A 105,014-nucleotide genomic window follows, 5' to 3' on the forward strand; every position below is an offset into this window, starting at 1 on the left:
AGGCCATGAAGGATTGATATTAAAGGTTTTTTAAATTATGTCAATAGAACCACTATTAATTATGTGGCTTTATTTCATATGTTAAGGTTTTGCATCTCAAGGATTTTATATTGTATCAATAGAGAATTAATTGTGTTGTTTTTATTTTATATGTAGTTTTGAAGCCAGGAATAATTTAGTTGATCCCTGGAATATTTTGGATAATGGATACTCAGTTGTTTGATGTGTTCTTTATACCACCCGCCACTTCCGCCACTTCCGAACCTACCCCAGACCCTCCCAGACCCTCCCTTTAGGCTCCCAGACCCTCCCCACTGTCCCACCCCCATTGCTCCACCCTTCCCTCTCCCTGCCTTCCTCCACCCTCCCCATTATCCCACCCTCATTGCTGGCCCCCACTCCCTTCCTCCCCCAACCCTCCCTACCACCCCACCCTCACTGCTACAACCCCACCTTCCTCCCCCCACCCTGTTCCTTTGATGTTGGTGGAGGACGCTGAAATGATAAGGACACAATTTGCACTTAACCACTAAATCTTTATTAATTGAATTTTTATTATGACATCAATACAATATTAGTAAATAGAGAGAAATACAGCAATATAATGGGGAAGGGTAGGGAGGTGGTAGGGTAGGGAGAAAAGGCAGGGAGAGGTAGGAGGACCACTGACAGGGTTCTTCTTCATCACTTTTCTGTAACTTCCATGAATATTTACCATCCTTCATTATCAATTTCATTCCAGCAAGTCAAAGAGCATCTATCTCCTCATCCTGTAACTCTCCAAAGGCTCTGCTCACAATCTGGAGCCCTGGACTTAATACCCAGAGCAAAGTTAAATTATTTATTCAATCACCTTTGAACTTTTTCCCACTAGAGTTTTATTCATGTCCAATTTGCCCTAAATAGTTTGATCTCCCTGCAGTTCCCTCTGAGTTTATTTGAAATCTTTAAGGGTAGCAATCATAGGGTAAAGGATCACAAGTAAGTACACATGTCCACTTATAGAGTTATCTAATACATATCATGCTAACTTTTAAACTAACCCCACCCACTTAATTACTTAATAGTCCCTCCCACCCTAAAATACTTACGATTATATATACCCCCTATTACTTAAACTGATTAAAGAAATAAAAACAATGCAATTTCCACAGACCAATTCCATCAATCACATTCTACAATCTGAAACAAAAAAGAACTTTCAGTCCCACTAGATGTTCACTCTTTCGATGAAAATGCAGTGTGGTTCCCACCCAGCTCTTCGCCTTGGCAGGTGGTCCTTCATTTCTGCTTAGGTCTTTCCAGCAGAGTGTTCTCTGTTGCCAACCTTGGAACTGTAGCTGATGTTCGACGTCTGTGGTGGATGACAGGCAGATCAATTCAGGAGAGCAAGAGGTACCTGCAAACTTAAACACAAATCCACACTGCACCATATAGATGTGCCCCTCTTTATTTTGTGCACCTGCAAGTTCCTTATGTCACCTCACATGATTGAATCAAACTAATTCTTCATTTTAGAGCATCAAGTCCAAATACCTCATTGCTCAAACTAAATTGACCCTTCAGAGATGTATGTAAACTTCCTCCATTTCAAGATCTTAGCACAACGCCTTCACTAGTTCTCTCCAGGTTTGCCTAACAATGGGAGCTCATACCTTCTTCCTTGATTTAATTAACACTAATAATTTGGGTCAAAAGTCAATCAAAGTTGCCAATTTGTTTCAAAAATGTTGAATACTGGCTTTAATAATTCTGATGTTTTGATATATGTCCTTTATGCTTTATTTTGCTCCCTTTCTAACTCCCTTAGAGATTTAATTTCTTTGCTCCTTCCTTTCTTATAAATGAAGGCATTTTGTGGAAAAAATGCCAAAAGAAAGTTAAAGTATCCAATTAACATAATCAACAAGAACAAAATAAATTCAGTGAAAGGAAACTTATTAAATTCTGATACTATAGAATAAATTTGAAATTACTTATCCTTAACACCTACATTTATAGATAGTATATATAGCAATAAAGCATAGAGCACACTGCCAACAGTTTTTCACAAGCTTTACTAAACAGCCAAATGTGCGTCAGGGTCTTCATCCATGCGCTGCTGACCCACACCACCATGCTTTCCCTGACCGCTGCTGTCGTTGGTGGACATCTCCAGACTCTGCTTGCAGTGATGGCAAATGTCCGTGTGCTCATGCCGGGGCCGCAGACAAAGACCCATTTCTAGGCCCTCTGCAGCTTGAAGATCAAGTGACAACTGTAAATTTGACACAAAACAACTTGAATTCAAATGTATGGATGATGGGTTGATTTGAGGTAAACTGAAGTGACACTTCAAAATAGTCCAGAAGCACAAACGCACCATTTTAAAGGTAATTACTCTAAAACACATGAGTGACTGACAAGCTTTCGGGTTCCATTGAAGGAAAAAAAAAAAAAAGTGGGGGCGGGGCGCGGGGAGCGGGGAAGTCATTTAGAATTAAATAGCCAATTAGGTATCTTTTTTTGAATTTGTAGATCTTTTTGTGTGATTTTTTTTTAAAGGCCCAATTGATAAAATTGATGTCACATATGACATTAACCTAGCAGATTGAAGAAGAATGGGATGAACTATTACACCAATACTCCAGCTCTGAGGAGCCTCTCATTCACAGTGTTGTAAGAGAAGTTCACAGTAAAGAAAAACTTTATACTATGTTATGTATCAATTTTAATTAGTTTAACAATAAGAATGGGATTGTACTTTGTAATTCAATGGAAATAATTTCTGAAAGCAGTCATCACTTTAAAACACTGTTAAAAGACACTAGTAACCTACAGCTTAAACTTTTAAGTATTTTAAACATGCAAGAATAAGGGTGGGGGATAATGAATGGGTGAAAGGTGATGTGGATGAAAAATGAAACTTCACCATTGGACTCCTCTTCATGATACGCAATTTGAAATCTATACCATGTTGTCTACTGCTCAAACTGTGTTTTGGCAATCGGAGGTTGTGTAATGAAACACAAGCCCCTTGAAGCCTGCCTCTTTCTTCTCCGTGCGTGACAGCAAAATGGAGTCTCAGCAACCAGGCAGGAACGATGACACAAACCCTGCAGCAGGGATAATGGCAGCAGTAAAGAATTAAACAGAAAGAGAGAGGTTAGACAGTTCAAGGTAGTAGCAAAAGACCAGGCTAAAGAAGTCAGGCAGTCCCAGATTAGCACAAAGCATCCAGGAGACTAGAGGTTGTCTCTGGACTGAAGACAATGCTTGTATTGTCTGTTGCTTTGAGTCATTTGAGTTGCTTTGAGGCCTTTCATTCATTGGCAGCTTCTTTTCATCTCCATCCTCTAGAGGGGACCCCTTTGCACTGTGTGAACTCTGATCCTTTTAAAGTGAGGTTACCCATCAGGTTACCCTCTGGATTTAAAGTTCACTGAAGAAGTCCGTATCTTCAAGACAGTGTCCAGTGCCCCAAGTCCTCTTCTTCAAAGATAACCCTCGCAGGCATAGGAGTGTGGGTCTGGGTGCTAAATTCATGTCCCCTCTCTAAGCATCCTAATGCTACAGTCTAGTGAGGGGACTGATGATGAAATGCCCAGATGTATATGGAGGCAGACGCATGGAGAGATGCTTCCAACACTTCAGGTGATCCTCTTCCAGCCAATTAACAACACTCCTGAACTTTCTTCCGAAGAACCAGGACAAGTTGGTAACATTAACTCAGAGTCTCTTAAGAGTTGGGTACGGGACTGCAAGGTAGTCACGCCTCATAAACATCTAACATACCTGAAGCCACCAACAGTCTCTGGTTACCAGGTTTAACTTTTTTTGTGGAAGCCATTACTGGCATGATGATGGTAAGGTGTTGTGAGAAAGCCAGAGTTCTTGGGTACATGAGATTTGCACCAGGGTGAGAAGGCACACTCTAAACATGCAAGAGTCCCTTCTGAGAGAGCACTTCCTTCTGAGGCCTGAGGTGTTTCTGTTGCAGGGGTTTTGCCTGCTTCTGGGAGAACCGGTCGAGTTGCTGCTCCTTGAGAATTAACGGAACCATGAATGCAGAGTTTGAAGATGGTGAAGTTTCTAAGGGTGCAGCAAAAAGATCACGGAAGCCGTTTTACACTGCACCAACAATTCTGGCTTCCTTAATAAGGCGTCGGTCCTCCAGTGATGTAAAGAGAGTACCGAGACTGCAAGAAAAGTCATGTCCTCCTCCTCCTCATCTCCCCCTCCATAAAGAAATCAGCATCTCCTGTGTTTGCATCAGCTTCTCTGTAAATGTTAAACGTGGAATCTGGCAGCCTGTTAATTTAGATGGTGACAGAGGTTTCAGCAGGTAAAACCCAGGCTTCCAGGATTCGCTGGGAAGTAAACTTGTCAGGACTTTTAGTTAAATTGGCAGTTAAGGTGGAAAACTGAGAGAGAAAATGTGTTGGTAAATATTCTGTTGCTCTCAGAAAATGGTGGAGGTCTTTTGGTGCTTTTTTAGGATGTGTGCCAGTCCAGGGTGGCCCTGACCTTTCCGTAGCCATTTCAGAGAGGGCTTGTGCCTCAGGTTGGCCTGAAGATGCAGTAGCCGAGTTTAGCACACAGTCACTGATTGAGAAGCTGAGCAGGAGTAAATCTGAGGGTAGAGATCCTGAAGGACATGACAAGTGTCTACATGGTGCTGTAAGACGGCGGCGGCGGCGGCGGCGGAGGTGGCGGCGGCGGCTGCGGCGGCGGATACTGGGGTACCGGAGGCTGGCGGTACCAGTGTGGGTTCCAGGTGATCATCACGGGGACATAGAGCGATCGTCCATGTCCATCTCGCCCCACTGGGTACCAGGCAAATCCTACTGGGTAGGTCGGGTACGTGGTGTATGTGGGGTAGGTCTGGTATCCAGGTAGTTGAGGTACGTATTCAGTGTACGTTGCCAGGTGAGCCTGGTCATCCAAGTTTGGAATAGAGAGTCGAGGATACTGATTCTGAATGGTGAAGCTGTTGGGAGCTCGGCAGTCGTAGGAGACTTGCAGTTTCCATCCCCTCTTCACCTGGAGAACCTGGGCTCCATTCGGGGCGATTGTCGGAGTAATCAGCCCGTCTTTCACATTTCTGGCCACAAAATCTCGCAGGGCTGCCATTTCGGGTTCGGACAGTGAGTACACGTGTCCGCTGGGAATACTGTGCGCTCCAGGTATCATTTCGATGGTGGGGTCAACCAGGCGGTGATCCGGGTAGACGTTTTCGTCCACTGGAGTGTACACATTCTGGACATAGTAATACCTCACTGGCTGGTAAACTCTGTATCCATCCACCGGGTAGTAAAACGACGGCTGTGCCGGTGGTGGGAGCGACGGAGGTATTGGGGAATACATCCGGCAGTGGTATCGGCAATATTCAGAATCAAAGACGATCGATCGGGTGCTCCATGTGATGTTGGGATCGTGTGTGCTCAGCCAGCGCACCCCAAGGACGACGGGGAAGAACGGAGACTGAGTCACATCGAATGACAGCACCTCGCGGTGATCTCCCAGGTCGACTATCAGGTCATGCGTTTCGTGGACAACTGGGCCCGATGCTATGGGGCGTCCATCAATCGCTTCCACCAGTATCGGCCAGTCCTTGACCCTCAGAGGAATTCCGTTCTGGGCAACATATTCGTGATCGATGAAGTTGCCAGAAGCACCAGAATCGATCATGGCTCGGACGAACAGGGTGTGTCTGCCCGGGAGATGAATCTGGAGCATCACTTGCAAGTGTGGAGATGAAGCATCATCTTGTGGGGACCTTATTAATTCTGGCCCGGTCGCTGAAGGTCCCTCTACAGCGGGGCCGGGGAGTTTCCCGCCGGCGAAGCCTTTGAGGCCTTGGCAGGACAGTTGTCGGCGTAGTGACCTCCATTTCCACAGTAGAGGCAGAGGTTCAGCTTTCTGCGTCTTTCTTTTTCCTCCTGGGTCAGGCGCATGCGGGCGCCGCCCACAGGCTCGGTGGGATCTACCTGGTGGTGGCTCGTGATGTGCGGCAACACCAGCGCGCGCGGTGGGGAGCGCGGCTTGCGAGCAGCGGCCGCTCTGGCCAGCCTTCTCTCGATGTGGATGCACTGGCCGATCAGCGCCGACAGCGACTTGGCCACTTCGAGGCGGGACAGCTCTGCCTGAATGTGGTCGCTGAGGCCCTCGTGGTACTGGTCGATCAGGGCGGGCTCGTTCCAATCCAGGTCCTGTGCAATCATCTGGAAGGCGTTGGAGTAGTCGATGACCGACCCCATGCCCTGGCGCAGACGTCTGATCTTGCGTTTGGCGGCCTCTCGCCTCTGGGGGTCTTCGAAGACGTGCTTCATTTCGGTCATGAAGGCTGGGTAGTTGTGCATCAGGTAGTGGGATCTCTCCAGCTTCGCGGAGGCCCAGCGGGCGGCGCGACCGGTCATCATGCTGGTCACGAAGCAGACGCGGACGCGGTCGACTGAGAAATCTCTGGTGCTTTTCTCCATGAAGAGCTGGCACTGGGCCATGAAAGGAACCAGCATGTCTGGGTTGCCGTCGAACTTCTCAGGAAGGTCATCTGGGCACTCTTCCTCTAGGGGAGTGGGTGGGGCAGCCGCCGCCGCAGCACCGCGGAGCTCGAGGTCATCCTCCTCATCCTGAGGGGGGGGCTCCACTTGCTCACGGAGGGTGGTGTTCTCCTCAGTGAGCTTCTGCACCTGGTTCTGCAGGTTGTTGTTCTCCTCGGACTGCTTCATGACCTTCTCTCGGAGGTTGTTGATCTCTTCAGAGAGATCGTCCCGCCTTCGTTCGGCCAGGTTGGGGATGTACTGGCCCCTTTGGGCGCTGCGTGAGGAGGAAGAAGAGGAAGAGGAGGAGGAGCAAGAGGAAGAGGAGGAGGAGGGGCCGTTGGGGGGAGGAGGAGGAGGAGGAGGTGGGCAGTCGGGCCCCAGGGTGAGAGCTGGAGTGGGAGGAGACCTCCCAGATGTAGCTTCGCTCCTGTGGGGATGGAGGCCCGGATCCTGGCCTCCTCTTCCACCCTTTCTTCTTTTTGTTTTCAAAAGCTTTTTGTTTCTGTAAACAAAGATAAAAGTATAAATTTAACATACATATTCAAAGCAGCACATTTCAAAAAACACTTTAGCATTTTAAAGTAGCCACTAAAATACTTTAAATACATGAGTATTTAAAGTATCCCCTAAAATACTTTAAATACATGAGTATTTAAAGTATCCCCTAAAATACTTTAAATACATGAGTATTTAAAGTATCCCCTAAAATACTTTAAATACATGAGTATTTAAAGTATCTCTTTGTTCTACTTGCTTACATTAATAATTAATAAACAAACACAAAGCTTGCAAAAGGGAGAAAGAAGTTAATCAATTAAGACAATAGATAACAAAAGCATCCTACTTTTTCATGTTCAAATGACCTTTTCCTCCTCAAAGGTCACCTGTTTATTATGTATTCAACAATACATAACTATATCAACAGCAAGTTTACCTTCCCTAACTATAAAAGAATGCTGAGACATTCTAAGCAACAGTTTTGTACCAAGAGAGTATGGCAAGAAACTTTCAAGTCAAAGATAGAGACCTAATAAAAACACGCAGGTAAAGCCAGAAGGATAACTGTTACTAGACAAGTTACCTGAGAAATAGCTAATATTCCAGCCAAGAAGGAGCCAAAAAAAAGGGCAGGGGGATTAGAATCACAATGCCTATATTCATCAATATAGACACTACCTCCAAGGAGGCTGCCAAGTCATTATCAACATTAACAACTGTCACAGAGCCCAAAGGATTGTCTAAATCCAACCATAATCTAACCATAATCTGATTTCCCAAAGAGAATGCCCTATGGGACAGAAGTGGCACTGAGCAGTTTCCCTCCTTATTATGCAGTCAATCCGCAATTATCAATTGATGCCCCCCAGGAAGAGCTGGGCTATAAAATGGGATGTTCCAAGAGGCCCAATAACAGTACACCTCAAACTTATAATACAGATTTAATTAAATAATGTAAGTAAAGTACTGAATATTCAACAACTGTTAGCTAATATTAATAAAGTTATTAATAACGAAAGTAACTTTCTGTGTAAAGAGGCTAAAATTAAAACAGGGAGGGGCTGCAATTATGGCAATCTAGCCATGCATTTCCCACCTAAAGACATTAATTTATTTTGGATACACTGTTGGCCAAATCCAGGGCCTCATTTGATTTGCAGGTCATCAGTTTGCAACTTCTGGTTTTTAAACAAGTTTTTGTTAGCACAGTCCCACCCAAAAGTTTATAATTTAGAGCAGGACAGGGCTGTACCCCTTGCTAGGTGGTGAGTAGCTATAAGGAGGAGTTGGGGGGAGTTTGGGGGGTTGGGGATTAAAGGTCTTAATTATGGGTATGGAGACAATAAAATCACACATACAATACAATAAATCATACAACAGTGCCTATGTACTTCTTAAAAAGAGGGTTAAATGCATTTATAATAATTTATTTATAGTAATTTATTTATAGTAATTAGTATAGTAATTAACTTTTTAATAATTTTGAAATGAGCATTAAATTCTCATATTTGGAAAACTTTAAGAAAGTGCTCCAAAGTTTAAAAACATAACTTAGAAAGCAGGCAGACTGCTTGTTCACCAAATGTTAACTTGGCAGTCCTGGCCGCCTATTCCTCTCTGACCCATCAAGGCAAAAATGGGACACTAAATTAATTATATTAATTAAAAATCACAAAGATAAACGTGTTATTCAAAGAAGTTAGGTGAAAAATACCTAATATTTCAATCAGTAGGGTACAAGGGGAAAAAAAAGGTAATGGTAATCAAACATGATGCCTGTACACTTCACCCTTGTCTCCAGCTATAGGGAAATACCCCTTTCTCCTCCTTCTTTGAAACCCCTCATAATCTTTTAGGCCCTTTCCCTGCACCCCCACTCCCCTGCACCCCCAGCCACTTTATGCTCTGCTCTGTCCTTGGAGTGGCTATACAGCAAGCAGAGTCTTTAAGGGACAGAATTACTGTGCCATTTTAATAGTTTTAATTGGCATTTGAGATAAAATATTCTAAATAGTCTAAAAGTTTAGAAAATAAATCATAACCTGTGACACTGTTTCATTTCTAACTCCTTAAATATAATTGTATTAGTGACACTCAAACGATCACAAAATAGTACAATTTTTATTTATCAAAGTTTTATTTTTATTTAAAAAATATGTAATAAAATAAAATAAATTAATAAAAATTTTTATTTAAGAAACATCCCATTTACTAAAAGTTTTAATGTCCCATTAAAAACAACTAGTAAGCTTAAGTCAGGTGACTCAGGTGCCACTTTTGTCATCTAGACATTAATAGTTTGAAAACTTAGAGAGAAGACTTCTGGAAAGGCATACAGAGCATGGCCTGGGGCTGCCTGACCCAGGTCATGAAAGTTAACAACCTACATGTCAATCACAGTCACTGGGGTGTGCTTTATTGAGGCCCAAGTCTGAAGGTTTTAACATCTGCAAAACACAATAATAGGACAGGTATAACAACATGTTCAGAAATCAGCAAACAATCATTGTATTGTTTAGGGAATCAGAAGATCAATAAATGTTTAAAATTCAAATGCTTTTGGTAGACAGGAAGATAACATAAAAGTGAGAAGAAACTGGAGTTAAGACAGTAAGAAGGGGGCTGTGACTATGTAATGTGGGGATGCATGTCCCCTCCCCAAAACACTGAAATCTTTAACAAATTTTTAATTCAGTGCTGGTCAAATTAAGGACCTTATCTGACCTGCAAGTTCACCAGTTTGAGACCCCTGACCCTTATCGAGATCAGGCATCAGGTACCCACCCATGGGATTTTTAATTTTGGGATGGGACTCCAAGTCCTAAAGGAGATAACTGCCCAGAGAAGAATATTTTAATCTTTAAAAATGGTAGGATAGTGGGCAGGCAGATTAACATTCAGTGTAAATAAAGTTTTAAAATATGTAAATAGTAACTAAAGCACAAGTTAACTTGGAAACAGGAGCAGTGTGACTTTATTTGAATTACAGAACTCTGGCTCCTTCAATCCCCCCTTACTAGGGGCTGGACTGCAGAGGTGAGGTCAAGAGGCCCCATTCCTAAAACCTGAAAGGACGCACAGCACAGAGCCAAGCCCATGGGACAGATGTCACCTTTAGACATGGAAAAAAAAATTCAGTGTTAATCTATATAGGAATTAAATACATTTGATTAATCTTTGACTCTTCATGATTACTTCTAAAAACTTCTATTCCCCAAACACACCAAACAGTAACAGTAGCCAAAAACCATTGCACATTAAATATCTCATTAGAAAATGACACTTCATTAATCAACTCTTAATTGCCTTACATTTTCAAACCCAATTTCTTTTTTAGTACCTTGCGTGTTATTTGTGAAATGCAAATTATATTAATATGCACATTTTTACCATTGTTTTGAACTTTAAAAGAATGCAAAAGAAGATACCAAATTTCCAAAGGGAGTGGGGGTTAGGGTAGCAAGGTGGGCCTGGGGAGTAATTGAAAGCTGTAATTACTCTAAATATAAATATGTAAAATATATAAATTATATACTTGTTGGGGGGAGATGACAGATATTTGGGAGTTAAAGTCCTGGCTCATGGCTTATAATATAGGAAACCAGGTTTTAAAATTTCTTCCTTTAGTTAGAAACATAAACGTAGTATATCTAACTGGAGGCAAGGCATCAATTTGTTTTATATGCATGTTTTATAATGCCAGCTAAAACCCTCCAATCTATATTTTGTAATGTTGATGTTACATTATACAAATTTCAAATATGACAATTATGTACCACCATTAAGTATTCCACCATTAAGTATCACCCCAAATTTAAATAATTAGCTTTTGCTTTTCATTTTTAAAAAGCTAATTATTTTGAATATCTTAAATATAGTTTTGTCTTATAAATACAGCTTACATTACTGGAGTTTAAAAATGCACTTTTTTTTTTTTCATCCTGTTAAGTGTGAGAGATAATGCAAGCAAGCAATGCCTGGGACATTCCAGGACAGCAAACACCACAGAAAACAAACCAGAAAACCCCTGCAGACTCCAAAGAAGGCAATGAATAAGCCAATTCACTCTGGTCATTTAATACATATTTAATGAATGCCTACCATGTGCCAGGCACAATTAATAAATATGTAGGCAAGTTAGCCAGGGCTAATCCCCTAGAGTTCCAAAGGAAAAAAAAAAAACAAAAACCCAGCTTCACAGGCACACAGATAAACACCTCATCCTTGCCTCAAGACCAAGCCAATAGTACCAATAAACCACTCCTATGAAGCACAGTTCAAAAGTTGTTCCTTATTTTCTGTCCACCAAAGAATCTGATTTCAGTAAGCCACCACAAATGTCCATTAGTGTCTCTAAAAACCCTTAAATGTGAAAGTATTTAAAACAATTTAATTTCATTTGTAGTAAAAACATTTAGCTGGATTGCCCTTAGGGGCACCAGTCATGTCTGCTCAGTAGCACTTTTCATAACCCACTATCAGGAGTTTAAATTGTGGAATTATATTACTTAATATACAAAACATTTGTAAAAAATACTTATAAATCCCAGGTATAATTAGCATTGTTGCTAATTGTTTTTATTTATTATTCTTATATTTATTAGACACTAATGGATAAAAAGCAAAATCCGCGCTGCCAAGAAACCGCAGGAGGGAGGGGCTGTGCAGCCAGGCTCAGGCAGTGAAAGCAGTGAAAGCGCGCAGGCGCAGAGGATGTGGGCCTGTAGGGAGGGGCTGGGGGCTCACACTGCGCACGCGCAAGAAGGCTCTGGGAGGCGGGGCCATAGGCCACCTCAGAAGAGGCGGGCTCAGGGAGGGGCCAAGCTTTGGAGAGGCGGTGTCTGGGCAAGCCATCTCAGAGGAGGTGGGGCTAGGGAGGGGCGCTTTCTGGGGTCTCGCCTCAGAGGAGGAGGGTTTAGGAGGAGGTGGGGGTTCTGAGGGGACCCACCTCAGAGGAGGAGGGCTCAGGGAGAGGCGGAGTCTGGAAGAGCAGCCTCCCAGGAGGCAGGCTCAGGGAGAGGCGGGGTCTGAGGGAGCGGCCTCAGAGGAGGCGGGCCCAGGGAGAGGCGGGGCTTGGGGGAGCGGCCTCAGAGGAGGCGGGCTCAGAGAGAGACGGGGTTTAGGGGAGCCGCCTCAGAGGAGGCGGGCTCAACGAGAGGCGGGGTTTGGGGGGAGCAGCCTCAAAGGGGGCGGGCTTGGGGAGAGGCGGGGCCTGAGGGGGCGGCCTCAGAGGAGGCGGGCTCAGGGAGAGGTGAGGTCTGTGCGAGCCACCACAGAGGAGGGGCTCAGGGAGAGGCGGGGCTGGGGAGAAAGTGTCTAGAAGGCGCGCTCTAGGAAGGCGCGCTGCAGAGGAGGCGCGCTCTGAGTAGGCGCTGGGAGGCGCTAAGCACGCTCCGAGCGGATACTGCAGAGAAGGCGCGCTAGAATGGGCGGGGCAGGTCTGAGACTGGCTGTTTGCCTCTCCTAGGAACCCCCTCCCCAAACCCCTCCCACCGGCCTCCCCAGCCAGATTCATTTCATGCAACAGCGCAATCACCCCCAGATCCAACACCCCCCCCAAACTAAGCAAACCAACAGTTTCCACAAACTGTTGCTGGACGCCAATTCGCGCCACCTTTACAACTACACCGCCACTTCGATCCAGCGCAACTAGGCAAGGCAGCCCGCTCTGCCACCACCAAAAAGATTCCCTTTTGCACTCAAGTCAGCGCCCCTCCACTCCACAGCTATAGCTGGAATGGTGTGGGCAGAATGTTAAATACTAATTTTTGCCCGGGGCTCCATTTTGTCTAACAGCACCATCATGCAGACAACCGTCCTGCAGAAAAACATAGTGGGAGCCATTCCAAAAGGTGTGTTAGAGACAAAGGGTGGGGTCCCCCACTAAGACGACAGAGTAATCTTACTCTACAGCTCTTGCCCCTTTACAGCTGGTTTCTTTGTAGCGCAAAACAGTGCAGCTTGTGTACCCCTGCAGCTGTTATTACTTTGTAGCGCGTTTTAGGTGTAAATTCTCTGCAGCTCATGTACCTCTGCAGTTCCTGTGCCTTGGAGCACAATGAAGCGCTGTTGTAGTGCTAGTGGTATCATTCTTGTAGCGCTCATCTGCTGCAGCTCAGGTTTTGTAGTGCATTTAAAGCGCAAATCAGTCATCAGTCTGCAGCTCATATACTGCTGCAGTTCATAATGGTTTGTAGCGCATTGAAGCGCCCATCAGTTTGTAGCGCAACTGAAGCGCCCGTGCATCTATAGCGCATTTGACGCGCTTATCAGTTTGTACGGCATTAAAGCGCCCATCAGTTTGTAGCGCTGTTGAAGCGCCCATCCATCTATAGCACATTTGAAGCGCTTATCCGTTTATAGCGCATTGAAGCGCCAATTAGTTTGTAGCGCCTATCACTATGTAGCGCTTTTGAAGAGCAAATTGCAGATTGGTCTGTAGCTCATGTCCGTCTGCAGCTCATGTCTGTCCGCAGCTCATGTCTGTCTACAGCCCTTATCTGGACTTGAGTCCTGGAAATCAGAGCCCTGAAGGCTTGGTTTCTCCACTCTGTTTTGGGGTACTGCCAGTGAAGGCGTGACAAGATTTGCGTGGAGACATTCAGGGACACTACTCCATCTCCCGCAGCTCCCGAAAAGGACAGGGAAGGAATGTGATCTTAATAAAAGAAACATCCTCACCGCATACTCACCACGCGAGGACTCCTCTGCGAAGACAGGAGGACGGGGTCCCACACCTGCGCCAGGCGTGGGTTCCGCTGGGTGCTCTGCAGCCCGGAGTGGCTCCGGACGCGAGCCCGCTCAGCGGACCTTTCTTGAGGCTCGGTGGACCCTCTTCGCTGTTCTCCCCAGGTCGCAGTCAGGTTTCTTCGACACACACCAACCGAAGTTGAAGCGCGTGTACCAGGAGCGCCGACTGGGAGCCTTATATAGGCTGAACAGAGGAGGGGGGCGCCAAATCCCAGCGTGCTCCGCGGGCTAGGGGGGCGGAGGGGAGCGGGGGCGGAGGGGGGATGGGGGATGGGGGTGGGGGCGATGGCCACGCTACACTGGCCCGCCGCTAGGGGGAGTACGGGATTAAGGAGGGGGTGCAGGATGCTGATGCTGAACTGGCCAAGCTGGGAGGAAAGAAGAAAGGGAGGGGAGGGGAGAATCGAGGACGGCCGGCCTAGCCAGGCCAAGAATGCAATTGCCCCGGTGGTGGGAGCTGGGAGACCCTTGTGCTTGGACGGGACAGGGTCGGGGGACACGCAGGATGAGCCCCGCGACCACTGGCACCTTCTTGCTGACAGGTTAGTGGCCCGCGCGCGACGGGAGGTCCTGGGGCCAACAGGCCGCCGCCTCCCCATCCCCCGCCCGGGTTTTGGGTATCTGGGTGCATTCTCTGGGTGTCAGCCCCCCTTGCTGCCCCTGTCCCCAGTACACCCCTCTTCCAGGACACCCCGTACCCCAATTCTCGGACCCTGTGAGTCCCTTTCCAGGCTTGACCCCTGGCCTTTTCTTTTTCTCTGCGCCCCCGCGGGCCCCTCCCTGCCCAGAGCGCTCAGAGATTCCATCTCCAATTTCCATTCCTACCCGCACCCCCCAATTCCCAGCCCTGGTGATGGACCTCTCCCCATCCCTGCAGCAAAGACTTGGGGGTTGTCGCCCATTTTTCTGGGGGTCGTTACCACACGAAGGGGGCACTGCGGCCCGGAGACAAGCCATAGGAAATGGGTGTCAAGCTGCGTCCCTTTCCACGCAAACACATCCTTTTCTTTCCTTTCCTTGAATCCGATCGGGAGAGAAAACAAAAGTGTGCGTTTGAAACACTTAATTCCCCCTCTTCCTAAGAGCATTTCTCGGCGGCGGAGATCTCGTTTTTCTTAGGGTTTATGGAGCGGGGAAGCAGAATCGTGAAATGCTGGGAGCTAAACAGGGCGTTCAGGTCAGGGTTAACCCCGGCTTGGGGCCAGAGTCGCTGCAAACAACACCGTTTGCCCCACCAACGGCACTATTTTGAAAAGCTAAAACAATTAAAAACAGCTGTGGGTGCCTCCAGTGTGCTTGGAGGCTCCGGAGCTCCCAGCTATGGCCTTTTGGTGGTGATTACAAGGTTTACACAGAGACCTAGGTCTCCCTGCAACGTTACATTTTTCTAAATCTTGTAGAGAGAATGAATGCGTTTAGTCACGGTAACCGCATGTTTAATCCTTTCAAGCGTGTTGCCGAATTCGGCCACAAATGTTTGTGTGTATTTATGCATATAAACATACATATTTTACCTTAGATAAAATTGCAGTGAGTTACAAGCCTTTAAAATACTGATGAAGAAAGATGCTTTAAAAAAAAACAAAAGCCATAACGAGGATTTTCACTTAAGTGCCTTAAAGTGTTAGGTTCTGAGAAAAAGGACAATTTGTTGATGATCTTAGAAAAAGAAGTTTAGTGAAAAGGGAAAACCAATTGTTTACAGCTGAGTGAGGTTCCTGAAATACGGATGAGACACATTTGTATTCCAAGGCTGAAACTGAGCATATTTTAGTAACATTGCTACAGATTGTTTATACGTATGGGAGAATTAAGAATTTGGCCCATTGTAGATGATGCTGGTAGGGTGTCAGGAATTGCACGTGAAGCTGGCTTTTCTAGGAATAAACAAAACTGGAGCACATTTACTGAGATTTTACTTTTTATCAGAAATGAGATGTTGACCATCGGATATATGAAAGAATGAATGAAGTGAAGATTTCCAACAATGAAAGATATTTTTCTAGGAAGTTGGGGTGAGCACAATTATACTTTCTAGAAGTGCCTTTTGCTCTTTGATGTTCATCCTTTCCTGCAAGTTAAAATAATTTGGGGATTCTTATGTTTGCCAGAGTGCCTTTCTCCTGACCACCAAACTGTCAACCCCTTAGACTTTTTTTTTGGAGTCCAGAAAAGTTACTTTACCTAATTGTTAACTGATAAGATATACTTTTTCTAAAAAGTGAGAGTAAAAACCAGTATAGATGGTAGGGAAAAGGAAGGTTTAAAAATCTATCCCAAGACACTTAAAGTTTAAACCACTTTGAACCAATTTAAATTTTTTATTTCAAACTGTTAACCAGAATTTTTTTATATAAAAACGGCTTTAGTATTATTTTTATCATACTGAATTCCTACTCACTATGCAAAATTCAGGAGAAAAGAACTTCAGAAAACTGGGGAAAAAGCAAAAAAATCAAGATCACCTGTAACCCCTTCATCCTGAGTTAACCTCTGTAAACATTGTAGTTTACTTTTTCAGACTTTCTTTATGAATGCTTATGTATCAAAATAATATATATTCTTCATAGAGCTGCATGTATATGATTTTTAAAAATTAAAAATGAGATTAAATTAATTTTTCAAATTAATTTTTTTCCAAAGAGAGCTGTCAAATAACATTATATTTGCTCAGGTTTTTTTAAAAAAAGGAAATAATATTAATTACTTTTTCTAATTAAAATTTTAAATGAACAACATTGGTACATAAATATTTAAAACTAGAGAACTGAGAATTTCCCCTGACTTCACTATTCTAACATACACAGTTATCATTTTGGTGTATTTCCTTGTGTTTTTATTTCTCAACATATAAAATAATTTTTACTTTGTTTAAAAACAGAATTTTCTAAGAAAAAAACAATATCGATAGGTAAGTGATTATGATGAAACTTTTAAAATCTGAAACAACAAGACAATACTAAAAACAAACACAAAAAATCAACTATGATAGGCAAATACTTTAGATAATATTTGTGTTAGCTAACAAAACAACATTAACTATCCCCCCATTAATAGACAAGAATTTTAAACACTTTTTTTGACATTTAGTATCCTAAGTGAATTTTGGATTTTCTCAGATATTTCCAAGTGTTGACTGTTTCTTATCCATTTTGCACAAGATTGCATGTAAAGCAAAGAAGGGTGTTAATAAGCACATTTATTTTATCAGATAATAACTGGGCATTGTATTTGGACAGTTGAAAACATTTTTATGAGCATTTGCTGTGGATCTATGAAGCTGTTGATTTACCACCTGTATTTAACTTCTTATGTAGTGGGAAAAGTGTATTTCAAAAGAAAGTAGAATTTTCCCTTGTCAAGTAGTAACTAGACTTTCTACTTGGACTTTTACCTATTTTATGACAATTTGCCATGTTAAATGTGATACTCCTGACTTACCTCAGGTATTCAGCCTAATTTCTAGGGTGGTAGGAAAATTGTATTTCAAAACAAAGTGGAATTTTCACTTGTCAAATAATAACTAGACTTTCTAGTTGGACATTTAATCTCTTTTAAATGAAAATTTGCTATGGACCTATGAACCTGCTGATTTTCTACATGCATTTGACTTAACTTTTAGCATGGTAGGGAAATTTATTTCTAAGCAAAGTAACATTTTCAGTTGTCAGTATTAGCTAGACTTAGTATTTGGTTATTTTATCAAGAGTTGCCATCAATCTAAAAGCTGTTGGTTTACCTGGTGTATTTAGCTTAGCTTCTAGGACAATGGACAAAATGTATTTCTAAGCAAATTGGAATTTTCACTAGTCTTTCTCTCAAACATTAAAAAGAGCGAGAGACAGGACCAGAGAGAACTAGCGAGAGACCTCAAAGAGATAAAGATAACTGTAGTTCAGATTCTAACACGGGTTTCCTACTGATGAAAACCATGCTCTAAACAAAATGCTGAATCAGTGAAGAAACCCTGACATGTTAAAAAAACTCTCCATCAAATTTCAGATTGTTTGAGGATTCCAGTAAGGGCAGGATTTATAGATCCTATTTTCTCCTAAATAACCAGCCACTTTGTTTCTTTTTCTCTTTTACTAACTGTAGCACACACTCACTCTTTCTGACTCCTTTTCTTGAACCTTACCCTTGCCTCAGCTCTAAACATCAGAGTGCAAATCCTATTGCTGATCTTATTTCCTGCTCTTCTGCAAAATAAGGATTCCAGGTGAATAGATGATATGAGTTTATGTGTCCGCTAGAAATTCTTGAGATGGAGCTGTGGTTTAGTCCAAAGCTTCATAGAACTGTTAACATGATGGCTTTTTTCCCCTTTTCATCCTATTGAACTTCTCCAGCAGAGATAGAGAGACAGACATAACAGACATATAGTCATGAACAGACTCTCTTTCACACACACACACACACACACACACACACACTCTCTCTCTCAAGCTTTTTCTAAACTTCAGAATACTATTCTCTAGTCTGCTGTCTTCCTGATTTCCAGAAATGTTAGCCAAAAACAGGAATGCAAAATTCAAAAAAAGAAGCTGGTGTTCCTAAGGATCAACAAGTCTTTTTAAATGAACATTTTTTGATCGGGTTTTTAGTTGGTAGGATCAGATGGAGTCTCAATGCTCTTAAAGCTGTTTAATATGATCTGCCTCCAAACAACATTCTCTCTAAGCAGAATTCCTAGTGTCTTCAATTTTTAAACAATGTAACTGTAGTAAAGACAGTATTGAATAAAAAACAATCTCCACAGTCTGACGCTAGAACAGACATTTCCACTGATGCTCCTTTCTTTCCAGTCTTTGTTCTGTGTGCATATGTATTTTTCAAAGACTATAATTTTAATATGTGTAGCTTTGTACACTTTGTTTTGAAACATAAGTGCATCTTGCTTTCAGCAAAGCATTTGTTAAGGCTTTAGATGCTCTTATGCGAGATGGTGTGTAGACTAGCCGGATTGCTTTGTGAGTATGAGACAGGCTAAGCTAAGCACCCACCAGGTGTGTGGGTTACTGGGTTGGGGTCCAAGAGTGGTCCCCGGGGAAAGATCCGAGCCTTTGCCCTGGGTCTTCTCTTTTTCAGTGAATTTTATGAATGATTTTGAGGAAGATTTAAGAGGCTTGCATTAAAATCCAGGGATGACTTGCAAAGGGTTAACTGTGATAAGTAGATAACAGAATTTAGAGTTAATATTACTTAAACAGGCTGCTGTGCCATGCAAAAGATGTTTTATAGCAGTAAATACATCATAATTCATTGGTATATAAGGAAGGAGGTGACTTAATGTGGTGACAATTTTTCAGGGAAAAGAAGGTTAATATGAACCAGCGGCTTGATGTGTCTGTGAAAAAGAAAAAAAAATCAAATTCAGATTCTGAGAATAGTATAGTGTCCATATGTCACAAAAATTAATAGTACCCCCCTCTAATTAACCACATCTGTAGTATTGTGTCCATTTCTGGCTGTCACATTTAAAGAGAGACGTTGACAAATTAGACAACTTCCAGAACAGTCCGTGGGGATGGTGAGGGGTCTGGCAATCCTGTCACAGGAGGTATCCTCAAAGGGTCTGGAAATGTTTAGCTTGAAGACTAAAGTAGACATAAACTCTCTTCTGTTTGTTTCGGAAAGCAGAACTAGCTCCAGTGGGTGAAAGGTAGAGACGGATTTCAATTCCAGACCTTTCTAACAGTTAGTGCAGCTCAGCAAGGGAATCAACCTAATACTTTTACATGCTCTGTTCTTTCAAAATATCAAAAATATTAACCTTTATTGCAATTAATGTTTAATCTGAAGGCTGTGATAACATTTTCATGTAGGGCAGCAAAGAAGCTTGTGATGGAAACATTTCATTTGTTTCTGATAAACTGTCTAAAAAGAAGAGCCATATGTATTACAAGTTGATCTCTTGCAACTTGAAAGTAGCTGTAATGGGGCAATTTAACACATTCCTTCCTACCCTCTTATTCTGTTTCAAACATGAATATCTATCAGAGAAGAGAATTAAAGGGCTTTTGGCTCTGTTTTGGCTCCCCCCATCCCCCTTCCTGCAGAGTGTCCCGGGCCTTAACTTGTTTCCCATAGTTCTTCCTTTCCTGATGTTTCTCGCTGGCTGGGAACAGGCTTCCTGGGCAGTGGCTGCCCGATGCTGGGGCACCCAGGGTTAAGGGGGAGCAGCCGCTGCTGGCTGCTGGTGCAGGACAGCTAAGCCCTTGGCCGCTGGATCCTCTTACCCTGGGGGAAACAAGGGGCGGTTTTCACCCCTCTTCTATGTCCTTGACATACTTGGTTATAATTTTTAGCTTTTCAGTTGAAGATAAAACCTTTCAATCAAAAGTAGTTTCCGACCCTGTGCTCTTTTAACTTCTCTCCATTTCAGGTTAGCCTGGATTCTGACGGTCCCAGGGGCACATTCTTTGTGTCTCAAACATTTTTTGTGGCAGATTTTCTTTCTCCTCCATCCACCTATTGATTGTTTATTTTGATTACTATATCTAACTTTGGAAACTTGATTGCTCAAAATTAATCTGTAGAGTGTGCAGCAGAGGACCCCATTTCTGAGGAGTGATAACCTGTAACACCATCTGACTCCACAGAAACTCATTTTATGTCCTGGAGCCTTGGAGTGGGGTACGGAGGGGAACTCAGATGAGAGTTGTGAAGAAAGAAGAAAATATTCTTCAGGCATCTTTTTTCCCCCAACTTTTTCCCTACTTCTTTTACTCCTGCCTCCCCCCGCCACAATGTTCTCACTCAGATTGTTAGGTCAGGGATATGGTCACTCTAGCTCCGACTGTGTAAAGTATATTTTTCATGTTGAACAAGTTTCTCCTTATTATCTCTCTCTTTTATAAAAGTGCCATGCACTTTTGTGGGATTGTAATAATGCACAGGGCAACTTGTAATGGCTCGCTTCCCAGTTGTTGAAGATGCCACAGGCGTTCCTGCGCTGAGCTCATATTTCCAAGAGAGAAATGCTCAAAGATGAGCTTCTGGCTTGTCACCGCTCGTTCACCTGATCCACAGGCAGCTAGTTGTGATTCCTTGAATGCAATGCTTGCTCCTGCTCCTGGGAAGTAAATAACCCTCAGTGGTAAATTTTAAAACTTAAAAAAAGTTTTAAATAGGTTGTCTCAAAACATAAGTTGCTGTCGTGATTACTAATGTTATATTCTTGAAAAAAATAAATAAATAATGTGGGTAAAGCTAAAGTGCTATTGTCTTCCAGAGTCACGTTGGTAGAAATTTTATTTTTTGGATCTTCCTTCATCTAAGAATTTTTATGCAATATTTATGCAATATGGTTTCAATGTGTTTTATTACGTACAAAGCACTTATCTTTAGCACGTCTCACTTTCTACTTAATTGCCTTGGACTAATCAGATTTTTTAGAATAGATCTTCGGCATTTTGTACCCCGGGAATTGCCACGGCATCTGTTGTGACATAGGAAGGCAGACTTTTTCTTTTCTGACAAATGAAGCTGCTCATTTCAAAAAAGCTTGGGAGTTAGGCAGCTCTGGTGTAAATTCTTTCCCATTCTTTAATGTTTCACTCATTCATCTGGTCACCATTTTGATTATTATGGAGATTTGGGGTTTATTGCAAATTTGAAAGAAGAGATCACAGTTAATTTTCCTATAGTAGTGAGAGTGAAATATTTTAGTTTCCGGTTTCTTCAGCGATAGGCATAGATGTTAAGTTATTCTTTTACCTTGGAATGCAGATGAAAAGAAAAAATTAGCCGCAAAGGTCTTTTTGTTGTTGTTTTTGTTTCTCCTCTTTAGCAAATTGGTGATTCTTGTTATGCGGTAAAATGACACTGGTTTTTCTCTCCTATGAAATAGCTCCTCAGTGTAACACCTTTAACATTTTCCATTTTCTATAGCTATAGAGTTGATTCTCATCAAAGGCCAGTATTGCAGAAGTGGAAACAGAACAGATTGCTACGTGTGCTTATCAAAATTTGAAATGTATGCCCTTTTTTGTCTAGCCGGTTCCCTTCTAGGAGTTTAGCTTACAAATAGACTTGTGAAAGTGCTCAGAAGTAGAAGTATAAGGATGTTTCATGGAGCATTGATAGCCGTATGAAAACTTAGAAAACGTAGTAGTCATCTTTACTGAATATTCTTTTATTTATTTATTTCCTGGATGTCAACCTGTTTTGAGACTCCGTGTTGGATGCTGGGGATTGTATGGTCCCAGCCGTTATGAAACTTTTACACTACAGGGGTTGACAAAGATTAATTAAATAATTACACACATAAATGTGCCCTTAGAGCTATAGTAAGTGCTACTGACACTACTAGGATTTCTAAGGAGAGGATCTGGCCGGGCAGGGGGATTAAGGAAGGTATCTCTGAGGATGTAATGAGATCTGAAGCATGAGTAAATGTTAGTGAGGTGAAGAGGAAAGGTGTATTTGAGATTTGAGGTAAAAGGAAGCGCTCTGTAGAGGCCCTGGGGCAGGTTCACTGGGCAAATAGAAGGTGCTGGAAGAAGTCCAGTGAAGTTGGAGCAGAGAGAGAAGAGGGAAGCCATGTGAGAGGAGGTGAGATAGGAGGTCAGGTATCGAATTTTGCTGGACCTGTTAGACCACCTTAAAGAGTGTAATCTGTATCCTAAAACCTATGTTCTTCTTCGGAGGGGTTTTAAGCGGTACAAGATCAGATTTGCATTTCAAAAAGAGCATTTTGGCCGCTTTGTGAAGAAGAGGTTGGAGGGGTCAGAACTGCTTGCGCACACTATATCCAAGGCTACTTTTGTAATCCCCCCATGGACATGAAGCCCTCCTGAGCAGGGACAGTGCCGGGGAGATGAAGCGCGGAGGGACTTTCTGAGGAGTGAATAGCAACAGGAGTGGGTTGTGGACGGAATTCGCCTTTGCCGTGGAGATTGGCAGGAGGAGATGTCAAGGATGATTTCTAGATTTCTGTCATGTTCAGGAGGATGAATGGGGGTACCATTCAGGGCAGGAGGAATGCCGGAAGAGGCCCAGACTTTAAGGGAAAGAAAGATCAGGATCCTCCTGGGGACAGGCTGAGTTTGAAGTGCCGAGAAGGAAATTATGCTTGAGCAACGCAACCTTCAAATGTGATATCATGTAAACAAGCCCAACATAGATGCTAAGGGGAAAAAGTGTGATCATGTTACGTAAAAAAAAAAAAAAAAGCACAGTGTGTGTGTATGGGTATGTGCACAGACATTTGTCTGCCTATGCACACACATGGAAAGACGCAAAGTGGCTCCCCTGGGCATTGGAGGGGGGGCCCCAGATAGATAAGAAAGGATCTTCATGTTTTATACCCTCCTGGTTATACTATTCGAATGCGCTGCAATGAGGATATAGGGCTTCTATAATAAAAATAATAAAAAAAAAAAGGAATGACAGCTCCAATGAACAACCGATGTGAGAGTATTTCTCTTTCAGAGTTTTCTTAATTGGAGAAACCTTGCAAGGATTTTTTTTTTTTTTTTTTTTTACTTTGAACAGAATTCTTCCGACAGTTTAACTTCCCTAACTCAGTAGTGGCTCTTACACTCTGCCTTTTAATCCTTTTCCACTAGATTGCACTATTACACTAGATTTCACATCGTCTATGTACTATTTTGTATTCTGCCTTTTGCTAATTTTATTAATTTCAAAATAGTCCAACATTTTGCAGATCAGGACATTAAATTATACTGGTGCGTATACCTACTGCATATATCAGGGATCTCTTTTGTTAAGGGTCCCACGGGTGCTCCTTATTCATCCAACATTGCTGAGATGGAACGTAGATAGTACCGTTTCCTGGCTGTGGAAACACAGTATACGTTTTGCTAGGGCTCTTTGAGCAAAGGAACAAAGCTACGGAGAGAAGAGGATCACCATTCCTTCTCCTTTAGCTATTCTATCAAATCAACACTTTTTTTTTCACTGGACATTGAACCGCGCCCCCCCCCCCCCATTTTGAAATGTATGATGCAAAGCTGAATCTTGTCTCCATGCAGTTTTTGCTTCTGTTGCACCATTTCCTCGGGAAAAATTCCTAAGAGTTTATGAGAGTCAGAGATAGCACATATCAATATGACTCGCTTCTTTCTGCATCTGGCTTTCCTCAAAAGGATTACGCTGCAGCTCTCACCCGGCATGCCTGGCCAGTGCCATCCTCTTAGTCCTCCATGATGCCGCGTGGACCGGGGGGTATTTGGAGCCCCTGGGCTGTTGCCTCTGCTCATTAGCAGCCTCTGGCATTTACTCCACTCAGCTATAGAAATATTATCATTTCTCATGTGTCTTAATGACTGTGAAAACAAAAAAGGGAGTACTAACGTCTTTCATGCCAACTGTAGTCACTACAGTTATTTTTTTTTTCATTTAACCTTTCTACTTCAAGAAATCACATTTAAAGGAATCTAAAGTTTCCTTCATATTAGTTACAGATTAAATGTAATAAGAGCTCACATTTTTTGAGAACATCATCATGTGCAAAGCACTCTTCTGAAGGTTTTAACTGTATTGTCTTGTTTAGTAACTCGTAAAATGTCTCTATGAAGCAAGGCACAAGACTGTCCCTGCCAGATAAGAAAACTGAGGTACAGAGACATTGCATAACAGTGGATAAAAACAGGGATTTCAACCCAGACACTCTGTCTTCAGACACTCTGATAGAAAATACTATCTTTCTGTATTCCAACTTCATTTCACTCTGAAGTCTAATATCTTACCAAGCTTGTGCTAAAATGATAGAATTCTAATAATTTTCAAGTGTGTTTAATAATTCCTGATGTTTTGCCCTGCTGGAACTCTAATGTTTCAACAAAGTTTGAAGGCTTCTTATTTTGGCATTCTTGGGTTTAAAATCCCGCTGTTAAATTTCTCTTAGCAGTATCTTTTCCTGAGGTTGGCGTAGGCAGTCCTTCTCATCAAAGCTTTCTCCCCCTATAGTTTCCAACTTTTTAGATTTCCTATTTTAATGAAGTGTGTGTGTGTGTGTGTGTGTATGTGTGTGTAAATGCATTCATGCATATAATGGATGGAATTAATTTTTATGGGCATTACCTCCTTCCAGCTATTTCTAATCTACAGTCAGGGGAAACTCACTTTTTTCTAGAAAGAAAACTAAGTTGAAAATGACCTACTAGGATTAACAATATTTCAAATTACGTTTAAAAATATGTAGTTTAGTACTGAAGAGTAGATGACATGGACTTTGCAGTAAGCCAAGAAATGTGTTCAAAATCCAACTGTGCCACTTAGTAAACACATGACCTGGGGTAAGTTCTATAATTTCCCAAGACTTCTTGTCCTCATGGCAAAATAGAACTAATAATACCTTCTTCACATAGGTGATAATGTAAGGATTGAATCAGTTCATATGTATAAAACTCTGAGTGTATGCTTCACACCTAGCATTCAAACAATGGTCGCTAACAATAATGTCAAAGACTACTTTTTTAAAGAGAAAGAAGATTTCTTAATGTAAGAGACAACTGAAAAAGTATTAAGGATGGTTTCAGAAAGGAAGAGGGCAAGGAGGCAACATAGCGACATGGGGAATGTTGAGCAAAGCGGAGAGATGTTGGGGACATGAGCTGTATATCCACTTTATGAAAACAAAGTCCGTGTCCCCTTCAAGTGAAATATGAAAAGAGACAGATGAGACAGTGGACAGAGAATGAGGTGACAGCTCGGTTCTAAGGTGAGTGCGTTAATCAGATTAGATTTCATTTGGCATTTCCTGCTGTTTACTTGGACAGTGATGTCGGAGTAAGTTATTATTTATTATTTCTTTCCTTTGACATTCTGATTAGCTCATCAGCAATCAGTCACCATTCAAAGCTCTTCAGTTGCTTTTATTAAATAACAATACCCTCCTCCCCAAGTCTGCAAATTATTCAGGTTTGGGAAAGAGTAATGTCTCTTCAGAGAGTGCTCACCCCAGGCCAGATGAAATGTCGTCAGTCATGTTGCTACAAGACTCAGAATAAATCATGGAATCTTATGACAAACTTTAAGTATTGTATGGTTTCTAGGGAATTTTAAGGGCATGCCAGCCACCTTTGGATTAATTCAGGCTTTGATGATTTTTGAGAGGGAGTGTTGAGCAATTGGTTAAATTGTATATGTCAGTTGATTATGTGAATGTCTTCTTAGCTTGGGCTGTATAAACGCAGTATGTATGTTATTCTTTGCTTTTTCTGTTGGTGAATTAGAGCAAAACTCACATCCAGGTATAACTGCAGCAGAGATTACCATGAACTCAGTGAGCACAGTGGAGTTTCTTTCAAGATTTCTGGGGATGGTCTATTATCTTTGGAAAGAGTCCAAGAACCAGTCTATACACGTTGAAATTTTTTTGCACATTAGATTTAATCTTGAAAAGTTATGTATAGGGCAAATATTTTTTAAATTGAGTTACATTTTCCCATGCTAACCAAGGAAATCTGTTCTCACAGAAAAAGACAGACTCTGGTCCTTTTCTAACAAAAATCAAACTTTGAAATCATAGCATTTTTCAGTGAGTATCTGCATTTGTCATTGCACAGATTATAGTAATTCTCTATACGAGAAGGTAGTGGAGTGGATCCATGATCTTGAACACACAATTAAAAACAAATAGTTATTTCCATGTTACTGAGATTCTTCCCCTGAGGTGCGGGACTTTGAATGTTTAAGCAGACGCGCCATCCGTGATGTTGTGTCTTGTCTTTAGTAACATTGTCTGGTGAATAGAGGCATAAAAAAATTTTCTTTTCTTTTTTTTAGATTTATTGGACTGCAGTCTTCTGTGGTCAGTGGAGAACTTTAGATGGATCACTATGGACTTTAAAAAAAAAAAAAAAGAATAATCTCAAAGCAAAGCTGGCCTTAAAGTAGAGCAGTATCAGTGGGATGTCTTATCCTGCTTCCATTTTTTAATGATTGAGAAACCAATCAGATTTGTCTTTTGAATCCTGTAAAAGCCAACTGGACTATCCTTATAGAGGACCTGGAAATTATGAGCGATGATATGCTGGCTCACCTGGCAAGGACGTCACAGAGGGTTAGACAAAAATATTTCACAGACTTCTTATCCTCGTAAATTCTTTAAATCGTCCATAAAGTACAATATGTATAGTTTTGTGTCTATAACTCTGAACACCGATTCTTATGCATATGCAGTCTGAGAACCACTGGGCTAGAATAAAGGAGGGAACCAAAGGGGTGCTGTCTGGATACTCAAATCATTCTTTCTTTATGATAACTCCCCAATCCATGGGAGAGTGGGGGGCAGAAGTGGAGAAGGTTTTCAGCTCTAAGGTCAGCCTACATTTGGCACATATGATGTGAGTCAGTTGAATATCCTATCTACCTTTGGGTTCTATAGTTATCCTCAGTCTCCTAGCATTCATATTTGTGTATGAGAATTGCCTGATGAAATTGTGTAACCCACGTACCTAAACTCTCCATGGTGGAGTCGTGAATATGTGTTTTTAAAATTTTTTTTGGTGATGAAGTTTTGGAGGGTATGAATATGTATTTTTAGAGAGCGGCCCATGTGATTCTTATGGGATCAGCATGTCACCTTTGGAACCCAGTGATCAAGAGAACCAGGGAGTGGGTATTTTGCCACGAGAGACTACTATGAACATTTCTGCTCCTACTTTAGCATAAATTATTTAGGAAGTGACAACTGTATTTTTCATCTAGATTTTAAAAGGACATAATTTCAGTTGTTAAGCAAATCGAACTTTTATTAGGTGAATCATCCAGAAGATTGATCTTTTAGTAGATATAAAATTAGTACCCTTAAGTTTACCTATTTTAAAAAATTACACACCCACCAAGTCATTTATTTGCTCCAGGGACTAGAACCTTTGATTTCCACTCACAGTATCACTGAAACGATCACTGAGGTTTTGTTTGCTTGTTTGTTGGTTTTTCATAACTTGGGTTTTGAATTGTATTCCTTCTTTTTAATTTTTGGGAGGGAACTTGGTATTTCTCCTCATTTTGTTAAAGCTCAGAATTTTCTACAAAATTCGGTTTAAAAAAGAATTTGCATTTCATCTCTGATTTGCTAAGGGGAGGAGTCCTTTCAACACGAACACTTCCTGTGCCTCTGCCAAATTTGTCTTCACTTGTCCTTACTTTCTGAATCAGGAAGTATTTTCTTTGCTTGTATATGCTGGTCTCACCCATTCTGGTTTCTCTTGCATCGCTTCTCATGGATTTTGCTCCTTTTCTTTATCCTCTGTCTGTTTCTCTCTCCCTTTGTCTTTTCCTCCGCTTCTGAACAAAATCTGTTTCCCCCCCTCACGTCACCAGCTCTCTCTGCACCGTGCCGTGTCTCAGTCTATCTAGCGTGTCATCTCTTTCTCCCCTATCCGAGCCAGTGTTCTTGAAACATTAACTGTATTTGCTACATTTCCATCTTGACCTTTTGCAGTCTGTCTTCTATTCTTATCCCTTTGTTGGAGCTCCACTTTGAAGGAGTCCCCTGTAACTTCTCACTTTATACATCTAGCAGTCTTTTCTAATCTCTCTCATTCTCTTTAACCTTTATGTAGTATGTGAGGGTGCATAGTCCACCCTTCTTGATAGTTCTTCTGGTGACATATGTGACACTTGAGGCTCAGTTGTCCAACCTCTCTGACTGCCTTGTCCCTGATTTCTTTGCTGAATTATCCTCTGTGCTTGCTATATAAATATATTTATTAACATGTTCTTCTGCCTCCCACTTTTTTTTTTTTAAAAACATTCCTTCTTACTATATTTCAGCTCCAGAAGCTAGGACCAAACTGTGGGGTGTATCCTGGGGGATTCTGGGACTGAGCTGAACCAAGAGAGAACATACCTGAGATGGCTAGAGGGAGGGAGAATGAGATGGAGACCCAAGGTTATAGTTGGGAAAATGGTACCCAAATCCCATGTCTAAAATGTAAGGATGAAAAATGGGGGAGTAAGCAGTGAGAGTGGTAGTTTGGTTAATGGGAAATAGGGTAGATGAATGGCTCAAGAATGTGAAGGTGTATGTTTCCAGATCACTTTGTATGAGAGTGTCTAATACACATTACCTGGGAATATGGTCTGTGTGAAGAACTGTACTGGGGTTTGTCTTCAAACCTCATTCCTCTGGGGATGAACATCCAAATCTGTATCTGAAGCCCCAGTAAGTTCTCTTACATAGCAGAGTTCTGTTTCCATCTTTCTCTTAGATGATTTCATTGGGATATCCAAGTGGTATCCCAAATTTAAAATGGCTCAATTTTATCTTTCTCCTGATATTGACTCCTTTGGGGAGGGATTCCTAATGTGTCACTGTTCTGTGTCCCCGTCCTGGATCAAAGAAGCAAAGTCATCTTTGCTTCTCCTTTTTAAACTAACCTCCATGCAGCAATTTGAAAACTTTTTTAGTACTCTCTCCATGATGTCATATAACCGGCCCCACCTTTATTTTCAATTTATAGGTTGACTGCTACCCTACACTCCAGAGATAGCTCCCTGTGTATTACCTCTTAACACCAATTATTATGTTCATTTCTGCCAGTGTAATGTTTCCAAACTTCAACTGTGAAATTTAAAAGATACTTTAAACCTATCACAATATCCCTAGCCAGAGATAATGGCTTCCCCCCTCAGGGTTTTGTAGTACCTATGTTTTCTATCCCTGTGTGTATGTGTAATTGTTACATTTGTGTGTGTGTATGTATGTGTGTGTGTGTGTGTGTATCCATCCTTGTAGATTGTAAACTTGTTAGGGTATAGTACCCGTGTCTTGTTCACCCTGTATCCCCACATATTTCTTGTACTGACATGCAACAAATATTTATCAAATGGAATTAAGCAGCTAGTTGGGCTGGAAGGAATCTAATCTCCATTAATAGTAGGTGACCTGGGATAGTCACTTTAATTTGACATTAATTTCATTTTTGTGCATTTGTTTTATTCTGAAAAGCTTTTTTATTAAGCTGTGCTGATGGCATAAATGGAACAGTTAACTGGAAGACCAAACAGGCCAACAGTTTTATTATCAGCAGAAAAATGACTGGTGGGAAGAAAGATGGTGAGTTTAGGTGGTAAATCTAAATCCCCTTTGGGGAGTCAGTTAAATGTCCGCTTCCAGTATTCTTTTTGCTTTTTTAGTCGTGTGGATTTTGCTTTTTTTGATAAGTTAGTCTGAAAAACTCCAGTTTTGTTTTCCTAATCTTCTAAAACTTCTGATCCTTTATGTTCTTAATCCATTATTTTCTAAGTTTTTTTCCTTTGCTGTAGTTTTGCTTTTTTTTTAAACTAAAAATAATTCTTGTTTTTAACCTGTTGTGACCCTTATCCAGTCACTAGCTTGACACTTATAAAAATTGTTACAGTGTGGTCATTATAACAATTTATTTATAACATTGAAAAACATTAAGAAGCACATTTAACATAAATTATTTTAAAAACAATATTTATACAACCTTAGAAAAATGGTCATAAAATATTTTGGCTAATTGTGGATGATTTTTTGACTGATTGTTTTGTTGCAAAACCAAATTGATATGTTTTGCTATTAAGTAATTATATGGCATTTATTTTCTATCGGAAAGAGGACCTGACCCTTGGATGATTGATTATTTTTTCTAAATTTTTTCTTCCCTATCATAAATGTGTCCATTAGCAATATGCCAGGACCTTTGAAATAACGCATTTCATCAGGGAGAAAAAGACTTAATAACGAAAAGATTAGGTGTTTTCAAAATGTCAATTATCATCATAAGTTTTCACTTAATATTTCTTGATTATTTGCCTTTAAGATCTCTCTGCCCACCACCCTCTGCCCCAAACACCCTCCCCCACCCCAACACACAATTTTGGCCATATGTGACCATACACATTGACATGTACCCTCATTTCTGTAACTTTGGAGCAACCAAGTATCTATAAAAATAACAACAATTTAAAAATATTTTTAAAAGAACAGTCATTTTGTGTGCTAAAATTGCTGCCATGTAACAAATCCTGGGTACCTTGTAGGAGTGATTCCTGGTTTACCTCATTGTTTTCAAACAGCCCTGAAGTTGAGGATCACTAGCTTTTTTCCAGCGCACACCAAATTATTCCTTATGTGGAATCATCCACTGCCATATTTGTTTCACAATAGGATCGAGGCTTCCAATTGTCCTCTACTCTGCTGTTTTTGAAACAAACTAGCAAACACTGTTGCATTTCTAAGAAATTTTTATTGCTCATACCTATATGAAAAAAAGGGTTTTATAACAATACCTTTCCATGAGAAGATCACAAAAATTTATTTTAACCCACTGAGCCACCCAGGCGCCCCAACAAAAATTTATTTTAAAAAGCACTAAATGCACTTACTCTAGCTCCTAAGCCCATCATCTCATGGTTTGGAGCCCCAAACCCTCCTTAGATATTCTCAAGGGGTTCTCAAGGTTTCTTCAAGGGAATTACCCGGGATGACCACCCGTGTCTGGCAGGTTCCTTAATCAAGTTGAGGGCCCTCAGCTTCTTAGACACATCCACTCTGCCTATGTTCTAATCTTCCTAGTTATGGCCCCAGATGGCCCTCAAGGTTACCATCTGCAGTGTACTAATGCTTTATCATCTCCTGAGGACTTGAGATCTGCCCTGATTTCCTGGTGCTTCACATGAGATCACCAAAAGCTCTCCCTTTGGACTTCACACCATTCTGCACTATATTGACAGTCATTCTTTCTTTTTCTTCAGTTCCTTCTCTTTAACTCTGATCTCTAGAACTCCTGTCGTCTTTGAATATGTCCCTCCGTTCCTATTTGATTTGCTAAAAAGGTGTTCCATAAGAAGCTGTTAAACCCTGTTGAGTCATTCACTCTGGTGTTTTCTTAGTGAAATGTACTATTCCAAGACCTGAATCTTCAAGAGATACTTGTCTCTTCCTCTTTTAAACTTCATGCTTCGTTGGACCCCAGATTGATTTTTCTCCTTTGAACCAGAGTGATAACCATAGTTCTCAAAATAGAAGTGATCAATACATCTTGAATCTACTGAGGTACCACATCCTCGGTTTCTTTGAACTCCTCTTTAGCTTCTTCTCCCTTCCTGGTCTCCTCATCCAATTTAAATCCTACCATTGTAGTTCTATGTACAGAGAATATTGAGAGAATAATACATTTCATTAACTGCATGAAGAGAATTGTTTCTAGTTGCTCATATAGCAAGGCCATTTTAAATGCTAACCACAGATATCAAATGTTCTTTGGGATGTTCTTGACTATGAGTCCCACTCATCTTTTTTTTGACAATTTCAAGAGAGCACAAAAGATTGTAAGAACATTCATATAGTAAGGTAAGTTTAGTGATTGTATTTTTTTGGTATAACTTCCTTTTAAAATAATGTTCAATTCCAAACTTAGCAGTGGGATGTGTCTTTTCTATAAATAGGATTTTGAGGTATTTGGAGTCTCAGACAATATATTTGGCATCACTCTACCTTGATATACATTAAATACTTAAAAAAATCATAAAGAGCTCTCTAAATATGGATTCCCTTTTCTTTTTCCTCACGTATAGACAAACTTAAAATTTACCCCAGAATAATTTAAGTAAAAGAGGATGAATAAGCCTTCATATTACCAGCTTATACACTTCACTTAGATAAATGTTTCTAAACTCTCCTTTCTTACTCAAGACAACTTATTTTCCAAAATGGGTTAGCCTTAGGTTTGCTAAGCTTTCATTGCTTTTTTTCTTAAAAAACAAGAAATGAACTATCTCCTAAGAGAAAGTAAAAAATAATCATGTACTGATTTCCTATTTATTTTCCACTTAAATATTAAACTTGAATTTAATGTTCTTGGGAGTGAAGTCTATGTGCTTTGAATAATTTGTAGAATTCTCTTCTGCCATCATAAAGGAGCTCCTCTTAGCTCACTGACAGTCAAGGAATGGGCATGGCTTGAAGATAGAAATATCTCTCTAGATGTCTTCTGTTTCTGTGTGGTTGGTGAGGAGCAGGAAGTACTTCTAGGACTGAAAATACATGTTCTCCTTTGCCTCTGAAGGTGGTAAAGTCAGGACGAAGAATCACAGAGTTCCAGGACTTCAAAGGACCATCTATCAGGGAGATGAGTTTCTCCTTCTAGGCTCTGGTTATGATGGCTGAAATGTCTTCTTTTAAGTTCAGGTTTGTTTCTTGCTTTAAACAAAAGAATCTCTAGGTTTGTTTCTTTCTTGAAATTGTGGTTGTCAATGCACTTCTTCCAGTCGTGCAGTGTTATTACAATAACTTCACAAAATAAAGAGTGAACTTGGATTATCTGGTCAAATTCTGATTTGTCATCAAACAGGAGAGATAATTAAGAAAGCAGAGGTGTTATGCAGCATAATTAGCTTGCTCTAGCAGGTCATAATAATATAATGTGCAGCCACCAAATGTATTACCTTGTGTTTTCAAATCAACAAAATAGGTGACTTCCTGGCTTCAAGTCCCCAGCTTTTCCTTTTACTCTTCCTGTAGGCTGTGAACCTGCCGTTTTGTCTCTCTGGATTCAATTTTGTTACCTATAAAATGAAGGACTGTGCTCTCCAGGAGAAAAAGTGCATGCCAACTCTGATCAGTAGCATCTGTCAGGAATTCTGGGTTAAGTAGAATGCTGAGGCCATATCCAAGTAGGAAGTAATGCTATGATCTGTCTTTGGTAGAGAAATATATTTGGCTCGCTCAGACAGAATGACATCTAAAGCCCTTTTCAACTGCAGCATTCATGAGACTAAGTTTATTGATCACCAATTAACAATGGTTTGCAACCACTTTCCAACTGACATTTAAGAAAAAAACAGGACAAAACAAAAATGTGACCATTATATGGAAAATCAAGATGTTTAACAAAATAGTTTCAGTAAGTGGCTTTGGTTGGGAGAAAGAGAGAAAGAAAAAATCACCTTTTTGCTTTTTGTAGAAAAAGACGTGAATCGTGGTTTGTCTTCCACCTCACATAAAGCACAGTGCCCTTGCCTCTTAGAGGAATGAAGTTTAAAAAGGCAATGTAATGCCTTCCTTGTGATGAATTCTACGGCCTAGGCAAGGTCTGCGAAATAGAAGCGGTCACTGGCCGCTGCCAAATGAATGGCCTACAGCACTTTGATGTTGAGTAAACTCAAAGGTGAAGGGGAGACTGCTGAGAAAAGCTTCCGATTCAACACCAAGATTTATAAAGCGGGATGGGTAAAACACCAGGTAAATCTCAGTGAGGAAAAACAACCCAACAGGTTGTGTGCTTGGCTGGAGACTGATGTCCCTCAGAATATTCTTCTCCAGCAATTATCAGGTTTAGTAATTAAATTTTAACTTGACTATAGAAATGACACATTAAAAAATAGGTTGGGAAGGAAACCATAAATATGTCAGACTCTGAAAACCCTGAAATGAATTCTCTCAATGCAGAGATAGCAGATGAGATTCATCTCTTATAACCCATTCTGATTAACTGGTAGCAGCTTCTCAGAGTGCTGTGGATACCAGGGCCCTGAGCCTCAGAAGGAGCTTGCAGCTGTTAAGGCTATAAAATATAAGAAAAGGATTATTTTTTCCTGGAAGAACTTACAATTTTTAATGACCAGGGGTGATCATATAGTAAAAGAAGTTTAGGAATTATATTTTTAATGTAACTTTCTTTGCAAATAATATTCCCATTCTTAACATTAAGATTAGCATAAGGATTCTTAATATAAAGAGGATTTTGAAGAATGGAAGTATCTTGGTGCTTGGCGAAAGTTTGGTCTTCGAAGCTATACCAGATAAATGACTGTTCAGTATTATCTTTCATCTTAAACATTTTTAAAAACCTTCTCCATCATTTTTACCCCCAACTCTTTTTTCTGGATAATACTTACTCTCAAGGCAATACTATGAAGAGTTGAGAAATAGGCATCCTCTTACTTAAGTAATTTACACTCAGTTAAAGCACCCTTGTTATGCTTCCCATTGAACAGCTTATCTCTTAAAACTCTCTGAACATGAGAGGCAAATTAACAAAATTGAAATGCTTTTAGAAATAGGCTTTAATTTCTTATTAATAAATTACTTATTAATTATAGTGCATTATAAAATTCTTAGGCCGATTTAGCTATTGCCAAGGGTAATAGATCACTTAATCAATACATCTCTTTGTTTAAATTATGCAGTATATTTCCCACACAGCAAATATGTAAGACATTATTTTACACAACACATTAAATCCATTCATTTTGATTTGACAGTTCATGTTTACATAATGTATGGGCTGAATTAAGACTTTCTATGGTACACTTATTTATTTCTAAACGCATTTAATACATGGAGTTTATGCTGCCATCTCAAGTAATGGCTATGTCCCAATTATAGCCAGATCATCTATTCAGAATGACTGCATCAGCTAAGGACCAGGAAATACGCCACAAAAGGGTCTTCGGGTGGCCGCAATCGATGCGGCAAACGCAGGCTCCTGTTTTTCACATCTAGCAGAGCCCCGTGTGCGTTAAGACAGAACAAATGTGTTCTTACTTTAACACGCAACGCCACCTCATTTGGTAGTCTGGTTTCTAAACCTGCAGCAGATTAATAGCAGCAAATTAGAAGGGATAGAGAAGCTGCTATAGGAAACATACTGATAGCAATGAGAAATGACAGCTGACAAGTTGTCTACAGATGAGAAAACAGAAAATCTATAAAACACACAACCTTAAAAAGCATTAGCAGACTGGGACCCGCTGGCCGAGGTGTGTGATCAGTAAACGACAATGCAACCCAACGGTCTGAAAGGGCGTCGTTATATAATAGAGCAGAGTGCAGTAATTGCTATGCCAAATGATGGTCCTCTACCATCATGGAAAAGGATTGATTCACTACTTGAGATGACTCAGCTCCCTGGAATGTTTCCTTCTTGGTTCGGGGGGCAGGGGGTTCATGGTAAAGTGAGGATTTACTGTCTTAAACCTTAAAAATTAGCAGGTGATCATATAAATGGATCTTTTGGAATGATTAATTTGTTGACAAAGCATCTATGAGAGAGACATGCACATAATAGGTACCTAACGGAGCCCACCCGGACGGGCCCCGGACGGGAATACCGATGCTACTTTATGACTTTCTTCTCAAAGAGTTCTGTGGAGAGACAGCTTTGAGATTTAAATCTAGCTGGAACTTGCAGGGTCTCACACTCAGCAGCTAGTTTCTTTGACAACCATGTACTCGTTTTTGGTGATGCAGGAAAAGGTCTGGTGAGTGTTCTCTGGACTTTTTTTGTACAGAAGGGACTTGGTACGTGCCTGTGCACACGTCAATGCCATTAAAAATAATCATTGTGATAACTGTGAAGTTATATGCTATAAATTCATTAGCAATGCACCACCATAATCCTTTCAAAATTTAATGTTTACTAAATACGTCCAAATTTGCTTTTGTTTTTAAGTAATTGTAAATAAGCACTCAAACGCACACGCTCATCACGATGTGGGTCCCTTAGGAGAAAATTTCAAATGGACTATTAATAAAGGAAGACAGGATGCTATTTAGCTAGCATGAGGTCCCACTTTATTGCTACTGCTATCTCTGTCTGTTACTAGATTCTTGGCTCTCTGCTGTCACATAATTGTTGAAATGGACTGGAGTTTTCTGCACCTCATGACTAAAACATACAAAGAATAGTTTTCATCAAGTTTTTGGTGGCATGATAATGAAGGACATTGAACTACGTTAGGGAGGATGACATAATCACTCTGGCCACTTGCCCATATACCCTTTTGCTCTTCTCAGATATGTAATTTTTCCCTAAAAAAAAAAAAATCTGTTATTTATGACTACCTGTCTTCAGTTTTTAATCTTTGCAAATCTAGCTACCCTCACTGTTTGAAGATGGTGTTTTTGACCCCCTGGGGGTTGGACTTTTGGTTTAATTGTTTTTCCCATTAATGGTGATGGATTTGCACAGGATTTAGCCACACACTGGTTTCCAGTTTCATTTGTATCCAGTGGCATGTGTTTGCAGAGGTAATGGATTTGCAGCTGTAGACAATTGCAAAACCATGCGATACACAGAGAGACCAGACCCTGTGACCTTAGCTTGATTAGCCTGACACTGTACACATGTATATTTCAGAGATGATTGGATTTTAGTACTGCGGCATTTTTAGAGTTTAAATTTGATTGTCAAGATTTGCTTTTAAGGAAGACAATGTGCTTCAAGCTTTCTGTTTGGGAGAACTACTTAGATACATGTGAGTGCAACACGTGTTAGCCAAGTAATCGCAATTGTTGCTGTTGGTGCAGACCATACCAGCATTGTTGATACAGTTCATGTTTAGAACAAGAGCCTGTAACTTCGAATCCTGTGTCATTTGTTGTTTGCAAAAGGAAGCGAGGTGTAAATACTGCCCAAATAGCCTCTGTTGAAGAGTGATTTGTTTTGCAAGTAACAAATGGGGAAGGTAAAGGCAAAGGGTACTTCTCTAAAATGTTGTGTGGGTGCCCATAATTTAAACTGATGCTACAGAAATGAAGTATTATTTTCACAAACAAAACATAGTGGCTTAGTCATTTTCCATTTCCCGATGATGAATGTGCCATACGTCCATATCATGTTTTTCTCAAAGGGAATGGCATACTATACTTAAAGAGAAGCAGGCTTTACTGTGGAGTTGCCAAGGTAACTGACCAGCAAGGATGCAGCTCGCAGATTGCAAAAAGGCAATTGAGTACATGTGAATAAAGAAATGTGCGTGTCATCTTAAAACCCAGGAGGGCCACAGAAAATTGTGGTTTGGCTCTGCAGATCACAGAAAGGTGTTTTATTTTTTATTTTTTTTTTTTACTTTTACTTTTTATGAAAGCAGAAATGGAGATGTTCTGTACTAGTCCTTGAAGTGAGGTGATAGGCAGGGGTAGGTACCCTTTTAGGCCTTGCCAAGGGCTATATAGAAAACAGAATCCTTTTAATACTGCTTCATATGAACAACCTTTCTTTGGCTTTATAAGCTAGCTTTTACTACCTTATGGCAGCAAAAACTAAGGCAGACTGTTAGGAGTTTATAATGTAAATGGAGGATGATAACCCCTAAACAGCTACACACATGTGAGAATTAATTCAAGTTATAAAACTGAAATTTAAGTGAAGTATTACACACACACACACACACACACACACACACACACACAGAGTCCACAAACATAACACCTATGTTTACCTCTGCAGTGCTTTTTAACTAGAAGGTATTCATCCATTCAAAAGGCATCAATAAAAGTATCCAGCTATGTCAGACACCTTCTAGGTGCCAAGAAAAAAAACAAAGGTAAAAAAAATTCAGTGCTGGACTTCAAGGTGTTTTAATCTCTAGAAAGAATAAGTTAGATAGGGGCGCCTGGGTGGCTCAGTGGGTTAAGCCTCTGCCTTTGGCTCAGGTCATGGCTCAGGTCATGATCTCAGGGTCCTGGGATCAAGCCTGGCACTGCATCGGGGCTCTCTGCTCAGCAGGGAGCCTGCTTCCCCCACCTCTCTGCCTGCTTCTCTGCCTTCTTGTGATCTCTGTCTGTCAAATAAATAAATAAAACGTCTTAAAAAAAAAAAAAAGAATAAGTTAGATAAACTCTGAAGAGATTCCTTTAGATTATTCAAAATGCTCCTGTGCTTTGAAATGTAGGATTGTGATGGGAATTTAAATGCCTTTACATTTAGAATGAAGTAACTTTTCAGTAGAGGTTCACAAAGCTCTGTAATTTGACTCTTCTTACCAGTTTTTCTCCTTTTACCTTAATTATACCCCAGGATCACTGACTTAATTTTTTTCCTTGAAAGGTACCCTGTTATCCCACAGTTGTATATTGTACAAGTTTTCACTGCTGAAATACCCGAATCCTCATCTATGAGTTTCACAGTCTTGCTAGTATTTTAGGTGCCATGTCAAATCTACTTCTTACGTAAATCTTTTCCAGATCTTCTCCAGCTTCCATTGCTCCTCGACATCTTTCCAGGTATTGCCAGAGGAGTTTAGACCTCAGGGATCCTACCTAGTTAGGTAGGCGTTGGTCTCCTAAGCCAGAAGGAAGGCAGGGACTGAGTGTCCTTCTCCAGAGAGAATGTGCCACATTCTCCACAGCACCTAGCACTCAGGGGACGTTGTGGAGCTCAACAGGAGAAAAAAAATCTCAAATTCTCATCGTCACTGTTTTTTTGTGATTTGTTCATTCTTGTTCTTTGGAATGGGACCATTTCCACAGGTGAGTAAAGGTGTTCTTGGGGAGACGAAGCTGGGTCCTCTAAATGCCTTGTACAGACTACTTAGGAAAACTAGCAAAGCAGGTCAAGAAAGGAGTCCTCTCTCTACATACCTAGTTGAAACATAACTTGCAGCTTCCTTCCGTCTGTTACACAGCCTTTGAAGCTGTGTTTTTAATAGCAAAGCTATGGATGCATGAAACTACAAGCCAAATATTTTAGTTCAGTTCCCCGTTTTTGGCAGCCATCCACAGAATGGCGGGGACAAGTTTTCACAGATAAAGAAACATTTTGTGGGAGTTCCTATTTTTATGCTGAAAAACTTACTGTCAGTGATCCTGCTATCTAGGGCTTTTAGTTAATTGTGAGCCTAGGGTGAGCAACCTTGAAGTTCTCAAAGTTAATTACTACATTTACAAATCCGTTAGTGACTTAAGAAAAAAGAACTGACCTGATAAGATTTATCTATTTAAAAATTGCAACCACTAGCCAACCAGGAAGATAGAAAAACTGAACAAGATTATAGAGGTGACAAGTATAATGGCAGTAATGTTTTGGTGGAGATGATGATACCACAGAAAAAACAATATGTGGGAACTGATCAAACCAATTTAGCCATTTAAGTGTACACACATCACATATGTTAAGCAATCAGCAAATCATGAAATCTGCCCCATTTCATTTAATAAAATTACTTACCCTGAACTTTATTATCCTGAATGTTTTTGTTTATTTAGAATATAGCGTATTAGAATAGATTATATCGTGTGAATTATGAAATGTCAAGATCAGGTAAAATGGAATAGAGGAGAGATACGAGGAGAGATACAAATAATAATACAGAAAACATATCCAATGCATTTTTATAAGTGTATACGAAAGTCACCTTACGTATACTGATGGTACTATATAATACCATAGTCTGATGTGCTATGTCTAGTGAATAGTTAATACAGTTTAGATTCTTGCCATTTAAAAATTACTCTTCAGACTTCACTTTGAAAAAAGGAAAAAGAGAAACTGTAGTAATTATGTAGTTTGTCAGTTCTCATGATATATTTTGTTGGTAATAATGTCCATAAAAAGAAATTACTGAAAAAATATTACGAATGTCTTCATTATTTAATAACAATTTAAATCATTAAATGTGCCTAATTTTGTTTACATAATATTTGAAAGTCTCTAAACACACCATGTTGAACGAGTTGTTCCATGTTTTGTCCTGAAATCACTTCCCTTTAAAACAAACTTTTAACAATATCTTGCATGTTGCTTTAGTTTTCCCAAAATTTCTAAAGAAGTGAAACCCTTCTTTAGTGTAAAAATTATTGAAAGTATATCTCATTATTTGTCTTTCTATCTTGTGTCTTCCCTCTTTGTTTTCAGTGTACACTATTTTCTCGAAGGTGCACTCTGATCGGAATGTATACCCGTCCGCAGGTGTCCTCTTTGTTCATGTTTTGGAAAGAGAGTATTTTAAGGGGGAATTTCCACCTTACCCCAAGCCTGGTATGTTCTCAGTGGGGAAAAAAAGTGGTTAATTTGCTAAATTTTTCTTTTTGTTTAGTGTCCATAATTTAGATGATTTTTGATCAAATATTATTAACATTATTTGAAATGGTCTGTATATGTGACAAATTGGTTGTTGTAGGTCATTTCTAATTTTAAGATTAGAAATTTAATTACAGAAGGAAATCATTTGTGAATTTTTAAAAAAATGCTTATTTCTAGTTTTCCAGTGTTGAGTTTTGTGCATCTGACAAATGACCTACCTACCTATGTTTGCATAGAAATAATTATAGCTGTACAATTATTATTTTCTGTATTAAGACTTAGATTCTTACACAGTACATTAATTTTTGCAAGACCAAACACATGTTTTAGAAGAGAATGAAATATGGTATTAAAGAATTTTCAAGAAGGTTTTACAATATGAGATAATTTTATATAACTTCATAATAATATAATGGAGATTAATTTTCCTTCAAAATAATTCCAATTACGATGCTTTATTTAATTCACCATTGTTTTAAATTATGTTATGTTGGTTTATCACAAATGCCATCAAATTAATGAAGATATAGAAAGAATAGCAAGAAAAAAATGTTGTTATTATAACTCGTAAGTAGCAAAAAGGAATTTTCTGAAAATTGTAGCATAGAATTAATATAAATATTATTTTTGTAGATTATATGATGAATAACATACCTGAAAACAGTCATAGAAAATAGTTAACCATGTTCTCACCATCAGTAAGAAAAAGTAATCTTTTCAGCAGTTATTTAAAAAATGTTTTTTTATGTGGCAGTCTGTGTTTGCAAAACTATGTAGCTGAACCTTTTGAACAGTAGCTCCAACGTTTGGGAAGAAAATATGTAGGTAAGAGCATAGTTTCTGGAATCAGCTGAGATTAAATTCTAATTTCACCATTTGAGAAGTTACTTAACATGAAAAATTACATATCCCATTACTAAAATTAGGGCTAATAATAGTACCACTTTATAGGTGTGTTTGAAAATCAGGTGAAATTGTGTCTGTGGAGGCCAGGAACATTCTAACAAATGATGCTATTGTTACTGTTTCTTAGTTACAGTTCTTTTGGATTTAGCAACTCGTTCTCCAAAGTTTTAAAATTACATTATTTTTGTTTTGATGACCCTTTTATAATTTTGAGCTATCCCTTGAGATTAGCTCAACAGTGTCCAGAGTTTTATGAAAGAAAGTCTTCTCAAGAGAATGAATACATCAGCATGATTAAGGGATTTTCCCGAAGGATAGTTGTCTCATTGGCAGAACTTTCACACTCCTGTGTGACCAAAAAAAAGAAAGAAAGAAAGAAAGAAAGAAATAGAAGAAGAAAAGAAGACAAAATTTCCAAAGACATTGTAAGACCGTTTTCTTTGTTGCATGAGATTTCTAGGCAAACTAAATAACTAAAAAGATTTTTTTCTTTACTTGAGGCTCTAATCTAAATTCCCAGATGGATTTTTTTTTTTTTTTTGGTGTGTATTTAGTTTGCTACAAATGTAAGAAAAGATTTTAGAAATATTTTGATTGAAATGATGAAGGCAGTATGTGTAAAAGTAAATTTTATGTCTTAACTCTGTGCTTCTTATCTAGGTGAGATTAGTAATGATCCTATAACATTTAACACAAACTTAATGGGTTACCCAGACCGACCTGGATGGCTTCGATATATCCAAAGGACGCCATATAGTGATGGAGTCCTATATGGGTCTCCAACAGCTGAAAATGTGGGGAAACCAACAATAATTGAGGTAATTTAATTAGAAACAGCAGAATTATATTTTGGGGTTTTTGTCATTTTAGTTTCAAATGTTGAAATTAAAATTATATCACAGAGGTTTTTAGTATTTTGTGCACAGAAACATATTAGGTAACATTTGGAAATGTACCATTCCTTTCTGTTCATCTACAAAGGTCTTTGTTTTAGTTTTTATATATAAAAAAGAGCAATCTAAATTAGGGGAAACCATTTAAAGACATTTTGAAAAGGTAGATTATTATAATAAGAATTCCATTTAAGAAAATAAATACAAACTTAAAACACTTATTTGCTTTATATATTAATTTCACATTTTCATGTTCACTGAAATAAAGACTTTATACAGAGATCTGATGAGACTCTACCATGTGCTAGGTATTATGATAACTGTTGGTGGTAGAAAGATGAGTAAGAGGTGAGCCCTGCCATGAGTCTGGTCCAGTCATTGAAGCACTGGAATGGAAATCCATTGTTAGCCAACATCGTTATAACCATTCTAATTAGAAGATACTGTTTGATGCAGAATCGTAAAAGGGTAAATAGGAATTCACTTCACACGTAGAAGGAAGGCTGTCTTAGTCAGCAAAACAACACGTCAAAATCTTGGAGGTATGAACAAAACCACATGATCTCTAAGAACTCTAATTGTGGCTGGTAGGCAGGACACACCCCAGAGAGCAAAATAGAGGTGTTGATGTTGGTAGGGGTAGATCTTTGAGGGGTTTCTAAGCCATGCTGAGAGGTTTGACCTTTATTCTGGAGGGATGGTTGGTATTAGAATTCATCAGATTCTAGCCTAGCACCTAACATCTTACCTGGATGGTATTAGAAATTAGAAAACAATACTAATATTGAGCCTTTAATGGGAATTAATACGTTTTAAAAAATAAGTGGATATAAAATCTAGATGTGTTTCCTTGTCTATTCTACCCATCAAAATCAGAATTATAATGGTAGTTAATGGCAGGAGAGTCCTTTATACCCTAATGCCTACAGGAACTTAGATTCTAATTTAACTGATCAATTTCATAAAGGTTTAGTGGTAGTGAGCAGGGCAGCACTATAGGAACTATAAATGGAATTTCCAGGAGCTTGTACAGGTCCTGAGTGGTATGTTTTCTCCCTCATATAAATCCTTAAGGAATTACATGCATTGAGTTTTTCTCCAGAGTTTTAATCAGCCATAGATTTCCACGTCTGCCAAGAGAAGGTGTTTCTTCCTTTGAGTTGAAGTTTGTATTAACACGACTTTTCGATGATTTCTATTAATAAATCTGATTCCTTAAGACAATATATAGATACAGAAATAGAATATATAGACCCCTGCATCTATATAGATATAGAAAATATAGATAGAAGAAAGAAAGTTATATTGAGTTATTGTCAAAATAATTTTTAAAAATATTCAGTGAAGTTATATGTTATTTACCTGAAATAATAGCAAATGTCATTTTTTAAATGGGAAAACACAATTCTGTTTAAATTGAGGAGCAAAACAAGAATGAACCCCTCCACCACATCTGTTACAGAATATATTAGAAATCCTAGCCAGTGCAGTAAAGAAAGAAAAAAATATTAAATCTCTAAGTATTTAAGAAAAGAAGTAGAATAGTCAATGATACAAAGAGTCTACAGACTAATGAAATTTTAAGAAAGTCTAGCAGTCAGCTATAGGCTCAATATAAAAAATTTGGTTTTATTTCTGTACATGAAAAACAAGTATTGAGAAAATAAATGTTTTTAAAAGATACCATTTTTAATAACAAAATTATAAGGTACTAAGAATAAATCTAACAGAACGTATGAAAAGTTTGTATGGAGAGAGTCATAAAACGTAAGTGACACTAAGATTATATAAGTGAAAAGGTAGTCATCTCTTTAGGGATAGAAATACTCAAAATCATGAAGGCATCACTTCCCCCTAATTGATCTATAGATGTGATGCAATTCCAATAAAAATTGCAATAGGATTTTTCATGAAACTAGTGTCAACTAATTCTAAAATTTGTAAAGCTGATAAATGGCCAAGAAACAATCAAGCTACTTCTAAAGAAGAAAAAAAGGGGGAAAGGTTTCTTTCCTTTCCAGATATCAAGATTTACTGTAAATCTATAGTAATTATCATAAGGTTGTATTGATGCAGAGATAGACAAATTAACCAGTTGCTCAGATAGAGAGCCCAGAAACAGATATATCAACATAAGGAAGAACGGTGTATATCAGAAGCAATGATACCACAGATGATTACGGAAAAGGACATCTATTGAACGGTGCTCAGAGAACTGGTTTGCCCTAGGGCAGACGTAAAATTAGATTCTTAACTTCATAGGAAATGCAAAACTCAAGTCCAGATAGTTTAAGGATCTGAACATGAAAAGCAAAATTTTAAACCAGTATATAAAAATGGTGAAGAATATTTTTATGAGTTTGGGGTAGGGAAGTACTTCTTAAGTAATACCAACATATTTTTACTTGAGAAAAAAGATTGAGAAATTTTACTACATTAAACTTATCAATTGGCATTCATCAAAACAAACCATTTAATAAATAGACAACCTACAAACTGGGAGAAGTTATTTTAAAAGTATATAGCTGGCTAATGATGTGTATCTAAAATAGAAAAAAGGACTCCTATAATAAGACATGAAAATCAGAAACAAGACATGAACAGACATTTCACTAAAGACAAAAATGATCATAGGTAAAGACACTTACTCTCATCAGTAATGAAAAATGTTCAAATTAAGACCACAATGAGAATTTTACCCTTGGTAAAAAGTCATTGAGGGTGGATATGAGGATTGGATAAGTATTTTGGAAAACAGTATAGTGTTGAATATTTCACATAGCTGAATATCATTGTACCCTATGATTCAGCAGTCCCACTTCTAGGCATTTCCCCAAAAGAAACATTTACAAACGTCCTCTGAAGGCATGGACAATCATGCTTACTGAACAATGTTTGCATAGCAAAATGCTGGATATCCACAGAACAGTGGAGACCCAAAAGTCTCTCAGCACAAGAACAGATACAAAAATTCATCAGCAGAATATATTTTTTTAAAATGGGGCCTTTTCAAACAGTGAATTTTTAAAAATTTTTTCTTAGTAGAGTTGACACACAATGCTACATAGTTTCAGGTGTACAACATAGTGATTTGACAATTCTCTAGTCATGCTATACTCAGCACTAGTGAAGTACCATCTGTTTCCATACAACTCTATTACAAGTCATTGAATGTTTACAACAACAATGAATGTCAGCTTGCCCAACAACATAGATAAATGTTGTAAACATAATGTTGAATAAAAAAACAAATCCCAAAAGACTACACAGAGTTAAACATTTTTCTGGAGCTCAAAAAACAAACAAACTAAATAACGGATTATAAGCATACATGCATTTATAATAAGACTATATTTAAAATAAATGGGATGATAAGCATGAAACTCAAAATGGCTACTTCTGGTTGAAGAGAGGGATAGGAGAGACACACCTGGGTTGAGCCAGGATTCTCAGGGGCTTATGATGTTTTTGTACCGTACTACTAACATAATGTTATGAATATGTCAAATAATATGCTAAAAAGATAATGATGAAAATTTAGCATCTGTTTCATTTAATGTAAGTGGTGATTTATCTGTAAATAACATTTCTTTATTCATATATAGTAGCATATTTACAGTATTTAAAAATATTCTATTAATATAGTCAAAAAGAGTTTGGCATATCTTAAACTCATATTTAATCAGATAACACCCTGATTAATTTATTCAGTAGATATTTATTAAGCATATAAAATAGATCAGCCACTGTTCTAGAAATGAGGGATCAAAAAAATGTACATACATGATACCTCTATGCTATGAAGGGCTTCACATCGTCATGATATGTAAAATTTGATTGAGAATGTTACTGTATTTAAATATCTCATTAAATGTGATAGAAGGACTGCATTCTATTATAGCTGTTAAAATTAAATTTTAAATATAAATTCAGATAACAAAATTCTCTTCCTAATTTGTGAAACATACTTCGCCCTTTTTAGTAGCCCGTGACTTTAAAAAAACTAGAATTTATGAATTTATAATAATGAAATTTGTGATAATTATGACTAGACATAAAATCCTGCCACTATCTAGAAAATGTCTGATGTTTCTGAGTTTTAGCCATGAGATCATCTAACAAATAGTAGAAAATGGATACTTCTTAACTTTGAGAGTACGTTTAAATTTTCTGCAGGGCAAACCTTTAAAATGAGGAAGATTCTCAAGTCCTTTTTGCTTCGTTTCAGTTGCTTCTTGGGGAACAATAGTTCCTGATTTATTTTAATGACTAGTCTTAATTTTAGTGTTCTTGGTGACCTCGTTGATTATGTGTCCTAACAGATAGCAACAAGGAAGTCATTAAATTCAACAGAAATTTGACAAATTGTGGACAGAGAAATCCTTTTAACTTTGTGCAATAATATGCTTTTCAGAATATGTACTTTGAAATATTTGGAATATTTGAAATATTTGGAGCATTTCCAAATATTTATTTGTTTATTCCAAAATTCTGGTGTTTTATTTTTCCTTTCAAATCTTATTTCCGATAAGTGTGATTTCTTTCATTTAAGGCTCAGAGATGACACTGTAAAAATCTTTGATATTTATTTTTAAACGGGGAAGATTGTTCTTTTTTATTTGAGTCAGTTTTGTCCTGCTCTCTCGTCTCAGTGCTCACTCCAGCTGGAGTCACTGCCAGGAGGCTGGTGTTGGGACGCTGAGACTATTACATGGTCATTTGTTGTTTTTGAGGTACTGCAGACCTATCTGAGTGATTTAATATCTGTTATGAAGTTAATTATTCCTTAATTTTTGAAGCCATATCCTGTTGTTGGCCTTTGCTTTGTTTGTTGTTTGCAGTGACTGTTTCTGAGTTGACTTTGATGTAAGTTCATTGGCTCTGCAAATGTTTACTAATATTGGACTCTACAAAGGGATTGATTTGTGTTTTGGGGCATAAGCCTTATCGACTATGATCCTTACTGCTCTACTCCCATCCTAAGGGAGATAAGATTTCTAAGGGGTCATTCATGCATATTTTGACTGGATGGTGTGCAGTTTGGTACTGAATACAAGCAACACAGAAGATAAGCTTTTTTTTTAAAGGCGCTTCTTAGCATAATCCTCAAGCTCCATTGAAAAGTACGAAAATGTATTGTGTTTCTGTTTTGTTTTTGAAATCTTAGACTGGCAGCGGTAAGTAATTTCTAATGGTTTATCCATTTACTAATGACGCATCTGCATTGCTGCTAGCACTTAACGGTCTTCCGTAAAAGGGTCTTCCTGATTTTAACTTTTTGTTTGAGCATGTTAAATAGACTTGCCTAATTATTTATTTTCCCATAACATTGCTAAAAGCTCTGAGTTGTTCTTGCCTGGAGAAGGCACATTTTGTGAGTACATAAATAATGAAAATGGAAAGAACGACAATTTGTTTTCATTTTGTCCTTAATGAATTCTGTTTCCCAAATAACATTTCACTTCTTTAATATGATTTTCTTTTTCTAATAGATAACTGCCTACAATAGGCGTACCTTTGAGACTGCAAGGCATAATTTGATAATTAATATAATGTCAGCAGAAGGTAGGTATGGAAGATATGTGGCTGATTGTTTTCTTATTTGCAAGAAGTATTTCATTATATCTGTGCAAAATACAGTAAAGGGTTTTCAGGTACCACATACCTAATGTCACTAACAAAATGGTAATGTGTAGAAAAGAAACCCAAGCAATCTGTAACTGGTTATAAAATATCATGATGGGTGATGGCACTGAGAAGCTCAGACTAGAGAGCCAAGCGCATAGGCCACTTATCTCTGCAGGCTTTCATTTCATCTTCTGCAAAAGGAGAGTAAGACTAGCATTTCTATCCAAGTCTGGGGTAAGGAAGCAGTCCATGAGTTAAGGATTGAAATGTGCTTAACACAGGGTAGAGCACAGGGTGCACAATCAGTCCTTAGTAGCTAGTTTTATAATTTTATTTTGAAACGGATCATTGGTAGTGGTTTAACTCTTTGTGAGGACAGAGAGTTGTTGACGGAAATAAACTGGAATTTGGGTCACAGTCTCCTTCCTAAATAGCTAATCATGCATTGTCTGAGTCCATCAGCAATTTGCATTACATATACGCGAATGGTAAGTGATTCCCAAGGATTTGGAAGGTTATTATATTCCAAGAATCGTGCTCTCAAATAGTCTGATCTGATTTTGGCATTTGATTGGGAAAAATACATACTGCTAAAAACTTTGTAGTTAAAATTTATATATCACGGGATATGCCTCACTGCCCTAGATATCATTTCTGAGGGTAACAGAAGGAGAATGGACACAGCACTTTTACCCCCAAAATTAGTAAAACAATTATGCACCCTTAACAGGTAATTCAGAGTTCTATTTGCTAGTACAATTAAATGAGCGAACATGAAACATTTTATTAGGACCTACTAATTTGGAATTTGTGGTAGTTCAGTAAAGGTTGAGTTAAAAATTGCCTTTATACTATATGAAGGAAAGTAATTTCTATAGACTTGATACTGGACAACATAACCTGGTAGATTGCTTCAAGATTTCGAACCCTTTTACTTGAGTTTTTCCCCAGGTATTTTGACATTATCAATTGCAGACCACAAATATGCCATTTTAAAGTTTAAAGTGGCCTTCGTATATGAAAAGCAAGTCAAAAGGCCAGTTCTGTGGGCCTGGACAGAAGATTCTCTGTCCCCTTTTCTACTTCCCAAGGGCTTTTGGTAGGTATTCCTGCTTGGAACAGGAAGACTTTTGCCCCCACCTTCAATTGTAATTAGATGCTTGCATCTAGTATCCATAGTGGGATCCAGAGAGTGATACCACTAATGATCAGAATCATCACAAAACTCCCTTTCTTCTTAGGAGTTCCTCAGTGTAATGAAACAGTTACCTGACAGTACACTTGGATCACTAATGTCACCATTATGCTCCCAAGTGGGAGAGGGTCCCTATTCTCAGGTACAGGAGCCCCTACAGACAGAAGGACAGGTTGGTCTACAGTTTGAACTTCCTCCTCGAGTTGATCTCAGTTCTGGTAGATCCAGAATACAGAATACAGGTGTTTGATATGCAGGGACCAGTGTTGAAGCAGATACTAATGGAAGACTGCTAGACCTCTGCAGGATTGGAGGTTGGCTTTACAGGCTATTCATCTGCTTCTGGGATTCTGAAGGTGGGCTGGTCAGGGAGGAACACCAGATGGGATTTGGAAGCCTCTGCTTTTATCTCAAACAGAGCTGCCCTGCTGCCTTTCATATATGAGAACCAGTGAACCAGGTAGCATGCCTCTATCTGTGCTGGTCTGGATGGACCGTCTTCGGGCAGGAGAATGGACACATCTTTAAGCAGGGCCTACATGCACACCATTTTCCCCAGATGAGGGTAGGAAAAGAAACAGCAAGAGTGGCATTTCAGGATAATCATGCTCCGTCTGACTCCCTGCCCAGCTGTCTCCTGCTCTGGGAGACCTAATGGGAAATTAGTCATGTAGCATCACAGAGCACAAAGCTCTAGGAGAGGACATAGAGTGATTCTCTAAATTGGGTTGAGAGCCTCAGAGGCCTGCCACCAATTTGTTGGCCTACTGTTCCCTTGGCCCCTGTGATGTCCAAATATAGCAGGCATGGGATTTCCCCAAAGTTAGAAAGCTCCTATGACTCATCTTTGGAAGGGTTGGCAGTAGCGCTTGGCGCAGTAGACGGCCGGCAGCTGCTCGGCCCAGAGCCTCTAAGGGTGTGGCGGCAGTGGGTCTCAGAGAGGAGCCACGAAGCAGGGTCACATGGATTAGGAAAAACCAAGTAACAGTTCTCCAAAAAGGAGCATTGAAAATAGGAAAGCTGTTTTGCATGCTTCTTTAGAAAAGTGGGTATAAAAACACTGAGTGAAATGAATGGATATAGACTTCTAGCACACTCAAAACTATCTTTGGTATTATTTATAAATATTATTTATTGCCAGGAAACTGTTATTCATGACATATTTATGCATGGCTGTTTTTCAGTATGGAGAAAAATGTGGCATGATTAAGCTACTGTTTATCTATATAAAACAGGAAATGTATCTGTATAAAACAGGAAACTTATCTACATAAAATAGCATAAATATATCATATTTTAGAAGACTGCAGATGGGCCATACATCAAACAAATCTAACAAAATCACAAGCAGGATAAATGGCAGTGTAGAAGATGAAGGAAGAACCTTCTGTGATTAGAGTCATGAAAAAATCTTTAGGAAGAGACACCGCACTCCAGAAAACTCTCTTGAAAATTCTAAAGCCTGAACTTCTTCTCTTCCCTGACTTCAGCTCTGGCATCAGGCATCCTTTAGTATTAAGAAGGCTTCATAAGAAACAAGGTCATCATGACTTCAGTTATTTATTGTGTAATTTTTAGTTTTTACTTAATTATCGAATAAGAGTGTAATACTTTACAGATCTATGAGTTTTAAGGAACTACATCAGAGGATAAATATAAGCTTTAAATGTGTGTATAGTCCAGAAACAATTTCTTTTCCTTCTGAGGTAAACAACTTATTCATATTATTTATCATAATTGCTCAAGTTTACTATTTTATAGGTTCTTATTCTAGGCTGGGAGCTCCACTGAGCACTTTGTATACAGTCCCCTTTAGCTTAGATAAAAATCATCTGAGGCAAGTTCAAATGATGGTAAAATCCTGGGCCCCTCTACAGATTGGTTCCTCCTCTGAAAGTACAGGGCGAGTACCGACTCACCTTCGAGTTGTGAGTATTAAATGGGATGGTTCATCGCAATCCCTTTAGCTTGGCCCACCTCATGGTAAGTATTCTAAAAAAGGTAGCCTTTATTATTATGGAAATATTATTAAAGAAACAAAGCTATTCCTTAATAGAACAATCAGAATGTAGGAAATGATTTTTTTTTTTTAAATTAAAGAGTAACATTTGAGAAACTGAAATACAAATGAGCTTTGAACAATGCAGGGGTAGGTGTGCTGACCGTGAGCAGTTGAAAAATCTGTGTATAACTTTTAGTTCCCAAAAAACTTAACTACTAATAGATTACTGTTGACCAGAAGTCTTACCGATGATGACATAAATAAGTCTAATTTTGTATTTTACATGTATATTATATACTGTATTCTTGTAACAAAGTGAGCTAGAGAAAAGAAAATTTAAGAAAATCCTAAGAGAAGATACATTTATAGTACTGCATTATATTAAAAAAATCCACATATAGGCGGTTCCAACTCTGTTGCTCAAGGTTCAACTGTAAATTGTTTCTTTCCATCCTACTTTGTTATATCCAGAGTCTGAATTGGACATTGGGTACTTTAAAATAAATATTAATTTTAAAAGTTTTAGAGGGAAATTTTGATGAGATACTGAAGAGGAAAAAAGCTAAATCTCTAATGACATGAGATGGGAACTTTTGTGGGAAATTAAAAATATAATTCTCTAGAATATTTAATGATGAAGTGATCAAAAGGGTGAAATCGTGATTTCAGATTTCTTTTGGAACATAGTTTGTTTTAGCATGCTCTAAAAAGATCAGTAATATTACAGATTAAAAAGAAGGTATTTCAAAAAAAAAAAAAAAGAAGGTATTTCAAATTATACATAAACAACTCACAAGTAATTACAGATATTTTGTAATTGTTGAGGCACAGAGCAACATCCTTCCCAAATAGAGAAGTCTTATCTGGGAAGGATGTTGCTCTGCGCCTCAACTTTCTCCTGTGATCAAATGAACACAGCACTACCTAAGGTTGTAACAATTAAAAAGACAATGTCCTTGAAACAAGATCTGTCAATTTGAAAACACTGCGAATACAAAATATTGTCCCTACCCATGGAGGGTTCTGGAAATGCTTCTACCTGGGTACCATGGCAGAGGAGGAGACTGACAGGTCACTGGCAAAGTGGAGACATATTTGGCAGTTTTTTCTTTTGTGGCCAAATCCTATAATTATAAATTGCCCCACTATCCCTTGGATTTGATTACACTGTAGGTAAAATTTTGTGTTAAATGTATGTTATGTCTTTATATCCTCTGTTGTACGGAAAGCCTTTAAAGTCAATATTAATAGTGTTCTCCAAAGCCAGGATTGTGACAGAGATCAACAAATCTCAAATTGTTCTTTTGTTTCTCTTTCAAAAGACAACTTCATTAAAGATATTCATACCCTTTTTCACCAAAATTAGACTTCCCGTTACCATACCAAGCAGAATTCTTCATTAAAAACATGAATGTAGAAGAAATGTTGGCCAGCGAGGTTCTTGGAGACTTTCTTGGGGCGGTGAAGAACGTGTGGCAACCAGAGCGTTTGAATGCCATAAACATAACGTCGGCCCTGGACAGGGGCGGCAGAGTTCCGCTTCCCATTAATGACATGAAGGAGGGGTAAGCAGACCTTTATCTCGTTCCCTTAAATATGCATTTTGAACTCTGGTGGTCTTATCAAATTTATTATAGATGGAAGATGGCCTATTGCATTCTTTTTAATAAGAAGTAGGTGTTGTAAAGATGGGGAACACTAGCAATTTTCTATATTGACAAAGAGATTATATTAATGGTTCTTTATATCTGACGTTCCAGGTCCTATGAATTCTAATTGTAGATCAGGATCAGCATCATAAATTATAGCACTGAGTCTTTTGTACCTTCCTTAGAGAAGCTGATTATTTAGGGCCCTGCATTTCAAAGGAAATTGATGCCCTAGTTATCAGCTGCAGGATACTCAGGCTGCTGTAACTTTATTCTAGGAAACTATTTCTTCGCCTTTAACATTCTTTCCACCATGTGTCGGTGATGGATAGCTGGAGTGGATTTGAAACCTATTCCTGAAGCCTGGCCTTGTCACTCATGGGCTGGGTGACATTGGGCAAATGCTGCACTCCTCTGTGCCTCGATTTCCCCCTTTGCTCCAAGGGGTACATTTTTCTACTCCATACGTTTGAGAGGGATTTGTCTGTTCTCATGTCTTACAAAGTATTGACCCTTGTAGGGTTTAAGAAACACTTTTTATGCCTGGGTACATTGAGAGGATTGAATGTCAATGTCGGATCAAACTTTGATCTTTAATTTTTAACGTGTAGGTTGAAGCAGATCTGCCTTTTTTTTTAACCCTATAAATGTATGGAATACAGAATAAATCACAGTTTATATAGCACATCCTTTTCCAATCCCTCCTTTGTCCATGTACATGGGAACATTTTTATACAGATGACATCTAGAGTACCTGGATTAATAAGAATTAAATTTAAAGGCAGCGTTCAAGGAGAAATGTGTTGGAAATGAGGGAAGATACCACAAACAGACATAGATGAAGTATGAGAGAGTACGCAGAAGAGGGATAAGGGATAAGCAGTGAGCTGTGAAGTCCAACTTACAAATTTCAGAATTAAATTGTAGCTTGTATGTTACAGTAATGGATTTTGAAGTCAGTCAAGCACGCATAGAAGTGCTTTGAGAATAAGAGTTGCTTTATCTCTTGGTCTATCTGTTGGTTGGTTTTCTATATGAAACCATAATTTTAGAGCTTACATTTATTTTTACTTCAGCTTTCCAACATGAGTCTCTGTCCCACTGAGTAATTAAAGCAGAACCGTGGGAAATGAGAAATGATGAACTGGGAATCTCCCCTGAAAACATTCTCCCAATATGAAGTCTTTTCAATAGTTTCTTAAAGTCATATATTCCACGATGATTGTTAAAACAATGACCAAAAGATGGTGGAGGAGAGCAGCCTGAAAACCAGGCACTGGTAGGGTTTTGTCTTGTTGTGCTCTCTTCTGGGCTTCCTCTTCCCTATTCTGTCATACAGGCTGCACCCACAGAGGCCCTTTTAGAGACAGATGAACTAAACAACTCTCAAAACCAGACTCTGACCTAAAACAGTGCTTCCCAATCATGTCTTGCCTAAAAGCTGCCAGTAGTGCTTTTATAAAAATATAGCTATGGCTGCCTATCTATAATCTCTAATATATTAATGTATAAATATGTTTTTACAGGTAAGTTATAATATATAATCCTCTATTAAAGAAATACATTAATTAAATAAATAAATTGGTTAAGTATCCGGTCTTCATCTCAGCTCAGGTCTTGATCTCAGGGTTGTGAGTTCAAGACTGCGCTGGGCTCCACACCCAGTAATTACAAAATATAGATAGATAGATAGATAGATACATACATACATACATACATACATAGGTAGGTAGGTTTGTTGGTTCCTGGCTTCTGCTTCCCCCTAGAGATTCTGAATCTTTGAGTTGAGGGCTTGGCCTGAGCATGCGACTCTAAATTAAGAACACAATTTTTGTCCTCCAAGTACTTGCTCAAGAATTCAGTCATTAGCTGATCCCCCAGCACCTGCTAGAGGGCAGCATGTGCTGTCAGATATTTGAGAGAGTCAGTCCCATGGCATTTATTTGGACCCTGTTGTCTCAGATCCCTTCCCAACGTGAAATGCTTTCCATGAGTTTTAATTTAATGGTAAGCCATAACCTTTACAAAGTATTCATATGATAAGTCTTTTAAAATAGCATTTCTATAAATTGTACCCAATACCAACCCTACTGCTCCAGTGTCCCTATATGCACACCAATGAAACAAGATCATACTTGAGTATAGTTCCAGAAGAAAAAAAATTGTCCCCGCTAACGATTTTGAACATTTCCTTCAGTTGTTATGTAATGCCATGGTAAGAAAACTAACTTTTTGCCCTATCGCTTTAAACTTAGAAACAAAATGTTGTGCTTGGCTAACTAATCTCTTGTGTCGTGCTTTCTTTTTGTTAATGTATATCGTAATACTTCATTTACTTAATAAACTTTTGTCTCCCTACTTTGTTTTGAAAATAACGTGGGCTATAAATCCCTTTTTAAAATGAAATCTTGAAGAAAATAAAAAGCTAGTCAGACATAGCCAAGGAATTCCATCCCTCTCTTTTCTAAGATTTTATTTTGAAATGTTATCATATGCTTCCAAGGTATTAATTGAACACCTGACAGAGTATCCTGCTGAACATTCAGGAACGAAAGTCTCAGGTCTCTGATAAAAAAAAACAAATGAATAAAACCTCCATGAGTTTATCTCCTATCACTCAGGGAGGCCACAGTCTCCTAAATGAAGATTTTTTTCCATAGTTGATCTATGTAGTCAAACACACAGCAGAGGAATAGGAGAAACTCTCAGTGGTAGACCATCCGAGAGGGTGCCCCGGCCTTCCCCAGCCCAAGGGGCCGTTCAGTGTCCACCATCAGGAGCCCACTCTGTAGCATCCCACGGCCTCATCCCTTCCTCACATGCGTTCGTTTACCTCTGCGCTCGCTGACAGCTTTCAGACTTCTAAATCTAACAGAAAACAATTAGAAAGATTGACTTCAAAGTCCGTAAGCTCCTGCAAAGGAAGGCTGAGCCTCCTGAAAAGACTGGCCTTCCCCTGCCAGACCCATAACCCCGGCAACTGTGCTCCCTCTGGGCGCGGTCTCTTTGCTGCTTTTGCTCCAGAGACTCTGCCAGAGGCTAAGGACGGGTGGCTGCTTTTAGCCTGGGATGAAGCCAGTGGAAAGAGGAGCAGGTTCATGTTTCATTCTAGGCACGGCATCGCCGCCAAGCCGGGGTGAGTGATGTGGTGTAAACGGCGGCTATGAAGGGAATGATGGGGTGTGAGGATTAAAGAATATACTCACTTTTCCTAAGAGATTGTCAAACCTGCCACGATTTCCTCTGGTTACCAAAGCGTGTGGGTCTAGCCTCAGTCAGCAAAGAGAATCCTCGTTTATTCGTTAGACAATCTCACAAAATGCTCCCTCTAATTAATTGTTTGCTTTCTGCCCTATAAAGGCCTCCGTGACAAATTAAACTTGAGGAAGAGAATATAAGTCAGTGGATGCCAAATACTGCTCTGATGCAAGGTCATGATCCTGGGCCAGGCTGTAGTGCTCTGCTGAATTTGCCCCCGTGTTTGGTGACTTATGAGATTGTCCTTTATTCTTAAAGAACTTTTCTCCTACACTTCTGGTGCAAATATTCTTTTATGGAAGGATGGTGATATAGGATAGGAACTTCTAAAAAGAGCCTTTAATAATGTAAAAATTGGAAGCCCATATAAATCCACTTTTTAAAAAAAGATTATTTATTTATTTGACAGAGAGAGATCACAAGCAGGCAGAGAGGCAGGCAGAGAAAGAGGAAGGGAAGCAGGCTTCCCGCTGAGCAGAGAGCCCGATGTGGAGCTCTATCCCAGGACCCTGGGATCATGACCTGAGCTGAAGGCAGAGACTTGTACCCACTGAGCCACCCAGGTGCCCCCATATAAATCCACTTTTAAAGGTATAAAAATAAACCGATACATGAAATCAGTGTGACTATATGTCTAAACTCTATTCTGTGTTCTACACATAGATTCACATACCAAGTATTTTTATTGGGGAGTAGTATATTAATCTTTGTGTTATAGTGATTTAAAAAACAATTGACCAGACAGGTAATTGGATAATTAAAAAGCCATGTAGTACATACCACTGTCGAGGTATTCACGGAGTGTTTCTTCCTCACTCAGGTCCATGCCTGGAAAAGGTTCATAGAGGAGGTAAAGATCTGAGTTTTAAGCATACAAATTAATTTGCTCAAAAAATAACAAAGAGAGATTCTAGATAAAGAGGTCACCTTGGGCAAAAGCCCTGAGGTAGGAACAAGCCTGATGGATTTGGAAACGTATTTCATATGGGTTTGGGGGACAGGGATCCAGAAGTGGTAGTTACAAAGGAGGCAAACCCCAGACCAGATAAGGCCTTGCATACCAGGAAGAATTGTTCAGATTTTATTCCAAAGCATTAGGGACATTTGCAGAAAATAGCACATGGTTGAAAGAGTAGACAAAACCCAAATGCCTCCTTTCTGCAAGCAGGAAGCTCTCTCTCTCTCTCTCTCACACACACACACACACACACACACTCACAAACTAGAAGGGTCTGACCCTTGCAAGCCAATTCCCTCTTCAAATAATATATTCCTTCTCCAAGGAAGAGGAGCAAGCAAGTAGCAGAACTAGAGTCTGGAACTGTCCTCTCTTTTCTTTTTTAATTCTGCATTCAATCTTTTATTTAGTTTAACTTATTCTTTATTTTTCATCTTACCTTTGGTCGATTGATCGCAGATATGCACAGAAGTGGTGTGGGGGACAGAGGGCAGGAATCTTAGTGCATTTTCTTCTAAGAGCTCAACCGTTCCTAGGCAACAGGTAACACGTGGACACATTCTTCTCTAAACTGTCTTTTATCTCCACAAAATCAAGAATCAACCACTTTCGTTGCTTGGACAATTAGGTCAAATATGCAATCATTGAATCCATTGATCTGGCAGAGATCTGGCTAAAAAAGGCAGAGTTTTGACTTAATTTTTTTTTTTTTCCTAACCTGTTACTTAGTTTTCAATATTGTATGTATAAAGGCCACAATGAATGTGTTCTACCTCAGGGGAAGTTGAATTGTTCAAATTGGAAGAAAAGACTCCTTTGTAAGGAACAAATTCCACCTGTGTGAATTAATTCTTGGGGGTCTGCGGCACCATGTTTCGTCAACATTGCTTGAGAGCCTTGAACTCGGCAGCACGTTCCCATCTCATCTGTTTATACCTTTGAAAGTTTGAAAACACATGGCTAAGGTCGTAAAGATAACAATCACCTTCGTTTCACTTTATAAAAATTTTAAGTTTCTTCATGTCAAGAAGCTAGCTAAAAGGAAAAACAGATTATGAAAAATGTGATTTTAGTGTGCATCGCATTAGGTTATTATTCACAGCCACATACAAAAATTCTTTTAAAGCCATCTTGTTGAAACTTACTGGCTCTACAAAAGAAACAGTAAATACACATTTTTTTTTTTTTTTTTTTGAGCCTGCAAGGCAAATCTAATATCTCCTTCTCTCAAGCATGGCATTTATAGTCTATTTGCATTTTATATATTAACTTACAGATTTTCCCAGTATTCTGGAGATATAATTGACATATGGCATCGTACAAGTTTAAGTTGTACAACATAATGATCTGACGTATGTACATATTGCAAAACGATTACCATATTAAGTTCGGTTAACATCCATCACCTCATGTAGTTACAATTTTTTTCTTGTGATGAGAACTAAGATCTACTCTCGTAGCAACTTTCAAATATACAGTGACTTGTGTTTTAAAACTGATATAATGCTTTTTATTCATTCATTTATTCTTCAAATAGGCTCCCTGAGGACAGTGAGAAAGAAAGGGTCCAAGGAGAACCCTTAAGGGGCTGTTGCTTCATGCCCTGTGGAAAGCAGTGGTGATCAGAACTAGGGTTCTGGAAGGGAGATGGAACAAAGTGGACAGGTGCATGTGAGAGTTCTTTTGGGGTAAATGTCAGAGACTGATGATGGATTGAATATGTGGAAAGAAGGACAGGAGTCAAATACGATGGTGCTTGAGCATCTGGCCATGCCAGTCATGGGGAGAGAAGATGGAAAATGAGGAACAGGTGAAGGTGGGGTGGGGTGACGATGAGCTCAGTTCGGAACATATTAAGTTTGTGAAGCCTATGGATCATCCAAGGAGAGATGAAAGTAATTTGGCAGTATGTGTCAACTGTCATAAAAATGTTTCTACTTCTAGGCATCTCTTTTAAGATAGTAACATTAAAGAATTGCACAGAGATAGTCTTTGCAATATTATTTATAACATAAAAAAAATTGGAAGCAACTTATATGTCCCACCCTGAAGTAATTGTGAATAAATCGTGTGCATTTAAAAAATTACATTGCCATAAATCTATAATTACAAAGACTGTACAATATGGAAAATGCTTATGATGCATTAAGGGGAAAAAGCAGGGTTCAAAATTGTATTTTGGAGATGATTGCAATTAGGTTAAAATATATGCATTTGAAAAGTATTTTGCAAGGTACATTGGAAAATGAAGATAGTTATCTTAGGAATATAAATTAATTCTGTTTTTATATCCTAGGTTTTATATAATGTTTTTATATTGCTTTCATAATTTTAGGGAAAAAATAAAACATTTCAAAGCATCAAAACTTAGCCCAGGGCGCCTGGGTGGCTCAGTGGGTTAAAGCTTCTGCCTTCGACTCAGGTCATGATCGCAGCTTACTGGGAAGGAGTCCCGCATCGGGCTCTCTGCTCAGCAGGGAGCCTGCTTCCTCCTCTCTCTCTGCCTGCCTCTCTGCCTACTTGTGATCTCTGTCAAATAAATAAATAAAATATTAAAAAAAAAACAACTCTAGCCCATTTATGTTATCTTGAAGTGAATTAATTAAAAATCTTACTAGTTGTAAATGCAAATCAATGTCACGTTAAAGCAAGTTAACAGTTGTAAAAATACTCATTTTATTTCTGTATTTATAAGTATAATGTCACAATTATTAAGGAGATATGTGGTCTTGGCAAGGCAGTTAAAAAGGGAATAGAATTTGACTTTATGTGAAGCTTACAATTAAGAACTTGTTTTAAATGGAATATATTTATATTCACTGATCATCTAAACACCTTACCAGTTGTTTCTCATATATACTTTTGTTCTGAATTTTTTATTTTTATTTTCCTCTTTAGCTTTAGCCCATTATACACTATTTAACTACTGAAGGCACCATAGTTTTTGAAAAAAAAGTTCCTTCAATGAATCTCAAGTCAAAATATAAATTTGACATAAAGAACAACCAAATGAGTTTGTGTAGTCAAACTCTGGGACACAGTTGTCAGCTCAAGGTGTGGGTTCATACTTACATTGGCATAGCTTCGAATTTTTGTGATACACTTTCACTTACTATCAGTTTTAAAAATAATAGATTTATTGAGATGTAATTCATATACTATACAGTTCACCTATTTAAAGTATGTAACTCAATGGATTTTAGCTTGTTCACAAAGTTGTGCAGTCATTATCACAATCAATTTTAGAATATTTATATCATCCCAACTCCTCCATCCTATACCCATTGGCAGCCACTTACCACCACCACCACTCTCCACCCCACCAGCCCTAGGCAACTACTGTTTACTTGCTATCCTTATAAATTTGCTTGCTGTGAACATTTCATATGAATGGAATCATACCATATGTGGTCTTTTGTGACTGACTTCTTTCAGTTATCCACAGTATTGTTTTCAGGGTTCACCCCTATTGTAGCACGTATCAGTACTTCATTTGTTTTTATGGTTGAGCAATATTTGGTTGTTTGGATGTTCCACCTCTTATTTGCTCATCAGTGAGCATTTAGATGGTGTCCACTTTCTGACTACTGTGAATACTGTTGCTATGACCACTCACATACAAGTCTTTGTATAGACATCTATTTTCATTTCTCTTAAAGTACATACTTAGGAGTGAATTGCTGGTTCATATGGTAACTCTGTATTCAGCCTTTTGAGGAACTTCCAGACTGTTTTCCAAAGCAGAGGCACCGTTTGACATTGCTACCAACAGAGTAGGAGAGTTCCAGTCTCTCCACATCCTCTCCAGAGCTTCTTATTATCTGTGTTTTTTCTTGTAGCCGTCCTAATGGATGTGAAACAGTAGTTTTGATTGTGGTTTTGATTTCTCTTTTGCTGAGGGCTGAGGGTGTTGGACATCTTTTCACGCACTTATTGGACCTTGGTGTAATTCTTTGGAGAAATGTCTATTCAGGGCCCTTGCCATTTTTAAATTGGATTGTCTTTTTGTTACTGAGTTGTAAGAGTCCCTTATGTATTGTACATACAATTTCCTTATTAGATATATGATTTGCAAATATTTCTCTTATTTCATGGATTACCTTTTCACTTTCTTGATGGTGACCTTTGGAGAACACTATTTTTAATTTAGGTAAAGTCCAGCTCATCGAGCTTTTTCTATTATTGCTGAAACTTTTGGTATCGTAGTTAAGAAAACACTGCCTATTTCAAGGTCATGAAAATGTACACCTTTTTTTCCCTCAGAGTTTAACAGTTTTAGCTCTTATATTGAAGTCACTCATCTATTTTGAGTTAATTTTCTCCTATGGTATGGGGTAGGGGCCCACTTTATTCTTTGGCATGTGGATACCCTGTTGTGTCAGGACCATTTGTTCTAAAGACTGTCCTTTCCTCCATTGAACTATCTTGACACTTGTGACAAAAATCAGTTTACTAAATGTAAGAGTTTATTCCTGGACTTTGAATTTTATTCCATTGATCTACTTGTCTGCCCTTAGGCTAGGTTACTATTGCTGATTGTTCTGATTATTGTTGCTTTGTAGTAAGTTTTAACATCAGTAACTGTGAGTTTTCCAACTTTGTTTGTCATTTTCAAGAATTTTTTGTAGTTATTTTTAGGTTCCTTGAATTTCCATATACATTTTCGGATCAGCTTGTTAGTTTCTGCAAAGCAGACAGCTGGAATTTTGATGGATTTATTTCCTAAGTAGCTGTAGTATTGTCACTAGGAAAAGAAACATTTATTTAGAGTAATTTCCTGGTTTTCTCTCTTCTTTTGAAAGACCTATGAGATTCTCTTTTCTCAAGCTGCTTCAAGATTATTCCAATACTATTATCACTAACTTCTTTTTTTGTGTGTGAAACTCTTCTTGACTAATTAAGTAGAGTTCTTTCCCCTTAATCACTAAGATGCACACCAAGAAAATAAGTTTTGCTTGCCTAATTTGTGCTTACCAAATAATAGTTTTTCTCTTAGATTGACTTCTTAGATAAAAGAGTGAGAGACCTTGTAGTAGGAGACCTAACAGTAGGGGTCTGTGCAGTAGAAAAGCTGATAGAACTCTTGAGTGAAATAACTAAATGCCTAAAGTTCTGGAGATGTAATTTCCCATCTTATTAAAATGAAATCAAGGAAATTCATTATCTACAATTACTTATTGCTTTAGTCATAGTTTTATTTCTAAATAATTTACTTTCAGGGTAATCTTTAAAGGTAAGTCATCTACAAAACATAGTAATCACAATATGGCAGACACATGCTTACTTTGAGTTAAATAGGATGAAAAAAAATTTTTTTTTTAGAAATTAACTTAGAATCAAGAGAATGTCTGAAACACCAAAGCACTCAGTAAATATTGGTTGAATAAAGGAAGGAGTGGAAGGCAGCTCCTACATGAATCACTGCTTTTAAAGCCCAGGTCCCTACCTTGGGGATGATTCTAGATAATCCCTCAATTCAAAAGGATAAATCCTGCTTTCAGGGTAGATTGTTTTTCAGTGTTTCCAATTTTCTCAAAGGATAACCTGAGAGTTTCACATTTTTGCAGCGTTTATGTCATGGTTGGTGCCGATGTACCGTTTTCTTCTTGTTTACGAGAAGTTGAAAATCCACAGAATCAATTGAGATGCAGTCAAGAAATGGAGCCTGTGATAACATGTGATAAAAAGTTTCGTACTCAGTTTTACATCGACTGGTGCAAAATCTCATTGGTGAGTTTTTATTTTGTTTTTGCAAATGTAATTGGAAGTGATGGGGCTGGAGTTAATATTTGACTAAAAGCTGAATTGCTTTTAGGAACAAATCCTGGGTTTACTTTGTTAACGCAATTGACTTCCCTTGGCTTTAAGAATTTGGCATGCTTGTTGACAGTGCATCCATTTAGGAAAGTGTATCTCCACTTTTGTCCTCAGTCAACCCTTGATTAGTTTTGGGGGCTGCATTAGTTTGGCAGGTGGTCCAAATGACCCCTCCTGGATATCCAGGTAGTTGTTAAGCCAGGATAGAGTATGGAGTCCGTGTGACATATGAAGAAAGTCTCAAATATGTTGCCATTACCCACCCTGGAAGGAGAGACTGGGGTACCATAATACATCTGAAAATAAGCAAGCGTGCTATGAGTTTCTGTCCTAAAAATGCAAATTGTAGGGCAAGTTCAAGGAATAACAAAAAACTCCAAGTGAACAAAATTAGAATCTTACCCACAGCCCCATAAATATTAAATATCTCTTTCTAAATTACTTTTTAACTAGGATGCTAAAAAACTTAAGAAAATGTAGGTAAGGTTTCATATATACTTGATATATATATATATAATGTTTCATATAAAATTTATATTATTTTTTGATTTTGCTTTCTGGAAGATTGGTAAGTTGTTTTACTTCTTTAGTGACCTTTAGATTTAACTTCTGTCAACTCTTGATGATTGGTGGTGAGTGAATTAGATCTAAGTTTAAAGTTGACATTTAAACAAAGTTATTGACACATAAACACAACTGTCACTTCATGGCTCGGAGAACCAACTGCAGGCAACTTTCCCAGATCTCCCAGGACAGGAGAACATAGTATTCATCTTGTAACACATGCACCTGTGGCCCTTGGCCCTAGACTCCTCTTTTGATGTGACTGTGTCTTAGGAAAATAATTTTCTTTCTTTGTCTTCTTAAATCAAGACAAATACTGAGCTGCTGTGGTTTACGTGTATTATAGATAAATGCTGAGTTTGCAAAACTTACTCTTCCCATCATCGTCCTAATCATAACAAGGATGCCAAAGACTGAGTGACTGTAGTTGTAACTTGAGTAGGTACCTGTAACGGGAGTCAGTAGACAGCCGGCCCTAACAACACCATATTACTTGTGTTCGTGCTGTAAATTGTTTATGTTTAGGAATATGACCTAATTTCTGAAGTTTTAAAAATGACTTATGTTTTGAAGCTTTTAGTTTCTATGGTGAGATTTTATAAATGGGAAGAGACTGGGGTTTTCATTTTTTATTTTACATGTATTTATTTATGTGTCAAATCTTACCACAGAAGATATCAAGAGGCGTAACTGAAATAGTGAAGCAATAAACATAATAAATAAAGTAGAAAAGAAATGGATGATCGGGACCTGAACTTTATTTAAAAAATAAGCCTAAGGTCCAGTTTGACAATAAGCTTCCTGTGTCCAGGATTAAAAGAGTTACTTAGTTCTTCTTCTTAAAAGAGTCAGAGCATTGATTCCTTCGCAGAAAATGAAGGTTCACTGGCACTGTACTCTTGACAAAATTTTTCAAGTGGGTATTTTTTGAAAGGATACTGAGAAATGCCATGAATCATTCTCCCCAACATATTTTGGGGGGAGGGTGTTCGGGGGGCAAATGTAGTGACAAATTTCACATGGACATTTTTACAGTGTCCTTCAATAAAAACTGCAACATAATTAAGTACAACTCAGTAAAACAGTTCAGTGAATGTGGAGGTAAATTAATCCAGTGCCAATGTGCATTTTTTTAATTCTGGGTTAGAATTTAATGAAACTATAGTATTGGCTGAGTTATGTGTTCCTTGGGCCGTCCTTCCCCCACATCACTTCTGTCAGCTCAACAGCAGAAAGAAAGATCAAGTTTGTAATCATTTAGAAATTGTCTCTCATTTTATTTTTCTTTCGTCTTTCACTAACCTTAGAAACCATACCCGTACACCTGGTTGTCTGCCAGTTCATGGCTTGTTAGCATCTTTTCTAGAAGTTTACTGGAGGAAACAAGAAATGTACACGGTAGAATTAAGGGCTTTTGTTTTGAAGGAAGGAAACTGAAAAGAACAGCCACATACACACATACACACACATTATGTGTGGATTCATGTACATATATATCTGTCTGTTGTGGAAAGGGCCCAGAAAGTGGGCCAACACAAGCCCCTTAATGTTACTTTTGTTCATTACTTCTTCCTAGCTCCCATTAACAATGGCAAGTTCAAGATGATAATGCAGTTGGAAAAGAGGGCTTTTTAGAAATGTGTCAAAGAAAGTTTTGATATATCTGGGTCTTCCACTCTCGTAATGTTTATAGTTATTAATTCAATGTGTAATTGTCTTCTTTTATATCAGGTCGATAAAACAAAGCAAGTGTCCACCTATCAGGAAGTGATTCGAGGAGAGGGGATCTTACCTGATGGTGGAGAGTACAAACCCCCTTCTGATTCTTTGAAAAGCAGAGACTATTACACGGATTTCCTAATTACACTGGCTGTGCCCTCGGCGGTAGCACTGGTCCTTTTTCTAATACTTGCTTATATCATGTGCTGCCGACGGGAAGGAGTGTGAGTACTTTAAAACACTAATAAAAAATTATTGAGCCTACTGGATAACAACATATAAGATTCCATTAAAAGCCAAGTTTCATTTGGTTCATAAAACACTTTATAAATTAATTGAAATTGTGTTCAAGTCAAACTCTAGTACTTTATTCTTTTAAAATGAATTAAAATAGTTTTGAGTCTAGTAAATCAAATTAGGGGATATAATGACCTTATTCAACAATTATTAAGGCTAGATATAAATTCATGCTGGCAAAACAGTCCCAAGAATAACTGAGGTTAGCTCTTTTGGTTATATAAGCCATTTTGTGCAGAGACTATGGAGTCTATAGACATGGTAATTGCACTTTAAGTAGATAAATTGTCTTAGTTTGATCAGAAGTGATGGTCAGAATTCTCCTTGAAATCCTTGTCAAACAGGTGACATAATCTAAATGTTTAAAAGATACGTATATATACATATAAACCTAGGAGTAAATTAGTGAAAAAAAGAGCATAATTGGAGGAAGGAGAGATCACTTCATGATTAGTTAGCACTTTCAGGACATCTGTGTCAATTAAAATAATCTCCCCAAATTATCTGGAAGTCAGGGCAACAAAGTGAAAGGATAAAAAATTAATAAAGCAGCAAGTAACAGATTCTTCCATTTTTTACATGTAGCCTGATTTCATTATGTCATAGAATTTATTTCCAAGAGCTTGATGCTTAATCTCCATTTTTTTCCATTTTTCTGTGTGTTTCTCATCAGTATTCCATCTCTGTATGTGTACTCATCCAAATAATGTCATAAACCTGGTGGCAAATGCTGCCTGGTTGCATTTAATGGTAACAATGTCAGCATTTCCACATCATGCAAGATCCCATGAGCATATAGTCTTAATGTTCCAAATATCAATGCTATTATTTAATTCATAAATTTTGTTTTGTTTCTAGGGAAAAGAGAAACATGCAAACACCAGAGTAAGTGTCTTCTTTCCTGTTATTTTCTTTATCATGTTTTTTCACTTCTCAGTTGCTCCTCGTGCTGCATACATGTGTGTCATGCTTTGATTTTGTCATTCGTCATCTTTCATAGTTTATTTCATAAATGTGAAAGCTGCTTTCTAAATAGAGATATTGAGGATGGGTAGAGACTAAACATAAAAAGGGTTTGAAAACTAAGATTATGTAGATAAAAATTAAACCTAAAACTTCAGATTCAGAATATTAACTTGCCATTTATATGATGTGATTTCCCAATCTGCATTTCTATAAACCAGAGAACAGATGAAAAGACCTTTCATACACGTTTTCCTGAATCTACAGTAATAATCTACCATAAAATGAAACTTCTGTGAGTATTGATAAATGCCCCATCAGAAGAACTACATAAAAGCTATGGTAGTTTAATCTTAATCCTAGACATTAAATAGCGTACTAGTTTGTTACTTAGGGCTATAATATTAACACAATGCTTTATAGCTTAGTTTTATGCAAGACACGTTTATTTTAAAAATTGGTTTACATTGTTCAGTTTTTGCTGTGTTAAAAGCATGTGAAACGTATCCCTTTCAGAGATAACCTTTAGAATGCCCAAAGTGCAATAATATCTTACTTTAAAAAGAAAAAAAATTCATAATGTTTTCAAATTTGATGACCCATGGGGCTAATATTGGATTTTAAATACGTGTGTGTTTTATTTCTCTTCGATCTAGCATCCAGCTGGTCCATCATAGTGCTATTCAGAAATCTACCAAAGAACTTCGTGACATGTCCAAGAATAGAGAGATAGCATGGCCCCTGTCAACACTCCCTGTGTTTCACCCCGTAACTGGGGAGATCATACCGCCTCTGCACACGGACAGTTATGAGAGCACGAACATGCCACTGATGGAGACGCAGCAGTAAGTATCCACGTGCTCCTGTCATTATTAATATGCATGAAGATACCCACTTACTTTTCATAAAGACCAGAACTTTTCATTATTGCTTTCATTGTTTGTTTGTTTGTTTACAACTCTTAAGAGAAAATACCAAAAGGACATTGATAGTAGATTCCCAACCCCGTGGTGCTGACCTAAATACAAAGCATTACTTTCAGGAGATTCATCTTTTTTTTCTTCACTAATTGAAACAAGATGACATTCACCTTAATAGTTAAGAAATTGACACTGCTGATAAACTAATGTGTGCTCAAAGAAGAGGTAATTGTGAAAAGGAATGCATATCCTGAAGCATTACACATTGATTATTTTTTAGAGCTATAATTAGAATTATTGGGTTCTGTTAACCTATTTGTTGATATTAGTACCACACATCTACTTAATGTAATTTTTTGTGCCTCAGGATAAAAGCTTTTTTTGTGATTTCTTGTGATCTGCTTGTATATCAAAATGAATAGTTCTAATTTTGACTCTAAGTACAATTTATTAGTGCCCACCTTTGTAATGCTGGAAGGACTATGATCAGAAAGCCTGGAAGAAGTCTTTTGTAAGGGGTACCTATGGGGGTGGGGGTAAAGGGGTTGAGGAAATTGCCCATATTATATACCTAGAAGCTCAGTTTCAATATAAGGGAATTGTAGGTAAAATTGCCATTTATTTTTAAGAATGTGAATCTTTTTCCCCCTTATTTTAACCATATGTGAAAATGGGCTAATTTCAGTTTCCCAGTGAAGTCACAGGTGGATTTTGAGATTCTCCTCTTTCTCATTTTACTTTTATGAATATGATGGATACAGAGAAAAATCTACCCCTCCTCACCCCATAAACTTTAGGGTATGGTATAAGGTAACCTCTTACTGATTAAAGACTTCTCTGGGAACCATAGTGGATGCAAACATTTTCCCACTGCAAATGTTTTTTTGTAACCATGAAAAATGTATGTGGTGATTTGGAGATTAGACAGTAATTAACATGAGTAGTATAGATAGTCAGACTTGATAAATTTATCCAAAATACTTCAGAAATCTAAAAGTATTGTATTTTCCTAAACTTCTCTAGCATCTACTTATTGTTGAGTGGCTAAGGTGTGTGTTTGCGTGTGCATGTATGTGTAAGTAATTGATTGAAGCCTGAATGACAGTGGAGAAATTTGCACACATTATCATTTTGAGTTTTCGAAACGTTAATATTCTATCAGGGATGTGAATATTAAAGCCTCACAAAATTTAGTTGTACTGAATGGAAGGGATAGATTTCTATGTTCTTTGATGGCTGATGGGTCATCCTAAAACCCACTTTACCAGGATTAGATACTGATGAAAAAAATTAGTAAAATTTTAAGAATACTTTAATAGCTCACAATTTAGCAATCTCTCCTGCTTGTTAAAATTTTTTAAAAAATTTCTTTTCAGTATTACGGAATTCATTGTTTATGCACCACACCCTGTGCTTCATGCAATACGTGCCCTCCTGCTTTTTTTTTTAGATGAAAATTTGAACAGCCTTATCATTTATTTCTAAATGGAAAGAACTTTTAAATTCTTTTAGGTTTCCATTCCGTATTGTCTGTACCCAAGAATACTAGTGAAATGTGGGTATATAGTCCTCAAATGTTGATATATAGTCTCCAAAATGAAATGGTCAAATACACTTGAGAAACAGTTTTTTTTTGTTTGCTTATTTTTTTGTTTTAAAACAGTTCTCAGAGGCCTTAAGTGTTGCTATGCTTCATGAATCCATGGAAAAAGTCCAGAAGAGGTAGCTCTTCATAACAATGCTGTCAAATTTTGCAATAGAGAAATACTCATTATAACGAGTAGGGGGAACTTAAATATGTTTGTAAATCAGTAAAACTCTGTCGCTGGTGAAGTTTAAGGGAAAGAAAAAGGCTGTATCATTTAGATAAGCTTTCTAACTATATATGTTGAGAATGAAAGTCGCTCCTTAAAAAGTATATTGATTCTCTGTGGTTAGGGTTTTGCCATGTTTCTATTTGTATACAAACACAACAAAATTTTCTATCTAGTTCACAACCAAATACATCTTCCTGGTCCTCCCGTAACCCCACCAACTCTCGTTATGTTGATGACATCTCTCTATTTGCAAATGCAATAGGTTATTCTATTGAACTTCTGACAGTTTGACCATATATGTATTTTTAAGTCCAGAAAACCTTCACATTATTCAGATTTCTACTAATGGAAAAACTCCATTAACTAGCACTTCTATATAAATAGGGTAGATAGATAATTGAGGATGTGCACAATGATTATTCTCAGGCACTGCGAGATCATCAAGTACGTCTGACTCATCAGAGGGAAATTAAATTACATTCGGTGTAGTTTCAGTGTTGAGTGTATATTATCTTTCTTTTATTCTTGGAAATGGATAATATGTGCACTGTCTCTATGGTAACTCCCTATAAGCCAGAATATGTGATTAACCTCATTTTCCAACCATGCCAGATAATAGGGAAATTCATTGTATCAGGTTTGTCACAGCTGTCCTTTACGCAAATTCAGCTTTTACTCCTTACCTTAAAAGCATGGCCCTCTTTTTAAAGTTATATTTCAGCACCAAGTACACACATACATACATACACATTTTGGTCATTTGGATTGAACTGAATCCTCCACATTAAAATGAGATATTCTATTTGACAAGGCATTAGAGTACTGATAACCAAGTACGTGCTTGGAGAATTCTGCCTAGTATTTGTTAATTAACCCTTCCCAAAAGGGCATACATTTCATCTTCTCATATTCATGCTAACCTTACTGATTCATAAATGATTTGGCTAGCTACATGATTTCATGTTTATTCTTCAGACTCAACACCAGAAATATTCAGGCATAAGGTCATTGGCTTCCAAGCAAGACTCAAGGACATTTAAAGCTTTCCTTCAGAGCTACGTGGAAATTTGCTCAGGTCTTTTTTTTTTTTTTTTTTTTTTTAATTTATTTATTTTACAGAGAGAGATCACAAGTAGACAGAGAGGCAGGCAGAGAGAGAGAGAGATAGGGAAGCAGGCTCCCCGCTGAGCAGAGAGCCCGACGCGGGACTCGATCCCAGGACCCTGAGATCATGACCTGAGCCGAAGGCAGCGGCTTAACCCACTGAGCCACCCAGGCGCCCATGCTCAGGTCTTTTAAACAAGTCAGTCTAGGAGGTCTAGAGAACCTTAGAAAAGTGCGATGTAAAGGGAACTCGTAACAGTTGTATGATGGGGGCTGCGACCATTATTTGTCAGTTACATAGTAACATTTTCTTCTTGGTCCGATACTTCACAGGACTTAGACTGGCACCATACCTTAGACAGTAAAACAATATTTAATCATTTGCAGATGATAAAATTGAGGCATGGATAAGAGACAAAGCTAAATTAGGTCAAAACTGAGATTAGATTGTTTGCCTATCTTGCCATTAAGTCAAAGATAATGTAGTTATTGAACTCAGAAGGATCTCTGATCCAGGTTATAAGCAGTGGATTGAATAGGTTGTGGGAAGGAAAACTGGAGAGGGACCAGGAGATGGAGCACATGCTCAGAAGGGACAACTTCATTTTGTACAGAATTCCCTCTACATTCCAGATTGCAGAGACAATATAAACAGCTTCTTAAAATTATCATAGTATAAAAATGTAAGGTCAATTTTGTTTGATCTTTACTAATGTATTTATTAGTAACTTTTATTTTGGAATGATTTTCAAGGTTCTGAGAAGTTGCAAAGGTAACACAGAGGTTTTCCAGAGATTCCCTCACACACTTTTTTCCCGTTGCACATTTGTCACAACTAAGAAACCAACATTGGTGCTTTACTATTAAGCAAACTTCAGATTTTTGTTTTTAATAATTTGAGATTTCACTAGTTTTTATGTTTTTTTTTTAGATTTTATTTATTTATTTGAGAGAGAGAGAGACAGCATGAGTGGGAGGGGCAGAGGAGGATGGAGAGAGTGAGACTCTCAAGCAGACTCCATGCTGAGTGAGTGTGGAGCCTGACTTGGGGCTCGATTCCAGGACCCTGAGATCATGACCTGAGCCAAAACTGAGAGTCAGAGACATAACTGATTGCACCACCTAGGTGCCCTTTGAGATTTCACTAGTTTTCCCCTTTATGTCCTTCTGTTCCAGGATTTTTATAGAAGACACAATAATTGGTGTATCTCCTTACTTTCCTCTGGCCTGGGCAGTTTTTAGATGTTCCTTGTTTCCCCATGACCTTGACAGCCTTGAAGAGCACTAACCACATATTCTGTAGAATGTTCCCCATCTCCTAACACAGCCAGGCATTTTGTATCTTTACTTAATCAGTTATCTTTGCAATTCAGTGAGGATATATTACCATTAACAGTAAGAACTTTTCTCTATAGGCTGTCCCCTTATTACCATTCATTGCTAGAGATTACATTATAAAATAATTATTTTTTCTTAATTTATTTTTTATTTTTTTGAGAGAGAGAGAGAGAAAGAGAGAGAGAGAGAGCATGAGCAGGGGCAGAGGAAGAGGGAATGAGAGAATCTTAAGTAGGCTCCATGCCCAGCAGGGCTCCATCTCTTGACCCTGAGAGAGTGACCTGAGTGGAAATCAAGAGTCGGACACTCAACCAACTGAACCACTCAGGTGCCCCATAAATTCTTCAAAATAATTTTGCTTTGCCCAAAGAATCACTGTTGTGATTAAGGGTTATGTTTTATGCCAAAGATTTAACTTAAAATATATTCTTACAGATTGGCTGATGTACCTTGGAAACAAACCTTTGTAATGATTTAAATGAAGAAAATCAAATTTCAAGTCATAGAATTCTAGGTCCTAAAATGTAGGTTGAGAGAGAGAGTCTAGCCTGGTTGTTTCCAAACCAAGTTGCAGAGCACACTCACTCTCAGAGCCCTTACGACGCAGATCCCAGGGCCCTAATTCTGTGGGTTTGGAATCTGGTGGACCTGTGAGTCACGTGGAGCAGGAAAAAGTGCTGAGAAATTCCTGAACAAAATACTTGAAGGAGTTGGGTTTGAGGATTTGGGAAAGCCAGTGTGGTGGTTTCTTGGGGGGTGGAGGTGGGGAAGGGATGGTTATTCACACTCCTCTAACTGGAGTTTTAAAATGGGAACAGTGTCTCTGGATTCCTCTCTAAGAGGTATGTATAAAAGAAAAGTGTGAAAGGGGGTGGTCCGGGTGCTTGACCTAGACTGTGGGGACTGTTTGTGGGTTTATACTTACTGATGTCAAGACTTTTCGCTCCTCCTTCAGCTGTCTGAGGAAAATGGTGTTAAAGAAGTGAGAGATGAGTACTGATTAGTATTGAATGCTAAGCCTCAAAAAATGAAAAACCATTGGGAAATTGTAATTTTGCTCTTTTACGGGAGGCATTGGCTGGAGGATTTCAGATTTTCAATTTTCTAAAAAAGAATTTATTCTAGGGGCGCCTGGGTGGCTCAGTGGGTTAAGCCGCTGCCTTCGGCTCAGGTCATGATCTCAGAGTCCTGGGATCGAGTCCCGCATCGGGCTTTCTGCTCAGCGGAGAGCCTGCTTCCCTCTCTCTCTCTCTGCCTGCCTCTCCATCTACTTGTGATTTCTCTCTGTCAAATAAATAAATAAAATCTTTAAAAAAAAAAAAAAAAAAAAAAAGAATTTATTCTAAAATTCGTGATGTATTACATGTTTTTTTTTAGGGAGTAGATCTGCTTTCTTGTCACTCTTTTCTCATACCAACATCCATATCAGTTGATTTTTCCTTAGTGGGAGACATCTTCATAGAAGATTTTATGCAATGAATAATAGGGAAAAGTGCCCAAACATTTTCTAGAATGATTTTAATTGTCTATATGAAAATTTTCCTTATTCATTGTTCTAAACATGATACCTAATCCAGAGTAATTGGGTCTCCCTCAAAACAGGAGGTAGGTTGTGCTTAATCTTTTATAAATTAACGAATGTAAAACTAGAATCAAGTCTTCTAATTAAAGATATAGTAACAAATCATTTTAGCTGTTGTCTAAAGTATTTTTCCATTTGTCTTCCCCTTGTAATAATGAAAACTATGATAAAATTTCATAAATAAAAAATTAGATTTCAATGAAAGTTAGTATCAGTTAAAGAGAATGTTTTTGGGGAGGGGACCAAGATAATGGTTTTCTGTTGACAAGAAGTGTCAAGCAGTCAAGGATATTTCAGAGCCATTGATTTTTTTTTTTTTTTTCATTTAATTCAGCAATGGATGCAATATCTCTTTGATGGCTTTTGGTTCTATAGGTTTGTACAGCTTCAGTTTAAAGCCATGGTAGACTTGTTTTGGGCTTTATACAAGTAGGAGACAATAGCTGAAAGAAATAAGTGAATTATCTCCTTTCTCATTTATGTTCTATGTATGCTCTACACTGATTTCAGTGAAAATTAGGTTTTGAAATTAAAAATTATAGTGACATTTTCCAATTTCTCTGTGTCCTTCCTTCCTTAATCCAAATAATGGATGGTTCTTTACTAAAAGTAGGGAAGGGGTTAAAATTGGCATTTTGTTAGAAAAAAAATTATAGAAAATTCAAGGATTAGGCAACATCAATTGTGCTGAAATAATTGGGAAATTCCAAAAATATACTACTCTTGTTAAATATAGTCCTTATTGTGAAGTGACTTCACACTTATTCAAAAGAGAAGTGTTTTATATTATGCATAGCCAAACTAATGTCATTTATTTTCAACTCTGGCACAGATTCTGTGACTTAATGCAAATCACTTAACCTTTCTCTGCTTTTGAGTCTTCCAGCAAGTTAGAATCTAATGTGTTGGTAATCATCCACCTAACTCATAGAATTACTCTACAGGAGATCCAAGAATGTCAAATTACCATAAAATGGTTGTACAAATAATAAATAATTGTGTCCTCCCCCCAAATCACTTATTTATTAATTTGTACATTATTACCTTTGCTTCCTTAAAAAATAAGTTTGTGCAATGGCTAATTTACATAATTGTCTATTTAAATGCATGTAATTAATGGTAGTACAATTAGAAAATAATTAATGCTTATAATTTAGAGAACTCCAGTTTTCTTAAATCTCTTTTTCTGTGTAATGTGGTTTACACATAATAATCTTTCCATTAGTCCATTAATAACATAATCATTCTAAATAGTTGTATGACTTTATAGAGGTCCTTTCATTGAAGGATTAGTGTACCTCCATTTGAAGTCAGCCTCACTCTCCTGTGTAATTGCCTTCAGCGGTGTGTTTTCATTGAAGGTGGAAATGCTTCTTACTGTCCAGTCTGCTTGACTGCAACAGGGTCACTCCTAGGAATTGGGAGTCTCCAGTATCTCAGAAGCAGTGCTCTCATGAGGTACCTCCCTTCAATTTTTCAGTGGAATTCACACTTCAAGTATGTCTATCATGGACATTTGAACCCTCTCACATGCACAGGCTCACCTGCACTTGGTTCTGAAAACAGAACCAAGTCTGCCCACCCTGGAGATGATGGGGATGTTGTTACTCCACACATTACTTGTCGAGCCCCTAAAAAGATAAGAAAAACAAAACCCTTTTAGGCTCCCATAAGATTAAAGTCATACTGACTCGCACATACTGAACACATAGAAGCACTTTCATAGAACTCATCCATATTGTGGTTGAAGTTGCAAATAGTGCACGTACATCGTTCAAATAAACAGTTCGGACATGCACTGCAGGTAATTTTAAATTCCTAGACTCAAGTCATACCATTGCTTTCTCACAGATCTCCAGATTTCTTGCTACCTTCTGTGTGGCACTTTCTCAACAAACACTTTCTCCTCAAACCTTGCCAAGTCCATTCCTGCTTAGACAGTTTAGTGGTGTAGTGGAGAGAAAGAAAATCAGGGGCTGAAGAAGAAATGACAGGGTGGAGACTGATCAGTGGTTTTCAAACTGTGTTCCACAGAAGGGTAAGTTGGGCTGGCCAATGGGAGTGAAGGGGCTTCCAACTACTGGCCAAATATTGATTTTGAATTTGGGTTGTCCTTGATTTGGGGCTATTGAAAGACTTTCCTTGTCATCTTCAGTATTTTTGTTTTGTCAAAATGTATCAATTTAACCCATTAATCGGCTACGTAGAGCTAGAGGTGATGGCAAATGAATGTGTGTGTGTGTGTGTGTGTGTCTGTGTGTGGTATGTACTTTAATAGCCTCTTAATATAGAACAGATAGGCCCACATTAGTTGTACCTGAGAAGTTAAAACAAAAACCCCCCTCCCAGATGCCCATGAAATTGCTTTTTGACTTCTGTATTAAAGATGTTTGTTTTTCCATCTTTAAATCTAGAACTTATTTCTTCTGTGGTTTATAAATTAATCTTTTTACTTCCATAATCAAAACCAGTATAACTATATCGTGTGAAGTACTGAAAGAATAAACAGGAAAATAAAACACTCCATAATTTCACACAAGGATAAGTAGGGTTGATAGGTAATAGCACACAAGAATGTAATTATTGGGGTGAATTATTAAGTAACTTCCTCAAATCGAATTAGAATTGATTTTGCTATTTCCTTAATAATATATTTAAAATAGAGCTGAAAGTCTAAAAAAATTACTCAGAGTCATTAACATTTCCATAGATTAATTTAAGAGTTTAAATAGTATTTAGCAATATAGCCTTCCACTTTAGATTGTTATATTTTGAACCTAATATTTGCCTGGCTGAAATGATTCAGATCAGTGGTTTTCAAACTCTGCTTTTTGGAGGTTTCTTAGAAATGCCTTAGGGGCCAGCATGTAGGGCAAAAGAAACAAAGCAGGCGGGATTCCGGCTCCCTTGTTTCAACCCAGGCAACCTCACATTTATCTCTTTTGTACATCAAGAGTTCTGCTTAGGATTTCAATTAAAAGGAATTCCACTGCTGAAGAGAAGAAAAAAAAAATCTGAAAACTGCTGGCTTGGATCTAGCCCTACTCTGTAGCAAGGGGCTGACTCCTAGTACAGAATCTAAACTGTACTTTTTTGCAAATGAATTTTAATACTAAAATTTGAAACTAAATGAGTATGAACATTAATAAATGTATGTATTTTATGTGAATCTTTCTAACTATCTGCAGTTGTGCACGTGTTCATTCAAAATCTATTTATTGCATGCTTACTGTTGGGGAGACTGAACAAAATAGGGGGTTCTTACTGGTAAGGCACTTTGGGGCCAAGAAACATGATGTGATGAGAAATACAACAACTATCTGCATGTGTATGAAACCATACTATATGATAACCTAGTAGGGAGGCAGTGCTTTGAGGGTGAGGAGGCTAGAACAAGTGGTACTTGAGATATTTTTTAATTAAAAAAATAATAAGTTAAAACTTTTTAATTAACATTCCTTGTGGGATAGTTTTAAGTTACAATAGTAACTCGTGTTTATTGTAACAAACTTTAAGCTGAGTTTGCAAGCACAAATGGGAGCAGTTGGGTACAAGAGATAGTCATGGCCATGATGCCAGTGGTTCTATTTCAGGCAGTCAGGGTTGGGGGAGCTCCATGTAGGGACCAGATATACTGATGGTCTTTTGAGCCAGACTTAATTTGCATAAGGAAGTAATGAAATGTGTGTTGCTTGAATGACATAATCGGAGTTGTGTCTTAGAAGATTATCAGAGAACAATGTGCACAGCTGATCATAAGGGAGCAAGAATGGGACTAAGGAAAAAATTCAGTTCAGTTGCAAAGTTCCAAGTAAGAAAGGGTGATGGCTTCAACTAACACAGGTGGGAAGAAGAGGACAGATACAAAGAGAGACTGTGGAGCATCGTCCAGAGTTCCCAAGATTGGGATGTAGGAAGGGAAGGAGGGGAGGGTCAATGAGGACTTCTGCATCTTCACTAGCACAGTTTGGGTGGATGGCCAGTGTCATTGCCTGGGCAGGGATAGAAGAGCATAGTTTTGGCATAATGAATGAAGATGGTATGTATGTGTTCGGGGAGAGGGTGTGAGTGTGCTTATATGTTCTAGACCTGGATCTGAAAGTGTACGTGTTCTAAGTGCAAGCCCTGGGGTCCCTGGGTTCACATCTTTATCTGCCACTTCTTAGCTATGTAGCCTCGGACCTCTAAGCCTGTTTGTAAGTTGGGAAAAATAACACCTACCTCATAGGGTTGTTGTGAGGTAGAGCATAGTGTTCAGTAGGAGCTTTCTGAATGTTATCAAATATTATTTATCTTCCTCAGACCTTAGGTTTCTCATGCATGAACTCATGGTGGTAGGCTGGGTTAGATGATTTCTGGGATCTTAGCTATAAAATTTTTCATTCTAGTAGGTCTGCTGCTGTCTGTTTGTATGTGTATAAATAAACACCATTTTACTCAAAAATGTCAATCATTTCTAGGAACTTGCCCCATCAGACTCAGATTCCCCAACAGCAGACTACAGGTAAGTACTAAAAGTAGTAAGTTGATATTAATGTATGAAGCTAACAGATTAAGAGTCTATTATAGAACCACATAATTTATGAACCTTTAGCTGCATTGACTAAGGCAAAACAGTTGTGTCATTCCTTAATCAGAGTTAGAACCTCAGAATAATAGCTTAGATTATTGCATAGATTGGCATCAGAGTGATAAACACAGGGTAAATGATCTTAGAGCAAAAGCATCCATGGAGGTCCTGTCTAATTAAGGAAGACTGAATAAAATTCCCTTCCTTCAGCGAAGCTCCCTATTCTTCCCCTTGGTATGAAAGATTCTTAGCTTGGATGCATCCAGGATTTGTCTCAGTAAGTGAGCAGCTTGAAACTGACTCTTACAAAAGGAAACCATTGTGACTAATCACTGAGGCTTCAGGGGGATAAATGAGAAATGGTTGGCCTGGTTTTAATGCCACTTTAAAAAGCTGTTATAACATGACCGGTGACAACAAGATGGCGGACGATTCTCCCTTGACTATTCTATTTCCCTAAGACTTGCTTTCTTTAAGTTTATTTCTTTCAAGTGTCCCTAAAAAATTTCCACAGCCAATTATTTCATTCATCTAGGTACCAAGTAGATAACTTATTCATGATTGTCTTCTAATTAGTGGTTGATTCCTAGTTCTAATTGCCAGGCAACCAGTAATGCCTTTTGTGGCTCTCTTGGAAAAGCAAGAGAAGTTTTAAAAATGTAAGTTGGATGTGGAATTCTGAGTGTGAATAGTGGTATTGTAGTAGGGAAGCTATTAAGTAAGTCTCTTAAAAACTTTAGGCACATATAGAAATTTATTGGGTGTTTTCATTCAAAAATTATTTTCTCTATTACTGCTTTCGGGAATTTAAGGAGATTTTCGTTTGACAACTTTTCAAAGATTTGAGGCAAGTATAATAAAATTGTTCTTCAGATTTTAATTACGAGATAATGTTTATCAGAATTTTCCCCTACAGTTTTGATCACTTGTTTTAATTAAATGCTAACATGTTTCAACAAGGGTGTTCAATATATTGATGTCGTGTGATGCTACTGTGTAAGCATTCAGGAGATTGATGAAGGAACAAACTTAGTTATAAAATATCTGTTACCTAAAGAGCAAAGACAAAAAACAAATCCCTATTAGCACTAATTGCCTTTTTTTTTTTTTAAGAAGAAAACATTTAAAGGAATATTTCTACATTTCCATCATTAAATTCATAAACTTCTAACTCTTCTAAGATGCCTTTCCTCTGATTCTTAATTATTTCATGCAAGGCGTGAGTAGAAGGGAGACAGTTTCTAGTAAAACAGTACATAATTTATTTGTGTGTTTAAAAAATCCAGATTTTACTTATTGGCCCTTAGAGGAAATGAGGGAGCCTGAGTGGATGATATTAGAGAGACATATTTGATAGTGGTATAGATTTTCAGCAAGTAGACTTGTTAATGTGCTAGTTTTTAGTAATAGGCAGCATTTATAACTACAAGGACAGTTTATGCTTGAGCAAATGGGGTAAGAGCCAAAGAATTTCCCTGGGGGATTTTTAGGTTGTTCCACCCAATTTTTTAGATTATTTTTCTGAAACAGATTTTGGGGAGCAGGCATTTTTCTTGAGTCAAGGAAGCTTTGATCTCCTTTTTAGTTAATGCGATAGCCTATTACCTCCTTGTTTTCTTATATTTTTCTGTAATTTAGAGCACATTATTGACTAAAGTGCACTATCTCTTCTTGGTTGTTTTCTTCTTGTCATTGTTGTTTTTGATGAGTCCCCAAAGTATCTAAGTGCTAAAGGGAGAGAGACCACACTAGCACTTTTTTGTTATTATGATAGATTGTTGTGTTTCTGTCTCTGATAAACGTATAACCAAGTAGAGTTTTGCTTCCTGGAGAGAAGAGCTGAATGGGCAGGTTACATTCCTTTTCCCATTCTGTTTGTTTGAATGAAAAAATAATTCGTTTTTCAGTTTTCAAGTTATTCTGCTCTGTATGCACATCCATGGACTTAGTGCTTTATGTATTTTCCTGGGTACAACAGCTTTTCCTGGTCATCCCAGTACCACAAAGAGGCACCCACATTTGAAATCATAATTTGCTCTTTCCAAGTACCTCAAAGCACTATGCGAGGTCACAGTTTTCTTTATGAAGACAATTTAAACACAGGGTTTGTCTCTTGGATACCTAGTAATTTTATTTGTAGCTACTCATATGGAATTTGTAGGAAGAGTATATTTTGAAGTTTGTTTTATTTAATTTTTTCTTTTCTTTTCTTTTTTCTTTCTTTCTTTCTTTTTTTTTTTTTTAATGATCATCAAAAGTTTAAGAAATAAACTAGCTGCTGGTGTTGTAATCCTGGACTTAAGCTCTCGCTGGGATAATAGAGCAGTTACAGGCCAACAATAGCACTGCCTTTTGGACGAGGCCCAAGCCATTAGGTTTGATGCCCCTTCAGGTTTTCTCATTTTCTTTGCCCTTCCAGCCCACACGATATTTTCTAAAAAGCCACGATCAAAAGGTACAGTCCTACGTCCTGCAGTCAACCCCATTCTTTTTGTTTACTGTGGGAGGAATTTTCAGACCATACCTTCTGAGAGGTACAAACCATTAACGGCTTTGGCCTAAGAAGGAAAGGACTGATTTAGAATTTTTCTTTCTTTCTTTCTTTTTCTTTCTTTTTTTAAATACAGAGAAAGAATGTCAACATAATTCCTTTAAATTGCATTAAGAAGATAGAAAATTACTCCTTGTCATATTTTGTTTCGCTCAAAGTCTAAAAGTGTCTGCACCCTAACTCATGCACATGTTCGTTCTTCCACACTCCAGGTAAATGGTATCCCTGAAGAAAGGAAACTGACTGAAGCAATGAATTTGTAATCAGCCAGCAAAGCAGTTATATCTCATTTCTTCTCTTTTCCACTAACGCATGAGCTTTTCCGAAATATGGTGTGCATGTCGACAGTATTAAGTCTGTAGCAAATAATACAATATAACTTTCATTTTACTAATGTATTTTTTTTGTACTTAAAGCATTTTTGATCAATTTGTAAAACATTGATGACTTTATATTTGTTACAAATAAAAAGGGACCTTTAAAATAAATATTATTAATGAAGCTTAATGTTGGGTAAAATTTATTTCAGAAAATATTTGATTGCCTTCTATATAGTAGGAATCTTCTGTTGCTAGGAACAGGTTCATGTGGTCATTCTTTATTCAGTAAGATTTTATTAAGCATATTCTATAAATACAGAACATATCTATGCTCTGGGTTCCAGGTGAGCAACCCATTTAAATAATGCTGAATCCTTATGGCATGTCTCAATATGTTCTTTTATATATTCTTTCCTGGAGTGTTTTAAGGTAGACTTGGTCTTAAGATAGACTTGGTTATGGATCTGATGATACCTTGTTTATGAAGGATGGCTGGGCTGCATAATTACCTGGTTCCATGATCAGATACTTGTTTTTATGAGCAAGCCTGGAGCTGTTACTCAAAAAGAGAATAGTTGCCTGCTGTTGGTGGCATGAATTAGATTCAAACCCCTGAGCTTACCTGTAATAACACTACTTTCAGGAGTTTCCTCATACCATAGTGGTCTGCTTCATATATTGTGAATACTATTGGTTAAAATGCAGTTATCAGACCAACTCACAGGGCTACTCTTGTTGTAGGCTAGACCAGCTAGAAAACCTCCTACTCTGCTCTGGGCAGATTTCTGTGTTACTAGTTAGTCAAAGGATACACAAATGCTATGTTAATCTGATTCCAAAATCTAAAAAGACTCCCTGTTACCACTATATGCAACAAGGTGTCTTTCACTTAGGGGTAATAATCACTTAGGGGCATTGGAACCCCTCCCCCTCCAGCCCCAATGCCAAGGACATGATAACTTAACAGAAGGTATAGGAATAAAAATGTAAGATAAATCTTTAGGTTCTTTGATTTCCTCAAGATTTATCTTATGTTTTTATTCCTTCCCAAAACAAACAGAGGGTTGCCACTTGCTGTTCTTCAGGACCTAACAGCTTGAGATTGTAAATATAATAGGTGAGGTTCAAGTCCTAGCAGGAAAGGTTACCATGACTCCAGATGACTAGATTGTGACACAGTGGCTGAGAATTAACAAACTGTTGCTCCTTTCACTGAAATCAAGCAGGATCTGGGAAGTCCAAGTTAAAAGGAACAATAATAAGTGATGCACAAATCTAGAGACTAGAGATCAAGTGTTAGGAACTTTATTCATCTCTTCTAGGAAAGAGATCACTGTGAAGGTTGGAAAATGCAGTTGGAGTTAGCACTGGTTTTTGCACTGACCATATTAAGGAATTGAATGGGATAAAAATTATCAGTCAGCATCTCACAAATTGGCAATTATTGCCTTAATCTCTGCAATTCTCTCTGAAAAATGATCTCGCCTCTGACTTAATATTTTGATGGGGACTAGTGATGTTGAACATTTTTTTCATGTGTCTGTCAGCCATTTGTATGTCATCTTTGGAGAAATGTCTGTTCATGTCTTCTGCCCATTTCTTGACTGGATTATTTGTTTATGTGTTAAGTTTAGTAAGTTCTTTATAGATCTTGGATAACAGTTCTTTATCTGAAATATCATTTGCAAGTATCTTCTCCCATTCTGTGGGTTTCCTCTAAGTTTTATTGACTGTTTCCTTTGTTGTGCAGAAGGTTTTTATCTTGATAAATAGTTCATTTTTGCCTTTGTTTCCTTTGCCTTCGGAAATATGTCTAGCAAGAATTTGCTGCAGCTGAGGTGGAAGAGGTTGCTGCCTGTGTTCTCCTCTAGGATTTTGAAGGATTTCTGTCTCACTTAGGTCTTTCATCCATTTTAAGTCTATTTTTGTGTATGATGTAAGGAAATGGTCCAGTTTCATTCTTCTACATGTTGCTGGCCAATTTTCCTAACACCATTTGTTGACGAGACTGTCTTTTTTCCTTTGGCTGTTCTTTTGTGCCTCATTAAAGAGTAGTTGACCATTGAGTTGAGGGTTCATTTCTGGGATCTCTATTCTATCCCGTTGCTCTATGTCTCTGTTTTTGTGCCAATACCATATTGTCTTGGTGATTATAGCTTTGCAGTAGAGCTTGAAGTCTGACATTGTGATGCCACCAACTTTGGTTTTCTTTTTCAACATTTGTCTGGCTATTCAGGATCTTTTCTGATTCCATATACATTTTAGGATTATTTATTCCAGCTCAGTGAAAAAAGTTGATGGTATTTTGACAGGGATTTCACTGAATGTGTAGATTGCTCTAGGTAGCTTGGACATTTTCACAATATTTGTTCTTCCAATCCACGAGCATGGAGTATTCTTCCATTTTTTTGTCTTCCTCAATTTCTTTCATGAGTGTTCTATAGTTTTCTGAGTATAATCCTTTGCCTCTTTGGTTAGGCTTATTCCTAGGTATTTTATAATTTTGGGTGCAATTATAAATGGGATTGACTCCTTAATTTCTCTTTCTTCTATATTGTTGTTGGTGTATAGAAATGTATCTGATTTCTGTACATTAATTTTATATCCTCCCTTTGCTGAATTCCTGTAGGAGTTCTAGCAATTTGGGGGTGGAGTCTTTTGGGTTTTCCAAAGAGTTTCATGTCATCTGCAAAGAAAGAATTTTGGAGAGGTGGGGTGAGCTTGGTGGTGGGTATTGTGGAGGGCATGTATTGCATAGAGCACTGGGTGTGGTGTACAAACAATGAATTTTGCAAATTTTAAAAAATTTAAAAAAAATTTTTTTTAAATGAGAGTTTGAGTTCTCTGGTGATTTGGATGCCTTTTATTTCTTTTGGTTGGTCTGATTGCTGAGGCTAGTACTTCTAGTTCTCTGTTGAACAGTAGTGGTCATAGTGGACATCTCTGCCATGTTCCTGACCTTAGGGATAAAGCTCTCAGTTTTTCCCCACTGAGAAGGATATTCATTGTGCACTTTTCATAGATGGCTTTTATGATATTGAGGTATGCTCCCTCTATCCCTATGCTGTGAAGAGTTTTAATCAAGAAAGGATGCTGTACTTTGTCAAATGTTTTTCTGCATCTATTGAGAGGATCATATGGTTCTTGTCCTTTCTTTTATTAATGTAGTGTATCACACCGATTTGCAGGTGTTGAACCACCCTTGCATCCCAGGAATAAATCCCACTTGGTCTTGTTGACTAATTCATTTAATGTACTGTTGGATCCTATTGGCTAGTATCTTGGTGAGAATTTTTGCATCCATGTTCACCAGGGATATTGGTCTGTAATTCTTTTCAGTGGGGTCTTTGTCTGATTTTGGGATCAAGGTAATGCTGGCCTCATAGAAGGAGTCTGCAAGTTTTCCTTGCATTTCTATTTTTTGAAACAGCTTCAGAAGAATAGGCATTAATTCTTCTTTAAATGTTGGGTATAATTCCCCTTGGGAAGCCATCTGGCCTTGGGCTCTTGTTGGGAGATTTTTTATTACTGCTTCAATTTCCTTGCTGGTTATGGATCTGTTCAGGTTTTCTATTTCTTCCTGTTTCAGTTTTGGTAGTTTATATGTTTCTGGGAATGCATCCATTTCTTCCAGATGGCCTAATTTGTTGGCATTGAGTTGCTCATATTATGTTCTTATATATTGTTTGTATTTCTTTGGTGTTGGTTGTGATCTCTCCTCTTTCAATCATGATTTTTATTTATCTAAGTCCTTTCTCTTTTCTTTTTGGTAAGTCTGGCCAGGGTTTTATCAATCTTATTAATTCTTTCAAAGAATCAGCTCCTACTTTCCTTGCTCAGTTCTACTGTTCTTTTGGTTTCTAGTTCTTTGATTTCTGCTCTAATCTTTATTAATTCTCTTCTCTTGCTGGGTTTAGGCTTTATTTGCTGTTCTTTCTCCAGCTCCTTTAGGTGTAAATTAAGTTTGTGTAATTGAGACCTTTCTTGTTCCTTGAGGAAGGCTTGTATTGCTGTATACTTTCCTCTTCGGACCACTTTTGCTGCATCCCAAAGATTTTGTACATTGATGTTTTCATTTTTGTTTCCATGAATTTTTAAAACTTTTTAAATTTCCTGGTTGAACCCTTCATTCTTTAGTAGCATGCTCTTAAACTTCATGAAATACAATTAAAATATAGAATATAACTGTAAAAGTGAAAATTAAAAGAAGAATTTTTAAAAGAGTTGATAAAATAAATTGGTTGAGAAAAAAAATTAAATTTGAAAGACTAAAGAACCATTGGGGAAAAAATCATGAATTCTATGTGCTATTTGTTCCTAACACTGGAGTTTTATAGTTCTCATTGATTGGTGAACTTGGTCTTGGCTGGATGTTCTTGCTGATCTTCTCGGGGAGAGGCCTATTGCAATGATTCTCAAGTGTCTTTGCCTGAGGCCGAACTGTACTGCCCTTGCCAGGGGCCAGGCTAAGTAATCTGATTAGGTTTGCTCCAGGTAGCTTTTGTTCTCTAAAAGCTTTCCGTACAACTTTGGAGGATGATGATGAAAATGGTGTCCTCCCATCTCTGGCCCCAGAGCCAAAAACTTGGGGCCCACTCCTCAGTGCACTCTCAGGGAAAAGCAGTCAATCATCCCTGCATCCCTGGTCTCCATCAGTATTCCATGTTCATTTGGCCTGTGACTGAGCATTTCTGTCTCAAGCACATGACCCTGCTTTGAGTCTCCAAATCCTGTAGGCTGCTGTGGTGCACGTATGGACTTCTAAAAGTTCTGATTTTGTACACTGTTGCCCTATCATTTGCTGGTAGCCGCCTAATGGAGGCTCCATCCTCCCATGGTCTATCTTCCCATATATTGCCTTGGATTCATTTCTCTGCACCTCCAACCTTGCAGAAAGTGGTCACTTTTCTATTTGTAGCATTGCAGCTCATCTTTTCTTAGATCTCTGATTGAGTTCACAGATGTTCAGAATGATTTGATAGCTATCTAGCAAAATTCCTGGGGCCAGACGAAATTAAGGTCTCCTGCTCCTCTGCCATCTTGGACTCCAACTAGATCATCTCACTTTACATTCAGTTAATAGACTGTAGTTCATCTTGGGTAATTTGCCATGTAGTTTTCATACTGGTGTTTATATTTGTAAAACTGTGGCAGCCATGGGGATGTGCTGCTTGAATCTTCCTTCAGGGAAGATTTTACCATTCAACTACAAAAAGAATGGTTAACAGCCAGCTGCCAGTCGTTAGCACCTTCAGGATCTGCCATGTCCTTTGAACAGAGGAACACTTTTCCTGGGAAACCACCCTCTTGCCATGGCTGAGCATGGTGTCAGTACTAGGGCCTAGGACTCCTCTAATGGGAAATCTTTACTCTGGAGCTCCCTGGTAGGTTGGCTGAGAGCCTCAGGTTTGCATTGCAGTTGGATGACCTCCTTGCCTAATCTTGCTTCCTCTCCACTAGCAACCCTTTTAGAGAGCTCAGATCCCCAGCATGGATTGAAGATTTCCCTTCAGTTCAAAATAATAACGAGAGCTGATTAGAGCTCCTTTACAAATATAGAATAGAAGTTTCTGTGTCCTAGAACACATGGTTTTTGGTTTGTTTTTTTTTTGGTGAAGATTTTATATATATAAGAAGCCAAAATAGGAAAGTGTCAATCTTTAAAGTGGATTTTATTGAATCAAATCTGTTTACTAGTTACCACCTCAGTAACTAATGTATTGTTTGTTTTTGCACCATTTTCAAGCAATATGTAATTCCTTTCTAATCAACTGGGAATCAAGTTGATTGCTTTTATAGAACAAATTCACAAAAGACAGCACTCCAACGGAAATTTTGAATTAGTTTGGTTTCCCTAAAACAGTTTATAAATTTGGGCATGATCCCAGGAAGCCACAGTGTGAAAGCAGAAAGATTGAGGAGGTGAAGAGAGGTTCCGGAGGAAAGCCAACATAGAGTATGTTATTGATCTGGCTATTGTTCTAGAAAGTAGAACTCTGTTCTACTGGGGATATGCTAAGGAACTGTGTAGAATACACCTCAGAGGGGTGCCTGGGTGGCTCAGTTGGTTGAGTGGCTGCCTTCAGCTCAGGTCATGATCCCAGAGTCCCAGCATCAGGTCCTGTATCAGGCTCCCAACTCCATGGGGAATCTGCTTCTCTCTCTGACCCTCCCCCTTCTCATGCTCTCTCTTTCATTCTCTCTCTCAAATAAATAAATAAAATCTTAAAAAAAAAAAAAAAAAGAATACACCTCAGAATTTCCCTTCAAAGTGATAAGAGATTTAGATTTTCATCCATGGACTCACCATCCTGCAGCTGAGTTGCTCCAGGGGGCATTAACTCTTCTGTACTTCTGGGCTTTTGTTGTGACTGGGCCAAACAAGATCCTGGTGCTCTGAAGTAAATCCTGGAGCAGGGAAGCTGAGACATGTTATGGAAACTCAAGGTGAGAAAAGAAAATAAGCTGTTAGTCGGATGTCTTGATTAAGCAAGGGACACTACTGGATTTTGCACAATATCATTGGTATGCAATGTTAAAAGGCAATTACTATCATCTGAACTTACTGGTTAACATTTCAATTTGCAGTGGGACAAAACCATTGACACATAACCTATAAGTCAACTTGTGATATACATGATGGTCGCACTTAAAAGAGAATGGCTTGATGAATTTTTGCTCTATGCTAAAAACTCATGCCAGGAGAGGATGGATTTTTATTTGGGGAAGAATTATTTGGTAAGCTGTGCTGATATGACAAAAATATCCCTGAAATCACAGTGGCTTAACACAATAAAACACTATTCACTCACATCACAGGTCAGTCTTCCTCCATCCTGTATACCATATGATCTGGAGCACATGGTATCCAGGATTTCTATGGGAAAGGAAATGAGAGTTGAAGTGTCACATGGGATGTTTTTCAGAGCTCGTCTTCAAAATGGCTCCCCTCATTTTCATCTATACTCTATTATCTGGCAATGTCATGTTCTCCAAAGGTAATGGCTGTGGATGCTGGGAAATATAGTCTTCCTGTGCACTTAGGAAGAGGAAATGATATGGTAAACATGAGCATTGTTTTGCCACACATGTGGACTGGGAAAAACATGTAATTAGTGATTATGAACTAATTGATGTATATAACAATGAAGGATATAATTACACAAATAAATAGTTCTATCATTCCCAACAACCTCAATTGTGAGTTAGAACTTCCAATTGGAAATAAAAACAACAGCTACTACAAAGAAACGGACTAGATATAATACACTAGATAAACAAATTTTGGAGAAATATTGCATTAAATTCTTGTAGAAAAACACATGATTATAGGTTCACAATCCCTTATCTGAAATTCCTAAATCCAAAGATTTCAATTTCTTCAAGAGTTCACAGCAAATCTATCTAATGGTAGAATCTGACCCAAACAAAAATGAAGTTTATTTTATCTTTCTTAATCCCACTTGGTGTGATGCTTTGCTATAAAACATTAACATTTTGCTACATAGTATTGCCCTTACCCTACTGAGTATGTTACATAATGTAAGTATTACATTTATGAAATCTGAAAATAATTAAATACCCAAATACATGTGGTCCCAAGAGTTTCCAGTAATGTAGACTTATACTACTAGTTTTGTAAATGTTATGTTTAATTTTTATATGATGTTTATACAATAAGCTTATTTTTATTAGCTAAATTTGGGGTTCCATGTGTGTTCCTAAAGCAAATTAATGGGTTAAAAAATGAGAGAAGATTGAAATAAACTGGTCTAACAGAATAATATACATCCTACTTCTATCCAATGGGAGGACCTAGAAGCAATAATACTCCACAAAAACAAGCACTCAAATTTCGGTTTCTAGGAGACAGGGCTTCAGAAAAGAAAGGATAGATGAGCCCAGAACCTAGAAAATAAGAAAAAGAATAATGGAGATTTATCAACAGTATTCAGGAACCAGCTAGATGGGGCTTAGCTCACACTGGTCAAATATGGGACAATTACTAAATACAGTAATATAATCTATAGATAAAGTAAGATTCCTGAAGCTATTCTGATTAAATGAATAAATGAGTAAACAAATGATTACCACTATGGATAAACACTTTTTCCCCATAATGTTCTGGCCATCTTCTTCTTATTATTATTGTGGTAAAAAAAAAAAAAAACATTAAATTTACCATTTTAACAATTTTTAAGTATATATGAATGTTGTGCAACAGATCTCTAGAAATTTTTCATCTTTCAATTGAACCCATTATATACACTGTATATACCACTAAACACTGATTTATTCTCTCCCTTTCCCAAGCCCTTGGCAAACCTCTTTCTACATTTTGTTTCTACAGTTTTGGCTGTTTTAGCTAATTCCTATGATGGGAGTCATATAGTATCTGTCCTTCTATGACTGGCTTATTTCACTTAGCCTAATGTCTTTGAGGTTCAACCATATTATAGCTCGTGACAGGATTTCCTTACTTTTTGGTGGTATAATATTTAATTGTATGTCTATATTACATTTTCTTTATCCATTCATCTATTAATGGACATTTGGGTTGCTTCTACCTTTGGGCTATTAAAAGTAATGGAGCAGGGGCACCTGGGTCGCTCAGTTGTTGGGCGTCTGCCTTCGGCTCAGGTCATGATCTCAGGGTCCTGGGATGGAGCCCTGCATCGGGCTCCCTGCTCAGTAGAAAGCCTGCTTCTCCCTCTCCCACTCCCCATGCTTGTGCTCTCTCTCTCACTGTATATGTCTCTCTCTGTCAAATGAATAAATAAAATCTTAAAAAAAAAAAGTAATGGAGCAATGAACATGTGCAAATATCTCTTTGAGATCCTGTTTTTATCACTATACCTTAGCATTGGCATGGGGAAAATAGTCCCTCTACTGTAAAGATACCTGGAAAACACTTCAACCAAATGATGAAAGCTGCGATCACCAGTAATGGGACACACTGATCTTGTGTGTCTCCTGATCTGATGTACCAATAAGAACCACCATTTCTGTGGTATTCCTGCCAAAAAATGCATGCCCTGAACCTAAATCTTACTATATAAAACTTAAATATATACTACAAACTAACTGGCCTTACTCTTCAAAAGTATCGAGCTCATGGAGATACAGACAGAAACTCCACATTTAAGGAGACTAAAGTGACATTACAACCAATGCAATGTTTGATTTTAAACTAGAATTCTCAGCTTTTTTAGAAAATAAATTGTATACATAGATGAATGGATATATTGATAGACATGATAAAGTAAGTGTGGTAAAATATTAACACTGGTAAATTTGATTATATAGGAATAGTGGTATTATATTTAAAAGTTTTTGCAAATATGAAATTAATCTCAAAAAATTCTTAAAAATAACATGTTAACTAAAATATGAAGAATGGATAAAAAGGTAAGAAATTAATGCAGAGGAAAAAAGAGCAAATGTTCAGGAATAAAACAGGGAAGAGGAAACAGCTAGAAGGGTTTGTCTTTGAGAAATATTTTACACACAGAATTGATAGGATTTGCTGACAGATTGGAAATGTGGGGGAAAGGAAGAATCAAGATGACTTCCAGAGTTATGGTCTTAGTTCCTGGGTCTATTTTTGATCCATTTACTGAGTTTAAGAAGTCTGGGCAAAAAATACCTCAAAGATAAAGTCAAGAGTTTAGTTTTGAACTTTTTTTTTCTAGTTACAAAGGCCGTCTCTTACTAGGGCAAAGAGCAGTGTTGATGTGCCATCTCAGGAATTTCCACTGCCATGTGCCAAATTTTTGTGTATATAAGTTTGTGCCAAGCCTCTAAAACAAATTTTATTGGCTACAACAGAGAATATTAGTAAAATGTTAACTAGTATGTATACTAATGCTTGGTAATGTCTATATCAGTGCAAAGTGTTCAAAGGTCTGCCATGGATAAAGATAATGAAGTTCAGGGGTCTTGTTTCAGGTGAATGTGTAACACAGGGCTATCTTAGACAAACCTAAAGAGGAGCAAACACATTTCAAAAGTAAATAGAATTATGCCCTGATTTGTTGGTGGTGATAGCTCATCACTGAAAATGATTGGAAAATTGAAGTGAATAATTAAAATCACTTCCTCTTTGCATTCAGAGATTTGAATGTTGACATCATGAGCTCCCAGGCCACGCCAAGAAATCAGGGTCACTGAAATAGAACTCTTTATTGATTGTCCATGGAATTCCCAGTGAGACATAGCAGTGTACATTGACACCACATCTTGATAGATGATAATCATGGATTAGATACCTAAGGTCTTTGTGAAAAGAGCTCAGATCTATCATGTCCACACACTGCATCAGAGTGACTCACAAGCCTATTAAGTTTATTTTCTAAGAAATGCCAAGTGCCTAAAAATAAAAAATGGGATGGAAGGTTTATCTTTCAACTAGATAGATTATGCTATGTAACTTATTCATTGATATGTTATTTATCTGCTTCAACTGGGCTATGTAACACCTCCCCTGCCCAAATAATGGGGGTTTAGTTTTGTTTTGTTTTTAGTTTCCTATGGGTCAACTATTTAGACAGGATTTGATTAGAAGTATCTTCTAATCTCAGCTGGCTTTCCTCATTATGTCCAGCTAACTACTGGATCATCTTGGATGACCTCTTTTTGGATGATGGGAGCACTTGGTTTCCTCCAAGTTTATCTCATTTAATTAGGCTGGCACTGATGTGTTCTCATAGCATGGCAGAAACACAGAGTAGAATTCAGTCATGCCAGAGATTAGCGGACACATGCATCTTCTTTCAGAATATTCTCTGTGACACATTTGCTGATATCCCATTAGCCAAAGCAGGTAAACTGGCTGAGTCCTAAATCAGAGTGGAAGAAAAATATAAGGTAATGGGGCAGACTATGACAGTGGGGTACCTACTATACGGGGCCATTAATGCGATTGATCTACTATAGTCTGCACACTGGTCCTAATTATTTATGTTCTTTCCACACACAAAATAAACTAGACTCTTTTCAAGACTCCAAATTCTCATTCAAACATGGAAACAGACTTATAGTACTTTCTTGTGATTTACATCAGGTTCAGATGTTTCTCCTTCGATGTGGCTTCTTTTGATATGGAGACACATACTGAAACTGTAACTGGCCCCACTCCCACAACTCAACATAGAATGGTGACATGCAAATTTGATAGATACTTGTGTTTTTTTTTTTTTTGAACAAATTTTTTTTTTTAAGATTTTATTTATTTATTTGAGATCACAAGTAGGCAGAAAGGCAGGCAGAGAGAGAGGAGGAAGTAGGCTCCCTGCTGAGCAGAGAGCCTGATACTGGGCTTTATCCCAGGATCCTGAGATCATGACCTGAGCCAAAGGCAGAGGCTTTAACCCACTGACCCACCCAGGCGCCCCTAGATACTTGTTTTTAAAAGAGTGAAGCATTGGAGACATAGTCATTGATTTGTTTTCAATTACTGTAAATTAGAAATATTATAAAAATAAAAATGATCACAAAATGGATCAAAGACCTGAACTGATATCTAAAATTATAAAACTCTTAGAAATACAGACAAAATGGACTTCATTAAAATGAGAGACTGCTGTGCATCAAAGGACACCATCGAGAAGATGAAAAGACAGTACACAGAATGGTAGAAAACATTAACAAATTATATGCCATAAGAGATTAATTTCCAAAATTGTAGAGAACTCCTACAATTTAACGACAACAAAAACAAACAGCACAATTCAGAGTGGTCAAAGGACTCGAACAGACATTTCTCCAAAGAGATATAAATGGCCAGTAAGCATATGAAAAGATGCAAGTACACCTTCAATATTTAAAAATATTTAATGTATTTTTATATTATAAAATACTTAATATCTTAATTATGTTAACTGATTGGAGAAGAAAAATGAGATGATCATCTCCATGGAAGTTGAAAAGTCATTCGACAAAATTTTCAAGTCCAATTTTGACCCCCAAATACTCTAATTGAATATTTGATTGCTACTACCTTAATATGATATACCCAGTCCACCTTGTGGAACACTACAGGCACTCTGACTAAATCAGAAATATCTTCTTTGAAGGCTCATGACAAGACCACATAAAGACAATAAGAAACAAACCAGAATAAGATAATATAAAAGCATTAGAGGCAGAAACTAATAAAAGGAGGAGACCCAACAATCAATATTTAGATGATATGATTGCATATCTGAAACCTTAAAGAATCAACTGAACAAACTATTACAAATGAGTAATAAAAAATTCCCTGGGGCACCTGGGTGGCTTAGTGAGTTAAGCATCTGACTTCAGCTCAGGTCCTGGTATCATGGTCCTGGGAATAAGGCCTGCGGCTTCTTGCTCAGCAGGGAGCCTGCTTCTCCCTCTCCCTCTGCCTGCCGCTTACCCCCTATCCCACTTGTGTACTCTCTCTCTCTCAAATAAGTAAATAAAGTCTTTTTACATAATTCCTTAGAATAGAGAGGATGTGGATTTAATATAGAGACATCTTCATATACAAACAATTACCAGGAGAAGCTACAGTGATAGAAAAGACCCCACTTAGAGCAGCCATCAAAAAGAGAAAACATCCAAGAATGAACTTAACTGCAAGAGAGCAAGTCTTATTGGAATAGAAACTTTAATGTGTCCAAACTGATGTAAAAGACAACTTATGCAAATGAAAAGGCACATACTAGTTTTGGACCAAAATTATAACCAAAGGATATTGTTTATCCTAAATGACTTTATGAAGTGAATATGATTCCAATATAGATACTAACAGGGTTTTTGGAAACAGACTAAGCTGATTTTGAATTTCATTTAGAAAAAAAACAAGAATAGCTTAAAATCTGATTAAAAAAAATAGCAATAGGGCACTTTCACTAGACATAAAACCATATTATAACAGACTATGACATAATAGAACATATGATAAACCTCTATAATTAAAACTGTGTGAGGCTGCTGCATGAACAGCTATTGATCCAGAGTAAAAAAGTACATAAATTGTCCCATAGAAATTTATGAATTTAGTATGTGTTACAGGTAGCATGTAATGTTAATGGTGGAAAAGATGGACTCTTTAATAAATAGTATTAGCAATAGGTAGTCATCTGACATCATAAGGTATGGAAAAAAACACAAGTGATTTCCTTTATGATTCTGGAGTGAAGAAATCTGTAACTATTCAAAAACTAGGGGTGCCTGGGTGGCTCAGTGGGGTAAAGCCTCTGCCTTCGGCTCAGGTCATGATTCCAGGGTCCTGGGATTGAGCCCCGCATTGGGCTCTCTGCTCAGCAGGGAGCCTCCTTTCCAACCCCCCCTCTGCCTGCCTATCTGCCTGCTTGTGATCTCTCTGTCAAATAAATAAATAAAATCTTAAAAAAAAAAAAAACTATTCAAAACCCAGAAGTCATAAATGAAAAGCTTGACAAAACCTCTCTTTCTGTAAAAACAAAACAAAACAAAACAACAACAAAAAACAAAAATTTCCACAAAGCAAAAACACCATAAGAAAGCAAAAGATAGACTGAGAACAAGTATTTGTATCTTATATCATAGACACAGGGCTAATCTCCCAAACACATAAAGAATTCTTCAGAGTTGACAAGATAAAGACCAACCATAGATAAATGGGCAGACGGTATAAGCAGAGTGTTCACAGAAATGGAAATATTAATTGCTTTTAAATATATGACCAGATGGAAGTTGATACACCCTGAGGATGTGGGGCTGCTGGAGACAAGCACAAATGCATTGCTGGTCAGGGGTAGAAACTGCTGGGGTCCCTAAGGATGGCAATTTTCCTGTAAATACCAAATTAAAAATGCATATACCCTCTGAGCCAGTAACCCCATATTGGGGAACTTACATACATACTCCCATTGGTGGAAAATGACATGTAAATAGATATTACAGTATTATTTGTAATAGTAATTGGTTGGAACTAATTAAAAAGGGAATGTGAATCAACACAGGAATCAGTGAGAAGGGGGTGGCTTGACGGTGGAGCCCCAAGGTCACATAACACTATGGTAACAAAGAATGGGAGAAACTCCACATTGATGAGGAAATATCTCCAAGGAATATTATGAAGTGGAAAAAAAAAGTACACAAACCTGAGTCATATGGTATATTTTATGTTAAAGAGAGCAAAAGTAGGAATGTATATTCCTATTTCTTTATACTATATAAAGGAACTTCGTAAGAACACAGAAAACGCTAATAAGTACAAGCCGCAGGTAGCTGTCCTGAGAACTGGGAAAAGTAGAAGTTTACACTCTCTGCCTTTAATATTTTTTGATTTTTTGAATCATCTAAATTTATTTCCTATTAAAAAATAAACAGATAAAAAGATTTATAGTGAAGGCAGTTGACCTTGATAGAGGAAACTCGAGGACACGGGCTGGCGCCAGTATACATTCCTATTTCTGTTATCTCCACATATCTTCCCTGGTATTTTAAAGACGACCAGAATGCTGAGAGAGACGCTTGCCAATCCTCTGGTGTCTTCTTTCTGATCTCCCCTTATAACTCCATTGGTATTTTCAAGGCTAGCACCTTGCCAAAAAAGAAGTGTGCACATGCTTCATGCGAGAAGTGATGGACCATGGCAATTTTTGTTCCAATAATATGCTTGTTCTTTTTACATGACCCCGATCAGATAATATTAGAAGCCTGAGGAGAGAATTAAAGATAACCACTGGAATGGTAGATGCAGGGGATAAAAGGTTTAAATCAGTAGAAAAAGAAAAACTGGATGACTGCAGCATGTTAGAAAAGAGAAAAACAAATCACAACAATAAAGAGTAATAAAATAAGATAAAATGAGATGGGAGGAGCAAGACCAAAAATTACAGTCAGAAAAAATATGAAAATGTCAACCCCCCTCTGACAATATCTGGACTGCAGCTGTTTTGTTTGATTTCCAGTACAAACTTAAACATGAGCTGACAGGGGAACTAGGGTGAGGGAAACATTTTCTCTGCATATTAAAAATCAGAACCATCAGAGTGCCATGCTGTGGGCAGTAATGACCTGGTAAGATGCTCCTTGGGAAAAAACTTGGAAATGGCTCTTAATCACAGACAGATGGACTATTGAGGACCCAAATTTCTGCTCCATATAGCACAGACTCAATAATTTTGTTCCGTAAAATGTTTAAGGAAGGCATAACCAAAAGCCCACGGCTCACATTAAAAAAAAAAAAAAAAAAAAAAAAAAAAAAAAAAGAGAGAGAGAGCGAGAGAAGAAAAAGAAAAAAAAGAAAGAAAGAAAGAAAGAAAGGACAAGGAAAAACTCAATAAAGCTCCCACAGAATGACCAGCTTTGAGCAGTGTTGCTTCCTGATGTACCCTCCAAGTTAAACTATTTATGTAATGTAGTCCAAAGTAATGGAATGAAGTGATGTACTATATGGAATCGTAAACTATAAACCAGTCATAAGCTGGAGAAAATCTTGTTTAAAAAAAAAAACTGTAAGACTTCTTTATATATAGATAGATATTAAGAGTAGTTCTATTGGTTTTTAAATACTTTCTCCAATTTGCTATTTATTTATGGCCTTTCCTTCAACCAAGAGAAATATTTCTGTTATATGAGTATTAGAATTGTATGCATTTTGCTTTCCTCTTTTATTTATATGTTTAAACTATCTCTGTATTAGAGATTAGCTAAAATCAAATTGTAGGGCACCTGGGTGGCTCGTTGAGCAGCTGCCTTCTGCTCAGGTCATGATCCTGGAGTTCCAGGGCTGATTTCCACATCAGACTCCCTGCTGAGCAGCTTCTCCTGCAGACCCCTCTCCTCTCGTGCTCTCTCTCTTTCTCTCTCTCAAATAAATAAAACCTTTAAAAGGAATCAAATTGTATTTTCTTCTCCTTTCCTTGCTTATTTAAAATTTTATGTTCACCAAATTATGAATTCATATATATGTATACACACACACACACACACACACACACACATACATACATATGTATATAAATGACTCTATTCCCATTTCTTTCTTCTGGTCTCTTGATGTAGCACATGAATTTCATTGTAAATATCTGGGTTTATTTATTATTATTATTATTGACTGCAAATACTTCCCTTGTCATTCTTTGCACTGGGCGTGGAAGTGAGCTGCCCAGATCTCACTTCAGAAAAATCGACTGTGAGGTCCAGCACGCAAGAAACAAAGAGAGTCACCATTTTGGAAAGGGCAAATGCTCCTGATTAGCTAAGGGAGGTAGGGCTGCTTGTACATGATGACAGCTGTAAAGAATGTGCATGGAACCGAGGTGATCCACGTAGGTTCTGCTTCCTACTCCCTTGGTCTCCTGGGACTGTGAACGAATATGTGCATCAACCTCAGCTAATGAGCGTGATCACCAAGAGCTCAGTGACCCTTCCAGAAGGAGAGTCCGGATCACAATTCTAGGTAAGCAATCAAGAGCGGCAGAGCTAAGGGCAAGAGGGATGGAAATTGAACTAATGGTGGAGGAGGGAGATGGGCCCATTGGTTGTGTCTAGAAGGCTCACAGCACAGACATGGACCGTAACTTGTCTTTTGCCCTGGTTAAGACTTATCTTCAGAAAGAGGCCCATGAAAATCATGGAGGACAAATTCCCTGAAGATGTATGGATGTGTGCCCAAGACCAGGGGTGCGTGGTGACACGTGCTGAAGTGCCCTGTTCCCATCTCCCAGTAAGAGAAGCTGCCCTGAGAGGGGAACAGACAGTCTGCAGATACGGCACTGTTTTATCTGCCTCACTGTTGACGTCAAAGTCTCAATCTCCCTGGGCTGCTCCCAGCCAGCAATGAGGGGGGCCAGGGTCCATTGACCAGGTTACTCCTCTCCGACTCCAGACTCCTCTGAATCTGTCATTTTGCTCAAGGGCATCTCACAGCCTGCAGGAGACTTTGTCAGAATTTCACGAGAGAAAAAGCCCCTCCGGCTCAAATTTCCATCCTTTCCTCTCTCCTTCCACAGGTGTCCCCAGAGTCTCATGCTTTGAGGGAAACAGAGTAATCAAAATGACCAATACATTTTGAGCTTGAACATTTATATGTTAAAACAAAACAAAACAAAACAAAACAAAAAACAGGGCGCCTGGGTGGCTCAGTGGGTTAAACGCCTGCCTTCAGCTCAGGTCGTGATCTCAGGGTCCTGGGATCGAGCCCCACATCGGGCTCTCTGCTCCGTGGGGAGCCTGCTTCCCCTTCTCTCTCTGCCTGCCTCCCTGCCTACTTGTGATCTCTGTCAAGTAAATTAATAAAATCTTTAAAAAAAAACCCCACAAATATAAGCAGTCAAAACAGAAGACAAATGGCAACTGGGGGAAGGATTTGCAACATTTGAGGAGGAGGCTAATAAAAATATTGAAGGCCAAAGTGCCCTGATTTTTAGGGATGAAGCACAAATTTGGCTCTAGCTTTTTATCAGCAAATGTGTAAAGCCAACTCACAGTGTCCGTAAGATAGTAGCAGATGAACTGTTCAGGAGAAGCACAAATATTCCAGTACGAGGGCCAGGATGAAATAACTCCTGAGAGTCCACATAAAGAGACCATTGTGCAACATAATCAACAACATTCTTACAGTTGACACAATGATGAATTTCATGTAACTGTTTTGTAGGGTGTCCTGCAAGGCTGACCAACAGCCTCAAACTAAAGAGAGATTCTAGGGTTACATAGGGAAAATGATGTACAGGTGGTCTTTGCTAGATACTTGCCTGACTTAGCTCTGGGGTACATTTTAAAGGATCTGAGGAGGTGACAAAGAGCAAATTCTTAATGTTCCTTTATAAATACTGTGCTGCATACCCATAGCTAACAGATATTAGGTAGCTGGGAGTTCAATGCTGCATATCCCGTACGTTAAGTTAGGCTGTTCTAGGAATCTAGGAAAAAAAGTGGTCTCAGTAGGACACTAAACTAGTGTAGGAGCGACATCTTTTGGGGAAATTTAAATCTAATGATCAGGAGTTTCTGAGGGAATACTATAGAGTTTGGCCAAGTTTCTCTTTAGTAAAGAAACAACATTGAAAATGCACTCTCAGGCAGATGGGCCATTAGGTTCCAAATTTCTGCTCAATATAACCTAGTCTTAATTAATATTAGTCTGGAAAATGTGTAAAGAAGGCATAGCTAGACATAGTGTCCATTAAACCCACCCCCTGGCTCCCAAAAAGCATCCATAGAAAGCCTAGCTTTGAGTACTGTGATTTCCTGATGTTCTTCCAAGCTAAATTATTTGAGTAATGTACGTCAAGGAAGCTGAATGAAGTGGCCTTCTGTATAGAATTAATCAGGAACCAACTGAAACTTGGAAAATATTTTGGTTTTTCTAAATTTCAGAAGCTCTCTATATACTCAGGATATTACTTTTCTGTCAAATACTCATGTTCTAAAAATTTCCAGCCTGTATTTTTCCTATTTATGTCTTTTGGTATATTGGTTTTAAATTTTTATGTAACGGGATGAAGCAATTCTTGTTTTTATCCTTTGCTTTATTCTTAATGGGTCTTTTCTCATCTTGAGATAGTCACTTACACTTTCTACTTATTTTATGTCTCTAAACCCATTACTCATCTTAAACGTCTTCTGGTATATAGAGTAAGAATGAGTGTACTCTTCCCATACCCATGGTTAAGCAGTCATCTTGGGGCTATTTAAAGGATATTTCTACCTTTCCCTAGAAAGTGAAATCAAACTATTACCTTACCCAAGTATCTCCTGAATTAAAAATCTGTTTCTGTGCTTGCTATTCTGTCCATTAATCTATATATTGTGCCATCTACTATGCCACACTGATATAGCTATAAACTTAATCATGTGTCTAAACATCAAATTGTCCAAGTTCTACCCTTCTCATTAGTCTATTTAAATTTTTTTCTTGGCTGTTCTTGTCCATGTATTCCTTCTTTATAGGTTCCAAGTTAAATTTTGTAGTCTCTGAGAAAGGGCTCCAGCTCCATGTCCCGTGTGTGTGTGTGTGTGTTTTGAAAGTGCTGGGCCCCTCAGACTTCAACTACATGTTCTCTGTGACAGGTGGAGATGAGATGGAAGGAGGTACAGAAGAGAGGGCTTCTTAGTTCCAGTTTGCTCTTTCTAGACCAGAGCTGGCTGTCACTGCTCTTCTCCTGAATTACGCAAGAGAAACACATCTTGCCCCTCCACACATTAACTATCTTCTGAAACCAACCTCTTGTATTCTCACAGAGGAGGATCTACTCCTTTTATTAGCAGGACTTTGATCTGATGACTTGTCAAACAAAACAAAACAAAACAAACAAAAAACACAACTGGCTTGTTTATGAAAAAGCTATAGTCAAAATGAAGTACTTACTGTGATGACAGACAGGGCTATGAAGAGGGCTAAGAATAAAAAAACAAACAAAACCCCACAAAACTGCCAGATACCGAATAGAGCTTTGTTTTTACTGTATGAGAAGCCTTTAATATGACAAACATTTATAAAATTGGAGATATTTTAAATTTGAAAATTTTAAAAAGGGAAAATAAATTTAATTAGGACATTTTTCTCTCTTGAGATAAGAATCTTGATGCCATCTTTTTACTAAGATGTAAATGTCATGTTTTTCATTGTGATACTAAGTACAATTTTATCTTTGACTCCTTTAGAGACAAAGGATATGTCATTTCATTCAGTTTTACAGTCTCCCAAATTCTTCATAATTGTTACTTCTGAACATGGATAAAATATCTGCATACTAGTATTCATATTCTAAGGCCACTATTCCTAAAATCTATGCAGAGTTCAGGTATTCCAATTTTGTCATGTTATTAATTATAACTTGATTAATATTAATATTAGCCTATATCAAACTTTAAGATTTTTTTCAAGCAAACTGATCAGTAATGAATCTGACATAGGTATGGTTCTGAATCACTTGGTAACCTTAGAATTTTCTCTGAAAGTACACATAAATATAGCCAAGTAGGTGGTATTATTGATACCTGGGCTTTCAACTACAATACAAAATGTCACAAATGAACTTTTCATAAATTTTTCTCTAAGTTCTCTAGTGTACCTTGATATACTGAGGAAGACAAGAGTTTTCCCTATTTTCAAAAGCTTATTTCTTTTTGGCATGTGATTTCTGCTTATTTCTTTGGGCATGTAATTTTTGCTACATTCAGTAGATATGCTTTTAAAAGTTACCATCTGTTAAATGTTTTGATGAAATTTTTTCACTTAATATATATCTGAATTTCACAGCATTATTATTTTTAAAAATTTTTTATTTAAAATCAAGTCCTGTTGAAATGTCAGGCTCATTTAATTCATTAATCTTATTTTATTTATACTGGCACTCACATATACATTTCTAAGTACTGGCAATGGGTTTTAGCTTAGTTTATTTCATAATGAATTTTTAAGTTGTGTTCTTTGACACAGTTACATTTTGCCTATTAAACACAGGGGAATATTTTTGACTTTCACAAAAAGCACAATCTCTCTCTCCTTTTAAAATACATGGCTTTCTTACTTCCAATAGAGATAGGAGTCCAAATAAATAATACTCTACTACAAGAAAAAATAATCACGTAAGTGCAACGGCAAAATGGCTGTTGACATATGGGCCCAGCATAAAGCAAGAAAATGAGGAATGACAGGATGGACCCACAGTGAGTAAAAGACTATATGGTATGGCTGGGGCTCAGTTCTGCAGGCGGTTGCAGTGGAAGGCAGAAAGACCCCTACCCTGCTGCCAAGTCACTATTTACCCGGCTGCATGAGTGAGTTAAATTAAAAAAAAAAATAATAACATTATGCAAATGAACATTCTAACAGGCAAAGACAGTATATCTTTAGCCTCTTGTCCAAATGGCTAAGGAAAAGTTTTTTTCCCAGCTGCCTCACCCTTGCATGACTGCCTACCTGTCTCAAGTGGGGTTAGCACTTGACACCATTTCTTGTGGAGTTCATGAATTCACCTAGCAAATAACTAACAGGCATTGTTCTAAGAATTGGGGATACCATGGTGAATAAAACGGAAAAATCCCTGTCCTCAGAAAAATCAGGTTCTCATGGGGAGGGATAGAAAATAAAAAAATAGGTAAGCAAAGGTATAAATGAATCATAACTGTGGGGCAAAAAAATGAAGCCATTACAGTATTCTAGGAAAGAGCTGGTGATCACATCAGAGGTGACGAGAAGTGGCTGAATTACTGAATTATGGATATATTTTGAAAATGAAGCTGCCAAGTTGTACTAAAAATTATGATGTTAAGGTGTAAGAAAAGAGGAGTTAAAATTGTTTATCTGAACAAGTTGAAGGATGTAGCTACCATTTACTGAGAAGAGGAAGTTTGTGGTGTTTTTGTGATCAGTATTGGGAAGCTTGGTTTTGGTTTTGACTTGTTATGTTTGATATGTGTTTTACATATTCAAATGAAGATGTTAAGTAGGCAGTTGGATATTTGAGTCTAAATTGTAGAGAAGAGGTTTAGACTGAAAATATAAATTTGGTAGTCCTCAGAATATAGGTAATAAAGACATGTGACTAGGTGGTATCTCTAAGAAGTGAGTGTGGAGTTCTAAGGTCTGAGTTTTGGGGGACAAGGGAACAAGACTGGAGGAATGGCTATTAAGGGGGAAGACAACAGGACATGATGATGTCCTGGAAGCATAGAGAAGGTGGCTGGACGGGCATGCAGTAAATCAACTGTGTCAAGTACTACTTATAGGTCAAGTAGGGTGAAGATTGAGAACAGATCATTGGATTTGGCAATATGGAAGTTCTTGATCTTGACAAGAGCAGCTTGGGTCTGTAAGATAAAATAAATGGGGCAGTAGCTCTGGGAACACAAGAGATAAAGAGGAGTTTTGTTTTTAAGATGGGAGAAATAAAGCCAGAATCCCTTGGCTGATGATTAAGCCTCTATATGTCCACTTCGCGTCTAGCTCGTTAATAACCGGTAAGAAATACCCTCTTGACCCTAGAGTTGTAACCTTACTGAAGATTAGTGCTAGAATAGTTTTTTAAAAAGTAAGGTAATAAAGTATTGTTTTCACAGAGATGGTGGAGTTCAAATTCTTAAATTCTTAATTCTTGAAATAAGTTGGATTTAGGTAGACGAAAAGAGTGGGAACAAAAGAAGAGTATGATATTTGGGAACAGTAATATTGTCCTGGCTGGAATTCATATTAAGAAGAGATGGGGTGATAAACAGAGAGAGCTTTTACTAGTAGTTAACTCCAGCTTTGTTGTTTTGGCAATGGAGAGCAAAAGAATTAAATAATCCATCTGCAGCAGCTTTAGAATTAAAAAATAAAGTCTTGTTAATAGTTTCCTTTTTAGTGACTTTATTATTAGAAAATTCTCTCAAATGTTTTCTCAATAAGGAGTAAAAGCTAATAAAACTAGCTGAATTTTAAAATATTGTAATAATTACTTTTAAGTATGAAGATTTTGCCCTCTGGAAGACAAAAATACCTCTAGGCAACCACAAATTTCTTTTTAAAATGTTCATCTATCCCATTTTTATGCTCTGGAATGGTATTTTAAAAATAAGAAATAAATAAGTCACTTCTAATTAAACCATTAGATATTTTACAGTTCATGATATCAATTCTACTTTTGGAAAACAGTCTCTTATTTATATAACTTTATAGATCTAACTTTTAAGTGAGTTGGGGGAAATCAGAGGCAGAGACAAACCAGGAGAGACTGTGGACTCTGAGAAAAAACTTAGGGTTTCTTGGGGGGTTGGTTGAACCTGGTGGTGGATATTGTGGAGGGCACATATTGCATGGAGCATTGGATGTGGTGCATAAACACTGAATTTTGGATCACTGAAAAAAACCTTAAATTAAAAAAATATATAAAATATTTCTAATCCACACAAGACACTAGAAGGGATTTCATTAGAAGAAAGACAAATATAGATTTAAAGGAGCTTTTCAAACAGGCATATTTTAAGTTTTCACCAATCCTCAAAAGCACTCTTAATAAAACCAGACTTAGTTTTTGGAATGTCTGAAGTAAGTTCTGAAGGTAACTACCTGAGTTATCTTTTACAAAAGGGAAGCAGTGAGGTTGAGCCATAGGAAACTGCCATTATTTTATTTTATTTTTTAAAGATTTTTAAAAATTTATTTATTTGACAGAGATCACAAGTAGGCAGAGAGGTAGGCAGAGAGGAGGAAGCAGGCTCCCTGCTGAGCGAGAGCCTGGTGTGGGTCTTGATCCCAGGATCCTGGGATCATGACCTGAGCTGAAGGCAGCTTTAACCCACTGAGCCACCCAGGTGCCCTGAAACTGCCATTTTTATAGGCTAAAAATGAGTGTTGTAATTAACAGCTCAACATAAAATTCCAACTTGACTCTCCCAGGGTTTGTTAAAAGTCCCAACCTCAAGGTGGAGGGACAATCTAAAGGAAGCCACACATTGTCCTAGGAATTGCACATTCTTTGGAGAACTGTTTGTTTATTTATTTTCTGCATAACAGCATTCATTATTTTTTCACCACACCCAGTGCTCCATGCAATCCGTGCCCTCTACAATACCCACCACCTGGTACCCCAACCTCCCACCCCCCGCGACTTCAAACCCCTCAGTTTGTTTTTCAGAGTCCATAGTCTCTCATGGTTCACCTCCCCTTCCAACTTACCCCAACTTTCTTCTCCTCTCTAACACCCCTTGTCCTCCATGCTATTTGTTATGCTCCACAGATAAGTGAAACCATATGATAATTGACTCTCTCTGCTTGACTTATTTCACTCAGCATAATCTCTTCCAGTCCTGTCCATGTTGCTACAAAAGTTGGGTATTCGTCCTTTCTAATGGAGGCATAATACTCCATGGTGTATATGGACCACATCTTCCTTATCCATTCGTCCGTTGAAGGGCATCTTGGTTCTTTCCATAGTTTGGCGACCGTGGCCATTGCTGCTATAAACATTGGGGTACAGATGGCCCTTCTTTTCACGACAACTGTATCTTTGGGGTAAATACCCAGGAGTGCAATTGCAGGGTCATAGGGAAGTTCTATTGTTAATTTCTTGAGGAATCTCCACACTGTTCTCCAAAGAGGCTGCACCAACTTGCATTCCCTTCCCCTTTCTCCACATTCCCTCCAACACATGTTGTTTCCTGTCTTGTTAATTTTGGCCTTTCTAACTGGTGTAAGGTGATAACACAATGTGGTTTTAATTCGGAGAACTGGCTTTTATTGAGTATCTATTACATGAAGGTTCCGCCCTTGGTCCTATAGTTTATTTATTTACATTAATTATAATCTAGTAAAAAAATTAAATATAAACACAGATATACATTAAATTTTACTACACTTACAAGCTTCCTATGCTAACATTTGAAATAATAAGGCCCTCGTGGAGAAAAAAATCACTCACCTTTAAAATTGTAACTGGTTAACTTACCTTATAAGGGAAAGGTAGGGTGCAAATGTTATTTTATACCAGCACC

The 105,014-nt window shown here is 38.0% G+C and overlaps 2 protein-coding genes and 1 long non-coding RNA gene across 5 annotated transcripts; 1 reads left to right on the forward strand and 2 right to left on the reverse strand.

Annotated features, from left to right (window-relative positions):
* Window positions 1-515: 515 nt before the first annotated feature.
* Window positions 516-13,963, reverse strand: PEG10 (paternally expressed 10). Its single transcript, XM_032305375.1, is given in 3 exon segments — window positions 516-5,819; window positions 5,822-7,026; window positions 13,704-13,963. Coding segments are annotated over 3 exon segments (2,382 nt in total). The 5' UTR covers window positions 13,709-13,963; the 3' UTR covers window positions 516-4,647.
* Window positions 13,964-14,094: 131 nt separating this feature from the next.
* Window positions 14,095-80,757, forward strand: SGCE (sarcoglycan epsilon). 3 transcript variants are annotated; one of them, XM_032305379.1, is made up of 12 exons: window positions 14,097-14,314; window positions 40,358-40,480; window positions 42,092-42,249; window positions 47,817-47,889; window positions 52,516-52,714; window positions 62,582-62,744; window positions 65,127-65,338; window positions 66,270-66,296; window positions 67,031-67,219; window positions 77,596-77,639; window positions 78,518-78,552; window positions 80,469-80,757. In XM_032305379.1, the coding sequence occupies exons 1-12, from the start codon at window positions 14,206-14,208 to the stop codon at window positions 80,517-80,519; spliced, it is 1,383 nt and encodes a 460-aa protein (XP_032161270.1). In that variant the 5' UTR covers window positions 14,097-14,205; the 3' UTR covers window positions 80,520-80,757. The 3 variants fall into 3 exon arrangements, with proteins under 3 accessions (XP_032161271.1, XP_032161270.1, XP_032161272.1); XM_032305380.1 differs by lacking the exon at window positions 66,270-66,296 and having other exon boundaries at window positions 14,095-14,314; XM_032305381.1 differs by lacking the exon at window positions 78,518-78,552.
* LOC116569253 lies at window positions 56,633-58,231 on the reverse strand. Its single transcript, XR_004276932.1, has 3 exons — window positions 57,788-58,231; window positions 57,454-57,687; window positions 56,633-56,884 (listed from the first exon to the last, which is right to left on the reverse strand). It is a non-coding gene; the product is annotated as an uncharacterized LOC116569253 (long non-coding RNA).
* Window positions 80,758-105,014: the final 24,257 nt, after the last annotated feature.

The sequence above is a fragment of the Mustela erminea genome, chromosome 11 (genome assembly GCF_009829155.1).
Source record: "Mustela erminea isolate mMusErm1 chromosome 11, mMusErm1.Pri, whole genome shotgun sequence".
Taxonomy (NCBI): Eukaryota; Metazoa; Chordata; class Mammalia; order Carnivora; family Mustelidae; genus Mustela; species Mustela erminea.

Coding starts and splice junctions, on each gene's coding strand:
- SGCE (XM_032305379.1), top strand. CDS start 14,206: ATGCAATTGCCCCGGTGGTGGGAGCTGGGAGACCCTTGTGCTTGGACG. Junction 47,890..52,515: donor TAATATAATGTCAGCAGAAG/GTAGGTATGGAA, acceptor CACCAAAATTAG/ACTTCCCGTTACCATACCAA. Junction 66,297..67,030: donor AGAAACATGCAAACACCAGA/GTAAGTGTCTTC, acceptor TCTTCGATCTAG/CATCCAGCTGGTCCATCATA.